Source organism: Athene noctua, chromosome 26 (assembly GCF_965140245.1).
Source record: "Athene noctua chromosome 26, bAthNoc1.hap1.1, whole genome shotgun sequence".
NCBI lineage: Eukaryota > Metazoa > Chordata > Aves > Strigiformes > Strigidae > Athene > Athene noctua.
In genome coordinates, this window is record NC_134062.1 from 3,722,288 (window position 1) to 3,861,558 (window position 139,271).

The following is a 139,271-nucleotide window of genomic DNA, read 5'->3' on the forward strand; positions in this document are numbered from 1 at the left end:
CTACGCCCACAGCCGGGGGTTTTGGCCCTCCAGCTGGTTGTGTATCTAGCAAAACCCCTGGACTTGCAGAGAGATGCTGTCCTTAGAGGCAGAGGGCAGGGGAGATGGAATTAGAGAAAAGGTTGGGCTGTGGGCGCCTGCGAGAGAAGAGGGAGAGCACCAAGAGAGGACTTCAGCAGTGAACTTCAGACGCAGGCACCTGCAGGTGTGCCATGCATCCCAGGCACCAGAGGCAGGGAAAATCCCTGTGGAAACTGCAGGTTGTACGAGTGAAAACACTAATAATGCTCACAGCACTGAAACTCCCCAGCAGATTCAGTAAAGATGCCCGTCAGTCCCTTCAGAGAGGGCAGAAGCAGGAACAAGCACTGACACACTCTCCGGCGAAGGTAGAGAGAGCACGCTGCACTGGGTAAATTTTTCCTCTTTCCACCTGTAAAACCAGAAGTTGTGTTACAGAAAATAAAGCAAGACTTGGATGGAAAAGTAACTCCATTGAAACTTTGGGGCCCTGCCTTTGAACGGAGCTTTAAGCCTAGCACTGTTTAATGCTAATCCTGTAACATTATATAGATGGGCTTTTTTTTCCACCGACACAAAGGAGGAAGGGGCTCAATTCTTCTGAGGGTTTGTTTTTTTCCTTCCTTCAGCGAAAAGCGATGCTGAGCAGCACAGCCGCGAGCCCAGCTCCGGCTCGCTGACATTTCCATCTGAATCCACCTGAAGGGGGTGAGCTTTTGGGGAAGAAAGAGGCTTCTCTCCCTCTCCAGGCCAGAATCTGATCTCCAGATTAGTTTGGTGGTTATCAATAGAGGCAACAGTTGCGATTGCAACTCAACACTCCTCCAGCCCTGGAACAGCATTGAAGAAAACGGACTTTTCAATTGCGAGAGCGAGGGGACTGAGACATCGTTTCAGTCATCAGCAAGAATTGGCAAAGGAGGACCGGCATGCATTCTCCATTGACATAGGATTTCTCCCTGGTCTACCAAGACTGGTCTAAAATTTCAGACCCGATTGCTCCTCTAATCTACAAAACAGGTTGGTAATTTTTTTTTTTTTTCCCTACCTAAAAATTTGTATTTTTGAATGTGATATGTTAAGTAACATTTTCTTTATTGTCTGTCATGTTTCCCAAGCGGTGCCGGTCTCGCTCTTGTTCTTGGACTGTCACAGTCTCTGCTCGTCATTGTCTGCCTGCTCTCTGCTAATGAATCCACAGTGACTCAGATTTACGATCTATATAAAATTCTGTCCTCCTCCTTTCGTCTTTCCAGACAGGGAATGTGGTAAAACTTTTCCTTGGTGGAATGAATTTTTCTCAACGCAGAACATGTTGCTGTGCCCAGCGTTGATGTGACCGGCACGCTGAGGAGCAGTGAGGCAGGGAGGAACTTTTTTTTCCCTGTATTTCACACTTTCTGAGCTCTCAGTAATGGGAGTCAATGTGGGACAGATGATGGCGTGTTCCCTGTTGTAGTTCTGTGCTCCAAGTGTTATATGTATGAGGGTAAACTTAGGAGTGGGATCTGTTGAACCCTACCTGCTTAGACAGAGATCTATAGGGAGAACACAGAGAGATGCTGGGTTGCGTGTCCTGTGTGTCCATGCAAGTGAAGGGATGGGATGTATAAAGCTGAGAAGGTGGAGAGGCCGGTAGTGAAACTCGGGCTGTACATAATGAGTAGGTAGTTTGAGTCTGAAGCTGGTCACGTACTTTTCTGGCGGGCACAGGCGTGCTGGGAGCCCACGACACCTTCCTGGGAGCTCTAGGTGAGCTGTGCTGCGTGTAACGAACGGAAGCGACAGGCGAAGAAATCAAAGCAGGTGTCTTAGTGATATTTTCTATTGGATTAATAACGAATAACAAATTGCATTAGGGATAGAAGGAATTAAAGCTGGCACAGGGTTTTGCTCTCATTTTTCCAGCCCCGTATCTCCTTCCCTCCCCGTCACTGATTCCCGTACAGCAAGGAGTCGCCCAGCTGTGCAAATGTTTGTGCTTCTTCCACACTGGTCAAAGACGTTCGGTGATGGTTGTCTTAGCAGCCAGCATGAAGGATTAGCCAAATAGGTGGCTGAAGGCCCTGAACTATGAGAGCCCGCCCCAGCTCTGCGTCCCAAGCAGCGGGAAGCTGTTCCCCTTGAAATCAGGCAGAAGCCTCCACCCTGGCGCTAAGCAGATCAGGGAGGAATTGCTTTTGAACTGTCGGGAGAATAGATGGCCCACGGAGAGCTGGGGCTGTTTGCGACTTCCAAACGCTGCATGAAATTAGCGGCAGCTCCTCTGTATGGCTGTGGGCTTCCTCTGGCAATACCCGCAGGGCGATTTGCCGTTAGCACCAGGGAAGTCTTATTACAGCACTTAGTGGAGGAGGCACTTCGGGGCTGCGTGGCGGGTGAGGGACCTCCATCTCTGAAACGTGTCGGCAGCACTCGGGCGGCTTCAGGAAGCGGCAGCGCTCGGTGTCACCCGGGGTTTGCTCGAGGATGCGGTTTCCTACCGCTGTGATGCATGTCTGGGTTTCTTTCCTTCCTGTAGGATGAACAAGAGATCGTTTCTCGGACCCTGGGTGGCTCTTTTGGTGATAACTGCGCGGCAGCGAGGTGAGTATCTCACGGGGAAGCCGTCGCTCCTCAGCTGTTCACCTTGGAGCAGCGTCTGCGCCCAGGGAGCCCAGAAACACGCAGGGCCTGGAAAACACACCCAGCCCCTTGGTGGAGCGGGGACAAGAACCAGGGTGAACTTAGTGTTTCCCGTGGGGAGGGAGGAACCACCGGTTTGAAGGGTGAGCACTGAGCGGGGAGATGGGTGCGCCTTCGTGTGCCGATCTTGCACGAGTGACAGCTTGTGCTGCGGGAGATGGATCAGCAGCCTGTGAAATGGCCCTCGCTTCACTGTGAGCAGTCAAGTGACAATAGTTTACGTTGAATGAGAAGCTGGCAAAGCCGGCAGGAGGTACAGGCCACGGAAGGTGTTGAGCTCGGTGAGGTTTTACATATGTGTGTATAGATCATGTACAGGGCTGCATGTGCGCACGTGGGGCGTTCCAGAGGTTGTGAGGGTCTGGCCGGTCACTGTGAAATAGGAGTTTGACAGATTTCTGATGTTAGGACTGCGGAGCAGGCTGACCAACCTACGTCCAGTAAAGGGCAAATGGGGTGAGCAATAGCAAAACCTCATGGTTTGCGGGCGGTGAGGTTCCCATGGGGCGCCCAGGGAGGAAGGCCCAGCCTGCAGCAGGAAGCCTCTCCCTGTGCTCACACCCCATTTCTTGTGGTGTGTTTTGTTTTATGAAGAGGTGGTGGTCACGTCTGGGCTGGATGAGGCCTCAAGCAACCTGCTCTGACCATGGGGTCAGCCTGGATTTGGACAGGAGGTGAGACCAGCCCGCAGTCAGGGACCCCTTCCGAGCTGTGGTTTATTTATAATGTTGAAAAGCACAGGAGCAGCTCACAAGTCCCTTGGAGTAATTCATCTTTGTCGTGTTTCAACTTGAAGAAGGGCAAGCAGAGCTGGTATGGGAAGGGAAAGGCTCTGTGGTCTGGTAACATGGCAGATGTGCACCGCATGGCTGGTGCTGGATGTGTGGCCAGCTTGAGGACCTCGAGGAAGGGAACCTAGAGCTGGGGAACTGGGAAATCTGGAAGTTGTTTCCCTGGCCAGCTGCTGAGTTGCCGTCAGGCTGAGGACAGCTCAGGCAAAAGCTGTGGCTCTTTTTCCTCCTGTAGGACATGAGGCCACCCGTTCACCCCTGGGAGGTGCCACTGGGGCTAAAACCCTGATCAGTGGGGCTTGCTGGGCTGCTTGGCTGGACGAGGTGATGCATGCAAAGGTGTGCTAGTGTGGCACTAGTAGTGCTAAAGAAGCTGCCATCGAGAGGTTTTTGCTGAGTTTCCTGTTTAAAAAAGAAGTATAATCCGTGTCTTTGTAGCTATGCCTCAGCTGTAATAACTTGTCAGGTGCGTAACAGCTGTGAAACGACTTGTTCTACTACCTGGCAGCCAGAGGAGTTTTGCTGCAGCCCTTTGGATATATCTGTGAAACCAGGCTGGTGGCTCAGGCACCGTCACACGCTGCCTCCCGCTCGGGCCACACACGTGTGTCTTAGGCAGTCAGGGTGCCAGCGGGTTTGGCCAGGCTTTCCCTTGTCTCCATATTCCCAAGGAAATTTGGACCAGTTGAGCCTGTGAAGACAGGTCGGGTGGCAAGTCTCCCTACTCTGAGGCAGTTCTGAGCAGGGAGCATCCTCAGGGGGGTTAGGAGAGAGCATCCCCCAGCTCAGGCAGCAGCGAAAGCCCCTCCTGCATCCGGAACGGCGGGGCACAGAACAAGCTGCCCTCAGCTGGAGGGCTCTGCACAGCGCCAGGTAGGGCCTAGGAAATAAAAGCATGGCCTGAATCCAGGCGAACAGAGCTGGGATTGTTCAGAGCCCAGTGACTCATGTCGGCCAAGGTTGAATGTCGTGAGGACAGGGCGCCGCTTTTCTACATCAAAGAGGAGAGGAGTGGGAGGAAAACCCAGCAAAATCCCCCTCTGCTCTGCGAGGAGCCACACCACTAGGTAAGTGGAAGAAACAGAGCACGAGATGACAGCAGAGATCTGGCAGGGGCTGGAACGGGAAAGAACATGAAGTCCCTAGGGCCAGAAGTGCCGGCCTGCAACTGAAGCTGATGGATTTAGCCTGGTAGAAAGCGGCAGGCTTGTATTGAAACACGTCAAAACCGTTTTCTCAAATATTTGTAGGAGAGACTGTTATGTTCACCGGCAGGGCCTTTTAGCACGAAACCTGATTTTGCCAGGGAAATGTTGAAACAGCCGTGACACTTTGGGCTGTAACTCAGCACCAGGAGCAGTGGGGCTCTGGCAGGTCTGTGACACCCGGGGCTGCGCTGCCCTGCAGGGAGGAGGAAGGTGGCCGCTGCCAGCAGCCTGGCTCTGGGGATTGCTGGGGGAGCTCTTCGGTCCCCAGGCACCTGAGCCACCTCACCACCTGAAACAGCAAGTCCTGCCCGTCCTGCAGCGGGGCGGGACGGACCTGTTGTCCTTGTCCTGGCGTGAAGCCAAGACATAGGCACTACGACTTGATCGCGGTCACATGGAAAGCAAAATGCGCAGCTGCAAGTTCTATGCACATCTTGCGGTCGCTTTGCTGCTGCCCTAAATAACCCCTGGATTGATGCTCTCTGAGCCCTGGGCTCGGCACTGGGGAGGCCGCCCCTCCATGAGTGGGTTCAGTTTTGGGCCCCTCACCCCAAAAAGGCCATTGAGTGACTCGAGCGTGGCCAGAGAAGGGCAACGGAGCTGGGGCAGGGTCTGGAGCACAGGTCTGCTGGGGAGCGGCTGGGGGAACTGGGGGGGTTCAGTCTGGAGAAGAGGAGGCTGAGGGGAGACCTCCTGGCCCTCTGCAACTCCCTGCCAGGAGGGGGCAGAGAGGGGGGATGAGTCTCTGGAGCCAAGGCCCCAGTGCCAGGCCCCGAGGGAATGGCCTCAAGCTGCCCAGGGCAGGGTCAGGCTGGCTCTGAGGAAGGATTTCTGTGCAGAAGGGGCTGTTGGGCGTTGGAATGGGCTGCCCAGGGCAGGGGGGAGTCCCCGGGATCCCTGGAGGGGTTGAAGAGTCGGGCTGAGCCAGTGCTGAGGGATCTGGGGGAGTTGGGAACAGTCAGGGTGAGGTTCATGGTTGGACTGGAGGAGCTTCAAGGTCCTTTCCAACCTAGACAATTCTGTGATTCTGTGAAGCACCTCTGCCCAGGCTTGAGACAATTTTTGGCTGCCAATGCTGGGTTTTGGTGCTGCTCTCCTCAGCAGCCGAGATGCAGAACATGGCATGGTGGCCAAGTACTGGTTTGACTAGTCACTGTCAGGCTGCCACCTCAAGCACGCAGCGTGGAGTTTCAGCCCCGTCCCAAAGCCTCACGTGGCTGAGGCACAAGCTGGTGGCCAGCAGACCTTCAGCATCCCTGGCACATCTGCACCGGGGAAGGAGGTGAGGGCAAGGCAGCTATTTCACTCCTCACAGGAGGCCAACATCTGGGGATAGACAACCCTGGGGCCCCCGTTGCAGCCTCTCCGAAGCCAGGACTGGTCCTGACATTGCCATAAGGACTCACTTCTCCCTCTCCTTCCAGCTCACACCATGGCGAGTCTGTATCCTTTCTGGCAGAACGACACAAAAACGCCCAAAGTTGATGATGGAAGCTCTCCTGAGATCAAGATCTCTGTCCCATTCATCTTTTTTGGAGCCCCGTACAGAAGCATTTATGTAAGTGGAGAAGCAGAGCTTCTCTTTATTCTTTTCCTTGCCATTAGCAGCTGCATTTTAAACGCTCTCTCCCCATCATCAGGAATTGGAAGATTTATTAGCACCTACCTGACAAGTTCTTAGATTTCATGAACTGATAGGTTTTATGATTAAGAAAGTCAAAGGTATATTTAATGGGCTAATGTTCATGGGGAAGGATTATAAAAGGCAATAAATTTTCTTTGTAGGTGATTAAATGGTACAGCAAAGCTAAGGCCTTGACACGAGGAACATTATTCCTGTTACATGACAAGAAACAAGAACATACAGAGACCCACAGGCATTAAAAAAGGGCAATGGTTTGGACCCGTATGTAGGTGCCTGAGACAAGGACAGGCTGCTGCTGTTCCCAGGTGATGGCACAGCAAACGCCTGGCAGAGGGGACACCGGCTCCTCCGGCTGGGCTAAGGCAAAGGCTCCTCTGTTCTGCTGCCTGACCAGCTCATTTTTGTACAGGGTGGTACTGGGAAAGCTGTAACCCCGTGGGGTTTTGAACCCTTGTGTGGTGGGAGATTTCAGCATCCAGGACAGCAGGGCCGCTCGTTCTCCATGCTTTGCAAAAATAATTGTGGTTTTGGGGAGCATCTTCAGCAGACTCCAGGGAGGCTGGCTGTGTCACGCTGCTTTTGGGGAGCCCCGGGGTCTGTCACAGAGGACAAGCCAAAGGCAGCAGGGCTGATGCTTTAGCTTTTTTGCCTGGGAGCCCTCGTGTGTCACACAACCGGGTCTCTACAGAGCTGCTGCCCAAAGGCTGGGTAAAGCCGGGACCCAGAGCAGGGTCCCAGATGAGCTGGGTCCCACCCCACTCTGATGGGTCCCTCTCCTGCGTTGACCCATAGGATCCCTGTTTTTCAGACTTTTCAGGGTTTTTTCCCACTTGGGGCTTCCTGCACTCAGCTTTTGGTAGGATGAATCTCTGCCTAGGCAGTCAGGCTGTCATTCTAATAAGCCACCTTCTGCCAAAAGTTGCTTACCCCATGTTTTCTGACAAACCAGCAGCTTTCTGCTACCTACAAAGTCTTGCTCAAATGAAAGCGGGTCTCTGTGCAGGTCAACAACAACGGCGTGATTTCCTTCAACGCGCTCGTCAGCCAGTTCACGCCAGAAGCCTTCCCCCTGACAGACGGCCGGGCCTTCATCGCGCCCTTCTGGGCAGATGTGCACAACGGCATCCGGGGGGAGATCTACTACAGGGAGAGCACAGACCCCGAGCTGCTGAGGAGAGCCTCTAAAGACATCCGCAAGCACTTCAAAGACATGTCTTCTTTCTCTGCCATCTGGATCTTCATCGTCACCTGGGAGGAAGTCACTTTCTACGGAGGAAGCAGCACGACTCCGGTAAGAGCGATCAGCTGTGATTCTTGACGGGTGGGGTTTGATGGTTGAGTGTATGTCTGTATGTATATATCTGTCCTGGCCTTTGTGCATAAAATTGAGTGGGTCTCTTTGTGTTCCCGCTCCTCAGTTCCCTTTCAGGCAGATGAGCACCACAGTCCTTTTGTTCCCTCCCGTGGGAGCCCGTATGAGCCTTGCTCTCTGCTCTCAGATCTCCATGGAAAGCATCTCCCCTTCAGTGTTTGTAGGCAGCACATCTAAACGAGGCTCCAACACCAGTTAGGAGTTTTCAGCTTGACCACAGTGCGGTTGTTTCCTGTTTAGATGCAGATTCCGTTTTTCCTCTGTGCTGCGATACGCAACCTTCACTTCGCCTGTGCTTCCGCAGTGGTAAAACAGAGCTGTTTGTGCAGGGGGCTACAGGCACCTCGGAAGAAATGCCTTTATAAAGGAGATGAAGTTAAACTGGTCCCACGCTCGGCCTCGGGGAGAGGGAGCGGGGCTGCCTAACACAGGGGAAAGAGAGTGCGTGGCAGTGGGGTGATGGAAGGAGCAGGCTGTGGAGGCGGATGGAAGCCCTTCACTGTCTGTCTGGCCAGCCTTTATCCTCTGCTCCCTGCTCCCTTCTTCTTGGTCCCCCTCTTGAGACTGGGTGTTGTAACTTGCCCTTCCCTCCCCACCGCTCCCATCTACCCGGGGTTCAAGGCAAGTCTGCTTGGTTTTGCACCCTGAGCTTGCCTTGCAAGGCCACGGCAGCTTGGAAATGAACCTCAGGTGGTTATTTGCTCCTTGCCTCTGCGAGGAGGGAGGACTGCTCTGACAGAAAAGGCTCTACCTCAGGAATCTGCAGTAAATTAAGTTTTGAAAGTAATCTACTCTCCAAGGAGTGGGAGACAGGAAAGAGAAAATGGAAGCTTTAATTTGTATTTATTTGGCAAAAATCCCTTTTTGTTTCAAACTGTGATGGCATTTTCTGTGGCAGAGACTGAAACGCTCTCTCTGCAACACTAATCCAAGAGAGCAGCCAGGGCATCTCATAGAAAAGGGTTGAACAGCCGCTCTGAAATCCCGTGTGGACATTGAAATAGCAAGGGGAAAAACCAAAGGGAACGCTGACAGCATTTTTGTGATGACAACGGACCTGCCTGCAAGGGGAGACCGATCCAGACTGACCAGAGACTCACGCTAGTGACTCCACCCTGGTACCTCTGTTTCCCTAAATGTGCAAGTTGTATCTCAGAGGATAGGGACGGCGGTGTGATGTTTTTGAGGGCATGAACAGCTTTTAAATATCTGGTTAATACATGAGCTGTGACTGCAGCTGACATCCATGCCGGACTGCTGACACGTTGCTGGTAGGGCCCATGCAGAAGCTTGAGGCACAGATAGTGAGCAAGGGATCCCTGCTATTGTTTGGAGAAAGGGTTGTTTTAGATTAGCCTGTGTACTGTCAGTGCCAAAAGCTGGCTGCTTCTGTCTCGAGGAGTTGGCTCTGACAAACAGTTCAGCTCTTTTCCATTTGTTAGAGAGGCTTGAGATTTAATGCATATTTTTTGCCAGTCCTGGCAGCGCTTGCAGAATAAAAAACCCCACATATATATATATATATTTGCAGACAGCAAGCAATATAGAGATTCGTGTATTGCCTGAAGAATTACATTTGCAACACAATGCAATTTATTTTGTTATAGAGCAGCCTTCCCGTTCAATAGCGGCCAGGGCTCTGGGCTGGCATGTGGAATAGCACGATGCAACTTAAGCAGGAAATTCATCGCAATGCAGAAAAGCTGCAGAAAACAATTTTGTGAAAGCAGCCTCGGGGACGCTGCGGTTACTGTCTCTCGCTGACACCCGATGGAAGTGCTGCTAACAAGGAGGGCCTGACATCTTCAACCTCCCGCTACCAGCTCAGCTCCCGTCACCCTCCAAGAGGAACCTGCCCAGAGCGGGGTTTGTTGCTCCGTTGAAGAGCTGTTGTTGCACAATCAAAGTGATATTGCCTTTAGGTGTTAGTGCCTTCTGATCTCACGGTCGTGTGGGAAAAGACTTTGCAAAGGTGAGCAAGTGTGCCGAGGTGGTGAAGAGGAAACCAGACGCAGGAGGCAGAGTCCCAGGGAGAGGATGCGGGAGTGGAAACGGTGGCTTCCCGTTAGCTGGCTCTCCTGCTTGCCTCGGTGTGAATTGTGCTGTTTGCAGCTGCCGTGAGGCAGCTCTGCCCACACCTCTCACTCTCCCTTACAGCTTGTACAGGCTGCTTCGCCTCCGTTTTCAACATTTCTCATGGCAGGAGCCTAACACGCCTTGGAAGTGACATCCCTTGTGGCGTGCAAGGAGTGAGGGCAGCCCTGGGGCCCCCTCCTCAATCTTCAGGCGTTTGTGCTCCCCTCAGCACCAAGCTAGCGAGTTTGCTGTAAGGGAATGTAAAGTGGTGCCAGTGACCCCCACCCCTCGGCCCTGGCATCTTCCCTTCTTTGTTCAGCAGCAGATGTGACCTGTTGTTAATGCGGAGCAGCTCAGCCCTCTCGGGGTGGATGGCAGGGTAAGCCCTATCGCTTCCTAGTGTGAGATGGTTCAGTCAAGGTGCTTTCTCATATCACCTGACAGTTTCCTTCACAGTTTGCAGCACCCAGGTAGCTGGGCTCTTAGTATTGCTCTTGAATAATTAAAAGAGGGGCAGCCCAAGATTTGTCCCCTTATAAAATCCTGCTCGCTCAGAGCCAGGAGGAGCAGTTCCTCACGGCACAGAGCGGTCTAGGATGGGGAAGGACAGAAAAATGCAGAAAGCTGAGAAAAATGATTGACTGTAAGTTCCAGTGATGACCTGTGCTGCTGGATCTGCATGGACAGAGGGGATGTCTCAAAGGGAGAGGCTTCTGTCCTTCTGCACAACTGTAGAAGGGAAGAGCTCGGGGCTGTGCTGCCCTTGCTGGCTGCAGAGCGCTCCCTTCCTGCCTGGGGACCGAGCTCGTAGTCGCTTGAATGCATCTGGAGTTTGGGGGGCTGGAAATGCAGAGTCATTTCAAGTGAAAGGAAGAAGACGAGCAGCAGATTTGGCAGCCAAGCAAAGCTCATAATATACATGGCTGAGTTGGACGTAATCCACTGTTAACAGTATTGTAGGATATGAATGTGGAAGGGAACCGGGTAAGATAACGCGGCGAGGAATAAAGCTAAGATAGGGTAATGGAAGATAACAGGTCATAACAAACCAAATCCTGCCGATTGCTTTTTCCCTGCGAGCTTATTCTCGTGCTGCCATCTATTGGCATTAAGCTGGATCGGAGAAAGTCTTGTCGTCCTCCCAGGTGGAGGAGAGGCAGGGATGGGAGCCGGTGGAGTTGGTGGCAGCGAGGGCGAACGTATTTCAGGTCTCGTTCGGCTTCTGCCGCTCTTCGCCGCGAGGCTCCCGCGTCTCGCCCCGGCCAGAGGTGAACGTGGCAGAAGGGCAGCCAAGAAGTGCGAGAAAAGCAGTCTCACCTTGTGAACGTGCTCATGGTTTTCAACAGGTAAACACTTTCCAAGCTGTCCTGATCACAGATGGAGTGTCATCCTTTGCCATATTTAACTACCACGAGATCAGCTGGACCACGGGGACAGCCAGTGGAGGGGACCCCCTGACCGGCCTCGGTGGGGTGATGGCCCAGGTGAGGCTCCCATATCCCCATCTCTGTTGAGCTCTTGAATGGCTGCCTGTAGCTTTCCCAACATATCCGTGCTCGCTCGTGCCACCTGGTCCCTCAATGTGCCCAGCACTGGCCTGGGCATAGCGGGACGAGCACTCCAAAACCTGGTGTTGGCAGTGGTGCCACAGCCAGTCCATCTGCCCGAGGGGGGCGAGGTTCCCCGCAGGGGGGGAGTCTCCCTCCCTTGTTTCCTCGCTTTATCTCGGCCACTCAATACATACACCCATAGATCTATGTGTACATACATACGTATCTATAGTACACACACATCCCCACTGCTTGTAGTACCTGTGGAGCTTTTCACTCACATCCAAACTACCTGAAAACTGAAACCCCCGAAAAGAGACTTTGAAAATAAAGAAGATGCACTCACAAGTTACTGAGGGGAGCTGAGAAATGCAGCGTTGCTTTCCTGTAGGAAAGATGTGTGATGACATTTGCTCTCTCTCTGGTTTAGGCTGGCTTCAATGGTGGAAATATCACCAACTTCTTCAGCATCCCAGGCTCCAGAACCCCAGACATAGTCAATATTGAAGAATCAACTAACGTTAACATCCCCGGGCGCTGGGCTTTCAAAATAGATGGCAGAGAAATAGATCCAGCCAATGGCTGCAGCCTGAGAGGTAAGGGGGAAACAGCATTGCATTTTTTCAAGTTTTGGGGTGTAGCGTAACGGAAGGTAACACTGTTGGGACACTGGTGGAGAGGTGCCTGACTGCTCTGGGCTGCTGGGCGATTTGTGTTTTTGCCGAGGCGTCCCCTTGAGCTGCAGCTGCGGGGACAGGAACACTCAAACAGGGTTTGGGTCCTGTGCAGGTCTCCAAGTTGTTGCACGCTGCCACAAAGCTGCTGCCCAACTTCCAGCAATAATTGTCAGTCTTCCCGCGGTAAAAGCCTTGAAGAGCAGACAGAGAGCTTTGTCACACAGAATCCCAGAATCATTCAGGTTGGAAAAGACCCTTGGGATCATCGAGTCCAACCATCAGCCCAACTCTACAAAGTTCTCCCCTACACCATATCATTCACGTCAGCGTGGGCACATCCCAAGAAATACCTGGGGGTCTTCTCTGCTCTCAGTGTTGCTTTCAACCACCAGTGAGTGAAACTGTCGTCAGTGCTGGGGTTTTTTCCTTCCTGGGATTTCAGTAGCATGGTGTAAGCCTCCTTTTCTGTGGCCCAGAAGCAGAACCCTAACCCAAAGTCAAGGGTGGATGGAGCTCAAGTGTTTTGCAGGAATAGAATGCCACCAAGCTGTCGTCTCGATTCTTTTCTGTGATGCTGATGGTGGCAACGGGAAAGACCTGGCGACAGCAATTTCCTCTTGCCCCCAGAGTAGGAAAGCTGATGGTGTGGTCCCATTTCCCTTGTTTCTGCAGGAGGAATAGCAGGTTTTCTGGGCAGGACAAATGCCATGCCTCTGCACCGGTTACAGTGTGTGTGTCACCGACAGCGTGGGGATAGAAGGGGATTGATAAACACACGCAGTGACTGCACAGGGACTCTGCTGCAGAGAGATTACTGCCTTACCATTTGATAAATAAAAACTCTCAGGAGCGTCCACTGTGCTCCGGGAGTCTTTCTAGCATTTGCCGATGGGCACTGGAGATGTCGCTGCTCTGAGACATGTGGCTTCTGTATGACCTGGTTTAGGACCAAAGGCGGCTCATGAGACTCTGAGGCTCTTGCAGCCCCAGCAGAGGTTTTGGGTCCAACCACTCCAGCCAACTTCCAGCTGCTGACCTCAGGAAGAAAGGCTGGATTTTGCAAAGGGGCTGACAGCCACTCTCGGCTTTGCAGGGGATGGCAGCAGCGTGGGTAGATCCTGCCTCTGGATTTGCATTTCGCAGTGGACAGCTGGTCACCCTCCACGAGAGGAGATGCAGCACAAGATGTCGGGGGCGAGGGGGGCCCGCTGTGCCCGATGGCACTCGATTGCCCAAATCCCCCCGCACAAGGACCATTAGTGCATGAGCCCTTGCAAGTGGGTCTTGCTAAGAGGAGATGTTTGTTGCAAGGAAGTGGAAAATAGATATTTTTTTTTTTTGGTAGGAGGCAGGGAAGAGAACAAAAAGTTTAGGAGAGGTAAATTCAGGCAGTGTGCATGGCAGAAGCCACGCGCCTGAGAAGTGTGAAAGATGGCCATATGGAGGAGAGGGAAACTCTCACGGGTATTTGCCACCCTTGTTCTCCCGTCTTCTCTCTGCCTCTCATGTGTCTCGCCAAACAAACCTGCCTCCCTTTATAGTACCGCCGTGTAACAAGTCTGCTCAGTCTCTTGCTGTGCGATCACTCATCATTTCCCATCGTCTCTGGTGTATGGTGTGGAAATTACTTATCAACAGCTCTTTGGTTTCATAACTACTACGAGCGCTTTCTGAATGGGAGTGAATTGTTTCTGGGCCATCGATGGTGGAGCCTCTCTTCAACCAGCACAGTTATGTGAATGGAGGAATTGCGGAGATGGCAGCAAAGCTGAAGGATGGTGCAAGTACAGTGACAGTGCTGGAAGCGGCCTCCAAAAGGCATGAGCTTTACCAGTGGACTTTCCCTTTGAGAAAATAGCACAAATGGCTCCTGTGTCCTGCAATACTGAAGCAGAATATAGGTGGTGGGTGTCCAAAATGGAAGGAATAGCCTTCAGGTTAGTCAGTTTGTGCAGTGTGGCACCAACCCCAGAGTCAGGACAGCACTCACACCATCTGATGGTCTTGTGGCACCAGGAGGACTCAGAGGGGACACTTGTGATCACAGCGCTTGGCTGGGTGGCTCCTACCCGGAGTCTGCGCAGAGAAAGCGGCTGCGAAGCCCGGCAGGACGCTGTGGTGGCAGCCTTGATGGTAGGGCTGCCAGCTCCCTCTGAGGACTGAGGCGGTGCAGTTAGAGCCTGTTCCTCTCTGTTCAGAGAACTCACGTAGCGCGGGTTTCTGTCTTTCTAGGACAGTTTCTCCGTCAAGGGGAGATCTTCTGGGACAACGCCAACTGCACCACCAAGTGCCGCTGCCTGGACTTCAACAACGAGATCCTCTGCCAGGAGATGGCTTGTGGCCCCTTTGAAGCATGCGAGCTGAAGACCAAGTTCTTCCAGTGCGTGCCAGTGGAGAGCAGCACCTGCGTGGTGTTCGGAGATCCACATTACCACACCTTCGATGGCTTCCTCTTTCACTTCCAGGGTTCCTGCTCCTACCTCCTCGCCAGGCAGTGCTGGCCAGGCTCCCAGCTGCCCTACTTCAACGTGGAGGCCAAGAACGAGAACCGAGGCGGCTCCTCCGTCTCCTGGCTGAGGGATATTTTTGTGGAGGTCTACTCACACAAGATCGTCCTCCCCAAGGACAGCTTTGGGAAAGCAAAGGTAAGAGCCCTGCTGGCAGTGGAGAGCTTGCCAGGTTGGTTCATCTGAAGCGGGACCGTGATGGTATGCCTGGGAGCGTGGGACAGTGCTTCTGGGCCCTGTGCATCCCTTGGGGAATGGGCACGGGTGACGGGCATGGCAGCAAATACCTGTGGTTTACCAACGGATGTCCTTCTGTGCACATCCTTAACCCTAAGGCTCCACAGGGAGGCTGTAGGGCTCCTGCCCATTTCCCAGTACGAGAGCTCTGTTATTTCACGTGCCGGCTCAGTCCTGGTGTTGTTCCTGCAGGTGGATGACTTGGTGGTGTCCCTTCCTGTCTCCCTTGAGCTGGGTGCAATAAAAGTCTACCAAAGCGGCTTGTCCACAGCCCTGGAGACTGACTTTGGCCTGCTAGTGACCTACGATGGACAACACTATGCCTCCATCTCCATTCCGGGCTCGTACATCAACGCCACGTGCGGTCTGTGCGGGAATTACAACAAAGACCCCGAGGACGATACCCTCCGCTCGGACGGGAGGTTGGCCATGTCTGTGCCAGACCTGGGTGACAGCTGGCGAGTGCCACACCCTGAGAGGAAATGCTCTCTCGGCTGCTTGGACAACTGCAGCGTCTGTGACGCCGCCACCGAATCTCTCTATTTCACCTCCGAGTACTGCGGCTTCATCAACAAGAGTGGTGGGCCGCTGTGGGAGTGCGGCACCGTCGTGGACCCCACTGCCTTCATCCACAGCTGCGTCTATGACCTCTGCAGCGCGCGGGATAATGGCACTGGCCTGTGCCAAGCCATCCAGGCGTACGCCACGGTGTGCCAGGCCCTGGGCATCTCGGTGGGAGAGTGGCGTGCCCAGACGGGATGCGGTAAGCCTTTACATGCTCGTGCCGGGAGCCATCCCCTCTGGAGAAGGGGAGTGATTTCAGGGCTCTGCCCTGTGTCCAGCAGTGTGTGAAATGAGGGGGCAGAAATCCAGGGGAGGGAGTTGCCCGGGGCTGAGGGAGTCGGGTGAGAGCTGATCAGTCCCTCCTCTCCGTGGCATCAGACTCTTGCGCCAGCAAAAGGGTGGCACGAATTGGGCACGAGGCAGGAGCTCCACATTGCTCTGCAGACGGTCAGCTGCCGTGGTGAGAGAGGGAGGCTGAAGCAGACCAGGGACTGGCTGGTGGCATGCTTCTCACCCACCCTCCTTGCTTGAGGCGTTAAATAGCTGCGGGCAGCTCCACGGCTCTGGAGCTGCTTTGGAGAAGCTCTTGCTTGCATGAGAGGAACGGCTGGGGAGGCACAGGAGGGAGATGAAGGGGCCAATTCTGCCGTCAAGTTGGCCTCCCAGGTCACTTGCGTTGTCTCTGCTGTGGGTCAATGGGAAAGAGGTAACTGGCCCCAAAGCATGCCATAACATGGTGGTCCTGTTGTTTGTCTCCCCTCTGCACCCACAGCAACAGCCGTGCAGTGCCCGGAGCTCAGCCACTACTCGATATGTGCCAGCAGCTGCCCTGCCACGTGTTCAGACCTGACGGCCCCGCTGGCCTGTGCCTCCCCATGTGTTGAGGGCTGCGAATGCAACGAGGGCCACGTCCTCAGCACGGACCGCTGCGTCCCTGTCCAGAAGTGTGGCTGCGATGTGGACGGCCGGTACTACGCCATCGGGGAGTCTTTCTGGGCAGCAGCGGACTGTACCGTGGAGTGCCAGTGTGAGGACGGCGGGGAGGCCAGGTGCTTCAACACCACCTGTCCCAAAGGAGAGGTCTGTGCCATTGAGAACGGCTACCGGGGCTGCTACCCCAAGCGGGAGACCCTGTGTTTGGTGGGGCAGAACCAGGTGCTGCAGACGTTTGATGGCGTCACCTTCCCCTATCCGCTGGAGAACTCTTACACACTGCTCAAAACCTGCCCGGAGAGACCGGACTTCATTGAGGTGGACATCAGCCAAAAGAAGCCTGGGTCTGCTCCCAATGGGCCACGTGTCGTGCGGATCCAGGCAGTTGGCCAAGAGGTGAAGATTGGAGGCATCGGCCTGATGGAGGTCAAGGTAAAGGTTTGGCCATCAGGGTGGCCCAGTCCAGCACTGGGGTACAAGGCGGTGGCTCATGGTGTGATCCACTGTCCCTTTGGAGAAGGGCTCGTGGGTCTGTGGCCCTGGACTGTTACCCCAGGTCGGGGTCTCGGGCACCACGGTGGCACTTGGCGAAAGCCCACATGGGCAGTCACAGTGTGGAGGCCCTGTAGGTGCCTGTGAAGTTGTTGTCACAGCGCAGTTATTCCTGTTGGCTTGCTGAGTCAGTTCTGGAGACTCTTCTGACATTGCAGTTGTCTCCCACAACTTGTTTTTTTGCCTGGAAAAACATCCTTTGCAGGGCAGAAAGCAAAGGACCAGCTGTATGCCCTCACTCAGAGGAGGTTCTGGGCCTTGGAGGGTGGGTTCATGTCGGGAAGAGTTTAGCATACTCTGCAGCGCAGACAGGAACAGCCGTGCCAAGTGGTATTGCCCTCCCTGAAGCATCTCAATCTGCTTGTTACTTGTAGGTGAATGGTTATGATGTGGAGCTGCCCTATTTCCACCCTTCCGGCCGCCTGGAAATCTACCGTAGTGACAATGGCACCATGATGGAGTCGGAGGGGCTCCTGGCTATTGGCTACTATGATTCAGGCCTCCTGGAGATTCGACTCTCCACCGCCTACTTCAACTGCACCGGGGGCCTGTGCGGCTTCTTCAACGGCAACGCCAGCGATGAGTTCTGCCTGCCCAAGGGCAAGTGCACGGATAACCTGGAGCTCTTCCTGGAGAGCTGGACCACGTTTGATGAGATCTGCAACGGGGAGTGCGGCGACCTCCTCAAGGCTTGCAACAACGACTCAGAGCTGCTCAAGTCCTACAGGAGCCGCTCCAACTGCGGCATCATCAACGACCCCACCAACAGCTCCTTTCTGGAATGCCACAGCGTGGTCAACGTCTCGGCCTACTACAGGACGTGCCTCTTCCGTCTGTGCCAGAGCGGGGGCAACGTGTCGGAGCTGTGCGACTCAGTGGCACGCTACGCCAGTGCCTGCAAGAACGCCGACGTGGACATCGGCCAGTGGAGGAGCCACAGTTTTTGCCGTGAGTTGGCCAAAGCTTTTAAATACTTAGGATGGGGAGAAGTGTTCAAAGACCCTGCTGACTTCAGGCAGTCTTTTTGTCAGGAGCTTGCAGGTGTACAGAGGTAGAGCAGATTTTCTTGTGGGACGCCAGAAAGTATGGGCTCTCTTTCCCCTATGTCCTCATCTCCGCTGGGTACCCCTTACTCACAGGGTGCTCCTCTGTGCCTGGGCTGGAAGACACTCAATAGCACAAGAGCTGCTTGCAAGGGAGGCCCTGACCTGACGGTGCCAACAGCAGCATTAGATTTCCCAAGTCTTACGAAGGGGTAGGGCCAGAGGTACCTAAACACTGGCAACTTGGGGCAATTTTCCTACTCTCTTCCCTACTGGTCAACCACAGATTGGCTTTGCCATCGGAAGAGCTGTGCCCCGTCGAGCTTTCTGCCGTGAGGGGGGCGGGTGCATACGAAGCGCTCTCCCACGTAGCTTATGGAAGGGAAAGGGGAATCGCGGTAGGGATGTGATGTTTCAGGAGCCCGAAGGTAAGGCACTGCTTTGGTTTCGAAGAGGCGCGTGTGCCGGCAGAGACAGATTTCCCAGTGAGGTGATTTCAGGGCGGTATTTCAAGAGGCATCAGGAGTTTTATGATGCGGTGTAGGAGCATTCCAGAGCTGCAGATGGTGTCTGACAGTGCTGTACACCGCCACCAGAGGATAATTTGAATAACGCTTGTTTTTAGCTGTCGCTATAAACTTGCTGATGATGGGAAAACATTCATAATTCAGAAGCGAATGTGAAAAATCCCCAGTATGTGCCAGGGAGGCAGCCCGCATCTCCACCGTGGAGGTTTGAGGGATGTGTGTGTTCGGGAGCCTTGGCCTCATAGTGGGAGGAGTTGTCACTCTGCACGTGGCAGGACAGAGCTGTGATGTGAGGAGGGCGGTGGCCCAGAGGAAAAAAGATTGCAAAGGGAATGGGAAAAGCTGGTGGCCAGCACGGTGCTGGGACCGTTTCCTCTCTTGCTTTTTTCCCTCAAATCAGTCACTGCTTACCCTGTTCCCACCTTTTGCCTGTTCCCCCACCCTGTGCTGCCCCGGGGCTGCCAGAGCTAGGAACTCATGCTCCGTGTTTGTCGGCCTTGCAGCTCTCTCCTGCCCTGAGAACAGCCATTTCGAGGAGTGCATGAGCTGCGTGGAGACCTGTGAGACCCTGGCCACGGGCCCCGTCTGCGCGGACACGTGCGCAGAGGGCTGCCAGTGCGATGAGGGCTTTGCCCTCCGCGGCACCCGCTGCGTTCCCCGTGGCGAGTGCGGCTGCAATTTTGAGGGGCGCCAGCTGGCCACCAACCAGACCTTTTGGATGGACATCTCCTGCCACTTCCACTGCTACTGCAACGGCTCTGACAACAGTGTGTACTGCGAGAACATCTCCTGCAAGGATGATGAGTACTGCCTGGAGGAGAATGGCCTCTACTACTGCCACGTTCGCACTGACGCCTCCTGCATCATCTCCGGCTACGGACACTACCTGACTTTTGATGGCTACTCTTTCGACTTTCAGAGCAGCTGTGCGTTGGTCTTGTGCACCACGATTGCTCGACCAAGGGCAGAGCGCTCGGACACTTTCCCAGCATTCACTGTCACAGCCAAGAACGAGGATCGGGACACCTCTCTGGCCCTGTGGGTGAAACAAGTTGAAGTGGAGGTCTTCAATTACAACATCGTCATTCATCGTGCCTACAAATATACTGTGCTGGTGAGTGCAGGGCCATGAGGGCCGTGGTTATTTCTCCCTGCCATGGCTCCCAAACCGTGGAGCGGTTCCCTAGGCATGAGGCCTTATGGCTCGCAAGGTTTTTCTGCGGGTTGGGAAGTGTGTATGCTCGGGCTCGTCCCTGGGATGCTGCCATGCACAACTTCTGGAGGGGGCTTCCATTTTGGCTGCCTTGTTTTGGATGTAGAGGTGAGGGACCTTGCTCTGGGAGTGCCGAGCCACCCTCATTTGTGTCCTCCCGCGGCAGCTCCGATCATCATTCCCACTCACGGGGCATCTTGTTTTCTTCCCCTGCAGATCAACGATGAGCGTCTCTACCTGCCCCTGAAGCTGGGCCAGGGCAAAGTGAACATCTTTGCCTTTGGCTTTCACATCGTGGTCGAGACAGACTTTGGGCTGAAGGTGGTGTACGACTGGAAGACCTTCCTCTCTGTCACGGTCCCACGCAGCTTCCAGAACTTGACCTACGGCCTCTGCGGCCGCTACAATGGCAACCCCGAGGATGACCTGGCGACTGTGGGCGGCACGCCGGCCGCCAGCGTTGCTGACTTCGTCCAGAGCTGGGCGAAGCGGGATGCCTTCTGCCGCGTGGGCTGTGGTGACCGCTGCCCTGCCTGCGGGAAGGTGGAAGGCTTCTGGAAACCCCAGCAGCTCTGCAGCCTCATCCCAAGCCAAAGTGGCGTCTTTGCCAAATGCCACAGCAAGATCAGCCCCAGCTTCTTCTACAAGAACTGCCTCTTTGACACCTGCGTCGACGGGGGAGCCATGCAAACGGCCTGCAGCTGGCTGCAGAATTATGCCAGCACATGCCAAACACAGGGCATCGCCATTACCGGCTGGAGGAACTTCACCTCGTGCTGTAAGTGCCACCGTACCTCCAGGTCCTTATTCTCTCAGGGTGATTCCTGGGATTGTCCACCGTAGCACTTGCTGGAGCTCACCCCGTAGAGAGGCAGCAGAGCACTACATAGAGCATCAGTGAGCACCTGCTGCCTCCAGGCCATTGGCCTGGACACGTCCCAGGTCCTCACAGTCAGCACCCAGGGATGGCCCTGGGGATCCCCTCCTTTCCTGCTGGATAAAGGGGAGGTGTGGGATCAGGTCTGGGGCACTACGTTCTCTTGGAGTTGTTACGAACTGCATGTGGCATAGCGGGAGCAGGGATGGAAAGAGAGAAGCCTCAAGTTCAGAAGGTATCAGCCATCCCTCTGTTGTTTAAACAGGCATTATATTAGTCGGCTTCAAAGCCAGGAGTACGTGTTTGCTCTAATGAAGCCGCATGCTCTTGTCAATAAGATTACAAAGCAGTGTTCAATTAGGCTCCCAAGGATGGGGGCCGCAAGCCTCTCTGGCACTCAATCTATCTGGTGAATCGGATGGGAAGTAATTGTCTTTGCTAACAAGACTGAAAATTAAATTTATGTCATTCTTCCTTCTAACGAGCAAACTCATTGCTCAGAAGGCACCGCTCTTGCAGGGCAGGGGTGGGCGAGGTCACCAACCAGCATCCCGTATGCTAGGCCTGAAATGGGGAGAAGCAGCCTGCTCGGGCACGGGCAGCATCCCTCACAGGCTTCATGCTCCACCGGCCCAGCAAAAACACATCCCCTGAAATGTGTCCCCACACAGAGAGCGCGGAGGCTCCGTACGCTGCCTGAAGGGTCCCAGGGCCAGCACGGGCATCCCTCCCACAGGAGGATGTTAGTCTGGTGTCAGTGAGCAGGCTTGTTTGTGGGAGAGCAGGGAGCACGGGGAAAGGGCTCTCGGGAAACTGGGGTGCAGGAACTCAGAGAGAGTGGTGAGTAATGGAGGAGTGTTGCTCATCTTGGACGAGGCAGCTGGCAAGCGGCATAGGGCGAAGGCTGCCTTCTCCCTTCAGTTGCATGCCCAGGAGCTCCGGGTACCTCTCTGGGTGACATGGCCCATGGCAGGGACCACGCTGGCAGGGAGTTAACTGCCCAGGGACACCAGGGGCGGGGATTATAGCCCCACGTGTGGCTGGCCACTAGGTCGGTTTTGTCTGGGGAGCTAATCTACATCCGTTTTGTCCTCTGGTAACGTCACAGCCGTCAGCTGTCCCCCCAACAGCCACTACGAGAGCTGCGTGTCCCTGTGCCAGCCCCGGTGCGCTGCCATCCGGCTGAAGAGCGACTGCAGCCACTACTGCGTGGAGGGGTGCCAGTGCGACCCTGGGTACGTCCTCAACGGCAAGAGCTGCATCCTCCCCCACAACTGCGGCTGCTACTCCGACGGCAAATACTATGAGGTACACCACCCACGTCCTTCTCTCACGGCTTTCTCCCGCCCTCTTTCTGATTTTTTTGGGCAGAGTGTCGTGCCCTGAGCGGGGCTGGAGGCCAGGCTGGGCCGGTACCGGGTGTTGTGCTGGGCCTGTTTGCAGGGTCACAGCCTCAGTCAGAGGGAGCACTCCGCAGGGCCTGGAGGGACAGATCCTCTCCTTCATCAGCATCACGCATGTCTGCTGGTCCACGGCCACACTTGGGGGTTGCCCTGAAGCCTGGTGGTTTTGCACCAAGCAAGAGTGAGCGGGGAACAAGCGGCAGAGCGGGAGACATGCATCAAGCAGAGGCAGAGAGAGGCGAAGCGGGCTCCATAGCAAAGCCCTGGCCACGGCCTGTGGGATGTCTGCTGGGGCCAAGCTGTCCTGCGGTGTCCCAGCTCCTCCTCTGAGCTGCATATCACTGTCCCTCCTGCTGGAGAAGTCCCTGTGATGGGGCCGGGGCCCTGCTCTGATCTGACCACCAGTATGCACTCGGGTCAGGTCACCTCTCCCACACCGGTCTTGTTTTCAGCCCAAGTCTCTCACAGCCATTCTTTTGGTGCTCTGGTGTGAGGAAGGCTGGTGTAGAGCAAGGAAACCTCGATCTGAGAGCCCATGAGAATTACATCTCCTAGAAGAGGGGAGTTGGTAAGACTCCGCAAGGTGAAAGCCCACTACCACACTGGTGGTGGAAAGCATGGTAGTTGGTGAGGGTAGGGATGATGCCGTGGCAGCACGGGGCTCTCATGGCTCTAGGGGGTGCTGGGGGTAGAGAGGAGGGGGACGTCCTCCCACAGTGTGCTGTGTAGCCAGTCTTTCTGTCTGGCAAGATCATCATGTGGTTTTCGGGTTAGAGTGACTCATGTGCCAGGGAGGGAACTGGCAGAGGGAGGAAAGAAAGGGTGGTGACTGGGAAGACTGGATTTGACGAGTGCCAAAGTCTAGTACTGTATGACCACGCTGTTCTAGTTATTCCACATGACCCGGGTTTACTGTTTCACGTGGAATTTACTTATTTGTAGCTCCTGGATGTTACTTGGGTGTTTGATTCAACAGGCTGTTGTGCTGGTGGCACCCCTTGTATTGTAGTGGGTTGTATTTTCTGCCAGTGAATCTGTTCTGCATAAAGTGTCTTTGGCAAGCCCTGCACCCATAAGGAGCCACTATTGGGGTACTCTCATATGGGGACCCTAGCAGCTGGATTGGCGGCTGACAGGGTGCAAGAAAGAGGTCAAGGAGATGTTTAGCACACCGTGTCGTGTGAGAGAGGTGGGGGAGATTGCGGTGGCAGTAGAAACACGCAGTTGCCTTGTGCCTGTGGGTAGCAGAGATGTTGCAAGGTAGGTGCAAGCTGCCAGTGTGTTCTCTGCACCTTTTCCTCTGTCCTCATTGCCCCACTCTCGCTTGCTGTGTGGCAGACGGGCATAAACCTTGGCCCAAGCATCCGCAGAGGGTAGGGCAGGGATCCCTGGCCCTGCTGGCCGGTGACAGGTCCCTCTTTCAGCCCAAGCAGCTCTTCTGGAACGGGGACTGCACCCGCCGGTGCCGCTGCTTCAGGCGCAACCTCATCCAGTGTGACCCGCGGCACTGCAAGTCGGACGAGGAGTGTGCCCTGCGCAACGGCGTCCGCGGCTGCTTCAGCACCAGGAGCTCCTTCTGCCTGGCAGCGGGTGGCGGCGTCTTCCGCACCTTCGACGGGGCCTTCCTCCGCTTCCCCGCCAACTGCGCCTTCGTCCTCTCCACCATCTGCCAGAAGCTGCCCGACTTCTCCTTCCAGCTCATCATCAACTTTGACAAGTGGTCTTCACCCAACCTCACCATCATCTCCCCCGTGTACTTCTACATCAACGAGGAGCAGATCCTCATCAGCGACAGGAATACTGTCAAGGTAAGGTCTCGTCGGGGTGTCCGCCCCCTCCAGAGCAGGACCATGGCCTGGGTGGCCGGACACCGACTCCCAGGCAGAGGAGGATGGCATGTGGGGCTGCATGATGGTCTCTGCAAGGGCCCTGGAAGGCTCTCGGTGGCTTTGTGTCCTGGTCAAAGCAGCAGCAGGGTGAAGGATGTGGCCACCATCTGTCAGGCTTTGGGGAGGGATGCCAGCCAGCAGGAAAGGGCTGGCAGGAGGCAGAGCCAGCCACAGCCCGGGAGTTTGTAACCACAGAATCACAGAATCAACTAGGTTGGAAAGGACCTTGAAGATCCTCCAGTCCAACCGTTAATCTAGCAGTGACAGTTCCCAACTCCCTCAGATCCCTCAGTGCTAAGTTGACCCGACTCTTCAACCCCTTCAGGGATGGGGACTCCACCACCTCCCTGGGCAGCCCATTCCAACGCCCAACAGCCCCTTCTGCACAGAAATCCTTCCTGACATCTAGGCTAAACCTTCCCTGGTGCAGCTTGAGGCCATTCCCTCTTGTCCTATCGCCTATCCATCCAGCCCTCAGTGGTGTGGGTGCAGCTGCCCTTTGAGCAGAGGGGTACAGGCTGTCGCTGAGGTGTCGCTCGGTCTCTGAGGGCACCGTCTATGGCCCTTCCTGCTGAGCGATGAGTCCCATGCTCGATCATCTGCATATGAATAGGGTTCCCTTTGTGGGCATTTAAGAGAGGCCATGTGCTCGGAGCCATCCATCAAGCTGGAAGGAGGAGGAGAAGGATAGGCCAGCCCCTGCCAGAGACAAGGTGGTGGGTTTTCATGGGATAGTGGGAAGCAGGCGCGATGCCGTTTGCAGGTGGCTCGTGCTCACATCCATAGGCGGAGGGGACAGGAGGGACATCAGCCTCGCATCCCCTCCCGTGCCAGGTGAACGGCAGCCATGTGAGCATCCCCTTCGTCACGGGGCTTTCCACGAAGATCTTCAGCCAGGAGGGCTTCTTGGTCATCGACTCCAGCCCCGACATCCAGATCCGCTACAACGGTTTCAATGTCATCAAAATCGTCATCGGGGAGCGGCTGCAGAACAAGGTGTGCGGCCTCTGCGGCAACTTCAACGGCGACCAGTCGGACGACTACGCGACGCTGCGGGGGAAGCCGGCGGTCAGCAGCGTGGTGCTGGCGCAGAGCTGGAAGACCAACGGCATGCAGAAGAGGTGAGCGGTCGGACGGCCCTTCCCCGCCGGGCGGGAGCGGGAGCGGGGCCGGCCGCGACGGGAGCCCCCGCGACGTGTCCGGTGCCCACAGCTGCAACGAGCTGCAGTACTCGCAGTACGCCGCCTCCTGCGACAACGTCCAGATCCAGGAGCTGCAGAGTGACAGCTACTGCCTGAAGCTGACGGATATGAAAGGCTTCTTCCAGCCCTGCTACGGCCTCCTGGACCCCCTGCCCTTTTATGAGTCCTGCTTTCTGGATGGCTGCTACAACCACAAGAAGGTCCAGCTGTGCGGCTCGCTGGCTGCCTACGGCGAGGCCTGTCGCACCTTCGGCATCCTGGGCACCGAGTGGATCGAGAAGGAGAATTGCTGTAAGAGAGCCAGGGGCCATCTGGGTCGAGGGGAGCTGTGTCCCACTGGGAGAGGGGGAGAGGGACTACTGGTGTGGGGGTGGCCCGTGGCGGCCAGAGGCACCCGCCCTGCGCTCCGAGGGTAAAGATAGTGTTTGTGCTCCGTCTTGTGCTGTTTAGCAGGAGTGGTGGAAGATCCCTGCATGGGTGCCGACTGCCCCAACCGCAGCTGCGAGATGGACAATGGAGGGGAGCTGTGCGGCTGCATTGAGCCCCCGCCCTACGGGAACAGTGAGTGCTCTGCGTCCCGGCCACAGGGCCAGCGCCGGGTGGTGTGGGTGTGCGTTAGGTTGTCGTACCGCTGGGGCTTCGGGAAGGGAAGGGAGGTGCCGAGGGTCAGGACCTCTGCCAAGATGGGGTTTTGTGACCATGCGTGGTCCAGGACAGGAGCAGGGAGCAGGTTTCCTGGAGTGCGTGTTACGGGTATCTCTGGCTTTGGGGCACTTGGAGCAGCAGGGATGTTGGACGGGCCACAGGAGATGGTCCCGGTCCGTTTCTGGTGGTGGGGAGGAGGGCTGGTTGGGCCGGCAGCCTGGGTGCCATTTGTGGTGATCTGAAGAGTCCTCATCGTCTCCTCTAGCCACCCACGACATCATTGATGCGGAGGTGACCTGCAAAGCCGCCCAAATGGAAGTGTCCATTTCAAAGTGCAAGCTGTTCCAGCTGGGCTTTGAGCGTGAGGGGGTGCGGGTCAACGACCGCCACTGCCCTGGCATTGAAGGGGAGGACTTCATCTCCTTCCAGATCAACAACACCAAAGGCAACTGTGGCAACTTGGTGCAGGTGAGCCAGGGCACGGGCCACGCGGGGCTGGGAGCAGAGGCCAGGCTGTTCATCTTGGGTGTCTTCCCATTCGTGCGAACGTGAGGGCGGAGGAGGCGGGGGGAGCATGTCCTTGGGAGGTGGCCTGATGGAGCAAAAGGGAAACAAGAGGCAGCTGGTTCCTGGGACACACACATAGCTCCAGTGGTCAATCAGGGCGGCTTGCGCTTGGGAAGCAGGTTGCAGGCGGGCTTTGTAGTGCGCCATCTTTTGGCACAGGGCTGCTGTCGCCTCACTGACTGGTGTCCTCATCCAGAGGATGCAGGAGGAGACAGCAGAATAGTTGGGAGGCTGAGGAGAGCAGCCTCTGTATTCTGAGCTGTTATGTGAGGAACTTGGTGGCATGGGGGCCATCGGGGCAGCATGGCTTCATGCCAGCCAGGCAGTCAGCTGTGGTGGCCCAGCTCAACGCTTGTGGTGGGGCGGGGGCACAAATCGGTTGAACAGTGCTCAGAGGTGCTTTTTTTGGGTGGGTGTTGGAGAAAACAGAGGCAGGTCCTGCGGAGTATGGATGCTGCCCAGTGGTTCCTTGCTCCCCACTGTACCGTACCCTTTCTGGCCAGAGGTGGCAGAGGCCAGAGGGGTCCTCGGTGTCACATGGCTCGTTCGGGGGCTGAGGTGCTCCTCAGGAGCAGGGGAGTGGAGATGGCTGGTCTCGAGTGACGCCCTGCATTCCCTCTGCAGTCAAACAGCACACACATAGTGTACAAGAACACGGTGTGGATCGAGAGCGCAAACAACACGGGCAACATCATCACTCGGGACCGGACCATCAATGTGGAATTTTCCTGCGCCTACGAGCTGGACATCAAGATCTCCCTGGATTCGGTCGTGCGGCCGATGCTCAGGTAGGAGGTGGGATGAGCCGCGCAGCCGCTCCTGTTGTGCCGGTGCAGGAGCATCCAGGCAGAGGGCAAGGCGGCGAGTGTCCAAAGCGAAGTGCCATGTTGGGGGTTTGTAGCCTTTCCTCCATCCAAGCCAGTATTTTTTGTTGTCATCGTTAGCGTGATTAACCTGACGGTGCCAACGCAGGAAGGGAGCTTCACAACCAAGATGGCTCTGTACAAGAACTCGTCCTACAAGCACCCATACAGGCAGGGCGAGGTGGTGCTCACCACCCGGGACGTGCTCTACGTGGGGGTCTTTGTCGTCGGGGCCGATTCCAACCACTTGATCCTGATGCTGAACAAGTGCTACGCGACCCCCTCGCGGGACAGCAATGACAAGCTGCGCTACTTCATCATCGAGGGAGGGTGAGTGACCACGGGACGTGGCACGGCGGGATCGAAGCGCTCTGCCATGGGACCCAGGGCGAGGGGCCTTACAGGGGGACAGGGGCAAGTGGTGTCCCTCAGGGGAGGGTCCTGGTCACCGGAGGACTGGGGCGAGCATCAATGCTTCACGCAGGTGCCAAAACATGAAGGACAACACCATCGGCATAGAGGAGAACGGGGTGTCACTGACATGTCGCTTCCATGTCACCGTCTTCAAGTTCATCGGGGATTATGACGAAGTTCACCTCCACTGTGCTGTCTCGCTCTGCGATTCGGAGAAATATTCCTGCAAAATAGTAAGTGGGGCAAGTGCCGTGAGACGGGTTGGTTGTTTTGCAGGGCTCCAACAGAGCACAGCAAGACCAGTCAACCTGGCGCAGAGAAGTGGCCGGAGATGGAGCCCCGGGGGCGAGGCCGGGAGGGTTGTGTGTCCCTCTAGGCACTGGGAGAGCGGGGCTGGACGGAGGGATGCGGAAGGGGCCTGAGGGTGACAGAGGTGGGTTTTATCCCTGCGTAGAACTGCCCTCAGCACACGAGGATGGCCAGCGCATTCGCTGCGGAGTCCAAGGAGCAGATCATCTCGGTGGGGCCTATTCGGAGGAAGCGTAAGTGTGTGCAACCCCAGGGAAGGCTGCCGTGGGCGCGTGAGATCCTGGGGCACTGGGGCGAGGGAGTGTGTGTGCACGTGTCCTGTGGGGAGAAGCTGCTCCTTTGGGCAGGAATCGGGACAAGCTGGGCGGATTTTGCTGCCAGAAGGTGAGGGCAGAAGGTGTGTGGGTGCTAGTCGGATGGGTGTGCATGTGGGCCATGTTGGGGGTCTGCCTTGCTCAGGGTCGTGTGTTCCTAGGGCTCTGTGGGCAGTCACACAGGAGATGGTGGGGTGGCGTGGGGTGCTTAGCTTCTGGCCATGTGGCCCTGCGCTGTGGGTGCTCCCGAAAGGTCTCTGGAGGGTTGTGAGCATCAGACTAGGTGCTGCTTTGGGGTCTAGCTGGGTCCTAGCATCATCCCCACGCTGCATGTGAGGTGCGGGCATGCCTGGCAGGTGATGGGTGTGCTCTCGTGGGTTGTAGTAGGGACTGTGGGAATGTGGGTCTCAAGCAGCCACAGATGGGAGCTTGGGGTCTGGGAGCATCTCTCAGGTGTCCCCCTTTGCTCTTTGTGCCCAGGATCGGACTGGTGCGAGGACAACGGAGGCTGTGAGCAGATCTGCACGAGCCGGGCGGATGGACCCCTGTGCAGCTGCGTGACAGGGACGCTGCAGGGGGATGGCAAGAGCTGCAGGGGCAAGTACCGGGGGTGGCACAAGAGCTGGGGCGAGTGTAGTGGGGGTCTTCCACACCTGAGCCGAGGGGCTGTAGAGTGGAGCGGCATGGGGAAGGGGGCTGGAACGTGCGGCACGTCGCAGGTAGGAGGGAGTTGCCCGTTGCGCGTGTGCCGGGGCCCCAGCTCACGTGGGTCTTGTTGTGTTGGCAGCCTCCAGCTCTTCAGGGGAGCACCGCGCCCAAGCGACCGTTCTGGTGGCGGCCCAGCTGTGGCTGTGGCTGCGCTCAGCTCTGCGGGACCCGACCTCGTAGGCGCGGTTCCGCCGCCCAGCCAAGTACTGTTCTCACGTCAGCCTGAGTCTTTGTAGGGTAGGAGACAGCACCCCCACAGTGGCCAAGCTGCCGCCGCCCCGTCCTGCTGCGTGGAGGCGAGAGAGGGACTTGACCCGGAGAGAGATCAGACACAGACCTGGATGTGAAGGTGGCATGAGGCAGGCGCAGCATCAGCGACGGCGAGAGATGGATGTTTGCCAGCATCAGTGTGGGACTTGGGAGGTTTTTTTGCAGGTTTCTGGCATCGATGTGGGACTTGAGGAGGTTTTTTGCAGCTTTTTCCCAGGCTTTACCTTCTAGCACGCACTGCAGGTGGCCTCCACCGTCTTCGGGAGCCACTCTCAGTGTCTTGTGGGCGCACGGACGCGGTCAGAGGTAGGTGTTGCAGCATGGGTTGCGGGCTGGAGCGGCACATCATCATCGTCAGATGTTGTGACACCTTGGGAGCGTGTCACCCTCTGGCTCTCCAGAGCAGAGGTCATCAAGGCGTGCAGCAGACGGCCAAGTTCATGCCCGGGGTTCTGGGAAGCCTGTTAGTGCAGTGCGGGGGTGACAAGCCAGTCCCGGTGTTGTAAAGAGGTGCTTTCTGGTGGGCAGGAGCCAGAGAAGTGAGGGATGGAATTCCCTCCTGTGTTTGGTGCTGTGATACGGCAGGTTTTTTGAGGGCAAGAGCAGGGTCGGGGTCCACAGGTGCAGGGCGGAGTTGGGGTTCCGGGTGGGAGAGTTGAGAGCAGCCTTAGGGGGGGGCCGGTGGGTGTCGGGGGGGCCTGTCTGTGTTGGTGTCTTGTCTTGTGTTTGTACTCTGTGAAACGGCTGCGTGGGAATAAAAAAGTGTTGTAATCCTTCGTAAGTGGTGTGGTCCTGTGTGAGCTCTGGATGAACCGGGAAGCGTTGCTCAGCTCCCAGAGCTACGCTGTCACTGGTATTAGTGCGACTTGGTGGAAGAAGTCCCACGACTGGAGCACTGGGATGGAGGTAAACAGGCTGTGTAAGAGGGATGGGCAGGGCAGGGATATAGGTGGAGCTGCCACACTGTACATAAGGGACAGGTTGATTGTACAGTTGGTGAGGAGGCGGTTGAGAGCCTCCGGGTGAGGATTAGGAGGATGGAAAGCAAAGGAGATGATGTCATGGGCATCTGCTACCGATGGTCCAGCTGGGATGTCCCCGCGGCAGCCTCCTTCACGTCACCCCCAGAGCCTGGGCCTCTGGCCGATGGTGGAAGGGATCTGAGCCCTGTGCTTGGCACTGGTGAGGCTGCCCCTCGGTGAGTGGGTTCAGCTTTGGGCCCCTCACCCCAAAAAGGCCATTGAGTGACTCGAGCGTGGCCAGAGAAGGGCAACGGAGCTGGGGCAGGGTCTGGAGCACAGGTCTGCTGGGGAGCGGCTGGGGGAACTGGGGGGGTTCAGTCTGGAGAAGAGGAGGCTGAGGGGAGACCTCCTGGCCCTCTGCAACTCCCTGCCAGGAGGGGGCAGAGAGGGGGGATGAGTCTCTGGAGCCAAGTAATAAGTGATAGGACAAGAGAAATGGCTTCAAGCTGTGCCAGGGCAGGGTCAGGCTGGCTCTGAGGAAGGATTTCTGTGCAGAAGGGGCTGTTGGGCGTTGGAATGGGCTGCCCAGGGCAGGGGGTAGTCCCCATCCCTGGAGGGGTTGAAGAGTCGGGTCAACTTAGTGCTTAAGGATCTGCTGTAGTTGGAACTGTCAGTGCTGGGTTAACGGTTGGACTGGAGGATTTTCGAGGTCCTTTCCAACCTAGCTGATTCTGTGACTCTGTGATCATGACCGAGAGGAAGGGCCACAACTGGCCCCGATGCTAATCCGAAGCCCCGAAGCTCCTGTGCCAGCCAAGGGGCTACGGGGCCATCGCCCTCCGCAGGGACAGGTGGAGCGAGGAGGAGGGACAGGGGTCAGGAACTGCTTCGCTGGCCTCATTAATGAAGTCACTCGCCCTAACAAGACGCCGAGCAACGCCCCCTGAGTGCCTGCGGCTCCATCCGCCCCACGGCACCGCTGCCCGCACGGTGTGTCCCGGGGGGGGACACACACACACACAAAGACATCCCGCCACCGGGGCTGGCCGCCCGCGGAGGGGACAGGACGGCGGCGGAGGCCCCGCACTCGCCCCGCCCGCCCCCCCCCCGCCCCCCGCGGAGGAGGCGGCGCCGCCGCCGCCCCGTCCCTGCCCCCGGTGGCGCGAGACGCTCCGGCGATGACGTCAACGTGGCGCTACCGGGCGGCGGCCCCGCCCCTCCCCGCCCCTCGCCGCTCAGCGCCGCGCCGGGACCCGCAGGCAGGTACCGGGGAGCGGGGTGCGGGGGGCCGTCACCCGCGGCGCGGACACGCGGGACGCCCCGGTTCCGCCGCCCGCCCCGGTTCCGCCGCCTCCTTCCCCGCCGCGGCGGCGCTGCCGGGGGGGCGGGGGGTGTGGGATGGACGACGCCGCACACTTGGTGTGTCGCCTGCGCCTCCAAAACACGCTGACACCCCCCGCACCGGCGCTGCCCCCCCCCCAGCCCCGGGGGGGGGGGCTTTTCCGCTGGAACCACCCCACGGCTCCCCAAAACCGGGCGGGGGGCCCCGAGGGTCCTGGACCGCCGAGATGGCCACGGCCGCCATCCCCCCCCCCTCGCCGCCGTGCTGCCCGAAAAGGCGACCTTGCTCCCCACAACCCCCATCCCGCCTCCCCCTGTCACACCCCCCCTCTCCCAGGGCGAGGGGACCCCGAGGCCGGGCAGCCCCCCGCTTCGCGCCTTCGTCCGTGCTTCAGACCCCGCGACCGACGGGCGGCACCACCCCACAGCCCGGGGGTGCCCGCTGTTCTGAGCCGCTACCCCGGGGACATCCGCAGCCCCGCTCACGCCGACCCTGTCTCTGCCCCACAGGAGCCGCCATGGATCTGGTCCTGGAGGCCGCGGACCGGCACCTCCTCACACCCTACGTGTACCCGGCCGGCTGGGGCGAGGCCGAGCCCTGCCGCCAGCTCCTCAGCCTCTTCGTCATCACCAACCTGGGGGCACTCGTCCTCTACCTGCTCTTCGGCACCCTCAGCTACTACTTCATCTTTGACCACGAACTCAAGAAACATCCCCAGTTCCTAGAGGTGGGTGCGCTGCGTCCCCGCTGTCTGACTCCTGTCTGCTCTCGTGCCCCCGGGGAGGCTCTTCTCCCACAGACAGAATCACAGAATCGTCTAGGGTGGAAAAGACCTTGCAGCTCCTCCAGCCCAACCATGAACCTCCCCCTGACCGTTCCCAACTCCCCCAGATCCCTCAGCGCTGGCTCAGCCCGACTCTTCAACCCCTCCAGGGATCCCGGGGACTCCCCCCTGCCCTGGGCAGCCCATTCCAACGCCCAACAGCCCCTTCTGCACAGAAATCCTTCCTAATATCTAGTCTAAACCCGCCCTGGCACAACTTGAGGCCATTCCTTCTTGTCCTATCACTTACTACTAGGTTAAAGAAGCTCACCCCCCCGTCTCTGCCCCCTCCTGGCAGGGAGTTGCAGAGGGCCAGGAGGTCTCCCCTCAGCCTCCTCTTCTCCAGACTGAACCCCCCCAGTTCCCCCAGCCGCTCCCCAGCAGACCTGTGCTCCAGACCCTGCCCCAGCTCCGTTGCCCTTCTCTGGCCACGCTCGAGTCACTCAATGGCCTTTTTGGGGTGAGGCAATACTTTTTGTGTAGGCCCTTTGCAGATCAACAGCTGCCCAACCACTGGCAGCAACCACCGCTCTCAACCTGCCGCTGCAGGGCCCTGGGTCATCTGTGACCAGAAACGAGTCCCCTTGCCCAGCCCTGGCCCGAGCACACTGCACCCCCCAGCTCCCGGTACGCCCCGTCCCCCTCACCCCTCTGTCCGTCCCACAGAACCAGGTGCGTCGGGAGATCGCCTATGCGCTGCGCTCCCTCCCCTGGATCAGCGTGCCCACCGTCGCCCTGTTCTTCGCCGAGGTGCGGGGCTACAGCAAGCTCTACGACAACATCGAGGACTCCCCGTATGGTGAGCTGCTCCCCGCCGCTCGGGTTGGCCCCCCCCAGGCAGGCGGTGTGCCCCCATTTCTCCCGCTGAGGAGCCCCAAACATCCACCGGGGTACCTCCTGCCTCGAGCTGGTCCCATCTATTAGTCATAACCCCAAGTTCCCTTTAGGCAGACATGAGGTGCCCCCCCGCCCCAGCTCGGGGACGGGGCACAGTGGCCCGCTCGACGTGCGTCCCCCTCCACAAAAGAAGGGCTTTGTTTCCCCGGGCTTGGCTCCTGACAAACTGGTGGCCAGCTTGCTTTCCCTGAGTGACGGGAGACCATCCGACCCTCACGCCACGTCTCCTCCATGGGACAGACCCCGACACAAAGGCTATCGTGCCTCCCCAGCACCCACAGCACCCACGGGTGCTGCGCTAACACCCCTGTTCCCCTAGGCTGGGCGGGCGTCTTCCTCAGCATGCTGTCCTTCCTCTTCTTCACCGACATGGGTATCTACTGGATACACCGCGCTCTCCACCACAAGCTGCTCTATAAGGTACGAGACCGAACGGGGGGCTCAGGGTGAAAGCCCTCACCCCGTGCCAGGGCTGTGGCCAAGCTGCTCCTCCCAAGGAACACGTGTCCGGGAGAAGCCTGGCCCGGTCGAATGAGGCCTTGCCTCGTGGTGGGAGCCAAGAGCCCATTAGGGCACGTGTCCCCCTCCTTCCCATCAGTCCCTGGCTTGGGAAGTGATGGTGCGTCCTCTCCCCGCAGCGCTTCCACAAGCCCCACCACCTCTGGAAAATCGCGACGCCCTTTGCCAGCCATGCCTTCCACCCCGTTGATGGCTTCATGCAGAGCCTGCCCTACCACATCTACCCCTTCCTCTTCCCTCTGCACAAAGTCACCTACTTGGGCCTCTACATCTTCGTCAATGTCTGGACCATCTCCATTCATGATGGCGACTACCGCGTCCCCCGCCTCCTGCGGCACGTCATCAACGGCTCAGCCCACCACACCGACCACCACTTGTACTTTGACTACAACTACGGGCAGTACTTCACCCTCTGGGACAAGATCGGCGGCTCCTACAAGAGCCCCACAGCCTTCGAGGGCCAAGGCCCCCACGACTACTTGCGCAAGCTCCGAGAGAAAGGCCTGGGGGTGCCCAATGGCCCCTCTGCCGCCAAGACTGAGTAGACTTCCCCCAGCCCCTCTCCAGGACGAGATTCCTGGGCCAGATCTCGTCCTGTTCCTCCCTGGCCTCTTGAGACTACTTTCCCACGGACAAAGAGCCCCTGACGCGGGGCGGTTCTCGGTGAGCGCTCCAGCCCACCCCTGCTCCCAAAACGGCCTTCTCCGGCCTCGCTCTGCTGCCCCTATCGCTCCCCTTCCCGCCTGCCTTTGGATCTCTGCTATGGCCCCTACGCTGCTTTCATACCGTGCTGCTGCTTTACAAAACGAACAATAACGTGGCACAGATAGAACAATAACGTGGCTCGCGGCGGGGTCTCTGTCTGTCTGTGCTGCACACCTTTGATTCGCTGCCATGGGGTCCATCCGGACAAGTCGAGTCAAATCGAGTCGAGAAGTTGACAACATTACATTTTTTTTCGCAAAAAAAAAAAAGCCACAAACACCTACCTTTTGGAGACAGTGTGGGTCCGGCAAGGGCTCGGCCTCGAGATGCAGCGGGACTCCTTGGCGCTCGACACGCTCTTCTCATTCCTCCCACCCGAGGACGTCCCTGGGGTGCTGATGGAACATCTCCTGACAACGGCAGGCCTGTAGGACAAAGATGCACTTTGAGACCCATGGGTCCCTTGAGCTCCTCGAGAATATTGAGTGGGGGAGGGAAGGGGAGGAACAGGTACCCAGAGGGCCGGGGCTTCTCCTCGCTCGAGGGTTCGTGGCCGGCTTTCCCCCTTAACGCCTGGTGTGCTTCCTGCTGAAACCCCGTCGCCCTGCCTTTGGGTCTGACCTGTGTTCAATAAATCTTACTTGCCAACTTGGCTGCCGTTTGGTCCCTTTGCCCTCGCTCCTGGTGCTGTGTGAAGCCTGACAGGGTGCCCTTTCTCTCCCCTACAATACCCACGACAGGCCTACCCTGCGCTGTTCCAGCAGCAGATATGTGCGTTTCCCCCTCCTCTCTTGCTGAAACAGCAAAGGGGACGGGGGAAATGTCACCAGCTGCCAGCCCACAGAATCAACTAGGTTGGAAAGGACCTTGAAGATCTCCAGTCCAACTGTTAACCCAGCACTGACTGTTCCCAACTCCCCCAGATCCCTCAGCACTGGGTCAGCCCGACTCTTCAACCCCCCCAGGGATGGGGACTCCCCCCTGCCCTGGGCAGCCCATTCCAGCACCTAAGAGGTCAGCCCCTGCGACTTCTCCTCCCGTGGGTCAGCCGTGAGAACTCAGCCCCTTCATGCACAGGGGTATGGATGCTCAGAGGCCCTGCTGACACCCCCGTCTCTTCCCGCTCTGCGTGGCTCAGAGGGGAGCCATGTGGCACACAGCAGGTAACACGCTCTGTGCCGCCATTCACGGTCCGAGTAGCTGGAGCTGCCTCCACTCCCCCCAACCTCCTTACACGTAACCAGCGCCGACATTGTCCCGGGAACTCACCACACCATTCCCACTGGTCTGCGTCAGCAGCCTTGGCCCTCGCCCCCCTCTCCTTATTCCCTACAACTCTATCCAGACTCACAAAGCTGTGAGGGCGGGCTGGATCTTCACCAGGGGCCGTTCACGCGTGGGCAGTGTCAGGGTATACAGTGTGTTTCCCAGGTGTGGTGCAGCCAGGTGCCATGCCTGGTGAGCCCTCCCCGTGTTTATAGTGACACAAAACCCCTTAGAGCGCAGGGTTTTGCTCCTCAGGACACTGACAGAGCTGGCCCTTGGGGTACTACATGGCCCATCTGATTCCCATCCTTTTTTCCACTCCCCAGATCATGCAGGTCGGTACCTTCCCCCAAAGGCCCCCCTGTATAACACTTCCCTTCTCAGGGAAACCGGCGCTTGGGCACGCAGCTGCATCACCCGCGCTGGGGGCAGAGGCCCCTTTTCTGTGGTGATGGACCCCCCTGCCCCATTTCATCCGTGCCCCAGGCAGGGTTTGGCTTGAGGCTGCGCTGTGTGACACCTGACAAGTGCAAGGGACACTTGTCTCATGAGGGGACACCGGCCAACTGCCCCAGGGGTGCCATTCTCCTGCCAGCACAGTGCCCCACCTGGGCCGTGCTCTGCTTTCTCCTCCTCACGACAACTCCTTCTCCCCCACGCCCACAGGAACCCTGACCTCTGTTTGCTGATTAACTTGGAGCCCGGAAAACAGCCAAGGGTCAAGGCAAGGCCCAGAACAAACGTGGCGGCAACATCGCTGACCTTTGTGACCCACCATGCGTCCCAGGGACCCTCAGGACGAGCCCCGGGGCCGTCTCATCACCCCATCCCTCCGCCTGCACCGAGCCTGGTGCACAGCAACGGCCTCGCTGACGCCTGAACCCCACAAAAACCACTGAGAGTAAAAGCTGGGTACCCTGAGAGCAGGTTGTGCTCCCTCCGAGGCACACGGGTGGCACTAGATGGGACACACCAAGCCACCCGATGCACACAGGACCACCCCCAGGACAACACCTCGCCAGAGCGGGGCTCCTGCACACCCATCAGCGCCTCCCAGTGACACACATGCCGTGTCAAGGCCACCAGCATGGGAGACCCCACAGGAGAGACAGGATTCTGTATTTGGGCCCCCGATGCTGCTGTTACCACAAGATGGAGGTGTTGCTCGTGGCACCCGGCGCCTGCGTGGATGCTTTGGGTGCCCAAGGCAGCGTGCTGCTGCGCGACGCGCTGACGGCCTGGGATGACTTATCCCGGGCGGCTTCTTGAGGCTGAGATTTTATAGCTTCTTAGTGCCAGGCGTGCAGTTACACCTTTGGAGTTTTGTCAAGAGAGGAAGGCTGGGAGGGCACAGGGGAATAAATGGCATTCGAGTGAGAGCGCTCTGTGTGTGTGTGTGTGTGGCTCCTTGCACAAAGCTCGCCGGGACCGTTAGACCTGTCAGACAGCAGCACTGAAGGGCCCTTATGCTGCAATAATTACCCAGCCTGAGGAGAAAACCTATCAAAGTGATTCATAATAACCCGTCTGGTTGTGGGGCTGATCCACGAACGTCCCAGGTATGCCCAGTGAGTGACTGCTTTAGAAAACGCCCCTTTTCACGCAGCCTTTTCTATCCACAAAGCCACAGGTTGCGAGTTGCTGCAGTTTCTGAGGGTTAGGACGGACATTTCGAGAAGTCCTTAAACCCGAGAGAAAAGCCCCCAGCACTCTGCACCAGCCTCTGTTAGTTGCAAATGCACATTGCAAAAAAAAAAAAAAACAACAACCCAGGGCTCCCTGGGCTCACGTGGGACCCCACAGCTCACCCCGGCCGGGGTCTCCTGGTATGACGTACAGTAATTACATACAGTAATTAGCCACACAGTAATGTCTACATATACATAAATGAATATGCTGTGAACCCTCCAGAAGTACCTTCTGCTCCATTTGGCGGGCCTGCTGCCCTTCAGAATTGGATCGACCTTGGGGCTATCCTTCCCACACGGCGCTACCTTCCTCTGAAGGCACCTGCAGCTGATGTTTTGGGAGCCTGCTCTACTTTTGGAACTACAGAGAGGCCGATCTGCCTGGAAAACGGCTCCCTTGGAAGAGACAATGCAATTCCACGCCTCCATCTCAAGTGTAGCACTTTTACCTCGGGCTACGCACAGATTAATTATAACCCCCCCCCACTCTCCCACTGAGCATCCCTGGGACCTGCGTCAAGGTTTTCTTGCTACACAAGGGGAATTCGGGCCCCGGGTTTTGACTCAAGCCTATTTGCTTGGCATTCGAGCAGATAATCAGGGACGTGCTCATGCAGGGAGCCCGGTGGCAACCCACACTGTCACAGTGCCGCGGAGTGAGAGCCACGTGCAGGAGCTGAGACCTCCCTCTCATGCTGTCGGGGTGATGCCACCCCGAAATCGTCCCCCCTCCCAACTCTCACCCGCTCCTCTTGCCAGGCAGGTGCCAGGCACAGAGCAAGGGGGACGGATTGCGGCTTCTCGAGCGCAATGTGACCTTGCCGGGCTCGCGCTGCTGGCCGCGCCGTACTTTGCCCTAGTTTAGTTGGGCTTTCTTCCCAGCGCGTCTTTCATTTCCCAGGCTGCGGGTGCCTACAGACAGGATGAAGCGACAAGCAGCTGCGGGTGGCGCTGACCGTGCAGGGGAGCTGAGCCGCAGGGCTGGCACATGCATCCCCGCGTTACCCTCTGCCAGCCACATTACTCCTTTTTTTCATTAATCTGGTTATTAAATCTGAGACACAGACCTTCCCGCTTGCCCCCTTCCAAGCCCAGACAACAAACCCCATCCCGAAGGCGGGGGTCATCACCAAGGAACATTTACAGCCGCTGTACGGAGCACAGCTTCCCCCCCGCCTGCCAAATTTCAGCCCTTCTTAGACACAGATGGGGGTGGAACCCAAACCTGAGAGAGCCCAAAGCATCGACAGACATGGGGTTTGTCCCATCCCATCCGTCATCCCGGTTAGACGGCACCTCTGTCCCTGCCCATGTTTGCTGCCCACTTGGCCTCTCTCCTTTCACTCCTCAGCCGTCTCGGGGAACCTCTTGCCCTTGCAGAAATAATGAGCAGCTTTGCTGGAGCTCTGTGAGTGGCAAGATCCGAGAGCTGTAGGAAATGATTACTGCTCGGGATTTCGAGCCAGGGATTCCTGGCTTGAGAGTGCAGAGAGGGGAAAGGAAAGGATTAGTGACCTGCAGGGCTCAGCCCCACTGAGAGATTGGCTCCTCTGGGCTGCCAATTCTTCAGGTCAAAACTAGAAGACCCACAGATCATCATCTAAGTGTCTTGCAGCACTTCCCAATGGACAGGCACTGTGGCATGCAGACACAACTCGGCTATGCCAAGCTCCCCAGCCACGCCGGACGGGATCTCTCCTTGGGTTTCTACTCTCAGCAGATGCCACATCCTGAAAAAAAAGGATACATGACAGCGCAGATCAGGGCAGGAGGGCTCAGAGGTCCCGTCCCCTGAGACCTTTGCTTCGAAGGCAGGTCCTGCCGAGACCAGACGCTTTCCTCTTTGAAAGCTCCCTGCATCCTACAACCTGCTTTCCCAGGAGCGACCTGCTCCCCTGCTTCCCAGATGAGCCGGAACAAAGGCAAATTGTCAGCCCTGCTCAGAGACCTGCCCGCTCGACACACACCTCGATCTGCTCACTACAGGGGTGAGCCACACGTGTGGCCCTTCTTCCCGTGGCAGCAGCAGGCTCTCACCCTCTGCACGCTGAGCTCTCCGCCACGTTAGGCCTGAGATTGGGCTCCACCAGCGTGCCAGACTCTTTTACTCCCCAACTCAACTCCAGGGTCAGGCAATGTCCCCTTTAAACAACTCTATCTGCTCTCTTGGTGAGGCTCTGGGGGGACACGGCTGTTCCAGCACGAGGGTCTCCAGAGCCCTCCAGGACTTCTAGGGCTGTGCCAGGGAAAGGCAAAAGGGAGAGGGGAAGGAAAACCGAGGGGCTGGGGGCTCCTCTCCTCGCTCTCGGTGTTCATGGCATTTGCCGATGATGAAATCCAGATGGACCTTAAAATAAACTCTGCTCTGTTCCCCCTCCCCTTTACGACAGGAGACGGGTTCTTTTTTCAAGAAACAAAAAGTACCTTGGCAAAGGAAACGTGTGTTTCCCTCCACAAAGAAAGAGCTATTCATCTGTTAGCATTTACTCGTGCTAGGTTCAGCCGAGAGGTCCTTGCTCCCGCGCTCTCCCCTGTGCCCACCACACCGACCTGGTGGGAGGGAGGGGGGGAGTCCCACAGGGGGGACGGGGACCCTTCCCGTGCACAAGTAGATGGTCGCGTTGCTCCTGCGAGAAGCACGAAAGGGAGGCCAGGAGGAGGGCGGTGAACCCCCCGCGCATCGATTTCCTCCATTTCGAAACCACTACAAAGCTGCTTCCCCATTTCTTACTATTTCTGATTCTGTTCTCCCCCTATTCCTTATTTTGGGGGGGATTTGGTAGGGCAGAGCGAATCACTTCGCGGTCCGTGGAACGCGACAGTCCTGTCAGAAAACGCCTCTGTGGCCTTTTTGGGTCCCTCTCACCTGCCTGTCCCAGAGCGCAATCAGCCAGAGGGATTTCTGCACAATAAAACTCCCTTATTGACTCTGCCCTTACCCACAGTGACCCCCGGGCCTCAGGAGGGACATTACACCGAGTTGAGGCTGCTAAAAGCTTTATTAGGAGGGCTTGTAATTGTATTGACTGGATAATTGAAATACACTAACTAAGTTTCTAGGTGAAAGCACCTCGGGGAAAGCTCTGGACAACGTTTGTGCTACTAAAGCAAGCGAAATAAGGGGGAGCGAGACTGCCCTGGGGCTGTCCATGGGATTTATAAACTCCCATTCCTTTGCTGATGGGTCACATTCGTTTTCTTTGAAGATTTCCTGACAATGTTAGAAATGGCAGAAGGACATATGGCACATGAGGCGGAAGGGACGCAACCCATTAGTCTGCTCTCAGGGCCTCTGAGACAAAAGAGGGTAGAAAGCAGGTAAGGCCTTTCCTTAGCAGCAAGAGAAACACCTCTTGGCTTACAGAGACAAGCCGGGGCCAAGCAATAGGCACAGCTCAACTCTCCCATCATCTCCCACAGTCACCCCCCCACTTCTTGGCAGGAGGGAGCTGTGGATGAGCAGGACACGACCCCCGGGACACGGCACTGCCCAGCACCAAAAAAGGCTGCACATGACAAAGATTTCCTTCAGAACGGCCACACGAGCCCCAGGCAGGGATGGGGCAAGTCGCTCTCTGGAAGGGAGGCACGAGAGGTGGCTGCAGCAGCACTGGGGGGATTCCCACACGTGGGAGACCAGCGTTTTGGCCTGCCCCGGTAAAGCGGGGTTGCAGCCACCAACAGCAGTTCTGCACCCTCCTCGCATAACCACAGCCCATCCCTGCCACGCTGGTGAGTTACAGGACCGCCCGGGCACGTTACCAATGCTGAGTGTTTTATGGGGGAGCACCCAGGTAGAGAACCTGGCCCTGGGTGGAAGGAGCCGCTCCACTGGCACAGCTCGGACCCGCCTGCCGGGCACCACGGGTGGGAGAGGTGGCAGGAGGGACCTGGGGGTCCTCTGGCTTCCCGCTCCCCCCGGCAGCTCGGGGGAGAGGGCACTGACCTTCGCAGCTCTGCCGGGAAGGAAGATGGCGGAAACTGGGGTGGAGAGCTCTGAGGGCTGCGGAACTAGACCAGGGGGAAGTTTGTCACCATAATGTATGAAATCATTTGCTCCTTTTCCTCGGTCCTCTTGGCATCCATCGACACCTTCATCCTCCCATGCAGGGACAGACGCAGATCCTCATTGCACCCACCCCACCCTCTCAGCAGCGAGGGTCCCAGCCCACATTCCTGCCCGCCGAGCCGCCCCGCCGGCCGGTCCCTCGCCAGCCTCCCCTCCTCGCAGCCGGGCGGGGAGCCCGACCTCGCAGCGGGTGTGACCGATCGCCAGGAAAACTGCTTACCCCAAACAGCCCCCGGGCACCGTGACAGTGCTTGATAAAAACTAGATGTGAAACATCACTGTTGACCCACAGGATAATCTCCCCAGTGCATATAGACTGCACGGACCTCATAAATCTTCGCTTACAGGAAACAGCTCTCTACCAGCTGCTGTTTATTCCCACTAAATATAAGATGTAGCGAGGAGCCTCAAACCAATGCACAGAAAACCACCGCTGCATGAGGTTGGTAGATGTTTAAAACCAACGCGAGGTTCCTGGGGATGGCTCCGCAGCGGTAACTCCTCAAACTACCAGAGACACTGATTAAAAACTGACTTGGAGAAAGAAAAGGGACAGGGGGCATGTGCTGTGAGCGGGACCTCCAGGAACAGACACAAGCAGCAGTTCGCTTCCATGAGGTTGGAAAGAGTTCAAAAACGGCAAGTCAAGCAGATTCCACACTGTGAGCCGCCCTCCTCACGGTCCGTGCTGGGATTAAAGTGGCCAGAACAGCTGCAGCGCCAGGACAACCACCTCCCCTGCCTATCCCTGCTCACCTGGCGCAAGACATTTGACCGACACACTCAGTACACCGGGGAAAGGTGTACAAACCCTTTTTCCCCCAACAGACCCCTCAGGCCCTGAGGCAGAAGGCCCCGTGCTCCCAGCCCAGGCTCTGCAGGGAGCGGGGGGACATGCTCGGTGGCACCGATGCGGGTCTGGGGCATCCCTGTCACAACTGGGTCCCCGTGCATGAGGCTCACAGTGACTCCACGCGTGCACAACAGCCTCTGCCCGGGACATGCGGGCATCCACAGTTTTGGCATCTGTTTTTAAACATCCCCAAACCAGCAGACAAACAGCAAGAGCAGCAGATCACCGGTACGAGCTGCAGCAATGGAGGGGAGTTGGGTTTTCGTTTGGCAACTGGCAATTTCCAGCGCAGACCTTCCCGACACCCAGACCACGCTCGGCCTGCCTGATGCTCCGGGGGTCCCCGGGGCCCCCCCTCACATTAACCACCCCCTCCACAGCCACATCAGTGGGAACCGGGAGCACTACTAAACCTCAGCCTGCACGCTTGCACGAGCAGTCACAGAATCACAGAATGGTTTGGGCTGGAAGGGACCTCAAAGACGACCCGGTTCCAACCCCCTGCCACAGGCAGGGACATCTTCCACCAGCTCAGGTTGCCCAAAGCCCCGTCCAGCCCGGCCTCGTGTGGTCACCCCCTCCCGGGGTGTTTTGGGCCCACAGCCGGGGGCACGGGCTGCGGGGTGTGCACGGCAGGGGAAGTGCAGCTCGTTTTTTTTTTTTTTTCTGTTTGGTTTTTTTTTTTTTTTTTTTTGGGGGGGGTGAGTGGCAGGAAATCCTCACCCGTCCCCCAGACAGGCACTCGCTGCACCGCTTTTCTTTTATTTGACTTGATTTCATTTAGTTTCATTCTACCGGACTTGATTTCTTGTCCTTTCGCTTCAGTCCATCCTCCAACTCCCCTCCCGTTCCTTTTCGCGGGGATCCCCGGCATCCTCCGGAGAGAGGCGCAGCCGCTCGCCGCCCGCCTTCGGGGACGGGAGGGGGGGCCCCGGGCATCCCCCGAGGGGAGCGGGGCGGCGGGGGCGGGATGCGGGGAGGCGCGGAGCTGCGCGGGGAGGCGCGGAGCGGCGCGGCTGCCCATTGCACATTCTCTCCGGGCGGCGGCGCGGCTCTCCGCTCCTCTCCGCTCCTCTCCGCACCCCTCCGCTCCTCTCGGCCCGGCCCGGCCCCGGCGGCACGAACATGGCGCCGCGGAGCAGCGGGGGGACGCGCCGGGCCGCGCCGCTCCGCCGCCGCCTCCTGCCGCCGCTCCTGCTGCTGGCGCTGGCGGCCGGCGGCCATTCCGCGCTGGTGCTGCGCGCCCCGCCGCCCGCCGCCCCCCCGCGGAGCCGCCGCGCCGCGCCGGAGCCCATCCAGGTGTACGGACAGGTGAGCCCCCCCCAAACCCCCCGAAATACCGCGGTACATCACCCCGCGGGGCGCTGCCCCCCGCCCTCTCCGCGGTGGGGACGCACGGAAAGGGGGTGGCGTGTGTGTCCCCCCCCCGTGTGTGTGTGTGTGTGTGTGGGGGGGGGGTCCCCTCGGTGCGGGTGTCGCCGCAGCCCCCCACGGGTGTTTCTGCCGCGGGGGGGGGCGCTGGGCGGGTCGCACACCCGGTAGGTCACCCCCACGCCTGCCGGGGGTCCCGCGGGGGGGTGGCGAGGCAGCCCTGGCTACTGCTAACAGCGCGGTTTGTTGCCGGCCGCTTGCCCGGCGGCGAGGGGCAGACGTTGAGAGGCGATGTGCTGCCGCCCGCAGCTATTCCCCCGTCCCTCCCCCTTTCCCCCGGAGCCACCTCACGGCAGTGGCACCGTCACGGTTGTATTTTATACTTGGGGGGTTCGTGGCCAGCAGGACGAGCAGCGGGGGCTGCCGGGTGGCCAAGGGCAGGCGCTAGCCAGAAGGGCCAGCTCACCCCCTCGGGCCGTTTGCGGGGTGGGAGCCGCGGGCTCCGCTCCTGGGGATGCTCGTGGGGAACGTTCCTGCGCCCAGAAGCTGAGCGGAGGGGGGGTGCCTGCTGTCTGCACCGCTAAAGTAGAGGCTTTGCTGTTTGTGCGGCACCGTGCCCTTCCCCGGACGAAGGGCTCCTCGGAATCTCGGATCCATCCTCCGCTGCTCCTTGGAGAACGCGGGAGAGCCGTCGCTCATCGCAGAAAAAACATAGAAATTGCTATTTCTGAAAGTCTCCCTGCTCGGGCTCCATTCTGGCAAGTTTTGCTGCCAGGACCATAAAGGCTCCCCCTCGCCCCCCCCCCCCCCCCCTTTTCCAGACAACCATCATTTTAGGGGTGATACGGGGTTACACTCCGGCTACCTGGGTGCCTCCACCTTAAAGGCTCTGTTATATTTTTTAACTATAATTCTACACTACAGTAAGTTGCCCCACTGGACCCTCCTTGCTGACACTGCCTGCGCCCCATCACGTGCCCGAAAGGCAGCTGGGAGGGTGGGGGGACCAGCCCACAGAAGGACCAGGAATGCTCCAGGAGTGGCTTCGAGCATTCAGCAACATGTTTATCTTCTTGGTTAGTGTTTTCCCTTCTGGGTGCCCTCTGATTTCCCCTTTTTGCTACTTGTAGGGTGAGAAGGAGCTGGCCATGAGACAGGCCTGGCTCTGGAGCGGGGCTGGTGCTGCTCCTAAAGCCCTGCTCCTGCTCCCCCCGTTTAGAGGACAGGAAAAGCTGTTCCGACTCCCCTTGAAAATCTGCTTCGCCTCCTCTACCTCCTCAACGTTTGGCTGTTTTTAGCAGAACACAGCTACCCCATTTTAGAAAAAAAAAAAAACAACCCATGACACTTGTCTCATCTACAGAAAGACATCTGTAGCACTTTCCCTTCCGTCTCCCCGTGGCTTTCATCTGCCCAGATCAGGCAGAGCTGCTCGGGCAGGAGCAGTCTCCATCGCCTGGACATGTCGCTGCAGATCTAAGAGGGTGCGGTAACCCCGGCGCTATCCAGAACAGGGCTCATAGGAAGCAGTGGGAATTCAACAGTTCACCACTGTTTGGTCTTTTCTTGTCGCCTTAAGCTTCCCGAGGGGATTTGCCTGGGGAGCAGAGTTGCTCTCGCTGGTGGCATGGCTGGCATCCAAAACCCCAGCCCTCCTACCGCTCCAGGGCGGGACGCGCAAATTTTGAAGTATGTCACCAGGAAGAGTTTACTGGCACTAAACAACAGTTCTGAGTTCTCCCAAGAGCTACAGTGCTTTAAATCGGGTCCTGCTTTAATGGAAGGGATGACAGGCACCCCGTCTGTCCTAGCCTCTGCTACAGATCTGACCACAAGGATTACTGATGCCTAGGGAGGCAGAAAGCTGTGCAACATGGTGCTCGGGGGGGTCTCTCGCCCTGTCACAAGCACCTAATGATCCCCGTATTCCCCCTCTCCCAGATCTCTGGTGCTCTAATACCAGCAGGAAATCATGCTGTCAAAAAAGCAGTCCTCTCTCAGGGACACCATCATCAGGGGCAGTGCTTGGACCGAGCATCCTAGTGCCGTGCCACTGCAGTCCCTTATCTGGGGCACATCCTGCTCCCGTGCGTTTGGCAGGTCGCTCGGCCATATGTTACGCGCTGGCTCGCACCCCACAGTTCCCTGCCCTTCCCCACTTCTCGAAAAGGCCTCGGTGAGCCGGCTTAGAGCCCAGGCTCAGCTCAGAGGCACGGGAAGCGTGGCAAGGGAGGTCGGTGCTGCCTGTCCCGCAACGGGTGACATCACCAGGGGACCGGAGCGAGAGGGAGGGACACATCGCCGCAGCCAGAAGCAAAGTCCTTTGTGGCTCCTCGGGAGCCAAACACAGGTTACTCGGCACCGTCAGCAACAGGCGTGGACCCGTCTTGCCATAGACACCAAAGACACAAGCACAAAACATCACTTGAATTCCTCATCTGGATCCTCTGGGGATCCACTCCGACCTGGGTACAGGTACTTTGACATTTTCAAGGCACGTCCTCACCATCCCACATAAATCCCCTCCTCTCCTGGGGGAAAGTCGGCCACGAACCACATCGCCTGCAAGGACTTCGCAACAAACGAGGAAAAAAAAAGTAGCCACTGCGGCTGCCTACCTGCGTGCTGGGTTGAAGCGTCCTCCGCGGCGGTGAGGCTGCCTGGCTCACCGGTGTCGGGCTGTAGCTGCGGCAGAGAGCGAGGGGAAGCGCCAAGGCTGGAGGCCAGCATTTGTCTGCTGGTCCTGAGAGAGGGGCGAGAGGGGATCGGGGTTTTGGAGAGCATTTGCATTGCTGGGCTGCTGATACAGACACACAGGTCTAACCTTTATCTGCAGACACCCCTTTTCCTTCTTTGGAAAGGGCTTATCCGAAACCTCCCCCAAAAACACAGAACTCACAAGAAACCTTTGCCTTAAACCATGCTGGGACAAAGGACAGCCTGTCTGACCGCTGGTGGCTCCAGCCAGCTCACCTTCCATGCTGCTGCGAGGCCTCGAGCCTCTCCCCATTGCCTCTGTGCCCCCCTGTCCCCTGAGCAGATGTTATCACCTGCCCTAACATCAGCTCATCTCTTCCCCTTCTGGGGTGAAGCTACTTCATTGCTCTCAAGCTTCCTGTTTCCCTGGTGATACCCAATCCTGCCCTTGAGGAAAAGGACCAGGTTTTCATCGTTTCCAGGCCGTTTACTACAAAATGACCTTTGATCAGCCCACCTGCTTGACCTTGACACCACCCGCCCCGCACCGATGAAGGTGACCTCCTGAGCCGCTCGCGCTCGGAGTGCCACACGCAGCCTGCGTTAGGTTAAAACCAGCGCCGTGCCGTGATGCCACTTCAGTGATCTTTAAGAGAGAAGTTTTTCAAGACAACAGAGATTAATGTCACCCATGAACGTAACAGCACGGCGATGACTCTGTGCAGGTGTTAACGCCTCTTGGTCTGTGGCACAGGGCACTTGCGCTGCGGCTCACGGGCAGAGCTGTGCTTAGGCCTTGGGATCCCTTCCCGTGTGCTGCGTAGGCCTGGGATGAGCAGATAATACTGTTAGTACGGGGCCAAAATACTGCCTGAGCAGGGAGAGCTGAAGTTTCTCTTCCTTTGAGGCCACTAGCATGTCCCGGGTAGAGAGCCCCTCTTAGCTCCCCTCCCTCCCAACCTGCAAACGGGCAAAGAGCCTTTCTTCTGTCTGCAAAGACAGAAAGTGCTTCGCAGGGTAAATCCATCCAGCTATGTGAACAGAGACATCAATCACGCTGCATTGGAATTGAACTGTACTTAATTTTGACCTAGTTTGCCAGCCCGGCAGAGACTTCCCCGATTAGACTTTAACCTTGTGGAGGGGCCCTGGGTGGTGATGGCACATCCTGGCAGAGGGCTGACCACGAGCTCCCGGACCCACCGTCTTTTTCTTCCTTCCTCATGTTGGCAGATACCCCTCCCCATCGCTGCATCTCCCCAGGCCACGGCACCCCCTGCCCCTTTCCCAGCTGCCCCAGGAAGCGTCACCACTCCCAGCACTTGATTTTTGCACCTGAGCGTGCCAGGAGAGACGGATCTCCGGGAGCCACACAGTTTCTGCTCACGGCACCGTGGCAGCCAGGAGAGGTGGTTTTGTTTTTATTCATTGTTTCTCCTTCAGCAGGTTCTGCTGTTGGACTAAGCAAGCGTTGCGGTGTCCCAGGGGCATCGCTTATGCTTTCTCTAGCCGTAATGACTCGCTCGTGGCACGCTTCGCCAGCAGTGCTTTAGACCTTTTCTGCAGCCTTCCTCCGTGCCTTGGTTATGGGAGAGTGACTTTCATCAGCGCTTACCCAAATTTGCCAGGGCAGCCTCGATTCCCTGTCACACCACCCCTCCATCAATTTAGAAAGAGACTGGGACCTTCTTGCGTAGGGACCCACTCGGTGCTGGGTGAACAAGGCTCCCACCTCGACCTCGATCTTCCCCCTCCCTTACCCTTTTCCTTTCTCCTAGAAACAACAGCTAACAGAGAGCTCTGTTGGTGGTAGCAGAGAGAAAACAGCCCTGCAAGCAGATGATTTCAGTATTAACAAAATTAACATGGGCCTGGCACGCTCTGAAATGAGTCACCCGTGTTTCATATCAATGATTTCAGACCCTGGCATTTTCAGTCCAAGCCACAAGCAGCGCTACAGCAGGCACAGCCTGTATTTTAAAATATCATGGCAAGGCTAGAAACAGATGCTCGGGAGCAGAGCAGAAGGTACAGTAATGAGGCTTTAGTGGGAGCGCACGGGGAACGCGGCGTGCTGGGAATGCAGTAGCCACCCATGACACTCGACTCATCCGTGATGCCGGGCTATTGCATAAGCCTTGCTGGGGGGAGGCAGAGGAAGGGGATGAAGAGGCCCAGCGCTTGTCCTCTGTAGCTTCCAGCGAGCTGGAATGATGAGGAGCCTGGTGAGAGCACCTTTCTTTTAAAAGCCCTGTGCTAACTGAGGCGCAGCTTCGCTTCTGGGCCCTTTCAGCAGTAGCTTTCTTTAGCCCCATCCTCATTCCACCCGCTACCAGGTACAAAATGTTTAGCTGATTCTTCTTCTGCAAGCAACTCCCGACAGCCTTCAAGCCAAGATCCGAGCTGCTGGCGAAACTTTGATGGTTGCTCTCCAATACCCTCAGTCATCAAGCCATAGTAATAACTGTTAACTATTCAGAAATTGCCTAGGAGCTGCGTTTGTTTGTAGGCATCCCATTTTCAGTTACATAACCAGGATGGGAAAACACATCAATGATCCCTAGCAGTCTTTTTTTTTTTTTTTTCTGCACACCCCCAATTTTACAGCGCTGAGCCTCAGCCCCCGAGCAGTTGCGCTGCGTCGCCTCCTGATTAATAGCGAGCGCCTGGGTCGAGCTGTGGTCCAAGTCCTGTAGCTAGAGTGTTAATCCTCGACAGAGCAAACCCGTCGACGCACACGGTTCGCTCCCGAGCCCACTCGGCACCAAGAATAGCCCCGACTGCTGTCCTGACACTTGTCGCTGCGCGCGGGTGCGAGGCGCTATTATAAGTCAGCGAGCGCGCAGGATTTCTGCTCGTGGTTCATGGGTGTGATTTCTGCAGGGGGAAGTTACGCTTCCTACGCAGAGCAGCTCAGCATCGCTGGGGTTTAGAGTCCTCTCGGGACGGAAAGGCCTGAGATGCTGCCGTCTAGCCTGCCAGCAGCCCTAGGAGTAGCTACAGCCAGGTGCCCACGCCAGAGTCGCTCATCTCCTGGCCCGCCTGCATCATTTTGGAGCCCAGGGCTTTTGCTAACGCTGCAGTTTGTCATGTGGGAGGGGTGAGCCACCTCCTCCGAGCTTGGCAACCAAAATCCTGCCCCGACCTCTCCATTCTGGGCACGTGACGGGAAGGGGAGCTGACGCTCAGGAGTTGCAGGTGCCAGGGGAGGCAGGATTGGGGTGCTTCCCCCGGCCCCGGGCACTCCAGGAGCCTGGCAGCGCATGCTACGCGCCCGGGTCCAGCTCACCTACCGACAGGCATCGCCTCGGTGGGCTCGGCAAGGCAGAGCTGCTGGCTCAGTTCCCCCTCCCAGCCCAAACTGGGAGCACTGGGGCTCCAGCTGAGCCCCTTGAGAGCTCGTACCTGCTCTGGGGTGTGATCCCATGGCACAGCAGCTCCAGGGACTGTCCTCTTGGCCTGTTTCTGCAGGGGATTCATTTATCGGAAGATACTCTTACCGAAAAATAAATATATAGTGTGAGCAAAGCGAGCAGCATTAACTACATTAACTAGAACTACAAGCAGCCTCTGCTATGTCTTGGCTCCTGTTCTCCCCTCCTGGACTTCATTTGGCACCTTACATATTAGGAGGACAAATTAGAATTTCATGCATATTTCATATACACTTAATCACTTGGCAAAGACCAAAACACTACCCCATTAAGTGGAATTTATGCTAAATGCTGTTTCCATTAGGCACCAGCCATTGCCTGTTCATAGGTTAAGTCAGTCCCTGAGGGAGGTTTGCCCCCTTCGGGGAGGCTGTGACAGTGGGCTCCTGCGAAATGAGCCTCATCCCGGCAAGCAGGGCAGGGTCACTCGTGTCAGGGGTAACAGCAGCCTTATTGCGAAGCTGCTTCGCAAAACCCATCCTGGTCAAAGGGCCATCGGATGCTTTTAACATGGGGCACACTGCAGTGCTGCTGCCTGGACGGCAAAGACTCGGGGTCCCGTGTGTTGCTCCCCTGAGCCCGTTGGGTGGTCTTCCACACCAGGAACCGGCCGAGACAAATGTGTGAGGCTCCTAAACCTGAGATGCCCCTGCACGAGCCATTCCTGGAGGAGTTACAGCCTAAGGCATCCTTCTGGGGGCTTCTCTTTCCTTACACCCCTGAGTAAGACATGCTCTAGCAGCCTTTAGCTACTCCTAAACTTTCCGCTGAGCACAGCCCCAAGGCAGTCAGTGCTGATCTTCCTCCCTCCTACCAGGGAACTAAACCCGTTCTTCAGGCCCAGTTTGGCCCTTGTGCAGGGGCTCTGCCCTAATTAGGCTCCCAAAGAGTAACGAGGCTTAGATGGCTCTTCTGAGCCCAAACGCAGTGCCCCTGCTCTGAGGAGGGGTCTCTTTGGAGACCGTTGTTTCTTTTAGCTCACAAGGGGGGAAAAAAGCTGTAGAGATTTATTGCTGAGGTGGGAGCAAGGTGCAGGTAGGAGTCTCTTGTGATTTTTTCTGGTGTTAAAACCGTTCTGAGTGTCTTGATTTCTTGAAAAAAAAAATGCAAAATGCTACTGAAATTGCCACAGAGGTAGTGACGAGCCCCTCTTGGCTGAGGGGATCTGGGGAGGGTGTGCAGGGCAGGTCTGGCACATCTAGACTTTGGCTTTCTTGGGGGGGGAGCAGACAAATCTCCCTCTTGAGGGACATTCCCTGGGAAGGGAGGCTGGGCAGGGTTGCTCACTTCGGCCTCTGGATGGGCAACGCTGGGCTCCCCCTCGCTGTCCCCCTCCCCTCCCAGTAACTGCAAAACTCTAGCCAGGCTAATAAACCTGAGCAACCTCAGCCCGGGCACAGCTGGAACGCAGAAAAGTTGCACCTAAAATAGCTAACATAGATGGAGGAGGTTTAGATGGGCTTATTCTGCTTTTAAGGAAAGGGAGGGGGATTGGGGCTGGGAGTACAGAGCTGCTCTGGATTTCAGACCCGAGGCTGTATGTTGTCTGTCTCAGTGGGCATCAGCAATTCCTTCTTCTCTGCCCTGTTTCCCCGCATCCTCAAACAACGTTGCTTCTTTTTTTTTTTCAGCGGGTACTCAGGGCTACTGCTGCCTTGCTTTGTAGCTGATGCTGCTGCCTGACCTAAATCCCTGCTGTGTTTTCTGTCCGGGTGCCGTGGTGCGGTGTGCCCGGTGTGGGGGTCTCCAGCTGGGCAGATTGGGGGTGCAGCTGGGGGGCACTGGCCCTGGGGGCTGCTCCCTGCCTCTCTGCCAGGTCAGGTTTTGATTTATTTTTTTTTCTCCCTCGTGTGAGCCTGTTGCATAAGAGGGATTTGAGGGCTTCTGCTTCACTCCCCCCCCCTCCCTTCTTTTCCAGAATAAAGACCTTGTTTTTCCAAGCATTTTACTCGCCAGTCACTGGTGGAGGTTAAACCGGCCCTGTACCCCAGCCAGCGCTCCTCGCTGATCCCGGGGTCAGCGGGAGCCGCAGGGTATCAGGCCTAAGAAGGGCTTAGCCCTGTATTTTACATTTTACATTTCCCAAGGCCACGAGCTTAGGGGTTACCAGCCCTCGGCTGCCCGTCCCCACTCACTGCGGGCGCAGGGTTTGCCGGGCAGCTCGTGCACCTTCAGCTCCGGCCGTGGGGATGCTGCGATAGCTTCCCCCTAGAACCAGCCCTGCGCAGGCGGTGCTGTCTCAGCACGCCCAGGGAATCGCGGGATCGCCGGTGGCTGCGTGGTTTGTGTTGGAAACCAGCACGTCCTTTCGGGTACGGAAGAAGTCGCCGTAGGGAGGTGACTCTGTTTCCCTTCGCCTAGTCAGCCTGGATTTGAATTCATTTCTCAGTCCTTGGTTTTAGTTTTCGTTCTCGTCGTCCCCCAAATTCTGTTTCTCTGAGGGAAGACAAACCCCTGTAGGCACCTGCATTTTGCCAACGTGTTCATGGGAGATGCTGCTTTACGTGGGGTCACGCTCGAACGCCACCATGCCAAGGAAACCTTCTCTTTAACTGTTTGGTGGCTCGCAGTGAGTGCTGGAACACCTCGCTGTGGTGGCCTTGCTGCTCGGTGACGCTGTCTGTGCAATCCCCGTCCCCTCAGCAGAGGTTTCCAACCCCTCTCCTGCTGAGCCTGTTCGCTTGGCTGTGCTTTAACTGGGGGGGGCTTTAAATGGGAATGCAGGGGGAGGAGGGAGTGAGACGCAGGCACAGCAACCTCAGGAAATGGTGGGGGAAAGATAAAGCCCTCACCACGCACCCGACAGTTGTGGGCCATCCCGTTGCATTGAGCCCTCCGGGCTGGAGCTGAGCTCACCCCAAGCGTGCCCACGAGCGCACCCCCGGCCCCTCCGCGGTCTGAAGAGCCGGACACACACTGCCCCTCTGCTCTTTGCCCTCTGGGCTGTTTAACTTCTGCCCCTTGTTTGAATGAGTTTCTCCAAAGTCTGTGTTTTTCAAGGAGGGGTGGTACGAGCGGGCGTTTGCTCTCCGACTGTCCCTGCGGGCGAGGTTGTGGCTCAGGGTGCCCTTGTCCTTGGCGTTGCAGGTCAGCCTCAACGATTCCCACAATCAGATGGTCGTTCACTGGGCGGGAGAGAAGAGCAACGTGATCGTGGCCTTGGCCAGAGACAGCCTGTCTTTGCTGGGTCCCAAAAACAGCGATGTAAGTAATGCAGCCTGGGGCTGCCTCGGGGCACCCTCTTTGCTTCTGTGCCAGGTGAGGTGGCGGCGGCTGCTGAGCCACGGCCTGCTTGTCTCTCGTGCTCTGGGAAGATGAAAGAAAGGCTTCCCCGCCTTGTAGTTTTCTCAGTTTTTACCAAATCTGTCAGAAGGGAAGCCAGAGCTTTGTGTTCCTAATGCTGGGGCTTGTCCTTTGCAGGTTTACGTGTCTTATGACTACGGGAAGAGTTTCAAGAAGATTTCGGAGAGGTTCAGCTTTGGCGGGGAGAACAGCAGCGAGGTGGCCATCGCCCAGTTCTACCACAGCCCGGCCGACAACAAGAGGGTGAGGAGAGGGGGCAGCTGGCCCAGCAGGGTTCCTCCCCAGGGCACAGCTGCTTTATCACTGCTGACAGCGCGAACACGCACGGCCCTCGGCGCTGGGGCAGTTACACCGCGGTGGCAGCGCCTGTAGTGATACAGCTGCTCCTTGGGGTGGGAGCAGTAACTGTAAAGGCATTCTAGTGTCAGAGTGACTGCATCTGTAGCAGCTCGCCCTAACAGAGCTGCGTGCCCATCACTAGCATTGTTACAGGGCTGCAGACACGAATATTTACTTAGGCTTTATCAGCACCAAGGCTGCCTTTGTCCTGGCTGGAGCCCTTCTAGGTGTCCTTGCCCTGCAGCAGGTGAAGCTGCCATTTGCCATCCCTGTAGGTATTCTCCTCCCCAAAGCCAGGATGAGGGAACTGGGTGTGCAGTCACCCTGACCCACATCTGTGGGTCACGCTGAAAACTGGCGTCAGGAGCATCGGAGAGTGGTGGGAGAGGGGGTGGCTGGGGCAGGGAGATTCCTCTCCTCCAGAGTTTGCCCTCCCAAAGGCTCCCCCAGGACATGTGCCTCTGTTTCTGCCAGCCTGAGCTCTGCTCCCACCTCCCGGAGGCTGACCACTTGCTTTCCTTCTTTCTTGTCACCCCCTCTCTTCCCAGTACATCTTCGTGGACGCCTTTGTCCCATACCTCTGGATCACCACCGACTTCTGCAACAATATTCAGGGCTTCTCGATTCCCTTCAGAGCAGCAGACCTCCTCTTGCACAGCAGGAACCCCAACCTCCTCTTGGGCTTCGACAGATCTCACCCTAAAAAACAGGTGAGCGCTTCTCCTTAGATGGGAGGGCTAGCATCCTTCTGTGGCATTTGCCCTGGCCCCTTTACATGCCCCACAGCCCTTACGGAGTGCCAGGAGCCACCCTGCCTCGTGCTTTGACAACCCAGGGTGTCTGGTCTCAGATTGCTGCAGGCAGAGCTGTTCCAGATTGGCCAGGACACCCCCTTCCCTTCAGGTCAGTCTGGTTTCTGACCTCTGGAGCGGTGAGGATGTAGTACCTGCAGGATGGGTTCCTCTCCCTTTCCCTTCATTTGTGCTGCTCCTCCATCCGTGCCGCTCCTGACCGTATCGATCTCCCCGACTGTTGCGGTTGTAACTCGCGGCAGAGCGCTGGCAGCCGAGGCAGGACTGACCTCTGCAGTATTTCATGCGGGCATGTGGTTTGGCTTTGGGTCTTGCATAACAAATTGCTTCTTGAAAACAAACACTTTTTTTTTTTTTTTTTTTTATTTCCCCCTGGAGCCGTTGAGTAAAGATTGTAAATAATTACAGCAACTTCACATAGACACGGGCAGCGTAAGCAAAACCTGGAGATAAAACAGCCATCACCCAAGATGTGAGTGGGGACAGCTGAGCAAGGTGCAGGCACAGCCATATTCCAAACACAGCTCTGTGCCTCTGCAGAGAAGCCACAAGGCTCGGGGGGCAGCATCCTGAAAGCGTGAGGCAGGTTTGAGTCAGGACCTTTCAAAGCCTGAACTCAATCTGGGGGTTCTTTGGAGTTGTTCCTGCTTCTGGAGGGCTCAGGGGTCCCAGGGGACCACCATCACGCTCTCTCTTGCAGCTCTAATGGCTGATGTTACCCTAAACAACATTAAAATCACCCATCAGCTGTTTTCAAAGTGCTGCTGATGCCTTCCCTGGGGCATGGAGCTGCCTGGGAGTGGTACCTTCCCTGGGCAGGCTGCCAGGTTGACTGTCGAGGCTGGAGCGTGGCTGGCTGTACCCACATACCTGCAAAAAAGAGGCAAAAATTGCAGCCACAGGTGCCACCATAGTGCTTGGAAAAAAAAACGGGCGGGTTTCAGAGACACGGGCCCTTCAGGGACAGGATCTGCAGAGGGGCTGGTGTGCTGTGGGCTGGTGTGTTTATCGTTGCTGCTTTCGTTGGCGCAATGAGAGATACTATCTCTTCTCTTGAACTTTGCCATACTAATGCCTGCAGATCTGCAACAACAGCGTGTCGCTGTGCTCGGGGTTGTAATGGCCTCCGAGGCAGGGACGGCTCTGCCCAGGTATTTGCCATGGCGATCACACTCCATGAGTACATTATAACAAGTTATTTTTATTTCTGAGTTAGAGTAGGGGCAGGTGGATCAACAGGCAATGGGAAATCCTGCTGGTGGGAGACTAAAGGACGGTGTTTTTCCTGTTGGAGTTGTTCTCCTGCAGCTAGAAAGATTGCAGTTCCTCCAGGCAGCTGCCACAGAGAGAGAGAGGTTCACGGGTTTGGGATGGACACGTGTCCATCCTGCCTTTGCTGCCTGAGCTTGGGTCTCTTACAGGATTGGGTCTGTTTGGTTGCCCAGTCCCACTGGCATCTCTCACCTTTGTCGTTGCAGCTCTGGAAATCGGATGATTTTGGCCAGACCTGGATAATGATTCAGGAACACGTGAAGTCTTTCTCTTGGTACGTGCTGCTCCTGGGTGTGATGCTCAGCTCCTCTCTTTTCTCACTCCTCACCTCTTGCCTTGTTTGCTGCCCTACACAAACCAAGGACCAAAAGCGTGCTCCAGCCCCGGCCCCCTGCTCCCCTCACCCAGCAGAGACCCCCCACCATGGGGACGTGGCACAGCGCAGTGACAAGACACAGGCGCCCGGGGATGCTCCACATTCCCCCCGGTTCTTGCCCACCCACCCCATCCCATGAAAGGGCTCCTGCCCCTTGGTGCCCACAGCTTTCTGCATCGTTCTGGGAGTGCAGAAATAACACCACCACCACCATCTTTTTTGCTCTTTCCAGGGGAGTTGAGCCCTACGATAAACCTAATACAGTGTACGTCGAGCGGCACGAGCCTTCTGGGGTGTCGACTGTCATTCGCAGCACCGATTTCTTTCAAAGCCGAGAAAATAAAGAAATAATCCTGGAAGACGTTGAAGACTTTCAGCTCAGGGACAAATACATGTTTGCGACAAAGTCTGTGGTAAGCATCAGGCGAGCAGTTCGCCGCCGAGGGTGACGGTGCTTTGGCACAGTGCCACGGCGGGCGGCAGTTCCGCTTTAGGCTGGGACTTGGGTCTAAAGTGTGGTGAGAGTGTTTGCTGGGGATGGCTCCTCCCGCTGCTGTTCCCTGTGGCCTTCGGACCTCACGTTTAGCTTGTTGGGGAGGTGTCGCTCGGGCTGCCTTCCCCCCCACCCTGCTTTCCCTGGTGAAAAAAACCCTCCTTTCCCGACGCGGCTCTGCCGGCCGGAGCGGCGGCGTTTCCCGACGCCTCCCTTCAGCAGGTTGGGCAGAACTAGGTCAGGCTGCGAAGTGCTGGGAGCCGGGAAAAACCGCAGGATGCCGGGGAAGGCCAGCGAGGCGGGGGTGGCAGGGGAGGGGGGGATGTGGCTCAGCAGCTCGCTGGTTTGGAGGCTGCTTGTCAGAGAGGATTATCATCAAACGTGGACTAGGGCCAAGTAGCCTAACATGCTCCAGCCTGGAAAGCAAGCTGGATTTTCAGTTTGGTTTCCTAAGAAAAGAAGATGCGGGTCAGCGCAAGCCTCTACAGCCGGGGCCCCCCATCCTTTTCGCAGCTTTTGGCCAGTTTCAGACAAACCCAAAAAAAAGCTAGAAAGCATCTGTGCTTTCTCTGAGGGCAAGTCCTTCATAGACAATCAGAGACATGCCAGAGGGGTAGAGTCCTATTTCTTCTTGGATTTAAGGAGCAGCTTTCTTTTTCGAAGATGCTAGCCTTGCTTTCCTCCCCTAGAAATCGAGTCATTTTTCACAAGTAGCCTTTGCCATTTAGGGGTGTCTCCTTGCAAAACCACGTAGGGTTTCCTCCGGCCACCCGAGCAGCCGCAGTGTCTGATGCTGGCGGGGGACATGTTTGCAGAGCACTTTCAGTTTCTCAGAAGTCTCTCTTGCAGGTAGTACAGCCTGCAACTCTTAGGGCCCATCCCCTTGGCGCTATGCCTGAACTGAAGCCTGCTGCGGTTTGCAGAAGATTTTATCTAGGCTTGCTGTTGGGTGAAACACGGGGGGTGGTCTGTGCCTCTGCAGAGAAGCCACAAGGCTCGGGGGGCAGCATCCTGAAAGCGTGAGGCAGGTTTGAGTCAGGGCCTTTCAAAGTCTGAACTCAATCTGGGGGTTCTTTGGAGTTGTTCCTGCTTCTGGAGGGCTCAGGGGTCCCAGGGGACCACCATCACGCTCTCTCTTGCAGCTCTAATGACTGGTGTTACCCTAAACAACATTAAAATCACCCGTATTCCATGCTGAGGCAAAGACTGATGGGGAACAGAGAGACTGGGAGGGAGGCCGGCCTGGCTGCAACCCCCTGATTTGGAAATGATATCCCCAGGTCTGGGATCGGGCACTTGCATCAAGTCTCAGGCACAGCAAGGGTGACGCTGGGGAAAGGCTGGGCTGGGTGGCAGAGGCACCCAGGACTCTGACTCCTGCTCCTTTCTGTGGGAGGCACGGTTGCTTAGCGATACGGAGCCTGCGAAAATCAGGCCGCTTATTTTTGGAGCCTAAATCTGGGTTTAGGTTCTTACTGTTGGCATCCCATACAAAATAGGTTGCCCCCAGCTTTTGACTTTTTTTGTCTTTGTGCTGGTGCCTTTCATTTTGCACAAATCGTTAAAAATAGGAAGGAAAGGACAGACTGCTCTGCAGAAAGAGGGGGAAATAAAACCAGCCTCTTTACCTCCACCTGACTGGCCAGAGAGGGCGGTTGTCTCCTTGCTGAGCGCTGGCTGCAGCGGTGTAAACCACGAGCGGGGAGCTCTGCTCCCCACCACCAGTCCCAGGCAGCTCCCACGCTTTGCCCACACACAGGGAGGCTAAAGTCGCAGGCACATGGTTTGTGGGTTTGCCCCAGTCTGCTTTTCAGCTGTTGCTGGAGATGAGGGTGATTTCGGGGGTGGGAGCTGCTCCTGATGTGTCCCTCTGCTCTGCCGCAGCGTTTGCCAGGCAGCTCGCAGCTGCCTTCGGTCCAGCTCTGGGTTTCCTTCAACCGCAAGCCGATGCGCGTGGCACAGTTTGTAACCAAGCATCCAATTAAGGTAAGTGGTATTTTCCGAGAAGATCTCCTCTGCCTCCCTTGCCAAGGACGCCCTCAGATGTCAGCAGCAGTTCTCTGTGTTTCGCTGCAGGAGTTGGAGCTGGGAAGGGACCTCATATAACCCTGCTCGGGTGGGCTTGGCTGAGCAAAGGCTGACGCTAGGATGATCTTGTGGTTTACACGAGGGTGCTTTATTCTGGTGATTTGTGCCTCTGGAGTGCGCGGGGCCAGGACTGTGCTGGCTGTGAGGCTGTCTGGAAAGAGACGGCCACCGACTTCCTCCAGCACTGGTGATGGAGCCTGGCAGCAAAGCCCAGATACCCAGAGAGGGGCTGATCTCAGGTCTCAGTGCTTTGGTTCTGCTTTTAGGGACCCTACCTCTTTCCGTGGCGTGGGGCACTAGGTCGCTGAGCACGGGTGGGCTCCACCAGCATGGCCTGGAGCATCCATCTGCTCCGGGGGGAGGGAAGCCAGGGTTTGAAGAGTCTGTGATCCGTGAACTAGACATGCTGTGATGTCCCCAGGCTGGTGGGACGAAGGAGAGCACGAGCAGTACGCTCAGCGTTTGGCAGAGCTCCCGGCTGTGAGACACCCCCGGCCTCAGTGAGGTCTGGGCAGGGAGAGATCCGGCACCCATGGGGCTTGGCACCCAGCACTGTTTCGGGGGGGCTCTGCCAGTGCGTTGGGCAGGGCAGAGGATAGCGATTGCTGGAGGAGGAACACAAAAGAAAAAAGAGGAGAGGGGAGATCTTGCCAAGTGGAAAAAATACAAATGGGTGGAGGGGAGAATAACTTCCAGCTAGCTAAGAGGAAATGTTAAACCAGCCTGCATGTAAACCCTGCTTGTGTGCCCACATGTGTGAGGCCTGTCGTTTACATCCCAAAGGAGTATTACGTTGCCGATGCCTCAGAGGACCAGGTGTTTGTGTGTGTCAGCCACGACAACAACCGGACTAACCTCTACATCTCGGAGGCAGAAGGCCTGAAGTTCTCACTGTCTTTAGAAAACGTGCTCTACTACAGCCCGGGAGGAGCTGGAAGTGACACTTTGGTCAGGTAACGTGGGACGTGTCTAATGGGCTGCGGTCAATGCGAACATCAGCCACAGCTTTGGTAGTTTTTGACTGTGTTGGATTAAATCATTGCCCTAATCTCCGGGCTTGTCAGTCCCCTGCTCCCCAGACCCAGGGAGGCTGTGATTTGCTGATCCCACCTTTTAATTTCCTCGCAGGTATTTTGCCAACGAGCCCTTTGCCGACTTCCATCGCGTCGAAGGCGTGCGGGGTGTCTACATCGCCACCCTGATCAACGGCTCCTTCAGCGAGGAGAACATGCGCTCCGTCATCACCTTTGACAAGGGGGGCACCTGGGAGCTGCTGCAGCCCCCGGCGCAGACACACTATGGGGAGCAGATAGACTGCGAGGTAGGGCGGGAGGAAGCCCCCACAAAAGAGGCTGAGCTGGCAATCCTGCCCCGACTCGCCTTTCCTAGGTGAGGGCACGGGAAAGTGCACGATGGAGGGTTAATGCCGCTGTGTTTTGCTTTTCCAGATCTCTCAGGGCTGCTCTCTCCACCTGGCCCAGCGCCTGAGCCAGCTCCTTAATTTCCAGCTGCGTAGGATGCCCATTCTCTCCAAGGAGTCGGCGCCGGGACTGATCATCGCCACCGGTACCACTTCCCTTCCCGCAGCCACGCAGGGGCTTGGGGCACGTTGTTGCCAGGGCGTGAAGAACTTGGCAGCATCTAGTTTGTATATGCAGGTTACAAAAATGCAATTAAACTGTACATTTTGCTGTCCGTTCCCTGCTGCAGTCCCCGTACAGTAATTGCAGCGTGTACGTTCTACTGCGGCACAGTGACATGAGAAAACTTAATCCGCTTTATTCTGATCCTCTTTCCTGCTGCTGTTCACGTGAAGGGTTTCTTGGACATAACAAAATCCCTATTTGCCTTGCTCTTTTACTGAAGAAAACGTCTGCACGTTTTGCTTGATCATGTTTCTAGCCATAGGTTTTTTTCCCCAGCTGCTTTTAAAACTTGTAATAGTCCTTAAAATATTTGAAGGGATTTATAGTTTATAGTGTGAAAAATCAGCTGAATCATTGTCATTTTGCTCCCAGATAAAAATAGTTGAGAGGTGTCTGGCTTCATTTTAAGCAATTGCATTGCAATCCTCAGGAAGAATGATTTCTCCTGTTCTCTTAGGCTCCATTGGCAAGAACATGGCAAGGAAAACCAACGTCTATGTCTCTAGCAGCGCCGGAGCAAGGTGGAGAGAGGTAAGGCTGCTTTTTTTTCTTGCCAGCTCAGCCAGGGCAGTGGTGCAGCAGGCAGGACCGTAGATAAATGATGTGCAGCTTTCGGGCATTAAAGGTGATCTCCACGTATGTGTCCAAGAGCTGTAGTGGAAGGTGTTGAATATCCGTTGAGAGCAAGGGGAAGAGGTCTTTCAGTGAAGGACCAGGCATGGGTTAGTGTGGAGATGAGCCTCACGGTGAGGGAGGTGGGTTCGAATGAGGAGAGCTCCCTCCTTTCTTCTCTTCAGCTGGCAGGACTTGCCCCTGGCATGGGGCATCTGGCCCCTTTTAGACAGGACTGCCAGCCAGCACTTGGTGTGTGAGGGTGTCTGGACAGGCTCTGGCATCTTCCAGAAAAATGGGATGTTGCCCTCGGTTTATGAGGAGTTTGACACTGTTTACTAAGTGGGTGTTCTGGTCTGCGGCAGTATTTGTGGTCTGTCTATGCATTCTGGTGCGAGTGTAATATGGTATTTCCACATCTGCAAGCTATTTAATCTCGTGAAATAAACGGCCTCCTTTTCCTCCCGTAAGTGCTGCGCGGTCTGGGTTAATGTCTGGGCCGCCCCGGCGGTGGTGGGGACACGCCACAGGGCCGCCTGCTGCCAAAGCCAACTGTGGCTCCGAGGCTGAGAGCTGGTGCCTCCGAAACGCAGGCGAGGACTGGCCCCGGGGACCTGCTGTTTCTCCCTGCGGGAGCCTTGCAGCAGAACAGGGGCAGGGTGTCCCACAGCCGAGACTTCCAGGTGCCAACCTCCCCTGGCTCGCCGGCAGGTCTGTGCTGAAGTGCAATTAAAACATGCTGGGGAAGCGTTGACCCACAGTTAACAACGCCGAGCTCCTGACTTACTCGGGCCCTTTGTGTCGCGAGCAGAGGTGCAGAATGACCCAGCGGTGTAGCTCCTCAGCTGAGAAGCAGGAACGCCACTCCTTCCTCTCGGCTTTGGCAAGCAGCAGGCGGGAAGGCTCGTTGCTCTCCAGATCACTGCTGTGGTCTTACCGCACAGAAAAGAAAGAAACAATACGTTCAGTGCCCTGCGTGAGAACGTCCCCAAGTGTGTTAGTGCATCCTGCGAGCAGTCAGGCATGTACATGCCTCCTGTTGTCATCCTGAGCTGCTCTGGGCTCCCCAGATAGGAAAGCAAAGGTGATTTTGTGTTGGTGGTTACTAAACAGGGCCGGAGGTGAGCGTGAAATACAAGTTTCTTTCTGTGGGATGGGTGTATGAATTGTCTCCGGAGCTTGGTTGTGCACGCCGTGGCCCCTCTTGTCTTGGAGCATTCAGAAAGCCTAACAGCCTGAGAACTACCTCTTGCCTGCAGTCCTAGGGAGGTGGTGGGTCCCTGCCGAGTGCTGGGAGAGCCTCGCAGACGTGGCACGGAGCTGCAGGCAGAGCGGGGAGCAATGGCTTCACGCCGTGGCACTTCTTCTACTGATTCTTTCCCTGCACATGGCGCGGGAGGAGCAGAGTCCAGGGCACAGTGCTGCTCTTAAGCGCAGCTGTACATGTAGGGAAATTGGGCTGGCTGCTCTTCTCTACAGATGTTGGCCCATAAACACTCAAATCTCTGGTGCCTCCAGATACTTGGCTCAGCCCGGGCGACCCGAAGTGTTAGCTCCCATCAGGCAGCATTCTGACAAAGCATGCTTTCCAGCCAAGCTTTCCCCTTAATTCAGCACGGCTCTGAGGCACCCCTCGGCACTGTTTCTCTTGCAGGCTCTGTCTGGACCCCACTATTACACCTGGGGTGACCACGGTGGCATTCTGGTGGCCATCGCGCAAGGCACCGAGACCGACCAGCTCAAGTAAGGGGCAGGGCAGGGGCTGGGAGAGAGGGTCCTGCGGCGGGCCGGGCCTGCCCCTGGCAGCTCTCCTACTCTTCTTTCTCCAGATACAGCACAAATGAAGGGGAAACGTGGAAAACGTTCACTTTCTCAGAGAAGCCGGTGTTTGTGTACGGCCTGCTCACCGAGCCCGGGGAGAAGAGCACCATATTCACCATCTTCGGCTCGTACAAGGAGAACGGCCACAGCTGGCTGATACTGCAGATCAACACCACTGACGTGCTGGGTGAGGGGACAGGCGATGGTGCTGGCACTGGGTGTGCGGGTGGGAGAGCCTCCAGTCTCCATCCTGTGGCTTTGCAGGTGACACGTGGTGACAGAGCCCTCACCTGAAACCAGCCGGTCCCCACACCGCACAGCCTGGCCCCAGCACCGCTGCGGGTGCAAGTGGGATCTTGACATACCCTCTCCGGGGGGTGGTTGAGAGTGAGGAGGAGGTGTGGGAGAGGTTTTTGGAAGCCCAAAGTGACCTGGAGAGCTCAGGCTATGAACCATCTATTTAGTCATCTCCTGCAGAGACTATTCAGTCCTCTCCAGGGGCTGTGGCACCACTGTCCGTGTTGGGGTGCCCTGTCCCTCGTGTCTCATGTCCACGTGGACATGGCTGCTGAAGGCACTCGTGTGCCCTCTGCTCTCCCCATGTCCCCTCTCTTCTCACTGAGGAATTTGTTGAAAAGGAAAGCGGGGGGGGGGGGGGGAAAAAAATCCTTCTGAAGGCTTGTGCCTATGAATGTTTTATAACCCATTTCAGCTTTGATTGCAAGGCAGCATTTTAATCAAAGAGCAGTTAAACCCAGCAGAGGAATTTGCTTGACTAAAATTTATAACTGATTCCCTTGACATTTTGTTAGAAACGGATCTGTTTGGTAACCAGAATGACTTCATTTAAATGAGGCATCGCAAATTCACTGTCACCGCGACAGAGCTGCTTGTTGCCTCCTGTCACCGAGTGCTGCTGCACGCTCTGAGCTGAAATGCTTTCTGCTCTGCCTTTTCTTTCGGGTCAGGACTAGAGCTTTGCAGGTGCGGGGGGAAACTCCTCGTTTCATACCAGAGGAGGGCAGCGAGTGGGAAGGGGCAGTGGGCGCTCTTGTGGTGCATGGCTGGGTGCCAGCGTGTCTGCCCTCGCTCCAGGCGCCCCGGGTCTCAGTGCCAGTAGCTGTGGTGAGAAGCTGAGGTTAATGCAGCCTCCTTGGAGCCTGGGCTGGCTGTTTGGAGCCCACAACTCCACCCGGGGGGGAGCCTTTTGCACCTCCTCGGAGAGCAAAGCTCTCTGCTCCCCCCAGTCCCCCCGTGCGGTGCAGGATGCGGTGCCGTGCTGTGCGCATCCTTGCCAGGCACACCCCACCAGCAGTGACCAGGGGACACCTGCGGCTCGTTTGCTGTTAAACCCTTGGTCTGAGGTGCCCCAAGGACTGTGTCTTTCTTTACCCCAACCTTGTGGCTTCTCTTAGGGGTCCCTTGCACCGAGAACGACTACAAACTGTGGTCACCCTCCGACGAGCGAGGCAATGAATGCTTGCTGGGGCATAAAACTGTTTTCAAAAGGAGGACTCCTCATGCGACGTGTTTCAATGGGGAAGATTTTGACAGGCCTGTCATGGTCTCCAACTGCTCTTGTACGAGGGAAGACTTTGAATGGTAAATGCCAAATAATTTCTTTTAGTCTGGATTGTAAGTCTGAGATAAATATCTGTCACCAGTTGCTCAAAGTGAACAAACATCTAATCTGCTGAGCTCTGTGTGTGTCTGCTTGATGTTATAGCAAAGAGGAAACTAAATAGACTGAAAACATCCTTTCATTAATAACGGGGCATGAGACTTAATTAATGTCTGTAGAGCCTTTCGGGAGCCTCTGAAAGTTTCCACAGAAGAGGAAGGGATTGTTAATCCATCACCTTCTTTCAAAGGCGATTTCCCATCACATAGAGAGGTCCTCCCCTAAAAACCTGAGTGACCCTATAGCCACAGGGATGCCACTGGCCGTGTTATACCATTTTATCTGCAGCTTGCACATTACTGACACTGCAGAGCTCTCAGGATTAGGAGACATGCTCTGGCAACCTGATGCAAAGCTTTGGGGTTAAAAGTGAACTGCTTTTCAGGGCCTGGCCTTTCAGTGGAGCTCAGGTCAGGCTGCTCGAGTGCCTGGTACACGCAGTTAAGGACAGGGGTCTGAACCTGCCTGTCCGATGCCGAGATAGCGGCTGAGCCTGGCTTGCCAGCAGCAGGCTGAGAACAGGGCTGCTGGGATCTGATTCCTGCCTCAGAATCGCAGCCCTGGACTCCCTGCAACATCAGATTGACGTAACCTCTTCCACGGGGTTTTTCAAAGAACAGGCACACTGTAACTCCCGTTTTACCACCAGGAAAAGCCAAGAGACAGACCAGTGACCTAAGCCAGCTAGCAGGGGAACTGGGGCTTGCAGCCAGATTTTCAGGGCACTCTGGCTCAGCTGTGCTTTGCTGCCTCACCTACCCTAGTCTGCTCGGCCACTGGCAAGCTTATTTGCAAAATGTTCTTGAAACGTCCTGGAGACAGAAGCTGTCTGGCTGTAAGATACTATTGTGCAGCTAAATACCGATAACGAATGAATGGACTTCCGAGATAACGTGGGTTCTTAAAACTTCTGTGCAAAAATAGAGCAGAGTAATAGGAGAGCACGGCTGCATTTTTCCCTTCTCCCCTGTCCTTCTTTACATCTTTCTTCTCCTTGCAGTGATTTTGGCTTTAAACTGAGTGACGACTTATCGTTAGAAGTTTGTGTCCCTGACCCTGAATTCGCTGGGAAACCGTACGACCCGCCAGTCCCTTGCCCTGTTGGCTCAACTTACAAGAAGACTCGAGGGTATGTGTTGTACTTGGGAGGGGAACCTGATCTTCCAAATGCCAGGATTTATGCTGTTGGTGGTTAAAGAAACCCCAATAACCACAAAACCCACACGCAAACGCCCCATGAGTGGCAGTAAACGAATTACATGTTTGGACACGTACATGGCAACCTTTAATTTGTAACCAAGTACCGCTGCTTATTCTAGCTGCACATGATGGTGTGTTAACAGTTTCCATGAAAATAAACTGCCTGGCTGTGTATGTTGCAGCTACCGAAAGATCTCTGGGGACACTTGTGCAGGTGGAGACATTGAATCGCGGCTCGAAGGGGAGCTGGTCCCGTGCCCACTAGCTGGTGAGTACGTACAGGATTGCTCCGGGCACAAGGGCTTCATTCATAAAACCTTTGGTGCCTGAGGGACCATGCACAAATTCCCAGAGGGCTCTCAAACAAAACCTACAACACAGGAGCTGAAATGCCTCAACTGGTTACAAATCCATCATCTCCTGTGCTGTCCAGAGCCTGGAGAGCTTCTGAGGGACGTGCTGAGGCACGGCTTCAGCCTGTGGTGCGGAGCCCTCTCTGCTCCCGAAGCCCTCGGAGCAGGCTGTGGGCAGGAGCACTCTTATCCCCATCGCATCCTCGCTGTAGCGGGCTTGAACCCAACCAGGAAGACAGGAGTGAGGTCAAAGATACCCTTGGGGAGGTCTCACCCCCAGACAGGCCACCATATGCGGTTGAACGATGGCTCTTTGCGGCCAGAGCGGGGCAGAGGCTGCCCTTCAGTCCTCACATGTCCCCGCCAGACTTCGCCTCCATCCTTATTTTCTCCTCTCAAACGTACGAGGCACTGAAACGGTCTCATGCTCCTGTGCTGCCAAAGTTATTTGCATTCTGCTCGTTACAGCTTTAATTTAATCTGCCGTCATGAGCTGCGTGATTAGCATGCTGCTGCGCAGCAGCTCGGGAGCGAGCCTGAGACGGGCAAGAGGCTCGTGTGAGGGTTGGGATGGCCGAGCCGGTGCTGTGGCAGGGTGAGCCCAGGGCTGTGGCTGAGCAGAGCAGCCCAACCCACCAGTGTGAGGTTCCCCCGCACTGTCCTAAGATTTTTTTTTTTTTTTAGGGTGCAAAATCTATTCCAGGTGCAAAATAGCCTGGCGGGTGCCCGGGGAAGCATTCCCTCTGCCAGGATTCATGCCAGTGCTGTGCTTAGTTTTCCTCCTTGTTCAGAGCCCAACATGTTATTCACCCCTCTGAGCCCTCTTGAGCTATTTGGAGAGCCGTTACATGCCGAGAAGGGCCGTGCTGATTGAAAAATAAACCTGCAGTCCCCACCGGGCTGGGCTTTGAAGTGCCGTGTTCCCAGAGTATTTGCTGATCGTCTTCAGATACGTGTTGGCTTGCACCATGGTAACACTTTCATGTACAGTATCTGTTTCGTATCTCTCTATAATCTCATTAGGGATGCACAGCCAGAGTTACTTACTGACATTAGCTTTACTCATTAATAGCATTATTGGACCTTACCGCTAGTGTGCTAATGCCCAGGAGACTTTGTCCTGGGCCAGGATCCCATTACTCTGGATTCAGTGCAATTTAGAAACAAAACCCGCTCTAGGATATTTACTGTGGTGCCAGTGTCCCCTAGGACTCACAGATTTACATCACTCCCACCTTTTTAATGAGTTTTTTTTTTTTTTTTTTGGAGGAACAGGAGATCAGTATTTTGTTTCTGATTGGCAGCACGCTAACGTGGGAAGGGAGGGGTCACAATGGATTTTGCCATCCTCACCCTCCTCTTTCAGTCTCTGGAGCAAACAACGGCCGCAGTGTGTTCCTGGGCACGAGTACCCACGGGACCTGCGTGAGGTTATTAGTGTGTTCTCATTAACCTAATCCCACTGAGACAAAAGGCCTTTGCCTTCCTTACGCTGAGGTGCTAAACCGTGCGATCGGGGCAGGGGGGGAGAGGGGAGAGGAAAAAAAAAACCCTGGTATTTTTTTTTTGCCCCTCGAGTAGCCTAAAACGGCTGGAGGCCTCTAAACAAGGCGCTCCCTGTTCTTGCAGAGGAGAACGAGTTCATTCTCTACGCCACCCGCTACTCCATCCACCGCTACGACCTCGCCTCCGGCGTCAGCGAGGAGCTGCCCCTGGCCGGGCTGCGAGGGGCCGTCGCCCTGGACTTCGACTACGACCACAACTGCTTGTACTGGGCCGACGTCACTCTGGACATTATACAGGTGAGCTGGGGAGAGGAGGGGCTGCCGTGGTCCCAGCCACCCCTGTCATCACCTTCTCACACCCCTCCCCTGAAATACAAATGTTTACCTTGGGTACTCCAGCCCTCCCAGCTGTTAGGGCTTGCCTGACCGCGCTAACCTCGAAGTTCCTCATCTCTGATTTTTGGGTTTTTTTTTGTTTTTCAGCGTCTTTGTCTCAATGGCAGCTCTGGACAAGAAATAATCATAAGCACCGGGCTGGAAACGGTGGAAGCTTTGGCCTTTGAACCTCTCAGTCGGTTGCTGTACTGGGTCAACGCTGGGATTCCCAAAATCGAGGTACAGCCATGCCCACCCGTGCTACAAACTGTGTCAGTGCATCGCTGAGGTGGCTGCCCTGAAGTGCCATTGCCGGGGGGGGGCATTACTGAACGCTGACCCTCGTCCCACATACCACTTTATTACCTCTAAATGCAAACGGGATATGAGAACATTCAGCTCTCTGTGCTTAAACTGAGATCAGCTTGTGAGGCCAAATCCTGCAGCAGAAATGGGGGGGGGAAAAGCAAGATCCTTGCTCAGTACACCCAGGCAGCGCAGGGTGCAGACAGAGCAGCTGGCTGCTTGCTCAGTCACATAGAAATGTCAATAAATACACAGAAATGTCAATAAATACAGAGAAATGTCAATAAATACACCGATCTATCCTCTTCTATCACCTGCCTGACAGTAACTGCTCCCTGTGCCCACAGCAGCTGGTTTATGAGGGAGCAGTAGTTACCTGCCACAGATTTCATGTCACTTGAGCCCGTGCAATTGCCCTCCGTGTTGCTTGGGTTAACACACCCCTCCTGGTTTTGGTTATGGCTCTAGGTTGCCACTCCAGACGGAGACCTGCGACTCACCGTCCTCAATTCCACGATACTTGAACGTCCCAGAGCCCTCGCTCTGGTTCCCCGCGATGGGTAAGGAAGCATTGCAAGTAGTCAGGTGCTACGCTGGCGAGGGGCGAACTCGAGGGTGGGTGCTGCGTGGAAAGCTTTGTGGGGCTGCACCCTGAAGGGACAGGGGTGGTGGCGGGTGCTGTGGTGGGGTGCAGCTCCCACCCCTGCCCTCTGGAGCCCACTCGTGCCACTGCGTGCCCAACTGAGGCACCAGCTGCCTCGGAGCAGAGATCACAATCTGTTTTCCATAAAACTGCTGTTTTCCTACCCATATGAATCTACTGGTAAATAACGTTTCCTGCCAGTAAAACTGGTCTGGTTAGTGGGGAAAGCTACAGCGATGCGTGAGAAACCGAGTCACCCCGAAATTCCGGAGCCAAATGCAAGTTACATCTCCCAGAGTACGGTTTTGCTGCGGCTGCTGCACTGCAAATGTCACGCTGGCAAACCTGAGCTGCCTTTAGCTGTACGTGCTGAAAAAAGCGCTTCAGTACAAGGTAACCCACGGCTCACGTGCATCGCTGCAGCTAAATAAACCTCTGCTGGTTGTAGATCTGCCGGTGGCGTTCGTTAGAATTGCAAAGAGCTCCCTTTCCCGAGGCATGTCTTGCGAGAGATGTGGAATGTGAAGTATTCAAACCTCTGCTTCATAACCTGTTTCCTTTCGATGAGGCGTTTTGTTATTATTTTGAGTAACCTCTCTGCCTGCTGTCAGGTTGATGTTCTGGACAGACTGGGGAGATTCCAGAGCTGGCATTTACAGAAGCGACATGGACGGCTCGTCGGCAGGGTGCATCGTTTCCGAGGGCGTGCGGTGGCCAAACGGCATTTCTGTGGATGACCACTGGATCTACTGGACCGAGGCCTATATGGACAGGATCGAGAGGGTCGATTTCAATGGGCTGCAGAGATCCGTGATCCTGGACAGCCTCCCTCACCCCTACGCTATTGCTGTGTTTAAGGTAGGGATGTAGGGGCCTGTCCCCAGTCGGTGTGTGCTTCCACAGCGTGCGTGCTCGGGGGTTGTGGTGCCTACAGGGTGGGCAGTGGAACAGCACTGGGCTTGGAGGGTGGGAGCAGATTTGCTGTATTGCTGCTCCTGGCACGTTCCCGCAAAGCCCTGAAACAAGCAGGCAGGTGCAGTTGAAACTGGGACCAACACCCAAGTGCAGCTTTCCCAAGCAGCCACGCTGCGATGTCTCCCCCAGACTGTGTGCCACCCAGCAGGTGGGACTGCTGCTTCTGTTCCCGCACAAACCCCAGCTCAAGTCTTCCTCATCTTCCTCCCCTTGGGTTGGTGAAATGCTGGGGGTTTCAACCCCAAGCCCCAAATCAAGGTTGACATGTGGGTGATTCCCACAGCCCTTCCCAAGGGGGGTGAGGTTCCCTTTAGGCTTCCCCCCAGGGTGGGCCGGCCTGGCAGACAGAGCCATTGGGTAAAGGAGCCCCAGGGGTCCCGCAGTCAGTAACCCGAGGTCAGGTGTCCCCCCAAGGGATAAAGCTGGGACCCCTGCAGGAGGGGCAGTGTCTGTGTGTGAGGTGGGTGCCCTGTGCAGAGTTCCCTGTTGGGGAAGGACCTCCCGCCTCCCTGGGACTGGGCTCCACTCAGCTCTGGCTGTTGTAAACGCGGGCTGTGCAGAGGTTCAGTCTGTGGCTTCCTTGGTCTTACGTGTTTGGCTGGTTGACTCGGTTGTCTCCCGTCCCTTCTCTGGCAGACTGCATGTCACCATTTATTCCCCCATTGCTGGTTGTGCGGTGTCGTTGTTGGGGTCAGTGGGGTTGATGTCGATTATGGATAATCTGACTTGTTTGTACCCCCAGCGCTCACCCACGTGCTGACCCTTTTGTACCAAATACAATTTGGTTATTGGCTCATCTTTCTGCTGGCCGTGTCCTTTAAGCTAGGCCTGATAATTGGCAAAACAGTTGGGGAGACTTTGCACCCTCGATTGCCCTGCGTGTGCAGGCGGTGAGGGTGGTTTAGTGCAGGTAACTGCTGGTGAGCTCTGCCCCAGCAGCGCTGCTCCCTGTGCTAAGGGCAAAGCCTGTGTTTCAGAATGAAATCTACTGGAATGACTGGTCACAGCTGAGTATTTTCAGAGCATCCAAAACCAGCGGCTCAAGGATGGAGATCTTAGTCGGCCGATTAAATGGGATCATGGATATGAAAATCTTTTACAGAGGAAAGACAACTGGTGAGTTGCTTGAGCATGCAGATGATCTTTCCTGGCATTTAGAAATGTGTTCATCCCCTGTTTCCACAGGTTCCCAGGCCTGGCTCACTTTTCATGAGCCTGAATGTATCCCCATTCCTGCAGGGTTTGAAGAGCTCAGGTGCTGTTGTAGGGAATGTGTTTCATGTGCGGTGTATCCTGCCTTTTGGCTGCCCGGGGAGATAGTGCCCATCAGGGAGAGAGCCCACAGGGCCGTTGTCTGTGGTGGCACCTCGTAGTTTAGGTGACAGACCATGGCTTTTCCATGCAAAGGGCTGTAGGGGCCAAAAAACTTAGAGGATCTCAGAAGTGCACAAGCTTTGTCCTCCACTGAGTCACCTGTCCGGGCTGAGATAAGGCAGTGGCAGCCCCTGCATGCTGAATGTGCTGAAGGGAATGGCTTCGTTTTCAGGTGGCTGTAAGACCGTCACAGGGCTTTGCCAGTCAGCTGCCTGCAAGAGACTGGGAGGACCTTTAAGGCCCTTGCTCTCCCTGGAGCAGATGGCTCTGTGCATTGCTAAGGCCAGCCTCAGCACTGCAGAGCTGGTTCCTGACGGGGGGCCTGAACCCAAAGCCTGGGGTGGCAGGTGAAGCTGGGCTTCCCGCGGCATCTCCAGCCCTCTGGCCTGACCGTGTCCCCTTCCTCCCGCGCTCGCCCAGGGGAGAACGCCTGCATCGCCAAGCCCTGCAGCCTGCTCTGCCTGCCCAAGTCCAACAACGGCAGGAGCTGCAAGTGCCCCGAGGGGGTGTCCAGCACCGTGCTGCCCACGGGGGAGGTGAAGTGTGACTGTCCTCACGGCTACGTCATGAAGAACAACACTTGCATAAAGGAAGGTAAAACCACGCTTGGTTCTTGCTGCTGCTTTTTGTTGAGAGGAGGTTTCTTCTACCATTGTGAAAGGTCACCGTGACCTTTCCGCTGCCCTTTGGGCGAGGAGGAGCACGCCCTGTCTTCTGAAAGTGCGGGGTCATGCCTCATGCCAGCTTGTTTTTATTTTCCCTTTTGCACCAGAAAACACGTGTCTGCCCAACCAGTACAGATGCTTCAATGGGAACTGCATAAACAGCATTTGGCAGTGTGACAACGATAATGATTGCGGGGACATGAGCGATGAGAAGAACTGCCGTAAGTGTCCTGCGGTGGCATTCGCCTGTCCAAATTTAGATGTCTGCTGTGTCAGCACTGCACCTGAGCCAATGGTCTGCGCTCCCTCCGTACTCCCGGAGAGCGAGAGGCATCTGGGGGTGCAGCTCCGCTCCTCCTCTGGTTGACATCCAAAGCCGATCGGATGAGTTGTGTCCTGCAAGGGCCAATATCTCCCCCTTGACCCACTCCGGTGTCAATGTCTAAAATTCGTCGAGTCTGATGCCAGCTCTTGTGTAAGGGTGTGTGCCTCGTGCAGTAATTGTCTTCTGTGGCTAATTGAGGGTGCAGCCAATGCTGAGGAAAAGAGTGCAGATAAAAAGTGACTTTCTGTCTGCATCCTGAAGACGTGGGCCTGTTGTTGAGCTAATAAATCAAGTTCAGACATTAAACACAGAGGTCACCTTTTTGAGTAAAAGTAGGGACCACCAGCGCACGCAGGAGGGTCAGATGTTTTGTAAGCTTTGCAGAGTCTGAAGGGTTTGGATTAGTGCACCATGGAAGAAGGGCTGGGTTTAAAGTTAGGAATCGGTGGAGGACCAGGTGTTCCTGGAGAGATGCCATTTATGCCTGTTTTGTACTGATAAGAGCTTATTTTCCTGCCAACATTGAGATACCAGTCAGCACAGTCCAAGTTTGAGTTCATTGCCTGGCTCCGGGTGAGGGAAAGCCTCTCTGGCTACCTGTTCCTCTGCAGGGGCTCGCAGGGGGGGGTCACCAGATTGGCACAGGGATGCTGCCTTGGGTAGCGATGCTCGTGGCCAGCTTTTCCCCTCCTTTGGCTGCTCTGTCTCATCCCACCATTCGTGGCTGCAAGGCTCCTTTGTGGGCACTGGGCAGCTCCCCGGCCGGGAGGCACTGCCCCTGGGTTGTGAGTGGACACGACAGCGGCAGGAGCTTTGGTCCTGATCCCTGACAAACAGCTAACCCCTCTGCTCTGCTTTACACAGAGTGCCTAATAATGACATTAAAACATGATAGCAGTAACTCAGGCTGCATTGAGCAAAGCCTGCAGGGTGCTGTCCCTCTCCCTTCACTTCCCTGCGCTGAGCACACACACTCAGGCAGCAGAAACCGTTTTCTAACCACTACCTTAATCTCCTCCTCCTCCTCCTCCTCCCGCTGCATTAGCCACTACCGTGTGCGACGCCGACACCCAGTTCCGCTGCCAGGGCTCGGGGACCTGCATCCCACTGTCCTATAAATGTGACCTGGAGGACGACTGCGGGGACAACAGCGATGAAAGTCACTGCGGTGCGTGCCCTCACCCAAACCTCCTTCCCTGTCCCTGTGCGAGGGTGCTACTTGTAGACACTGGAGGGCAAGGCAGTAGTTCAGCAGATACCCCAGTTTATCCTGGTTAACAGCCGCCTCCTCCCATCATTTACTGGGAAATGAGGGATAGAAGAGAGCGAGGCCATGCGCTGCTGCTCCCCCTCGCTGTGGTCCGGCCGGGAAGCTTCTGTGCTGTTATCATCCGTCTCTCCTGCTCTGCTGCTTGGGTACTCCTGTGACCCAAAGCTAAATGTTCAGTAGAGATTACAAGCTGACCTTGGGCAGCTGCCCAGGCAGCGCACGGGAGGTGTGGGTTGCTCCGTGGTGCCATGTTTGTGGCCATCCACCTCCGGCTTGGCCGTTCGGAATGAAAGAGAAAAGAGGCTGGCGAACAGCAAGGCGGTAGCTTGTGGTCGTTCAGGGCTAGGGATGAGGCAGGAAAACATCATTTCAGGATGAGTCTGGGCTGTCTAGACTGTCACCTCAGAGATATCAGCCCCTCTCCTCGGTCAATAGGCCACGTGAAGTTTTTCTCCTCCTCTCCCGTGGCCCCCACAACATCTGAACTGCGTGTGCTTGTTTGCAGAGGCTCACCAGTGTAGAAACGACGAATTCAGCTGCAGCTCAGGGATGTGCATTCGTCTCTCCTGGATGTGTGATGGCGATAACGATTGCAGGGACTGGTCTGATGAAGCAAACTGCACTGGTAAGCGCTTTGATGCGATCGATAATCTCCTGTTGCTATCGCTCATTACTTACAGCCCGAGGTGCTGTAAGACATCAGCCAACATCTTGTGCCTCAGTTTCCCTGCTTGTTATCTGAACCACCCAGCGGGGCAGCCAGGCAGCCTGCAGCTCAGCCTGGGGTGATGCAAATCTCCAAAACCAAAGTCACAGAATCAAGTAGGTTGGAAAGGACCTTGAAGCTCCTCCAGCCCAACCATTAACCTCCCCCTGACCGTTCCCAGCTCCCCCAGATCCCTCAGCGCTGGCTCAGCCCGACTCTTCAACCCCTCCAGGGATGGGGACTCCCCCCCTGCCTTGGGCAGCCCATTCCAACACCCAACAGCCCCTTCTGCAAAGAAATGCTTCCTGACATCCAGTCTAAACCTTCCTTGGCGCAACTTGAGGCCATTCCATCAAAACAAAGGGTTTCTTTCCTCCAGTGCCTTCCTCAGGCCTGAGGACTCACTGTGAATTTGCTGACAGCTTTGCAGTGCTTGCACAGTGATCCAGCTTTGCTTTTTCCTTGCAAGACTTGCACTGACAGGCGTGCCTTGCTGCAGTAGCCACAGGGCCCTCCACCTGCAGCGTACCAGCCGGTGGCAGCCGTGCCTTTGAAGCTCCGTTGAATGCAGAAGCTGCTCTGTAGCTGCTGGGCAGCCAGAAGATGCTTCTGCCCAAAAAGGGCTCCCTCACTGCACAGAGGCAGTGAGCAGGCCAGCGTGCACGGATCACATTTCACAGCTTAACCTCTGACTGTTATCTTGGCGTTAAATACATTGCAGAAAACAGCGTGGTTTTGCAGCTTCTCCACAATTAATTGATCCTGAGGTAGAGGCAGATTTGGTTTGGGAAGTGACTCCTCCTCTGGAAGCCCCACTTTGCTCTGTGGGTTTGAGAATCTGAAGAGCATGGAGTCACACATGGAAGCAAAAGCAAGAGCGGATCTTCCAACTCGTATTGATGCAACCTGGTTGCCAGCAATAGCATTGTTCCTAGTTCACACCTCCTGTGCAGCAAGTCCTACACCTGTGAGGCTCATTCTCTATTTCTCTAGTTGGAAGTCACCACACTCAACTGTCGCAATGTAGAACTGATGTCCCTCGGCAATGTCCTGGAGTTAACAGTCAGGGCCTTTTTCTCATTAGAAAAGACAACAGATAACAATGTGTTGCTCTTTTCCACTGGGAGCAAAGGAAAAAACAACCAAGCCAAAAAAGCCAAGTATTTGCATGAGAAGAGAGTTCTGAAGAGTAGGCGGTGCCTCAGGTGATCAGGGGAAGATGTAAGATCATACTTGTAAAGCAATACGTGGGATATTTCAAAACAAAAGCAGTGGTTTCCATGCTGTGTGGCTGAGGTCAGCCCATCAGAACAGACGGGCTGATGGGGCTGGGGGAGCCCTGAGCTTTGCTCTGGCTGCAGCTCCGTAGCCGCTGGGACAGAGCGGGGCTACCTGGGCTAGCTGCTGGCTTGGGGCTGGCACGAGGATCTAGGAGATCCCTCTCAGGCCTCCTGGCTCCTGTGGGCTCACTCGCTGTGGCATTTGCTGTGCCTCGAGCATACGGGGTAGCACCGAGGATCCTGGTCGTTAGTATTCTGAGTGCGTGGCTATATAAGAATGTTTAATTTATATTGGTATCACTTATCTCTCATATGAGTTTCTCCAGAGAGAATTGCTACAGGAAAGGAACCTACTTCAAAAAGCGTATCGGGTTTGTAAAGCCTAAGGTTGAAATTATCTAAGAGGATCACAATTATTTGAGAAACATTTCATCTGACTTCACCGGCTGCAATTATTGCTCTTATCTAAAATAATTACATTTCACGCTGAATACCTAATAGAATATTACTGCCACAAGATTGTAGTATTTTGAAATATCTGCAAGAGCGTGTCACTCGCTAACCGAAAATTCAGCAGCATGCAATTTAATTAAGTTGAACATTGCTTTTCTTCTCAGCAACGATGAGTGCTCTCCTGGTTGAAGAGCAGTATTTGTCTCTAAAGTGACAACATAGACTAAGCTTCAGCCCGGATACCCCACAGGCAGATATTTTTGTGACAGGAGCCTAAGGAAAGCCAGGGCCCTACTCCCTTGGAAACCCGAGATTTGTATTTCTAATTTGCTTTGGCAACATGGAAAAGCATGTCCTGCCTTCACTGAAGGCTGTCTCTGAGCCTGGCCTGCCCTGCGTGGGGGACCCTGCTGTTCCACCCAGGCTTGCTTGCTCGCTGTGATGTTTCTTGCCATCTCCAGCCAGATGCCACCACTGTCACCTTCGCTGACACACCAAGGACTGAGCTCAAAGAGAAAGAGTCTCCTGACTGGGAGAGCTTTGGGAGGGCTCACTAGCCTCCAAAAGCCACCCCTGAGGCCCAGCAGGCTGTGAGCAAGTGTGTCACGGAGAGGAAAGGGCCACGGTGTGACCTAGGGAGAACCGGGACTCCCGGCAGTCTCTTGCCCGGGGTGCACGGGGCGGTCGCTTGTGCCATGGCGTGAAGCCCTGGTGCAGGGGGAGGGAGCTGGGGTGCACGGTGGTGGGGCTGGGCTCGGGGGGCGCCACGCTCAGGCTGTCCCCCCGGCTCTGGTTTCAGCAGTATATCACACCTGCGAGGCCTCCAGCTTCCAGTGCCAGAACGGCCACTGCATCCCGCAGCGCTGGGCCTGTGACGGCGACGCCGACTGCCAGGATGGCTCCGACGAGGACCCTGCCAACTGTGGTAACGCCTGCGGGGGTCTCTGCCGCGGGGTCGGGGGTGTTTCTACAAACTCACTGAGAGAAAAATTGCGGTGAACTCGAGGGGGTTGATTCCCATCCCTCCAAAAGCAGGCAGACGCGGGGAGAAGGCAGCTGGGGCCGTGCTGTTGCTTTTTGTAGCTAACTAAAGGCAGCTTTAAAAACCCACACAGCGTCCACCCAATTCTGAATTTCAGAAAAGAAGTGCAACGGCTTCCAGTGCCCGAACGGCACGTGCATCCCAACCAGCAAACACTGCGACGGCATCAACGACTGCTCCGACGCCTCGGACGAGCAGCACTGTGGTGAGTGCCGGGCCCCGGCAGCGAGGGCCGACAGCCCTCCCGGTCTGCCAGAGCCTGTCTCGCTGGGAGAAAAGCCCTGGTGGGATAATGGGAAAGCCTTAGTTAGCATTCACGAGCCCCCTGGGAAATGAGCTGCTCTGCGAGCGTCAGCAAAAGGCGCAGGAGGCAGGCTGTGAGGGGCAGGGAGGGCGTTCAGGGAGGTGACTGGATCCTTCCTGACGCCTGTGCCAACCCACTTGCACCCCGACGTGAGCGAGGGCAGCCTGGGCAGGGGCAGAGCTTGAACGATTTCTCTTGGAAGCCTCCTGTAACTTCCCGAGCTGCGGCTGCTGCGCTCAGGTCTGTGCAGCCCGCAGCGGGGGGCATTCCTGCTGCCCAGCACAGCCCAGGTGCCATCCCCTCCCCTCCCCTCCCTCCAGAACCCCTGTGCACCCGCTACATGGATTTTGTGTGCAAGAACCGGCAGCAGTGCTTGTTCCACTCCATGGTGTGCGATGGCATCATCCAGTGTCGAGACGGATCAGATGAAGATGCCAGCTACGCTGGCTGCTGTAAGTGTGCTGCTGCATCTTTGCAAAAGGAGGGTTGGATAGAGAACGACACCAGAGGCGTGGAGAGGAGAGTGCATGCTCCAGGGTCCCAGAAAGATGCCGGATCTCCTAAGAGGTGGCTCTGTACTGTAACGCTCTGCTTATAAACCCATGTCTGCCTCTGAGCGTGCTCCTTCCTTCCTCCTCAATGACGAACTTCCCTCAAGCCCTTGGTCTTTACACCAAAGCTCTGATGTCCCTCTGTGCCTCCCTGCAGCCCAGGACCCCGAGTTCCACCGGACCTGTGACCAGTTCAGCTTCCAGTGCCAGAACGGTGTGTGCATCAGCCTGGTGTGGAAGTGCGATGGGATGGATGACTGTGGCGACTACTCTGATGAAGCAAACTGTGGTGAGCAGTACCTCAGGGTCACTGTAGTCCCAGCCTCCTCTGAATTTCAGGAGCATGGAGTGCTTGGCTTCTTCATGTTTTACGTGTAGCATTCCAGTTGCACGTTGCAGAGTGTCTTACATGGAGATGAGTATCATTTTCCTCATATTGCAAGTAGGTGAACGGAAGCACAATGAAAAATCCGATGTGGCTGGCACATCCTGGGCTTGACTAAGTCGTGTGTGACCATATTTACTCCACAGATCCCCAGTCCACAGCAGACAGGCAGTTTTCAGCCAAACTCAATATTTACCACTGGGTTCCCTGGGGAGCTGTAGGAGCTGTACCCAGCCAGACGAAGCAGTTGCATCTTCATTTCAGAGCTGCAGGTTTTGCTTCTCCATTTCTGCTGTGCTCTGAACGCAGCTCTGGTTCTGAGATCAGAGGTGGTGTCTGGCCATGAAGCACCCAGCACACAAACAGAATGGTGGTGGCACCAGGCTGATGAGGAATGGGGATGCTGGAGATGGGAGAGAAAGGACCCTGCCTGTGCTGTTTAGGCAGATAGACAGGGTGATGCTCTCTGGGACAGCTGTAGCCTGACCTGAGACACTCCCACACCTCAGCTGTGCTGAAGACTGCTGAGCTAACGCTGGGGCTCACAGGACTCTCCTCTCGTTGTCAGAAAACCCAACAGAGGCCCCAAACTGCTCCCGGTACTACCAGTTCCAGTGCGGGAACGGGCACTGCATCCCCAACCGGTGGAAGTGCGACGAGGAGAACGACTGTGGGGACTGGTCCGACGAGAAGGACTGCGAGGGTAAGGGCACACGCACTCCGCTGCCAGAGCCCTGGCCGGGGCTGGGCTGCGGCGTGCTGAAGGACGGCTCTCACCGTCAGCTGCCTTCCCGCAGGGCTGCCTGGGACAGCCCACACCGGCCCCCCTGGTCCAAAACCCCCAGTGAGTGGGCTGAGTGTGCATTCCGATGCACCTTTTTAGTCCGTGTTTTTTGGAAATCCTCGTTAGGAGAAATGCAGATACAACCAGATGAAAACATCGGGCTTGTAGTGCCTTGCCTGCTCCCCGCTCCCCTCCGCTGGGGTCGTGGCTCTCGGTCTGCTGGCACCAGGCACAGCCTGCCCGAGCAGCCGGGATCTCAGGTGAGCTCTACCCGGTGTGTGTTTAGGTTCTCCAGTTCATCCCGTTACCACATCGGTCCCACCGACGTGTTTACCGAACCACTTTCGCTGCAACAGCGGCGCCTGCGTCGTGAACAGCTGGGTCTGCGACGGCTACAAGGACTGTGTCGACGGCTCCGACGAGGAAGCCTGCCCTACTTCACGTAAGCTTTCCTCTTCCTCGCCCCAGTCCTTTCTCTGTGGGATCACATCTCCAAGGACTGTCGGCCTTTCAGGCTCAGAGCCTTGCCAGATTACAGGGTTAAATGACACCGTGGTGTAAAAGCCCACTGTCTCCTCTCTCCTTGGGGTCAGACCCCTCTGCCACCAGCTGGGACACGGCTCCGGCCTCGCGGGAGGCAGGAATTACTGCTGCAGGTCCCTGCTCCCCTGCCGTTGGGTCTGGGACTGTAAGATCACGGGGAGTGGGGATGCAGGGTGGCTTCTCAGCTCACACCTATGCAGAACTGTCAGGGATAGGTTAACGGTTGGATGAGATGATCTTCAAGGTCCTTTCCAACCTAGTTGATTCTGTGAAGGTAAAAGAGGGTCTTTCTCCTGCTGCGGTCCTTGGCTTGCCAAGCTCTGAGCTGGTGCAAACCAGGTGCTTTTCCAGCCCTCTGCAGTCAGGAGAGAGGATGGCTGAGGCATCCCCCAGCAGAAACCATCTACCTGCTAGATGGGAAGAGATTGCCATCTAGTGGAGTCGGGACCTGGGGACAGGTTTCGGTCCCTCCCGGTGGCAGCTTGGCCTGGCCCTGCTGGGTGGTTTCCTGACTGGCTGGTGTGTGCAGGACCCAACGTGACTGTCACCTCCCCGGCGGTGCCGGGCCGCTGCAGCAGGTTCGAGTTCGAGTGCCAGCAGCTGCACAAGTGCATCCCCAACTGGAAGCGGTGCGACGGGCTGCGGGACTGCCAGGACGGCACCGACGAGAGGAGCTGCCGTAAGTGCGGGCAGGGGAGAGCGGCTCGCCGGGCTTTTGCCCTTGGGAAACTTTGTGAGCGTGGGGGAGCCACTGAGGAGTTTTACTGCTGGTGAAATCCTTGCAGTAAACACAGCCTTACGCTAAAAAAAAAAAAAAAAAAAGACAAATCCAAACCACCAGTGCCATCACAGTTGTGTTCTGTGGGATAAGCTCCAGGTTCTTCTGACGCCCCCATGCCAGAAGATGCAGCCACCCAGCATCATGCCTGCTTTTGAAGCAGCACTGGCACTGCAAACAGCCCAATGCTGGTGGGAGAACTTCCCTGCCTTGAGTCCTGAAACTCTTCTGCCTCTTTCAGCTACTCACAGCACCCTGTCATGCCCTAATGGATATAAATGCGAGGACGGAGAGGCCTGCATCATGGTGACAGAGCGGTGTGATGGATATCTGGACTGCTCAGACAGCAGCGATGAGAGCAACTGTACGGGTAAGAAGCAGCAGCCCTCTCCCATTTCTCACGCCCTGCTCTGTGTTAGCATGCAGAGGTGCTCTCCTGGATACGACTGTTCATTCACAACATCCTACACACATCTGCCTCTGTTCAGTTGTCCGAGCTACCTCCTCACCATTCTATAACCAGCTGGGACAAACCTCCCAGACAGCTTCTACACTGACAGTTTGTCTTTCAGTGGCCTCAGACACAGAAAAACAATTTTAGGATGGGTAGGAGCAAAGCTGTCTATTTTACATGGCCCACAGGTGAAGCAATAGTCTCCAGCTCTGTCCTCCTTTGCAAGGTGACCCTGGGAGCTGTGGCACGTGCCCTGCTGCCATCGCTGGTCCTCCCACACTGGCCTTTGGTGGCCCTGTGGAGGCAGGCGGGACGCAGGCAGCAGCCCGCCCTGGGCAGATAACAGCGATCGATCGCTGTCTCTGGCCAGCCGTGAGATTCAGCTGCTTTCCTGCTGCACTGCTTGGGGGTTTGAGCATCAATCAGGTTTTAGTTCTTTAATTAAATATTGATTGGGAGAGGCTAGCAGGTTCAGGGGAGCGGGAAGGAGCTGCCGAGATTCGCGGCTTGGCTGCCACGCCGAGGGGAAGCCATCTCTTTTCCCTCGGAGGGCGTGCGTAGCCGTGCCTGCCTGCAGACTCACATGCCTGCTGGGTTTCATTTCCAGTTGGTTAGGGAAAGCGAAGCAGCAGCAGTTGGGCTCCGCTGTGCTTGGTTTCTGTACAGCCCTGGGATGGAAGCTGAGCACCCGAGCAGGGCCAGACCGTGGCGTTTGGATGTGGCTCCGACACACGGTCCCCTGGAGGGACAGAGCAGGGGACGGCGTGGCGGGAGCAGGGCATGGATTTGGGCCCTCTCCAGTAAGCACCTCCAGTCCCCCCCACTGCCAGCGCTGGATTTCACAGCGTCGTTATCCCCTAAATGCCTTTCCCAAGGTCAGGCAGTAATTCAGCTGCAGAGCTCGCGTCAAGGCAGTCCCCAGACTGCTGCCTTCATTCCCAGCCTGCGCTTGGGTCCTGCTGAACGGGAAGTGTGATAAGGAAAACCACACAAAGGAAGGCCCTGGGTGGCTTACAGTGACAGCACGGGCTCGTCGCATGGGTGGAGGAGTGACTTGGCTTGCACAGATCAGTTTGCACTCATGCACTTCCAAAGTGACGTTGAAGAGTATTTCATTAAGAGCCACACTTCATCTTTCCTTAGGGAAAAGGGGATGCTTGCATGATGCGGCATTCTGGGGAGAACTGAGAGCACCAGGGGTGTGTTCCTGCTCTGAACAGCCCGTTCTTCTCCACTGATAACACCCACCTGAATTACATGTCTTTGAATGGTGCAGATACTCCCTTTGCTCATATCACTGTTTCTACCTTCACACACTGTTTGTGCTACGAACATAACCCCTCTTTCTGTGCTGGGTAAAGGGCTTGTCTCCCTCAGACTAACTTTTCCCATTGCCTGCTTAGATGACACAATCGTGTACAAAGTCCAGAACCTCCAGTGGACGGCTGATTTCTCCGGTGATGTCACTCTGACATGGGCTCGGCCAAAGAGAATGTCCTCGACCTCCTGTGTCTATAACGTCTATTACAGGTACAGCACCTGTTGCACTGCACGGCCCGCTGCTCTTCCTGTCAAGTAAATGCTAAAACCATGAGTACAGGTATCGGTGAACCCATGTTGACAGCAAAATACTGTACAGAATCAGGCCTGAAAGACCGACAGCTGCACAGTCTAGTTCTGCTTGGAACTTTTCTCATACTTGCTTGCAAAGGAGACCCAAAATACTGTAACTAGGGGGCATTTGTGAAAAGCTGTATTTGCTTACTCCATGATTGTTTACTCAGACAGTAATGTAGCTATATTCGGGGGTTTTTCCACTTGGGTCTTGTCTTTGTGGGACTGCTAACAAAAGAACAAAGTCATGAAATTAGAGCACAGCAGTTATAGAATACCTCAGAGGACGGTGCTTATAAGTCACAGAGATATGTTTAGTTCAGGCTTTAGAGAGCATCTTTTCAAGCCAGTGGTGTGGTTTTACTGGAAAGAAAACTAAGCAGTAAGCTGTTAACATACAGATAGATGGTTTCAAACACTGTCCTGACCAGAGGGGTGTGACTGTCTCATGCAGGATGGTTGGTGAAAGCATTTGGAAGATTTTGGAAACCCACAGCAACAAAACCAACAGCATTCTGAAAGTCCTGAAGCCTGACTGTACTTATCAGGTGAAAGTCCAAGTGCAGTGTCTCAGCCGAGTCTACAACACCAATGACTTCATCACCCTCCGGACACCCGAAGGATGTAAGCAGACCTGCACGGCTCCTGTCAGTGATGCACGTTGCTTTGGCTTAGAGAGTAGATCACAGAATCATCCAGGTTGGAAAGGACCTCGAAGATCCTCCAGTCCAACCGTTAACCCAGCACCAACAGTTCCAACTACAGCAGATCCTTAAGCACTAAATCGACCCGACTCTTCAACCCCTCCAGGGATCCTGGGCAGCCCATTCCAACGCCCAACAGCCCCTTCTGCAAAGAAATACTTCCTGACATCTAGTCTGAACCTTCCCTGGCACAATTTGAGGCCATTCCCTCTTGTCCTATCGCTTATTACTTGGCTCCAGAGACTCATCCCCCCTCTCTGCCCCCTCCTGGCAGGGAGTTGCAGAGGGCCAGGAGGTCTCCCCTCAGCCTCCTCTTCTCCAGACTGAACCCCCCCAGTTCCCCCAGCCGCTCCCCAGCAGACCTGTGCTCCAGACCCTGCCCCAGCTCCGTTGCCCTTCTCTGGCCACGCTCGAGTCATTCAATGGCCTTTTGGGGTGAGGGGCCCAGAACTGAAGCCCCTCAGCGAGGGGCGGCCTCCCCAGTGCCGAGCCCAGGGCTCAGATCCCTTCCCTGTCCCTGTGGCCATGCCAGTGCTGACACAAGCCAGGATGCCATTGCCCTCCTTGGCCCCCTGGGCACACTGCTGGCTCCTGTTCAGCCGGCTGTTGATCAACGCCCCCAGGTCCCTCTGTGACTGGCAGCATCAGATCCTGTGAAGGTATCCCCATTAGAACAGAAGGAGTCTTTACAGAGGCCTAGGAATGGTGCTGGACTGGAAGAAGGGCTGTGGGATCCCTGCCTAGGGCCAGTCCTGCACTGAGTCACCCACCTGCCCTCTTTCTTCTCCCTGAGCCAATGGTTTAGTACCACAGGGACGTTCATCTCCCCTCACAGCACGGTGAGGAGCCTGTGGGACCATTCCGTACCCTACACAAGGAGCAAACTCATTCTACCTGCAGAGGGGAGCTCAGGTTAAGGAAGGGATGCAAACCAAAGAGCTTAACGAAATCCTTGCTTCAGCACAGTTACAAAAAAAGCTTCATTGCTCCAGTGCAGGGGTGTAAAGTCCTCAGGACACAACTGCAGGAGTAAGAGCCAGGAGTGCTTGGGCACAGCCCCTCTGCCCCAGCCTTTCAGGGAAACCCCCCTTTTTCCCTGTGTGATCCAGACACGCAGCTTGGACTCTCCCTGACGCTGTTTCTCTCCCTAGTACCGGACGCTCCCTTTAACCTGCAGCTGTCCCTGAAGAAGGAGGCAGAGGGTGTGGTGACCGGCTGCTGGAGTCCCCCTGTGAACACCCACGGCCTCATACGGGAATTCATCGTGAGTCCGGAGCAGTGCTGGGACAGGGAGGGCTGCTGGGGGCTCACAGCAGAGGGGGGTGGGCCAGGAATAGCACATTTTTGTAGAGGAAATCTGCTGAGAGCGTGGGGGAAGTTGGGAGAAGAAATGCTGCGGGGCCGGGGGTCGCAACACGGCCCTCGAGTTCATACTTTAATTTCTGGCTGCCTTTGCAAGCATTCCTACTTCTTTCTGCTGAGATTTTTGACACTGAGGGACCTGTCACCCTGTGGTACTCTTTGACTAGGGAGCCCTCATCCCTTGTTTTGATGCTCCTAGGTGGAATACAGCAGGAGTGGATCCAAGGAGTGGTCATCCCTTAGAACCACCAAGAACTGCACTGAGATCAAGAACTTACAGGTCAACACATTATACACAGTTAGAGTGAGTATTTTGAAACCTCTATCTGTGCATGCTCTCCCTGCTTTTCACTAGATGGTCTAAGTCCTGCACGGTCAAGTACTTGCTAAAAAAAGTATGTTGTTAAAATCCTCCCCTTCAATGTCAACCCACAGTGGGGGCTTGGGATTTGTGCTGCTAATGTGTAGAGTTCCAAGACCTGAGTTAAGGCCCTTGGTTTGCTCCTTCTCCCAGAAGGCCAGGCTGTGTTATGAAACCTGCACTACTAATTGCCCATTCCAATGTCTCTGCAAGTGCACTGGATCTGGGCCAGAGATAAATTTGGTCCTTACTATATCACTGGGAGAAGAACCAGATCTGCCCGTGGGGAAATGTATGCACATGGGAGAAGCTGGGTAATTATAGACACAAGTAACGAGAATAAGAAAAGAAAGTCTGCACGGTGAGCCCTGGGAAATGTCTGCTCTGCCGTGGTCCACCCTCCCTGTGCTGAATGAGGAGGGTTCTTGGGGGAGTTCACTGGGAGGTGGGATAAATGCCCCCCGCCCCTCCCCGCCATGAATCAGTATTATTCTCACAGTTGGTTGCAGTGAGTCTTTCCTTCCATGGTTTTCCTTCCCCTACTAATCTGTTCCCAAATAAATGTTTGGAATGAGATTCAGCGCTTGCATGGACTTCACTGGCATGGTTCTTACCTACACTATGGCTGATAGAGCCCAAAGCTCCTTATCTTGATGGGCTCCTTATAAAGATCTCATAAGAGAGCGGTTATCTGCAAAGAGGATGCACCTCCCTCTTAGATTCCTTTAATTGACTTAAAGTAGTCTGCTTTATCTCAGTAATAAGGATTTTATTGCCAAGTAATTAAGCTATTGTTTGCTTCAAAGTCCTTTTCCCTTGAGCTCCGCCACGTCCGTAACCTTGCTCTAACCTCGTTCTCTGTTTGCATTATACAATGTTGGCGGCGAACGTTTGTTCATATTAACCAACCCTCTTATTTGAAAAGGTTGCTGCGGTAACTAGTCGAGGAGTGGGAAATTGGAGCGATTCCAAATCCATAACCACCATAAAAGGCAAAGGTAAATGTTCTTGTTTCAGTCAACCCGGACTACGTAGCAAAAAGGCTGACTCTAAGCCTGAAGCGTTAGCGCCAGCATTGCAGAACCACCTCCTCGGTCTTTATTCTTCCCTACTGAGAGTTTTACCCTATCTAACAACTTTGCTGTACCATTTCGCTTAACTTGAGCTGCCTCAAGGTTCAGTGGCAAGTCTAAATGGGTCACTGACTCTTCCTCTGAACTCCGTGGCATGTAGGACACATGTAGTGACCACTCTGGAGGTGGGTGAGACACCTGTCCACAAGGTGCCCATCTCTCCTCAACTGCAGATGGATTCCCTCTGACTCGCGTAGGCTAAATCCTACCTTCAGATAGGCAAGACACGTTATCACCAACTCCTTCGCTGTCACAGGCTGAAAGGATGCTTCCTCCTGCTTCTTGCTCTTATGATTATGAGGGTTTCCGCATCTCACATAGGTTAGACCACTAAAAGACCACCAAGGCTCCCAAGGACTATCACAACATTGCACTAAATAACATAGTAAATCTTTTCCCTCCAGACTGTTTTTTAGAAAAGCCGTTCAAAATCATTTCTATTCATGCCAAGTTTTTCTTCCAAACCTATATGCTGATGTCACAATTGCCTGCTAATTTGTTAGATAAAAGTGCATCCTCACTATGTCGACAAAGGAAGGAAAAAAACCACCATGCTACTAAAATTGCAGGATTCAGATAACATGAAGTACATGAGTACCTGCTGGTTAGAAAAAACAAAGTAGGAAGAACTGTAATAGCTTTCACGTCAGGTTTTGCATGAGTGTTTGACAGCTGTGCCCAGATCCTCTGAAGGCCAGAAGCCATTAACTGGGATACCAGCTTGTCCCACTGAGTTCAGAAGTAAAATACCTGTGTCCAGACCTCTCTGCTTTCAGCCGGTGCTGTGCAAGGCACAGATAAGGCAGCTTTTAGATGGTTGACAGAAAAAGCAATGGAGGTGCAGCACGTCGGTGCTTTCTGAGAGGTGTGTGTCTTGGAGACAGGCAGGAAAAACGGGGGGTTCCTGGCCTGAGAGCTGGTTGTCATAATGAAAAGCTGTATTTTACCTGTCCCCTCTCAGTAAGTATTTGCATTTCTTTGTGCTGGGGTAACAGCTGTTTCTCTCTTTTCTTCCAGTCATTCCTCCGCCTGTCATACACATTGAGAGCTACAGCGAGGACTCCATAAGTTTCAGCCTAAAAATGACTGCTAATATCAAGGTAACACTTCTACTTCTGAAACTAAAATAAAGAAAAAAAAAAAAAAATTCCTGTGTTGGGTAAATGGTAAATGCTGGATGGGATCAGCTGTCACCTATTTAAGTATTGCAAATACTTTTTGAAACTAGTTATTTCATGCCAAATCATTTCTCCCTACTCATAAACCACCCCCAGATCGCTTAATTCGGATGGAGATCACAATGCCGAGGCTTTCAGTGGTGACTCTTTCAGTGCATGCAAAAACAGCTGAACTGAGAGTTTGTATTGTGTGTCCTTGCTGCTTGACAGGTCAGCGGTTACGTTGTGAACGTCTACTGGACATTTGATACACACAGACAGGAAAAACGGACTCTGATTATAGAAGGAGAGAAGTCCATCCTCAAAGGTAAATTCTGTGCAAAGTGTTAAATTCTGCTTTAGTCAACACCAAATGGAAGGTTTTATGGAAAGCTGTAGGATTCTTTTTTTTTTCAACTCTGTTTAGGAGAGAGTGAGTCTGGAGAGGGCAAAGCAACAAATCCTTGGCCCCTGTTTTTAGGACTTGAAGATTTCAAGCACATTTGGGATTTATCCCGCAGAGCTACACTAGCCTTTTCTCATCACATGGGATTTTGTTTGTGGTTCCTTATCTGGTCTGCAGAAGGTCAACAATTCTTGGGCTTGTATACAGTACATGTCCCTATTAATCAAATTTCTGTTTGGAAAAATCTCTGGTTTGCACAGTCTAAATATGGGAAAGCATCCCAATACAGAAAAGCACAGGCTAGGCTAGAGACCAGAGTCCCAGGTGCTTTTGTATAAAGGAAATTACTCAAAATTAATGAAAACACAAACCAAGAGAGGCAGGCTCCTTCCTTAGACTGTTTGATGTTGCTGACCCTTACCTAGTGCTCTCACCCTGCCGTTGCAGTCCTTTACCTCACCTAATAGCTCACGTTTCTCTTCTTGCTCAGTGGCAAATTTGACAGCACACACCCCCTATGAAATTTCTGCTTGGGCTAAGACGGAGCTGGGTGACAGCCCTCTGTCTTTTGTACATGTGGTGACCAGTGGGACAAGACCTGCACCTCCAAGTCTCAAAGCCAAGGCCATCAACCAGACTGCGGTGGAGTGCAGCTGGACCGGACCGAGGAATGTCGTAAGACACCGACTCTCTTTTCTCACCAGCTGGGATAGGGTCTAGCTCAGAGCCTCAAAACACGAGCAAAATCTTAGGACAAGATTATTTGCAGGGATTGAATTGCACGGCCCTGAAAACTTTCTGCGCTTAAAAGATGGGGGGAAGCACTTGCTGCCCCTTAAACAGAATCATTTGTTCAGCCCCTGATCGGTGGCTGCAGTACAGACAACATGGTGCTCCAGGGGTTTTTTCAGTTGACTGCCGTGTTATCAGAGCTGAGCCCAGGATTTTAGGGTGGGGAGTGCAGTGGTGAGTGGATAAACTGAATCTGAACTTGGACAGGAGAGAGTGCCCGCAGGAAAAAGGGTCTTTGCGTCATGTCCCTAAAAAGCACCAGCCGGTGAAAGTTTGGGTGGGAGCTCCAGCTCTTGCCAAAATCTGTACCCTCCCTGTTGTGCCCTTCCTCCGCAGGTCTATGGCATCTTCTACGCCACCTCCTTCCTAGAGCTGTACAGGAGCCCTTACAACACCACCACGACCTCCCACAACATCACGGTGCTGGTGGAGCGGGACGAGCAGTACCTGTTCCTGGTAGGCTCCTTTTCTGTTCCCCCTCCGACCCGTGCTCTGGGCTGTAGTTTGGTACCGAAGGGTGCAGGCACAGTATTAACGGCTGTGTCATCCCTTCAAGGTCCGTGTGATGTCTCCCTACCAAGGGCCACCGTCTGACTACGTCGTGGTGAAGATGATCCCTGACAACCGGCTGCCCCCTCGGCACCTCCACTCAGTGCACACCGGGAAGACGTTCGCGGTCATTAAGTGGGAATCGCCCTACGATTCGCCTGACCAGGACATGGTAATATATCACAGCGCCTTCTCTCTTGTCCCTTTGCGTGCAAAACCCTGGCTCAGAGACAGATCCCTGCCCTGCTGCTGATAGAGAATTGAGGCTGAGATCAGGTCTACCCTCCGTCTCGTCATCAGCAAGATGCTGACACCCCTGAGACCTGAATTTCCTCTTTCCAAATTACTGGCCATTAGCTCAGGCCTCTAACATTCATTCTGCCTGTAAAAAGAGTCGGGTCTGGGATATGTCTGAGTCTGAAAGCAAACTTGGGCACGTGCTAAAACACCTTTCTGGGCTTGGGCTTTGCCCGGTGCCTGAGCACAGCCCGCAGGCCAGCGGGGTGCAGGCTCTGCTCCTGCTCCAACCACGCCAGCGCCGCCCCAACAAAGCCTGGTTCTGTTTTCTGGCACGCTGGCATATGGTCAGGTCTCGCTCCACTGAAGGCCAGTCATTTTCTCAGCAAGCTTTCCGCTCCTATTCTGGTCCGCAGCCTTTAACGGCAAAGGTCTAAAGGTATAAATCTTCCCAGCAAAACTGGAAACTTTGAGAGGGCAGGAGTTTACATTGCATCCTTGTGATTCACTAAGAAGTACAACCTGAGATTTTCCTCCTCCCCTCATCTGTTCCAGTAACTGCATTTTCTGCATCTGTAAATACTGATCTCGGGCAGGGATCCAGTGTGTCCAGCAAGAGACTTGAAATCTTGCTTCCCAGCCTTTCTGTAGAGTGCAGGCTTGTTTTAATTTAAATTTTGTCCCCACGCATCTAATGCCCTACCATCGTATAAGATTGCTAGCAAGTCTGAAGGAAAGTGAGATATTTCACTGTGTGTGCCTTCCCCCCCTCTCCAGTTATACGCTGTCGCAGTTAAAGATTTAATAAGAAAAACAGATAAAATCTACAAAGTGAAAACCCGGAACAGCACAGTGGAGTACACCATTAAGAAACTTGAACCGGGAGGCAAATACCACGTGATTGTTCAACTGGGAAACATGAGCAAAGAATCCAGCATGAAGATCAACACAGGTAAAGGAGAGAGGACTGCTGGGTGGGTGCTGGGTGAGCACCGTGCGCTGTGGGGAATCCAGCGCCCATCCCACGCACCAGCCATCCCACCCCTGCAGTAGTAGGAGGCTGCAGGAGTGTTTCTGCATCGCTCAGACCCCTCCCACAGCCAAAGCCCATTTCTGAGCGGCCTCCCTGCAGCTCCCAGGGAAGGCAGTTAAACCCCCAAAGAACAGCAGCACAGAGGAAACCTCTCAAACGAGAGTTGGGGAGTTTCTCCTGCCTGGATGGAGATGGGAAAGACACCGTGAAGTACCATTTATGGTCCTGCCATAAAACCCCACTGAAAAGCTCCTACCAGGTTACATGTCACAGCATCACCCCCTCCAGTATAGCCTTTTTCTAAGCAGAGTATTGTGCTGATCCCTAAAAAAATACTAAGTTTTGGAGGTGACCCCGTTGTTGTTTCTCAGCCAAAAGAAAAGTGTTAAAACCTAACCTGCCTGCCATTATTTTTCCCTTATTTGCAGTTCCGCTGTCTGCACCAGATGCCTTAAAAATTATTACAGAAAATGACCATATTCTGCTTTTTTGGAAGAGTTTGGCATTAAAGGAAAGTAATTTCAATGAAAGCCGGGTAAGTTGCGCTGCGTCTCGTGTCCTACAGGCAATATTTCAGAAAATCCTAGAGCAGAATCACTGCAAGGCTCCTTTCACAGGCTCTTTAAAATATGCCAGTACACTCTGCTCCCCTAAGTGTCCTTGATGAGCCCTCTGTGTAGAGCTCACTTCAATTCCTATCACGACTAAGGCACTAAGGCTGGTAGATCTGATCGGTCACCTTTTAGGAACATAATTATCCGCTTGGAAAAGGTCAGCTGTCACACGTGTGAAAGGACTGGGAATAGGACAAGGCCCAGCCGTGCTGGGAAGCGTATTGATAAGATCTGAGAATTGCCATTATTCAGACTTTGATAGAAAATCTGTGACGTGTTCTCTGTCAGGGCCCGGGCAGGTAGCAGACGGTGCCAAAAAAAGACATCGCTGTTTTGAGACTCTGTGTTCTGGGTGGTCTCGGGGGGATGATGAGAACAGGGTGAACCAGACAGACTGGAATCTCCTCTCCTCCCTGAACTGGCCAAGGTCAGCGCACACTGACGGGGGTGCCCGGAGGAGGCTCCGCGTTGCCCAACGTGTTTCATCAAGGCTAGATTCGGGAGGAAAAACAAGCTTCAAAACCCTGTTTAAAAAGGAGCAAACCTGACCTCTGCAGCCGAGTGATTCGGGGTGTCTTTGTTTTCACAACTCTCAGGGTTACGAGATTCACATGTTTGACAGCTTGATGAACATCACAGCTTACCTCGGGAACACCACAGAAAACTTCTTCAAAGTTTCCAACCTGAAGATCGGTCACAACTATTCGTTCACAGTTCAGGCCAGGTGCCTGTATGGCGGGCAGATGTGCGGCGAGCCGGCCACTCTTCTCTACGATGAGCTAGGAACTGGTGAGCCCCTGGCATCCCCCCATCCTCCTTCACCAAGGCTAGGGGAAGCCTCGCAGGGTCGCTGGAGGAACGTACTGTGGGTTGCAAACGGCGTTCCTCTTCCTCCTTCATCTTAGGTGAAGACTCCTCTGCAGCGAGAGCTGGCAGATCCACAGACGTCGCTGCCATCGTGGTACCGGTGCTCTTCCTGCTCCTGGTGACCCTTGGGATTGGCTTTGTGGTGCTGTACATGAGGCACAGGCGGCTGCAGAACAGCTTCACTGCCTTTGCAAACAGCCACTACAGCTCCCGCCTGGGCTCGGCCATATTCTCCTCGGGAGACGATTTAGGTACGTAGCCCTTGGTTTCATGCGGTGACATTTCAGGGCAGCCTTAAGGATGTGAAATCAGTGCAAGACTGAACTTCTCTATCACGCTTTGGCCTAAAAATCCTCGTGGATTTGATCTTAAGAGTACAAAGCTGGCCCAGGATAACTTCACTTAAACCTCTCCCTCTAATGCAAATCAGGTTAAACCTGAACGTACAACAACAGCCAGGTAAGCGCGTGAGCGAGGCCGCAGCGGGCTGGTTTTAAGGGCAGTTTTGTGGCCGGCATCAGCAGCCTGTTTAGTTGTGCCCTGTGAAACGCTGAGGGCAGCATAACAGCACTCTGGGTTTGTTTTTCAGGAGATGAGGATGACGAAGCCCCAATGATAACTGGATTTTCAGATGATGTCCCCATGGTCATCGCGTGAAGCGTATTTCTGACTGTAAAAAAACCAAATGGTGTAAATATTTTATTTGATAAAAATAGTTGATTGTTTATTTTAAAAATGCACTTTGAGTTGCAATATGTTATTTTTATATGGGCCAAAAAAATTTTAAAAATACACTTTGTAGTAATCAACTGTGAATTGCAGACTAGGTTGGTTTAGTAACAAATTGCTTTGATTTAACATTAATTTAGTCTTACAAGGCTATGCTTGCTGGGCATGCTTTTAAGTCTGTGAGATATTTTCCGTTGACTAAATTGGCTACTCGTTTTATTTTTCTAAGACAAGAATAAATTTATTTAAAAAAAATTCAGGAGATTATATATGTAGAGAGAGATAAGTAATATAGTCCCTGAAGGTTTTGCTTTTACTTTAAGAAAAAAAAAAAAAATCCTTTGGACTTTGTTTTATATGAAAGTATTTTTGTTGTGTTAATTTATTGGGAAATCTGCTTGAGAACAGATTTCCAAAGTCATCAGACATTGTACACATTATTGTGTAGAACATGTGCCACTTTATCTTGCAAGGCAGTAGTATCTTGGCATCCCCATCATTGTTCTTGCCATGATAATAAAAATCCTTATTTTTACATATTTTTTTCCCCCTAAGAGAGTCAATCTTGCAGAAAGCTCAGAGCCTGAGGTACTGCAGCACATACTTTCTGTAGGAGTTGAGGTTCCTGCTGCCCTACCTAGAAGCCAAAAGCCACGCTGCCAGGGGTTGTCCAAACCCTTGCATGGGGACACCACGCCAGGGCCCCTTACCAGGAGGGTTTCTGGGGCTCTGCCCACAGGAGAGAGGTTTTACATCCTTTTGCAGCATTGCAGTTTTGACCCTGGCTTTCGGGTGTGCTGTAAGAACACCCTGTTCCCTCCTACCGCTGCCCAAACCCCTTCGGAGGGCACCGAACTGCAGCCCCTGCCCGTCACGCGGGGCATGATTAATCTGTAGTTTATGTCAGTAACATCAATGAAAAAAAAAAAATTGCCGCTACCTGAAGTTAAAGCTCACACCTTAAAACACACTTCCCAGCTAATCGGGACCCCCTTTTCCTCTGCGGAGCTTCTCTCGGATGCTGCGGTGTCGGTGGGACAGAAGGGGGAGCCTGCACTGTGCGCAGCTAGGACGCTGCTTCACATACAGATTTTCCAACAGGCATACAGAGCAGTAATTACTAAACATCGAAATTCATTTGGTTTACAGCAGGGATTCGATCCTCCTTCATTAGCATTTCCTAAAGGCAGCTGTACTTTCACCTTCAGCTTTACAAATAACATATAGATATATATACACACACACACACACGCATATATATTATTTTCCCATCACTAGTCATCTCACGTCTCCAGTAGACATAATGCTGGCTACGGAGCTAAGCAGTAGAAATGTCTGGTGACCACCGTCGAGCTTTTTTTTTTTTTTTTTTTGTGATAGCAAAATGTGAATCTCGCCACGAATCCCAACTACTTGCCAACCCAAGAGTGACGACACAAGCGGATGTTCACGGGTCACGCCTGTCCGTGCTCTATATATGCAAAACTTCACACCAGTTAAAATACAGCACACTGTCTTGTCACGCTGTTTTCTTTGTTTAAACCAAAAGTATTTTTGCTGTGTAAATTAAGTTATAATTGCAGTCTTCCTACAGATGAAATGAGAGAGGCCAACTATGTTTTGATACGCGACTGATCTGTTTAATTTCACATACAGAAAATGTATAAAATTTGAAGTTCTGTATGGTTTGATACTCTATAGAAATACTAACTCTATTTTCAAATACTGGTGTTATCATTCCCAGTGACAGGTTTTTTTTCCCCCAAAGCTGGGACCAAACTGTAATCAGGTTTTTATAAGTAGCAGCAAGCTTGCAGAGTTGCAGTATTTTTACCTTGTTACTGGGTCAGGGGCTGTTGAGGAGTAAAAATTTTGAGTAAATTAACCCAGCATGTATAGCTCAATTTGCCTAGAATAGAAAGACCAGAATCTGACCCAGAGGCTAAACTATTCTAAAGAGATAAATCGAAAGATTTTATACTGGAAAGAAAGCCTAAAAGCAGAGGTAAAGAGTATTGGACCTCTTCCTTATTAAGCAGATATTTCTGGCACGCATAACTGAAAACTAGATTATAGTATCCTAGAAGCAGGTATCTCTCTGGTGAGAATTACTATTGGTTAAATACTGCTGCTTTACTCCCCCAGGGTAAATCCTGCTCCGGTAAGCGAGTAGAATTTAGCCCATGGAAGACAGCTGCCAAGGGGGACCCTTACAACTACTTTACGTTCTGCAGAAATCCCTTGGTCGGATGCTTTCGAGCCTCAGCTGGGGGACAGGTCACCTCTGGCCTCTCCCAAAGGCTCCTTTGTACCCGTGGCTCAGCCACGCTGGTACGGAGCTCAGTCTATTCCCAGCAAAGCATTTTGCTGCAATACTCCAAAGCACCACCCTTGGGTACCTTGTGCCTCCCTAACGCGGCATGGGGGGGACAGAGCCCCCTGCCCGCGCTCTGCAGAGTCACCCCTGCATTGCACAGGGGTTCAGGGGCACTGCAGCAGCCGGGCTTTGTGCAAAGCTGCATTCACCTTGTGTGGACGTAACGCAGAGGCAACACCCCCCCCCCATCACCCCCAAACCTTCCCCTTCAGTGCAAAAATCACCACTGTGCTCTCAGCAAAGCGACTTCACAGGGCTGGTGAGTTTTATATACAGATAAAAAAAGTCTAAGCCCCAGGCAGGGAGTGAGCAGGATAGACACCGTTCTGGGTAAATTGTATATTTTTATGAATTTTTGAAGCACGGAATCTTGTTCACAGAGATGTATAGGGGGTGGGAGGGTTCTGGTGTAAATATGGAACATGGATGTGGATGCGTGTTTTGTTCTGGTTTTGTTTCAGTAGCCTTATGCAATATTACATGAATTTGTTACCCTGCTTTTGGGAGGTGGTTTGGGTTTACCTCATAGGAACCCAGTGAAACTTTTGGATCCATAAGGAAAAAAAGGAGCATGGTTAGGAGGAACTTCTTCCAGTTAATTTGTGTTTGCATCCATTTCAGATTTCACTGCAGATGCCCGCTGGTACTCTTAAGTCCATTTGAACAAAAGACTAAGGTTGAACACTAAAATCTGGTGGGGTTTTGGACTGTGAGGTTTGTTTTTCTTTGGCTCAGGGTTTTTTTTGAGGGTTTTTTAGGGGTGGGGGTTTTGGGTTTTACAAGAAAGGACAAGGCAAGGAGGTGCCATTTTTCCACATTTGACATCTGAATCATACAATGGTTTGGGTTGGAAGGGATCTTAAAGATCATCTAGTTCCAACCCTGCCATGGGCAGGGCAACCTTCCACCAGCCCAGGTTGCCCAAAGCCCCGTCCAACCTGGCCTTGAACCCTTCCAGGGAGGGGGCAGCCACAGCTGCTCTGGGCAGCCTGTGCCAGAGCCTCACCCCCCTCACAGGGGAGAATTTCTTCCCAATATCTCATCTAAATCTGCCCTCTGTCAGTTTAGAACTGTCACCCCTCATCCTACCCTACACCCCCTGATGGAGTCCCTCCCCAGCTTTCCTGTAGGCCCCCTTTAAATCCTGGAATGACCCATTCAAGGTCAAAAAAGCCTCCCCTTTCAGCCTGAATAAATCACATCACTTTGCCCATCAGCTGCCTCCTGCAGGATCCTGTGCAGAGCCCGGCACCTGCTGGGGCACATGCAGGAGCATGAGCTTACAGCTCCTCTGCTGCTCGGCCTGTGGCCTGTGCCCTGGGTAAATGCGAAGAGGAATTTCAGAGAGGGGTGAAGCATCTCACGTTGAGGGAAAACCATGCATGTAGACATTTCACCTGCAGAATAGCTGGCGTGCTGTGAGTTCACGTCCCGGCTCGTCCTGCCGTAACTTGTTCCGCGTGCTCCTACCTTGACGCAGCGTTAGCAGGAGTTTGCTGCAGATTTAGTCCTGGGAAAGGACTGTTCTCCTCGGGCAGAGCTCAAGTTACCTGTAGATGTATACGAGCGCATACCCAGCCAGAAAGGGGAGGAGGGAGCGTGCGAGTGTGAGGGAGCACGTGCCGGGACAGCGCTGGCTACTAACGTCCACGCCGTTGTCTTCTGGCCTCGTGGCCAAAGGAACCTCCGTGTTCACCTTGGTGAACACAAGGGTCAGGTCACCTTGGTGGTCACAAAACGGTATCACTTCCTGCTGGGTTCTAGAAACCCTCGGAGAAGTGGCTTGAAAGCTCCTCTCTGGGTGGAGAGGGATCTGCGTGGCCCAAGCCTGCGACAGGGCAGGATTATTTCCTAATCCTGATTCTAGAGTCACCAAATTCACCCCCGGGAGGAAAAACGGCTCTCTCCGAGCAGCACACCTTCTCCTCGCAGGGCAGATGTCATCCTTAGGATCTGCATGCTTGAAAGCTCTTTGTAGGCGCAGAAAATTGTTTAATGACAAACTTTGCTAATTTGCTGGTGGAAATGTAACACTGTTCAGGAAAGACCCAGACAACATTTTCTGAAACAACTTTCAAGTCTCCTTCAAATGGACTTCAGAAGGGAAATGGTGCAATTGAGTTTAGTTACTTTTGGACCCAGAGAGCATCTTCATTACTGGAACTAGCTGTAACATTTTTAATTAATCCTTCAAAATGTGCAGCAGTCTACAAGCAGCCAGTCTTTAATGAGTTTTTTTTTTTTAGAGGTAGTGTCAACTTCTAATCTGGTTCCTTAAGTGAAGTTTAATACTAGACAATTTGAATTGCTACTCCGTGTCGGGTTTTTTCATTCACTGATTTCGGCTATGTTATTATTGCACAAATTTTGAAGGAATTTTTGTTTGTCGGGTTTGTTTTGTTTTGTTTTGGGTTTTTTCCACTTAATGATAATAATAAAAACGGACTGGGTAAACAAAATTACTGGTTTCCAAAATTATTATCTAGACTCTGTGTGTCTAGTAGAATAAAAAGGAGATTTTTTTTTTTTTTTTCTGAACCATATTTGATTTCTGTTTTACATTAGAAGGGACGCATTGTATAACCTAACAGGATGATCAGAAACAGAAAAATTGTGCTTTCTACAGAAGGAGCAGCAGAGTCTTGCTAAAAAGGTGCCACTGACATTCATAATGCAGTCACGTATCTGGCTGGTTCTCGGTCCCTTCCTTCAAGGTCAGCAGCAGTCAGTAAGCAACACCCTCAGACACCAGACAACATTTCCAGCCTTTCTGAGCTTCACCTTCATGTTTGCAGAACAACATCTCCGGCGCTAAGCCCGGCTTGCTCACATCACACGTTATTTCCCTGGTTGAAATCTATTTCCACAACAATCCTGTCCCGGTGCCGCGTGGTGCGTTCGCACTGCTTGGCTGTTACTGTTTGATACCCCGTGTGTGCAAGTACACCTGACACCCAAGCAGCTGAAAGCAAGCGGAATTACTGCTCGCGGAGAGAGGTAATGAGCAGGCAGCGGTCTCTTCACACGTACCTCATTTTTTAGCCTGCGTAATTGCAAAGGCAACATGTGAGCTCGGTGGACATAATTGAGGCATGCAAGCGTCTTAAGTGTTGCACTTCATTAATGTTTAGCTTAAGGCAACATTAACAAACAGCCTTTCCTTCCCCCCCCCCCCCCCCCCCCCCCCCCGTTGCCCCCTTCTTCATGAATGAAGCTGATTTTTCCCTATTGTGGCTGAAATAGATTGCTCCCCCCAGGAGGTACAAGAAGTTACACCTCATTCCCATACACCTACATGTAGTCAACGTGACTCTTAAACCTCAGCGCTAAGTGACACTGAGAAAATCTCGACAGAGTAAAGGCTTGACAGAAAAGAGATCTGTTTATGCCAACAAAACTTGGCGATTTTTTTTATGGATAGGGAGGATTTTCCCCCTAATCCTTTACTGCCTTCATCAGAGCAGTATTTATCAAGTTACCTTGTGACGAACTGAAGAAATACAGCTTTGAGTGACCCAGCCTCCCCTGCCCACCATCTCAGATATAAACCTTTCCCTCGGCTGCTCGTGGACTTGATATCAAGACCCCACTGGCCCTCACCTGATCCTCACCTTCAGACCTGCAGAGCCCGCCTGGAGAGCAGCTGCAAAGTCACCGGGGCAGATTAAACCCACCTGCCCTGGAAGCCTGCACTGGAATTTTTTCATGGCTCTTTTCTTTTTATCTTTTCCCTTTTTATTGCTTGGTGACCTTTCCTTATTAGCTAGTCTCTAAACTCAACAAGCTCTTGAAAGAGAAGGGAGTTTCTTGTACAGGCTCTATGGTAGCTGTGCGAGTAGGTAGACCCTGCTCTCAAACATTTTAGGTAATGTTATTAGGCAATGACTCCTAACAAATAAAGGCATCTTAAATATTGTTGAATATGTTGGCAGTTCTCAAATTAATCTCCCAGCTTTGCTCCTTGTGTGGCTTCATTTTCTCTTTGAGACCGCAGTCGTCTCTTGTTTTACATCTGAAGCCGAGCATACCACAGGAAGCATCCAGCTCTCTTTCCCCCACTGCCTTCAGGCTGGAGAATCAGAGTTTCATGAAGAAACAGAGCTAGGCATGATCGCATCTCTCAAGCGTGTTTCTCCGAGCCTTCCCTTCCCCACAACATGTCTGACAAAGGGGGAGAGGTCTCAGGAGATGCCACTATGCTATGTGTTCCTTGAAAACAGGAGGCTGTGCAGAGGAAAGAGACCCACGCGAGCATTCCTGCTTGCAAAATATTTTTCCTCACTGTGAGACAGAGGAAAACCCATCGAGGAGGAGGAACCCAACCACCGGAGGAGCTTGGGTTGGAGCACGCAGTGCAAACCCAGCCGGGAGGCACGGATCCAGGCTCCCTTCACTCTGCTCGTCCTGAAACTACACCTGTCTCTCCCACAACTAACATCAGGGGCTGCTTCCAGCAGATGGACCACAACCACTGATTTAGGACTTAGTGAGCTGCCTGCAAGAGCGAGGAAGCCAGGTGGAAATGCAGCAAGGCCAAGAATGCAAAAGCACTTCCCAGCATGGGTTAAGCGTTTCACAAAATAGATGCGCTCTGATCTTGAGGGAGAGCAGCTGAAGTTCTGGCTCGCTGGTCCTCTTTTGAGTAAGCAATCCGAGTTTCTTGTGCCAGACTCCTGAACGTTTGTGTTTAGCCTTTCTCGGCAGGAAAAAATGAAATAACTGAGGATATTTCGCAGCAAAACTCAGGCTGGAATTTGGGATGGAGGAGCCAAGAGCTCCCAAATAGCCCAGCCCCTGCTTTAAGGAGGGAAGAGAAGGTCTGTGGGAAGGAAAGATTCATGCTAACCATTAACATCTTGGCTCTTGCCATGAACCTCTCAACATGCCAAGTGTGGGACCCAAGAAAAATGGCAGTCCGGGGCTCTTCCAGGATGTGTGGTTTATTTCTTCCCTGTAAATTATAGGCATCCAGAAGCCCACATCCCCCAAACTCTCATAGCTGGGCTCACATGATGCCCAGCAGATTTGCTCTCCCCAGGCCCTACAGAGTGAAGCGGGGAGAAGACCTGACCTCATATTCAGCAAGAGCACCTGCATGGGGTTGGGCTGGGAAAAAACATCCCACTGCTTTGGAGGATGATGGAGGGTGAGGAAAAAGGAACTAGACAGTGGTTTGGGAAAGAAAGCCAGGAAGACAGTCAGTGAATGGGGAATGGGGGTGTGAGCTGAGCAGGAGTTAACTAAACATATCCTGAAGCTTGCCACAACTTGACACTGGCTGTACAGGAGGGGAACGTATTTTAGAGATGAAGGGTCAGGGGCAGAGATTGACAAAAGGTGGCACTCACATCACCAAGCCTCACATTTCCAGGGTGACTTGGCCAGACAGGAAGACTCATTTTCCCTGGATCTTCCTGTGGCCAGCGGAGGGAAGCAGATGCCCTCTAAGAAGGATATCAGAAGCTGAATGAGCCATTCTCAAATGTTTTTCTACACTCCTTCATTCCCCTCCCACTGCAAGAATGGCTGCTTGTGCGTTTTGTGTTTCACCAAGCCTGAGATCCCGAAGGATAATGGTAAGAAGATAGAGGAGAGGTCAGAGGTTCCTCCTGGCCTGGGTTCTGTGTAACGTTAGGCAGGATTTATCCTTGCCCAAGATGAGAGGGTCACTTCAGGCCCCTTCTGTAGCCAAGGATGAGGCACAGCAGTTCAGATCTATCTTAAAATAGATCAGATGCTCTTTGGTGACTACCTCACGCTGAGGCTTGTGACAATAGGACACTACAGCCTACGTGGAATGAATCCCAAACCCCCTGGCCTGGGTAAGAACAGTCCCCTGCCCAGGGGCTGGCTGGATGAAGCCCCTTTCTGCTCCTGAAGCACATGCGCTGCCTTCAGAGCCGCGCACCCTGTGCTGGAGAGGAGAGCTCACCACACGGCTCTGCCCCTTCCCCCAGCAGCTTCCCCGGGTCCTCTCCTAACACGCTCCATCATCCCCCTCTGAGGGCTGCTGGCCTGGCATCGGGGTTAGGCTGGCTTTCTGAAATTACACGGCTTTCCTTTCCCTGCGCGGTGGCTTTCTTGAGATCCCTCGGAAAGCCAGAAACAGAAGCCCAGAGGCCAATTCCCAGTTGTGTGTGTTTAGTCACAAGACCAGCTTCATTTTCAACCCAGTCCCACTTCGCAGTGGCTATATGTAAGTCATAGCCAGCATGTCTACGTACCCAGGAAATTACCATGGCGGACTCGGAGCTGGTAAAGACAATAGCGTGTTTGGCTCATTCATTTGGATCGGCATCATTTCAAATGTACTTTTCCTCCTAAACTTATTTAACCTCGCAACCAAGAGCCACAACGATGGTGAGCTATTTGTTTCAAGACCAGATCTCCTGGGAGAATAGGCACAAAGAATAGAAGACAGCCTGGAGAGATGGAAGAGAGAAAATTGAGAAAGGGATTCGAATACATCGCCCTTGGAGACCATGCCAATGACCTGCTAGAGAGTCCAGCCATCATAAATAAATAGACTCCGTTTATTGTCTAGCCAGGCCGGCAAGCACGGTAATGCTTGAGCCAGTTCCAGCGGGTGGGGCTACCGACCAGCATTGCTCTTTCGTGCTGCGCTTTCTGAGACAAAACAGATGTCGGTCACCGAGCGCCGGTTTTGTCGTGTGATTTGTGATGCAGCCACTTGCCTGCAATTGATGAAGGCTTTGTTAACGGCCCCCCAACCCGGAGCCAAAAACTTCTTCCGTGGTGGTGAATCCTAAGCAAGTGGTAACAATGCAAAATGAGCGCTGCTCCAAACCTGCGACAATTAAAGCACCATGTTCCTCTCCCTCCGTAACAGACCCACCAGATGCACTGCAGTGGTGAGAGAAAAGCCCAGCCAGGCCCAGCGTGGCTCATGCGAGGGGCTGATGGGGTGTGCGGAGCTCTGAGCCCGCTCCATCCATAGCAGAACCCACGATTCACTCTTTAACCTGTTTTGGGGCCAATTCCACCCAAAGCGAGCCGTTCCCAGCTGGCCCTACTGCCACCCACGTGCAGTAGATGGCAGCAGAAGCTTTAGTCACTGGCCACCAAACTCACCAGGATTCCTCTTCCCCCTCCCCACCTTTTTTTTTTTTTTTTTTTTTTTTTTACTTTTTACTTTTGGTGGCCTCAAAAATTATTAGTTCCAGATGAGCTCCTGCCATTGTAATAGTCCATTTAACCCGATCCACTCTGCTCAGAGTCAGTGCAAGTTCAAATGCAGCATTTTCACATGTAAACTATACATCAGAGACATATTTCTGCACGGCTTTGGGCATTCCTTGTGCAGCCGAAAAGGGGAAATGCAGAAGGTTAAACCTCACACACACACACACACACACCCGGCCCCAGCCGTGGGCAACAATGGCACTTTGTCAAGTGAGCGCTGCCAGAGCGGAGCTGAATTTATGAATTGAACCAGGAACCTCAGGACTGCTTCACCCTTTGAAGATTAGCGCTAATAAGCCAAACCAGTGGGTATTTTGTTTTATAAGGAAAGAGCATTTCAAGTCACGTACGCTGCTATTGTTGGACACAAAACATGTACTGTCTCTGCCTGCGGTGACTTTAGTAAACGCTGCACGCTTGTCTTTTGCTGGGATTACCTTTATTTTTATACTATATTAAATTTACCTCCCACCATCTTTCAGGCCCATTAAAACTGATGACGTTTCCCATGGCTAATTACACGCACGTATACAGTTAAAAAAAACATTTGTACTATTTCACCATCATACTCAAATTTTACACCGTATGTGGATTAAGTATTCAGAAACGATAGTCGAAACTACTAGATTTCCCTCCTACTGGAATAATAAGCACATCCTATATAAACAAGTTACATATAAGAGGTACATTAAATGATTTGTTTCTGGTAAATGAAGACAACTCTAGCACAACACACAGAAAATTTCGTGTTGTTTGCTTTTGTAATTCACTGTACACACAGCCTGTAATCTGAGGATCTCCAAGCACTCTGCACAGTTTAATTAAGCCCCACAACTGCTATGTTGGGGAAGTATGTTAAGTGTTGTTATGCTGATTCTTTACAGATGGGTAGACTCAGGGACTGAGCTATGAGCTCCAAACTCCCCTCTCCACATTCAAGATCGGTCCCTTAAAGCTCTTCCATGTGGCCTTCCCAGTGACAGCCAGAGAAAATAGATGAGTTTAAAAGCCCAACCAAACCAGAAAACCCTGCCTTCATCGGAGTCTGAGCCTTCCAATGGCACCTTGTACCTGCGGAGCATCTGAATGCCTTCCCACTCCATCGGTGCTGGTGGAAACCTGTCCTTCTGTCACCAGCTCAGCACGGAGCTCCGAGCTGGGCTATCTTAGATAACTCTTCCAACAGCCGATATGCAATGGGTTAAACCCCAAACCCATGTATTGACACAACCTCGATATCAGGTCAGGAGCCAGACCCCATCCCAAACTCAAACCTGACGGGCCCCAGAGTGGCTCCTTCGCTGCAGAGCTGGACAGAAGAAAGTCCCAGCATCTTGGCTCCCAAACCCCCATTTTTCCACAGAATTCTCTCCTGTGGGATCTGTATGGAAACCACTCGCACTGCTGAAGCCACAGGACAAATGAATGGGAATTCACCCTGCCAGTGATATCCATCATGAGACACAAGTCTTTACAGGGGAGGGGCACGCTCAGCCCTAACCAGCTGCACATGTACAGCCTCTGCCTCATCCAGCCCCTCGGCTCCGGGATCAAACAGTTGCTAAACCCTGGGAGCAAATCGGGCTCCCAGTGAGCGGCCCCGGGGCTACCGAGCCCAGAAGCAGCCGAGCTGCCGCGCGCTCTTGGCTCTCGCCCTCACACCTAATCCACTCGAGGTCACGGCTTCCTCGATGGCCTTGGGAACGGCCGAGCAGCCACCTTTGGCCAGGGTATGAATAGGTGCTGAAGTAATTCAGGTTTTCCCAACATTGTTTTAGCTTTGGCTGCATAGCAGATCTCCATCTCCCCCTTTTCCTTGTTCCTTCCCCCTCTCCTCTGTGAGCTCCTTTGTTCTCGTGTTTACAGCAGCATCGATTTGCTGTCAGAAAGCAACATGGCCTTGGAGTTTCACTGTACACACAGTCGAAATCCAGCCAACCGGAACCTGACCCTCTCGCACCCCGACTCTGGGCGATGGGCTGCACCCCGTGCTTCAGGTGTCAGTGCCCTTTCCTGCCCCCCTCACACTCCCGCAGCGCTGCAGGGGAAACTCTGCTCCATTTTTGGGCTGCTGGGGAAGGCAGGAGGCACAAGCCATGGCCCGGTACAGGGGAACCCCGGGGCAGGGGTTGAGGGAAAAGACCCCAACAGCCCACAGCCTGTCCATCCCCTCTCCATGGAGTTATGCACCCTGCAGGAAAGCGTGTCCCTCTCTTCCCTCTTCCCCAGGGCTCAGGTTGATTCCTGACACCCCAAACATTTTTTCAGTGCAGGAGTGAGGCGGTGAGCCCTGCCTTCCTCAGTGCAGCCCCACATTTCCCAACCATCAACCACATGGCATCTCTGCAACCACACAGCAGCCTGCTGTCTCTGGACCTTGAAGCACTTTACAAAACCCAACGCATCCGAGATGTCCCAGCAGGAAGGACTCTGTTTACTCACTGGCAGAGAAACCGAGGCAGAGAAAGATTAAACAACCCTGCCAAGGTCACCAGGAATCACGAGAAAGTGAGCAACAACAAGGAAATCCGGTTCTCTAGACTCTTAGAGTTACACCACAGAACGACAGAATGAGTTGGATTGGAAAGGACCTTAAAGATCATCCAGTCCCACCCCCCTGCCCCAGGCAGGGCCACCTCCCACCAGCCCAGGTTGCCCAAAGCCCCATCCAACCTGGCCTTGAACCCTTCCAGGGAGGGGGCAGCCACAGCTGCTCTGGGCAACCTGTGCCAGAGCCTCACCCCCCTCACAGGGAAGAATTTCATTCTTATATCTCATCTAAATCTGCCCTCTCTCAGTTCAAAGCCGTTACCCCTCGTCCTATCCCTACACTCCCTGATAAAGAGTCCCTCCCCATCTTTCCCCTTTAAGCACTGGAAGGCCGCCATGTCCTTCCGCTCCTCTTTCCACTAGCTGAGACGTCTCAAAGGTTTCAGTCACGTTTTCCTATTATGACTTGATAACACATCCTCCCTGCTGCCTAAACAAAAGTATGGGTTACGTTTTGCAGAGTGAGCTGATTTGTCCTCGATCGCTTCAGATACCCAAGCAGTGGCTTTCAGACACGTAACCCCTAAATAAATGGAATCCAGGCACAACCCTGCTTACCCATTGTTGCTTTTGAAACTTTCCATGGGCATTGTAGCACAGGGGGAGGGTGCTTGGTTAGCAGCCTCAGGACTGCAGTTCTCTGGGTATTTGCAGAATAGGTAGAGTACATGCAAGGACAGAGCAAAGCTCCCCTTCTGAACCCATCTCCCTCCTGGTCTACCAAGATGTGATCCAGCTTCTGGGTCTCCTCGGTATGTCTGTCCAAGAGAAGCGGGCGATCGCTGCCAGTCCTGCTGATGCTTTAAAAGGAGCTATGGGCTCCATTTCACCTCCCAGTCCCCACAAAGAGGGCAGCTGGGGGTAAAAATAGCCAGCAGTCCCCATGCTGGATGCTGTGGCAATTTCCATGACCCGTTAACAAGTCCCTGCCTCGCTCGGCTGGCAGCAGGCGTTGCACCCAGCCTGCGTATCCCAGGTCTGAGAGTACCAGGCCTCCACCCAGCCCTGTTAACTGCCAGCACACACCCCTCCAGCCTGCAGCAAAACCTCCCGTGGCAACCCCCCTGACGTGTGGTAACTCAAGTCCCTTTAATGGCTTCTCGGAGCGCCAAAGACCCCATCTTTACTTGGTTCCAGTTTCCAGATCCTCTCTCTTTTCCCAGCTCTATTGCTTTCACCTGCTTTTGTTCAGCTCCCCTGTGAAAGGAGGGTTTGAAGGGGTGACAGGTCTGTAAATATATCGTATTGTCTACTGAAAAAAAAAAAAAAAAGAGTGTAGAGCAGAAAGAGTGATGGATACACTCTTCCCCTCCCTGCACTTGGGACAAATGAAGGAAGATGGCAGATAATTGCTCTTTATTGTGCCCCAGGTTCACCTTAAGATGAAGGAAATGATAAGATTTCAATTAATGTCATTTAAGATTCCCTTCAAGCTGTCCTGTTCCTTTCTTGGCTTCTTTCCTTCTCTGAAATTGTGGTCCTCGGTGCTGCTTTTGTAGCCCCATGGGAACTCCCTAAATGGGCCACATCCTCACCTGGTGAGCACTGTCAAGGCGCCATCAACATCACCGGAGCAATGCTAATTTAGACCAGATGACAATCCCCCTCCAACCCCGTGCTCGATTTATTATAGGGCAGGATAGATAACATACTTCATTATACAAAGCAGGGATCATTTTCCAGCTTGCCCAAGAATGAACCGAGAAGCTTTTCTAATCAGCTTAAACCGATCAAGATATCTCGGCACAGAAACCACGATATCCAGGTTTCTGTGTAAGACACCTTACGCTGAGCTTTCTTACTTTCCTGAGTAATTGCATCAAATTCCTCAGGATTGCTTTCTTGAAAAGAGAGAATACAGTGAGATGCAGACCACGGAGCTGACTCCTTACTGAATAATACACACCCACTGAGGCAGAGTGAAATCTTCACTAGATATTTTCCTTTTTAAAAAATCAGAAAAAAAAAACAACCCAACCAACAACTAAAAGAAAGAAATGGTCAAACAAAGGTGCTTGTGAGATTTTGCATACTAGAAACATTTTCATTTTGATCTCACTTTATCTAAAACCAGAAGAAAGCATTGAATCACCAAGGTATTCCAGAACAAGCCCCAACATCTTGAAAATGTTCACACTGATCACTTCAGATTTTCAAAATGTCTCCTTACAAATATCTGCTGGCACGCAGTCATAACATCTTTCTTTCTGACTGTGCCGGTTTGGAAAAATACCAGAAGTTTCACGTAAAGAATGACTCCTGGGTTTCACAGACTTACTAATTCAAATAAATTTTATGTGTATATATGTATTTATTTTTACAGACAGTAGTGAAAAACCACTGACAAAAATCCACAAAAGCAGCGCGAATAGCTGAAATTCTTCCCCCCCCCTCCCCTGCAGATACACTAATGTTTATTGTCCCCAAGAGCATCCATTTTCGCTCCTCTTCTATATATACACACATGACGTTTCCATATGTTCTTTAGCTTAGCTCCCTGGTAACACACCACCCTTCAGGGGAGGGAGGGAGGCTGGAAGCAGGGGGTGCAGGGGGTTCAGCGGGTTGCGGGCTGCGGGAGCAGGGTGGGGAAGGAGAGGCCAGGTTTTGTGCCTCCTCCTCCTCCTCGCACACCTGAACCTCACCAACCCGCGTCCTCCTGGTAATGCCAGACTCTGCGGCGAGGACCTGACATAGATGCCACAGTAAACAGTCATTTTCCTGCCGCATGTGCATCCACTCCCCCCAGCCCGTCCCCTGCAGCAGGCTGCCTGCGCTGCGAAAACCTTCGCCTGCCTGCGATCCGCAGCTCCTTTTTTACAATAGCCATTACCAAGGTGTGAAATCTGCGGGGTGAGGGTGGGGGGGGAAGGTTGGGAAGGGGGTATGCATCTGTGAATATGATTACAGGCTTAAAATGTGTAAAGTCTTTTCAGATTTAATGAACCAGAATGTGGCTTTCATTTTGGCTGTGCATATTTTGAACCGTAATACATGTTTATTTAGTCTAATTAATTTTTTTTTTTTTTTTCCCTTTAAAAGATACCTGCCCAGCTCTCTCAAGTATTTTGCAGTATCCACACATTGTGTCTAACAAAGACTGCTCCTCTGCAATACCTGGGCTGAGACCTCATCTTCCCTGGCTACTGCACTGCATGATGGTAGGAGGAGGGGACGGGCTGATTTGAGAAGAAAACACCGTCTTCGACAGATTAGAAAGTCATTTTTTTCTCCTCCTAGGTCAATACCAAGGCGTTACATTTACCTGATCTGGTTTTAGCAGATACAGTCGTTTGAGATGGAAAAGTCAGATGGGGGGGGGGGGGGGTGTGGACTTATGCAGGAACATGAGATTACTGAAACACAGTGATTGTGTGAACGCCACGTGCGTGACCCCGTTGGTGAAAGGCAGGCTACTATATGTTATTTACATTTGTCCTCTATGATTTGAGTCCTCCAGATAAATACAGGATAATAATACGGCAAAACAAAACAGGAGGAAGTCCTTGAATACCAGTAACAGATATCCCAGCACACAACAGCCGACTGAGTCGCCGGTCTTGGAGGAGCAGGTGGTATAGACCGGCAGTTTGGAGATGGAAGAGCTGGTGTGGAAGGGCAATCCTTCCCACTAGCTCAGCTTGTGAGCAAAGGCTAAGGGCAATGCCAGCCAGAGCCTGGGCAGGAGATGGGAACGTCCAACCAAACCACCTTGCTGGGCCCAAGATGATTAAAGAGGTGCCACAGTACACGGACAGCATATAGCACACAGCCTCTCATCTTGAGACCTGTTTTTTTCTTTTAAATGCCTTTGTCCTAGTTGGTGATGATCTGCTCAAACTTCTGGTTTTTTTTAATTTTTTAATCTTTTCCACCATGCTCTAGACGTGATGTAGTAGGCAAAACCTCAAGTGCCGAGGATGAATCCTGCTCAAGCGATCATCATTGATCAGGGATAGCAGAAATCCCTGACTGCACTGGTAGCCAGGAGGATCCATATGACACCCCCAAAGCAGGGAAAAGCCATTGAGCGAGGAGGGATTTGCAAAGGCACATCCTTCGTCTGCTCCCTGGGGACCAGGGCCTCAAATCTGGAACTCGCATCGGGCAGTTACTGATTGTGTTTTCCTGCCCTCGAAACTCTTCACCCAAACGTCAAACAGGTTTGTTTTCGGTTTGGGTTGTGTTGTTTTTTTTTTTTTTTTCCTAGTATGAAAAGTTTTTCAGGACAGGAAAACCGTTTCCTGTCCAGACCAGACACCGGCTTCCTGCACGGTCTCCAGCAGATCGCGTAATCCTACGCCCCTATTTGTAAAATGAAGATGATCAACTGCCTTTGTCTCTTCTACTTAAACGTACAAGCTGTGGTCCTTAATACACACACGTGACCAGGCATAACTCTGCCCTGATCTCATATAGCACTGCGGTAATACTCATAAATAATGACAGAGTTACGAAAGTAGGATTTACAGTAATGCGTCAGAGCAGAGAATGACAAAATTGCCTGGGTTTACTCTTGATTTACATGAGAATAAACAAGGTCAGACTTTTGCCCTAATTCTGCAACAGGGCTCTGGATTGTGTGTCTGTGTTGCCTCTTCTCATCCTCCTGCTCCAGCCTCTACATGGAAATTCATTTCTTTGGACATGGTGAACTTGCGAATGAAAGTTTCCTCAAGCCATGCAGCTCTGCGGGGTGGGTGATGGATGGGGATGTGAAGAGAGGGCACTGCTGCATGGACAGCAGGCACAACCCAAATAACTTATGGTCTGGGCAAAGAGAGGGAGTGAAATGGTTAACTGGCTGCTTTAAGGATAAGCTCTGGTTACACAGAGAAAAAATTTTTTTTTTTTTTTTTTTTCCCACATTTTGGACATGGGCCACAAATGCAAATGCTCTGAAACTGGAATTGGTGTAGGTTAGACCCGGTGTGTCTGGGCTGGCATATATAAAATCGATGGCTTTGTAAAAATTCTGAGCCCCTGTGGGGGTGAGCCATCCTCCCTGGGGTGCGCTGAGCTGTGAGCCCAGGAGCTGGCGAGAGGGACGGACGTGGCACTTACCCCTTCCACTCTACAGCCCCCAAGGCCTCCCCAGCAACCGGAGGCTGATAACATGAGCCAGTGCCGGCCCGCGCGGTCCCTGCTGCCGTTTCGGTGGGCTCCTTGCCTCATGGCACTGGCAGGGCCAGAAGTCACCTCTCTGACCCTGCGGGGATTCGCAAAAGCAACCGTCGACTCTTGGCCCTTCAGAGCTTTGCAGCCCCCCGGCCCCATATGTAATTTTGTTAACGGGACAGCTGGCCTCCCTGGGGCACGCACGGCTCTGCAAAAGCATCTCGGTGGTGGCCACGGAGGGGGAGCACATGCCACCGCAGAGCCATGGGTGGCAATAGGTATGTCCTGGCGGTGGGTCCGGGTGTGTGATGGAGAGTGGACAGGCTGGGAAGGACTCTGCAGGAAAAATAACGAGGGGGGAGAGAAGGCAAGAAGAGGCACCAGCCCCACGGAGGGTGGAGAAGGAGCGCCATCCCTCTCCGAGATGGACTGCACGCGGTGGCTGCTGGCAAGCCAGGGACTGGATTTGATGACCCAGGAGATGCCTCAGTCCCGCGGGAAGGGGGGATGGCTGCGGAAAAGCCGGGTGGTTATGTAAGAAAACTGCCTCTGCTACGGCGGCATCGCGGGAGCGTGGCGATAGCAAACAGTTAAGGATGACAGGCAGGCAAATCTGCTTACTTGGCTATTCCTCTGTCAGGCAGGCACTACTAACAACTGAAATAGGCACGCTTTTTATAGCCGGGGTCTGAAATAACAGAATCATACTCAGTTACACTTTATAAAGGGATACTTTCTACTCAAAGACCTTTGCAGAGAGCAGGCTCCTGCCGGCTTTTTGCTGTCGCTGCTGCAGTTTTTATTCCAGGACCGCGCAGGGTAGGAAACCAACCTTTCCCACCAGCTGCTTTCCCCTCTCTCCATCCTCCTACACGGAGTCGCTGCAGCATACTGGTACTTTCTTCTCTCTCTGTGATGGACTTAAATGACAATAATTACAAAGATTAGAGGAAATGAATTCTACCTATTCTCCTTCTGCGGGCTAAAGGTAACAAAAATGTTATATAACCTTCCGCGCTGTGCAAAGGGAAAAGGTCCCCTTTCTGCGCTAGCCGCTCCGAGCTGCCAACTCAAACAGAAGGCAGCATGGCTGCTAATTGCCTCAGACCCAAGGCTGGTCCATTAGGACAGCATCACCAGCCTACACAGGGGAAGATTTTTTGGTTTAATTGTACCCGCACAGTACTTTGCGCCGCAATTTGCTCTGACACTGCAAACACATTAATTGTACCAGCCAGCAGCTTTTCTGCTTCTCATTTCTATGCCGACTGCCCCCCCGCGATTGGTTGGTTGGGAAATCCCCTCCAGCCAATGAGCAGCCACTTTTCCATTCATGTCCTAGCAACAAGGCCTGTTCCAGTCTTGCTCCAGCAAACTGACACCTGAAAAATGACATCATGAAGAAGCGGGCGGCAGCGGGGCCAGGGCGCTTTTTTCAGCTGTCTGCTGCAGAGTTCATTTAAGGTGTTTCAGTCTCGATTCTTAAAGCCACACCACGCCGAATGTCGGCTGTGCCTTCCCCTGCTTCCCAGCCCCATATGTAGGTTAATAGTTTGCAGAAAAGACATTTTAAATCCTCTCCCCGTCTCCTTGCCCCGTCTCCTTGTCCTCCCCCCAGCCAAGCGCAATGCCACCGAATCGCCTTTCCCGCTGCGTGCTGCAGTCGAGAGACAAACCCGAACTCGCCCAGCCAAAACACCCCTCCGCAGTCCCCCGCGGCTGCTTAGGCACCAAAGGACTGCTTCTCACTCTGGGCTCCGTGTAAAACAAACCGGTGGGAATACCTGTGGCAGCACCTACGAGACAGACAAAAGCCCCGTGAGGTATTTTCACTATCGTTTTACCCCGTATCGGATCAAAAGCATCATGTCCCACCCTGCTCCTGGGGAAGGGAGGCAATATTTTAAGCTACAAACAGCCCACTGAGGTTGCAGCGTGTGAAAGGAGCGCTTAAATCTGTCGCTAAAAGGTTTTAGCAGAGGCTGCGTACTGTTTTTTCCATGCAAAGAGCAAAACCTTTTGCTTGCCTTCCTTGCTATCATTTTTAATTAATGAAGGCAGAAATGCCTGCAGATACGGAATGGGAGAGAACGCCCTTCCCCATCTTCGTATTGTATTTCCTTTAGGGGGGAAAAAAATGGCAGGGAAAAAAAATAGCGATCAGCAAAGATTGTAATCGTACCGCAGATCCAGGTGATTAACCACAACATTTCATAATTTTTTTGAGGCGCTGTGGGCCACGGGGATGAGGGGGTTACATCTTGGGATTGGTCTACAATTTATGTAAAACATTTTAGCGCACCGGAAAATATACAGCAGAGAAAATCCAATTCCAGATGATTCAAAAGGCACAAAAACAATGGAAGAAAAGGACCAAGTTCAGCTCATTTAAATGTTGTTAATTGTTCATTCCCATAGTGAGACGGTTTCTTCTGCAAATGAGAGAACAAACCCTTTAACATTTTTTTTTATTAGCACCATGCCAGGACTGAAGTGAACCCAAATAATCTTAATCACTGAATAGTACTTGCTGTTTTATGGCTTTTTAAAGAAAGCAGGAGAAGAAAAAGAAGAAAAGCCGCAGATAATGCCATCCTGGCACAAAGAGCTGGAGCTGAGGTTGGAAGTCACTGCAATCTGCACCCAGACCTCTTGGAGGTCTCGAGCACCACTAGAGACCAGCAAATGGGAAAAAAAAAACCCAAAAAACCAAACCACACGCCTTTCGGGGGGGAACAAAGTTTCATTTATTGCTCACCGGTGAGGGCGGCAAGGGGGTGACTGTACGTCCAACTACAGATTCGCGTTATGCTCTAGGTGTCCGCCACTTTATTTATTTATTTTCCTGGGCACTTACACAAACAACGTCTCATGATGCAGCGAATAGTTACATTAGAGCCGCAGCTCTGACTAAATTTTCAGCTCTTGAGAGCAATCGGCATTGGCAGGGGAGGTCAGAGGCTCTGGCAAGCTGCCCCTGCTCCTTGAAGCCATGCCTGGCGTGACTATATAAGGCGAGAGGAGGAAGAAGAAGGGGAACGAGAAGGAGAAATGTTGCATGTATGAATCTGAAAATTCACCAGGGGCAGCAACTCCTCTACATCCCCTTTGTCACCGGTGGCAGGGATGGCTGCCTGGGGTCACAGGCCCGGCTGCCAGCCCGAGGAGCCCCATCGCTGATGCTTCACACCTCTCCCCTCCTCACCTCATCTGCCTCCCTTGGTCTTGGGCTGGGGCTAATAAAGCCCAATGAGGTGGTCCTGAGGGTTAAGGACCCTCTTCCTAGCTTGGTGACGGTGCCCCTACATCTGCCCCATCTGTAGCCCTGAGATACCCACAAAACGTGACTAGTTCCCCTTCCCTCCTGGCTGCCCCTTCTGTGTCGTTTTAGCCTCCGCAGAGCAGGAACGACAGCAGCACACAGCCTGGGTCAGGCAGCGCTGCCTCCCCACCACCAGCAATGGTCACAAATAAATACAAGTCAGGGTAAAGTGATTTTTCTAAGGAAAACAGAAAAACTCTCAGATGTAGTTGGAAAACACGGAGAAAAATAAACTGAGATTTGCAATTCCTCGCCTCGCGCCTCACACCTCCTCCCTGGGCTCCAGGAGGAATTCCCAGGTCCCAGCCCCACTCTTGGGCCAGCGGAAGATGCAGCCTCTCTGGGACAGGAGCAGGGACTGTCCCTGCCATGGCACGTCGGCTACTGAAGAGACCTGGAAAATACCAGCACTTAATCTTTCCTGCTCCCTTCCTGGAGCACACTGCCGTTTGGTGTGGCCTGAGGTCTTCTCTACCACAGCCTTTGCTGGAATAACAGCAACCTGGCTGGACTCACGCAGGGGATGCGTGAAGAAAAGAGCATCCATCTCCCCAGCAGGACTGATGCTAGAAGCGAGGAACACAATCTCAGCTCTTTTCTCCCCACAATGCTGCTGGGATAAGTACCCCTGCGTATTTAGGTTATAGCAGAGGTCAAGGCTCTCGCTCTTCTCTAAGGACCTGACTATCTTGTTTAATTTTCCATATTTCAGTTTCTACCACTCCCTTGTAAAATGGAAATATATTAAATATTTGCAAATCGTCGGGCTCTCAAAGGAATTACTGTCGTTAACAGCTCCATACATCACGGACAAAACATTTGTTTTTGTCATTAGAAGAGACAGTCTAAGCAAGATGAAACGCACCATCTCTGTCTGCTTGGCAGTGTTTTTGCCCTGATCCAAAGCACGCCGAGGGAAACGGGAGTCTTTCAGTTCATTTCAATGGACTTTGGAACAGGCCCCTCATGCAATATGCATTTAGTCATATAGTGCTCACAGAAAAGGATCCTGAATGAGACAAAATATCTAATCAACTGCATTTACCCCATGCTTCAGTCACCCACCTGCACCAGGATTATATTTGATAGCATGCAAACTGTACCAGAGTTTTCTCTATAGCATCAATCATGATATTATGCTGCCGTATTTTGCATCAGTTAGAGAAGCAATTTATAATTTGAGATGACTTCAAGTTAGGAAGCAACTGATTACAGAACAAGAACTTTGTAACTCCACAGAATTATAAACCTACGACTTGAGTGAATCATGTGCAAATTTAAATTGGGCATCATTAAAATGGCTGCCATACCCCACTCTGGAGGTAGTAAAATATGCTAGTGAGAGTTGTGGTGGATCCTGAAATCTTTATGAATGAAAATGTCATCTTAAGTACATATGCAGTCCCATTACTTGTAAGTGGAAAGGTGCTATTTAAAAATCTCATAATACTTCAGTCATATGGGGGAGGTCTTTTTTTTTTTTTTTTTTTTTTTAAGGTGAAACACAGATCTGACAACAAAGCAGAACTGGAGGTATTTGGGAGAGCTGCTAGCCTGTGATTTTCCAGGCAAAAGTTACATTCCCCTGACGCTAAAACCAGCATTTTGGGGAAATTTTTGCATGGTGGGTGTCACACTTAAGCAGTTGTTGTGCTCCTGCTTCTATTCAACATTTTCAGTAATGACCTTGCCAGAGAGTATGTTTATTAAATTTGTGGACAACACAGAGCTGGGAGAGACCGCCAGTATGTTAAGGGCAGAATTAGCCTTCACAGTGATCTGGATAAATTGAGAAATGGTCTGAAATAACTGGATGAAATCCAATAGGGATATAAGTACAAGATATTGGACATGGGCAGGAATATTCAAAAGCATAAATAAACCCCAGGCTGATTAGGAGCTCTGCAGAAAAGGACCCAGCAGGCAGAGTAGATAACAAGCTGAACCTGAGTCAATAATACAATGCTGGGGTGGACAAGCCTGGTGGGGAAGAGTCTGCCGGCTACACAGAGGAATATTTCTGCCCTCCTCTTAAGTGGTGAGGATTCAGCTCCCAGCCTGGATCTAGCTGAAGGCGCTGAGCTCCCAAAAAGGTGGAGACCCTCCAGAGGAGCTCAGAAAGGGTACTCACATCCTGGGAGAATTATGTACGAGGAAAGCTCGGAGTAATCGGAGTTGTTTAGCCTGCTAAAGATAAAAAAGTGTGTGAGTGTGTGTATACACACTCATCTTTTTCAGATAAACACAAGATTTCTGGAAAACAAATGCAAAGTAATAAATTCAAATATTAACAAACACTTGGTGCCACCAGTCAGGTTGGGCAAAGTCATTCTTCCCTGATCTAAAGGTTGGCTGTGTTTGTTTGTTGGGCGCTTTTTTTTTTTTTTTTTTCCCCCCCGAAATGAGAACCTGAAAAGCCAAGATTGTGATAAACTACAGCGTAATACCACTTCCACGTCAAGACAGAGGGGTCTAGTAGCTGTGTCCTCACTGTGACTCCAGTACCCTGAGTTTAGATCGTTACATACCTCCTACAGCTGCCATGTCTGAGCTTGGTCAAGCCACCCCAGTAGCAACCACATCTTGTGTGTGAGCGTCAGAGCCCATTGTGCTCCTGAGACACCCCAAAACAGTGCCTCAGCCCCCTCTTCCAGCAGTGTCTTCCACACCCGCTCTCCAAACACAGCCCTCAGTGGAGACGGACGTTTCCGGAGGGTGATGGGACCCACCAAGGATCTCGGCTGGGATAACTTGCCTCCTGCGAGGGACTTCTTCCTTGCTCCCGAGCCAAGACTATTGCCTCAAACCAACTCCTGAATTCTGGAGAGCAGCAGTAAGGTGTGGTGATCTCCTCCCCGTGTGATGCATTTTCTCTCATGTAAATTGGTGTTATTCCTATTTTACAGGTGCTGCATTGCTGCTCACAAAGTGCTTGAAAAGTGCAGCAAAACCAGCCAGAGAGCTGTCTTTAAACCAAAAAGCTGCACTTCCTGCATGGTCTGACACTTGGGAGATGATGATTTTCTTTCCTGCTATGCCACTCACTCTACAGATGACCTTGAGCATCTTGCCTGCATTTCCCTGAGCCATAAAGGAGATGCAACACCACCAGCCCAGTACTAGAAGAGCCCAGCGTGAAAGGTATCCTGCAAGCGCAGAGTGTTATCATTCTTCATCAGTAATTAGCCTCGTGTACTGGCAGATCACCTCGGCATTTCTGCTTCCTCCTCTGGAGGGTAAAAACCTACCTCCAAATATATACAAAGTGATGAAGTTTTTATTTTCTCTGGCATGTTCAGACAGCATCCTGGATTTTTATGCGATGGACAAAGCCTTCAGGAGGGTAGGGAGTGCTTCACTCTCCCTTTATTTCTGAAGAAAACGTATGCTACCCCAATCTTAGGTCTTTGCATATGTTGTTACTGCAGATATAAAGCACAAAATGGCAAATTCTTGATAACTACAGCCAAGTATCCAAGAACTGTACCCACGTTTCCCCCCATTCCACCAGCACTTTAATAGCTTTGGGGGCCAAATTAACGTGAGATCTGTTTTTTCTCAAGGCATCACCATCACCTCAGAAGTGAAATACCATGAGGAGATCATAAATGTGTCCTTGAGGTGTAAAAGAAAGGCAATGAAAAATATGAGCACAAATAAATACACTGGCTTAGGCTGCACACCCTGAATATTAATATCTTTTCCAAAATAGCATCTTCCTTTTAAGCTTAAGGTTATATTGCTTTATAGGTAACTGTTAACCTGTCACCAACTGATAAAAGTAATCATAACTCGGGGGCTATTGTCTTCCAGAGAATGTTTAAATAATAACAATAATAATAAGCAGTAATCACTGTGAGTTTGCCCAGGGGAAATCCTACTGCGCTGGCAGGTAGTTGGCTTCACATTCAGATTCTGCACCCAAATTTTGCAGGCACGCTGAGACCCAGCAGCTCTGCTGTCGGGAGCCAGCTGCCACATCCACCCCACCTGCAGTAGCCGTAGCCAAGTTGGAGCTCAGGTTCTTCAAAGCCAAAAGACTCAAAGTCAATCGTGTCGGTGTTTTCCATCTCGGAAAACCATTGTTCCCCCCAGACCAAAGCCCGGGAGAGAGGCAGCTTATCGGCAACGTAAGAGATTGGCCGTCGGGGCTCAAGCCCTGAGCAAACATGCCGTGTGAGTGCTGGGTGTCTGTCACCTCTGCACTGTCCTAGAAGTCAAGAGGGCTTAAATCACTTGACCCAAAGACTCCGGCTCTGAGAGTCAGAAAATAAACTGGACTGGCTTCCCCTCTTTTTCTGAGCTGTTTTGTTAGACCAGTTAGAAGTGGAAGCCTCACCAAACTACAGGCAGAGATTTCCCCCTTTTAAAATATACCCTGCTTGGGGTTGTGTTTAATATTTTTTTTCACATGTGACACAGAACTTTGTTAAGAGCACATTATTTGGCTGCAAAGTCAAGCATTTGAAAGCCCAGCGTGCCAAAATTCAAACTGCCTGTGCAACTCAATCCACCTCCCTTTGTGCCCATGCATTACCATGCAAGCTTTAATGGTCGTCATAGGGTTGTAGAAGGGGAAGTATCAGACAGGCTTAATGGCAAATTAATCATCATTATCATAATAGGCCCCATTCATAACACACACATTCCAAATTATACCAAGGACTGCACTCGTCGTGCAGTCGCTGTTCCTGACTTATTTTATGCACGAGCCCCAGCACGAAGAGAACAAGGAACATAAAGCACAAAATCCTGAGCCAAATCCTAAAGACAAGCTCCTGCAAACTCCACGTTGGCAGGACCATTGCCTGCTCCACCAGCTCAGGATTTCTACAGGCAGTGGCTCCCTGAGAGAGCTTAAGAATTTTTTTTAAAAAGCACGTTGAATTCTACGGGCAAATTTACATCCGCGTCGGTATAAACGGAGCGGGTGTCTAGCCGGCTGGGCAAGAGGCTGGGAGAGCTCTCCGCAGTGAAGGGAGCAGAGGAAAGGCACTGGACTTTCCCCCCACCCCCCTGTCCTTTTCTCACAGAATGAAAAAAGCCTGGCCTAGCTCCCTGTGCCAGAGCCTGCCTCGAGTTTCTATGTCTCCCTACTATTCATTAGTGATTACATGCCCCCCGAACACCTGCGAGAGCAGCTCATAAAGCACGCATTCATGGGTCCTGGCAGCACCAGCATGGGAACTGCAGGCTACAGGGCGACAGTCATTGTATCTCCAGATAAAAACATTCTCTTACCAAGGCCTCTGAAAATAGAAGCTGGCTGCAATTTCAGTTCGGCACCACAGGGTATTTAAAAAAAATAAAGAAAGAAGGGTTACTTCACCTCGGTCCCTTTTAAAGTCAGTTAAGTGCATGGCTGTGGTGCTGTCGGGAGCCCTCTGTACAGCAGCAGCTCTGCTATACAGCAGGGGAAATCACGGCCCTCCAAAACTGTTTGCTCGCTGGAGCATCTGGCAACGGTGCCATTTCTTCCGTTGCACAGCCGTCCCCCGAACGCTGCTCCCGCTCGCTGCAGTTTTCACAGGGGCTACTGTGTCGGGGTGGTCAGCAGCGCCGAGTGAAAAAGAAAGGCACTGGCTTCAATAGTCCCACTGGAAATATCAGAAAATTTAAAGAAAATAAAGAGATCATTAAAAAAAAAAAAAAAAAGCAAAAAAAAGCAAGCACCTACAACACTTAAATAAACGCACGCCTAAGAGGTCGAAATACTGGCAATGAAACGTTTGATTACAATGGTGCCTCACACAACCCCCTGTTTCTGGGAAGGGTGTGCTGAGATGGGCTGCACGGCTGTGGGGAGGCTGCTGTCAGAGACCAGCTCAAACACACGCCCGGGTGTGGGCTGTGGGCTGGAGAGATGCTGCCCAGCCCCGGAGGTGCTCCCTGCCTGCCTCCAGCAGGTCCGTGCCCCTCCTGCCCCAGCGCAAGACACGTTGGTAAGCTTCAGGAAGAGTTACGGCCATGGGGGAATATTGCCATGGGGAGAGGGAGCCCTGGATTTCCACAGCTGAGATGCTTTAAAGGAGCCTAATTTTGAGGACTTGATGAGCAGACTTCTCAGAGCAGGTCTCATTCGTGCCTCAGGTTGGGAGTCCAGAAAGCAGGACAGCAAAATGAGCCACCGACCCTTGAAAAAACTTCTGGCCTCAGGGACACCACACAAGGTCGCAGAGGTTGCCTGCTGGCTCAGAGATCTGCAATAAACACACGGACCCTGATCACTGGACATGCTTCTGTTCGATACTGTCCCAGGAGAGGTTTGGGGTGGTGGCTGTAGTGCCACAAGCACCCTAAGCGCAGGTGAAGGCACCTCTACCTGACACGCAGGGGTCTGAACACACCGTGCTACGGAGTGTGTACACACGATCCAGCCTCAGAGTTCGAACTCCGTAGGAAAAGTCCCTGCTTAGTCTCCCGTGTTGGGCCCCTGAAGAGCAATGAAGATGAAAAACGCTTCACTGCAGTCTTTGCCATTAGCGATACTGAGCCGCTCACTGCTCCAATTCATACAGGGCGAAGCGCTCTAGAAATTGAGAGATAAACTCCCCAGAAGTACCTTTGTTTGGTGCTAACATAGAGCGAACTCAGGGGGCATGGCTACTGGAAGAGTTTTTGGTGTTGCTCAAAGCTACAAAAAGAGCAGCAAGAGACTGCGAGGGAGACCTGGGGCCTCGCTGCCATCAAGAGGGTGGACCTGGGGTCTTGCGTAGCGGGAGCATCCTCCGTTGCTGCCACCAGAGCACCGCAGTGCGGTACACAAGGAAGATGACTAAATAAAGATGACGACATCTTTTGGGTGGGGAGATGTCTCTACAGAGTTATCGAGACTAAGGCCTCTGCGTGACGGCAGGGCTTGCTAAATCAGCCCTTGCCAAGGTAAACCCATAGTTCTGAGGCCGACTCATACACATTCAGCCTCCTCATTTATCAACCTGTACCCTCCCCTCCCATCGCAAAGATGCCACCTGTACAAAACGCAGTGCCCCAAACCAGGGAGATACAATCGAGAAGTCCTTGTACGCTGAGTCCCAGGCTGATGGTAGCTATTTTAAGATTTATGATTCTTGAGGACATATTGAAAACAACTGCATTTTTAAAAAATCTGTTTCAAGATTTACTTGACATTGATCTTCCAAGCAGCCAAGCTGGGGTTTACCTCATCTAATTTTTATTCACCTGAAAAATTCAATGGCTAGTCTGAAGTAGCTATTTAAACACCCTCTCTAGTCTGTAGAGAGGCATCACTGCCTCCAGAGGGTTATTCCCCCCATCCTAAGGCCTCCTAAGCACAGGATTATAGCAGGAAGCAGCAAAGACTTATGCAGTGGAAACATGTCAGGACCGTAACAGTTAAACGACCGTTCGAGAGGAGCACCAGAGGGATCTTTAACAGTTGCACAAGCGCAGAAAGCTGATTTTGCACCTCAAAAGGGAGAGGAAAAAAGCTCTGGCAACGTCTTGCTGGAGCAGTGACTAGTGGAAAGAAAGCCATCCAAACTGAGTCACCCGTACCTTTCCTGAAGAAACCTTGCTGATGGGCTGCCGTCGGAGTCAGGGCGATGCTGCAACGCGCCTGTCATCTGCCCACGTGGGCCACCCGTGGACAGCCTGGGGCCAGCCCAGCCGCTCAAGGTTGCTGGCCACACTCCACATTTAGGAGCCCATGGGCTCTGGTGGGCATGCTCCTGTCCAGTGCCACCCTCCTGGGCTGGCTGCACAGCAAGAAACATCGGCCTTTGGGGTCACGTTTGGTTCAACACTGTCCCTGGGTCCCCAAGGGCTGCTTTTGACCATTTGGATTGTCCCTGTTTGCACCGTGACTTTTAGAGCTTCAGGAAGAGGCGCCTCATGAATAGGAAGCTGTAGGAGGATGCCGGACACAGTGACCTGCATTTCAGAGCAGGATCCAGGGGTCCTTTTGCGGAGGGGGAGGAAGAATCCAGGAGCTATGGGCACAGATCTGGAGACAGATATCTCCAAGATCAGTAGATTATATCCCACATCTCAAAATTCTGCCATTTCAATTCACTTGCCACACAAGAAAGTGAAGAAAATAACATCGTCTTTCAAAGAAGGAAAAAAGGAAAAGAAAATATGCAGCAAACTCTCCTGTGTGTGTTTTTGACTTAGTAATATCTGTAGCCGATTTTCCCAAGAGACACAAACAAACACATGCTGAACCAGAATATCAATGAGGTCTTTTTTAGAGCAGGCACATTAAAATGCAAAACAGGAGATAATGAGATAAAGCAGCAAGTTACAGGTTTCTTAATTCCAGATTTTTAAAGCCCATGAAGTAGCTTTAGGAGGAGAACTGGGTTAAACCTAGTGGAGGGCTTGGCTGGGGGGCAGCATCCTCAAGCTCGTGAGGCTGAATGAATGACTTAGGGTAGAAAAGAGGAGCAGAGAGAGAGAGGAGGGGATACCAGGGGCCCCAAGAGATGCAGGTAAGAGCATTTATTAGCTATGAGGTTGAATCCTCCTCTAAGGGATGTCAGTCTGCACCTGCATGGCCTGGATTTGGAGGGGCAGATCCTGACACACGTACACCAGCAGCACAGGGACCTGGGAAGGGAGAGAAGAGGCTGAGGGAGCGGGGTCAGCTCGGTGCCCAGCCGTGCACGGCTCTGGCTCGGAGTGCTGCTGCTCATGGCAGAGCCACCAGCCGACCCCTCACATCCCGCATCTCCCCGTGATGCTTCAGCCTCGCTGTTAGAGCAGTTTAACACGACATGCAACACAGAGACACTAAAAAGCCTACGTATCTACGCTGCTGGTGTAGGAGAGGACATAAGCTCTGCCCCCGAGAAGGGTGTCGGAGCATCCTCCTGCACGTAGCACTGGGGATGGTGGGTGAACTGGGCTCTGGGGCAGGCCTGCATTCATCTGACAGCGTAGCTGCAGCCTCGGACGCTTTTCTGGACTCGGTGTGGCCACGCTGAGAGGCAGAAAGGTGGTTTTGTTTCTCCTTTCAGAGCTCCATCCCTGATGAATAACAACTACATTTTTTCCCATACGTCTGCCTGCCCGTGCTCCCGCAGCCCTGTAGGTGACACTGTAAAATTCAGGGTCACTTTGAGGAGGTGACATTTCGGATACTGGTGCCAAAAAGATCATGAAAGGAAAATTAAAAGAAGAATGAATGAGAGGAAATGGAGAGAGGGGAAAAGTATAAGAAAGAGCCATTATTTAACCAGACCTGGCCAAGGGTAAAGGTTTTAATTCTTTCCAAGTGCCATATGTGGTTGCCTGTGGGGGAAAGGCAAAGCCATATTTATCTGACTGAACCAATAATTCATATCTGTTTCAGAAGCCGACTTTGGTGGATTGTAGATCTACAGCTGTTCCTAGTCTAGGTCCAGACTTTCCCGGTGGGAATCACTGTAGCAACACGTCTGACTTATAGGATTCATATGGAGGGGGATAGGAGACCCAGAACTGTAAATTCAAACCGTGTGTACATTACTTCTATGTATTCAATTCAAAAGCATTTAGGGCCTTTCAAAACAGTCCTTTCACTACAGGAAAACTCCCCCACGCTCACAATTTAAAGGAAACAGATCTTTCATGTTTACCCTTCCTGTTTCTTGTAGGAGGTCTTGAAATAAAGGTAAGAATGCAAAGCCGTTTTATATTTTTCCAATAAAATTCAGAGCAGTTGCCCTGGTGCGGAGTGTATGCGTGTATGTAGGGGGATGGTGGATGTGTTACATGCTGCTGGGGAAAAAAAAATCACAATGTAGTGATTAAACAAAGAAGGCTCAAGAAATACTTTGACTTCCCTCATTTTGCTACACACCCTCTCAAGATTATACTTCTTCTCAGATTTGTTTTCCAGCACACAGGTCCCTCGCAGCTCACGTACAACCCAAGTTAGTGACTCAGTTCATTCAAGTCAAGAATTAAGGATATTCTTTTGCCTGGATTGTTTGAGGAAGACACACCTTTCTCTCTGGGGATGATCAGGAGACCATCAGAGCCTGTGCCACTGGTGGTCACACAGACCTGACCAAGTCTCCATCACTCATCACTTCTTGGTAAACTGACCCAGGACAAGAGGAGGCACCAACCCAAACACAGAGACATGAAAAAGAGATCCAAAGCCCATCAAGATGTCTGTCCGCAGGCAAAATTTCAAACAGGACTATGCACTAAGGAAGAGCATATCCCCATATCTGCAGCTGAATCCATGGCAGAGCCCTACCATCCCTAGCTACAGATGGCACCGCCCATAGAGAATTCTGCCAAAGGGCCAAAGGCTTAAAACTGGCTCCTAGAGCAGTTTTCTTCTCCTTACTGATTATAGCAGCAAACCAGGTGCCTCCCAGCTAGTGTAGGAGTCTGAATTAGGCAGCATGGATAGAGTCTTCCAGGGCCTGGCTTAAACCCCACTGTGGTTACACGGCGGCTGCGTTTGCCCCTAGGGATGGTGGCTCTTCTTGCGGAGCTGAGCAAACATCTCCCCTTCTTCTTCCTTCACATGGGTGCTGGGAGGCTAATTGGTTTGGTTTTGGTTTGTACAACATACTTGGGGATCGTGCCTTGAGAGGTGCAGGAGGGAGTCGCTGTTACGGCTGTTAGCAGCAGTACCCAAATGGTGGGCCGCCCTGCACTGCTGTGTATCCTGTGCATTTGATCTCGGTTTTGTTTGCTTTCTGTCTTTTTGCTTGTTTCATGTATTATGTATGATTGCCATGTTAGGTCTCATTTCTCGCTATGCCAAGGAAAATAAAGAATTTTGAATTCCGAGTTAATATGTGCTCTGCGTGTTAGAAAATAATCACTGCTGTGCTGTTCACCAGGCCAGATTCTAAACATGACAGAAATCTCCCCAAACCAGGGATGCCTTTTTCCTCTTACACCAGTGGAGGCTTCAGCCTATCTTCTCATTCCCTCTTGTCCTTCCTCTTGCTGAATCCTGCTTGTGGTCTCCCCCCCACTTCACTATATCCCAAATCAGATTAAAAAAGGATGCAGACAGCTCCACAGGTTCCACAACACCCATCTAAAGTTAGACACCTTGAGTGCTTGTGGAACAACAGAGAGAAATTATTTTTCTCCTTCTCCTAACACATCAGTTGGTAGGACTTTTCTTCCCACCACATTTTGGAGCACAGACGGGCCAGAGGTAGGACAAGTTAGCACCTGGGAGCACCCAGGGCGGACTCTCAGCTACTATCGCAGAGGGCTTTCCTCATGCCTTTAGCAAAGTGGCATCATCCTGGTAGATGATGAGACACTCACTTCTAGCAAAGCAAGAGGAAAGGACTGAGATCTTCACAGCACGAGACAGAGATGCTAGATGGGCCAGGGCTGCTGTGTGCCTTGTGATAAGGATTCCCAGGCTGAGCTCTCTGTGGAGGTTATTATAAAAAATAAATAAATACGGTGAGGGCTGAGGCAATCCGCCAGAAATTTTATTTACAACACTGTTCAGACAGGTAAGAGAGAAGCAAGCTGGTAACTGTCAAGGGTGAGGTTAATGTTAGGGGAGTTTTTAAACCTGAAAGTAACTGCATTGCAGTTTTGATCCAGATGTCAAATCTCTGCTTCCTGTAATATTGGTTGCCTGCAGTCTTTGGCCTGGAGAAGCGTGGGGCTTACTTGAAACCATATGACAGTGCTGTTGTACTCCTGGAACCAAATGTTTAAAAATGTAACGTATCGGGGATGATATAGATGCATTTTAACAGAGGCATGGAACTTACACAGCTGCAACACACTCATTATCAGCCCAAACCTTCGCTTCGGCTGAGTGGCACTTACTTCAGCAGTTCAAAGAAATACCTGGGCATGTAGGGCTGGGAAGGATCTATAAGATTTTAGCTGCAGCAGTCCTAGCTATGGATAATCATTTTCTTTTACTGCTCCTAGCCACAAATATCACGGAGAAGCTGTTGCTTAATGCTAATAACTTTTCCTTTGCATGTCATCAAGGGGAGGAAGGTGGAACTGCTCAGATGCTTGGACTTAGATGAACGCTGGGCCACATCCCTAGGTGAGGGCCAATGCAGGATTCTCCCTCAACCCTCAGTAGAGCCAAAAATCTGATGGTACTGTTGGCCCAGGAGGGGAAGGGTGAATGATGGCAGAGAAAGAGGGGAAATAGTTCTAACTCCAAGAGAAATGTCCCGTTACATTTTATAAAAGAGGTTTTCATCGAGAATACAGTCATTTAAAGCCATGTTTTCAAAGCCTTTCTTGCCCTTTATTGGTAAATTGAAGTAGACAGAAAACTGTTTCTTTTTGAATTTCCCTGGCTGAGGTGTCATGTTGCGCTGTGTGATAGATGGGACAGGGAATGACAAGTGGTGGCAATTACTAGATTGTTGCTGGCTGATTCCAAAGGACGTAGCTCTCTGCAAGAGTAGTTTTTTTCTGCGTGTCGTTGGAAGGCTGAAGTAAGAAAAACTAACCCAAGTCAGAGTTGTTAACAGTAGTTCTTGGCACCGACATCAAGCTGCAGGTCTTGGTGGGCCACGCAGTCTTGAACGGTACCTTTGTCCCCACGCAAGGTGACTGCAATCAGCTCTGTTTCACAGAGTGATACCTAGACATTAAGGGAGATATTTTCCTCTCTGCTCTGCCTTCTATAGCTTGGCTGACCACAAGACAATTTCCCAAGATCAAATTATCCGTCTCATACGATGGGCAAAGAAAGATGCCAGAGATATGAGATAAAGAAGGATCTGACACCACCATGGGCCACCGAGCCACTATTTTACACCAGTCTGGAGGCATACTGGAGGACACTTGTTTGAGAATATGTGCCCATCTCAATGTTATGTGGGCAATACCCTCTTTCCCTCCATCTGCCTTTCAGCTTGGACACTGGTCGGGCCGGGTTTCAGTGCAAGCACTAGCACAAGGGGATTGCACATGGCTTACCTGAGCCATGAACAGGGAACCACCCATCAAAACATTCAGACAGTGCTCTGCTCTCTGGATAGCTGCTGGTAGATTATATCTTTCCGTCATTCCCTTTCTGTTTTTCTGTGTTCAACATTATCTTTGCTAAATATATTCTAGCAATATTTTATTTATTTTGGGTCTAGAGCTTGGAGACCTCCAAGGGTATCTTCCTTCTCTAGCAATTTTACAGATAAAACCCTGGCAGAGAGCTAGGAAAACATGTTTATGTTCTTCATATGGGAGGTGATTTCCTTCAGATCCTGGGCTGTGCATATGCTCTCCATCATACGGATCACAGGGGGATTTGCTCCAAGTATCTCGACAACTGCAGCTGGTGTCAGCCCTCCCTGTGGGAGCTCCGAGTGGCTTGTGAAAGCAGGGGGCAACGCAATGAATTCAGTGAGACGACAGTTGTACCACCTCGACGAGGAAAGGTGTTTGGATGTGCACTCTCTGTTAAAGAAACCTCCCTGAGCTCTTCAAAATGCGAATCTCAGCGGAGTCTTGCAGAGACTTGTGAACACCGGGTCCAGGCACTCAGCAGCAATCCTGGATAGCCCGCCTCTGTTTCCACCTTGGTACCACACCGGTACTGCTTATGCCTTGCTACGCCAAACCCCTGGAGATCGGTGGCTGAGAAGCGCTAAATAATATTTCTATAGAGTAGGGAATCAAATCACATCACCCAGCATCAGTCCCTCACATTGAACCTAGTGGGGGGCCCCCCTGAGGTCCCCACGTGGGGTTTCAGACTGGTCCCTCTGGACACTGGGCATACTGGACCCATCAAGAGCCAGCCCAGTCTGCACTCCCGGGTGCTGACCTCCAGGCCGGCAGCTTACACCCAGGCTGGGCCACTGCTGAATTAATAGCATCTGCTTTCTGGACCCCCTCCTCACTTGTCCCAGGTCTGCTGTGCGAAAAGGGAGCTGCAGAGCACAGCACGGGATCTGTCCTGGAGCGCCTACAGTCCACTAGGAACCGTGCCGCAAATTAAAAAAAGGGGATTAAATGGTTTCCTTTCCCTCACCCGACTCAGCTATTCCCCACCCCCCGCCAGGACTGGCCCTGGAAGTGTTTTTTGCCTTTTCTCAGGTGATGGGGGAGGGATCCGGCAGTGGACCCAGAGGCCCCAAACCCTTCGCTGACTTTGCTGCCTGAAGCACAGACCTCTTAGAAAACACAGATGAAAGGGAAGCTGGGGGAGGGCTTCAGACTGGGAGAAACAACCCTCGTGGCAGGTCCTTTGGCAGGGGTCAGGCTGCAGGACACAGAGGAGATATATTAAAAGGGGAAACTGGAGGAATCTAAATAATCAGGCTCCCCACCGGATAATGCCTTGACAAGAGGAGATGCTGCAAGAGCCAACGAAAACTGACTTGCACAGAGGGACAGAAAAGTAAAACGCCTTCTCTGAGGGGACGGGGCTGGTGATAGAGCGGGAGACCTGGGAGGCAAGGGGGAAGGGCTGAAATCTGGAAGGAAATTAAATAATAGCCTGAAATTCCCAGGTGAGGAACAATGGAATTGAAAACAGAAAGGCCCCCAAGAGATAGACAAATCAGGACTGAGAGGCGAAGCACGGAGAGCGAGACCCAGGGGCTGCAGAGCAGCCCACAGCATTGGCCAAATTCTGTGCCCCTTCCCCATACTGTGATCACGCCTGGGTACGCTGTGCAGAGCTGGGGCATGGTCCCCTCAGGCCCCCCACAACATCAAGAGAGATGATAAGTGCCCACCCTGAAAGTCCTTATAACCTGAACTGGCAAAGCCACCTGAAAAATATCCGTTATCCCCATTTTACAGTTGCAGAGCTGAGGCATGGTGAGATTAAACCTAATTCTTGTCCACTGTAAGGCTCTTCTACCCTATGGCGTTCTTCCGAAAGGACTTTTAAAATGGTGTAAAATGTCCCTTCACGCTGCTTTCATGGGGGGCTCAGGCACACAGACAAACCTCCCTGTTATCACACTGAGTGCCTGTACAGTTATTTTGTGTGCCTCAGCTACAGTTAAGCCCTGACTATGGAAATGGTATATATGTGTCCCAAGTAAAAGCACAAGTGGTGGGTTTGTGCACAGACCTATGGGGAGTTTGCAGCGAGATAAGGAATTAAATCGATGCTTGGGAATCCCAGGAAGGAGCCCTGAACGTGGAAGGCCATTCAAGAGTCATATTTCATGGAATATCCATTAGGAAAAAAGTTGGGAAACAGAGATCGGGGAACAGCTTAGATAAACTTCTGACATAGGTGTTATAAACTGATGGAGCCTCATTGACTGCACCAGATGTGCTTTGATTGAGGACACGGTCCTTAGGGGGTGGGAAATTATTGACTTGGAACCAAACCGCAGATTTTTTTTGGCAATTCTGTTGTGTTTTAAAAATTCATGGACAAGCCCTGAAAGCACTTTACCAATAAGCATTAATATTCCCAGAGGAGAAACTGAGGCTTAGGGAGTGGGAGTTAGCACACCACAAAGTGACACGATGCAAGAACAAGGCGAAGAACCCAAAGAGCTTCCCCAGCCTTTCCTTGTTCTTGGTACCCACAATATCTACCCGAGGAACATCACTGTGTTAATATTGAACCCGCTTTGGTAACTGCCCTACAAATGGAATAAATCAGCGGGGCTTCCTGCCCCACATTCTTCAGAAAGCAGAGATGCAGATCTGAATTTTTGACTTCGACTGCTCCCTCATATTTAATCATCTTTCTTCCTGAAAGGGAGCAGAGCTGTCCGCAAACCCCTGCATTCTTCTAACGCGAGTCCAGCCTGTGTTCAAAAGCCTTTTCTATTTCCTTTTCCAGTGCCACATGCTGCTGTGTCAACATAATACAGGGTCTTCCTAAACAAAGGAATGTGTGTCTAGAAACCATCCACAGGGAATGATAGCCAGAACCCTGCCAGCAGAAAAAAAAAAAAAAGGAGGTCCCACAGTCCTTTTTACAGCACAGCTTAAAAAGGGAGAGTATCACAGGGAGACAGAGCAACTCACGTGTCCCCTATTCAATAGGTAGCACCAGTACGTAACACCAGGTAGCTGTAGCCAAACCCATATCCCATTAAGTCACAGGGTCTCAAGAACGTTCATTGCTTAAAGCCCATCCTCCCTCTCTGGGTCAAGGTGAAACAAAAGATGTGGTTTACAGCTTCTGACATATCTCAGATAAAGGATGGGCGCCTGACTGCGTGGCTTGGGAAGTCCAACATCCTGAAGGTGCTTCCGTGAGGGAGCCTGAGTATCACCTCTGTGGTGTGCAACGCTGCAATATGCATAGGGGAGGTAGTTTTCTTCTTTCTCTCCGCTCATCAGAAACAAATGAGCAGATGAAGGTGTGCATGGCATTAGTGGGGTGGGTTGGCATTCATACCGTGTTCATCACAGCTATAAAGAACCACCCTTGAGTCAAGAGATGCCGTTCCAGTCCCAGCTCGGCTACCAACTTGCCATTTCATCTTGGCCAAGTCATTTCCTCTGTCTTGTTGACTTAACTCAAGCTGGTTATGAGGCTGCAGCCAAAAAGGTTTTCATCAGAAAATATGATCCAGAGGGGAACATATGACCTGCAGCTGAGCTCTGTTGGGGTGTGAGACCATTGAATTGCACAGTGGCATGCCAGACCTCATCATTACCACGTAGGAGATATTCAAAATACTGCCAAGGAACTGCAAGAAGCATATGCATTTGTTTAACATGGTGATAGCACTAGAAGGAAGCTCAGGAAACATCAAGTTTTGTTGCAAGAGACAGTGCCCTCCAAAGCTCAGGCAGAAGTATGAAAATAACCCCATCCGAGCCAGGATGGAGTTTTTCCCCAGGTGCAGAGTAGGTGCCCTGTAGCACATGGGAAAGGAACCGTGGAGTCCAAGTCAGCATCCCTGGTAACTGGATAACCTCTACCTTTTCTGCCTTGCCTATCACTATGAGATCTAAGCTGAGCAGAAAGGAGAGGATGTGCCTTCTACCCAGAAGCACAGCCAGCATTCTTTCCCTCTGGGTTTTTAGAGTTTCTATAGTCCTTTTAAATTTTTATTTAGGTCCAGCGTGATTTTTTAATGACGTATATGACCTCTGTACTCCTTGAATCTTCGTGCTATTTGAATCTGTCATGAGAGCAAGGGAAACCTCTTTATCCCGTTCAGATCCGCCAGACTTTCCTTCCAAGGACTTGGCCACTTCATTTAGAAGAAATCCTAAATATTTGTTTTAATTGCGAAATGGATTCTCATAAACCAGCAGGCCTCTGTGCTATCAGGCTTTGGATTGCATCAACCCTGGCATGTGGGCTCGTAAGGCAGATGGTCAGGGAAAAGCACCTTGGCACAGTCTTCACTGGCATCTTTTAGACAAAGGGCTGCACCAGGGACTTTGCTGCCATCGCGGCGCAGAGAATTTTATCTTTCATCGCAGATTTTAAAATGCTGGATCCAGCAGGGTGCTAAGCTTCTGTCAGTCTCTGTCAGCCCTTCACTCCCAATGTCTTTCTCCCCACAGTCTGGCTGGTGGGGGAGTGAGGTCTCTTGGCAAAAGCCGGAGCCGTGGTTCTGTTTTCTGAGCCGCCTGCATGGCCGTAGGCAAAGCACCGTCTCTGTCTGCACCCCCCACCCCTTTCCTATCTTCCTTTCCTCGAGGTTTTGGTTGTCTCCATCCAGAGAGTGGCCAAGCTTACCCTTAAAAGTGTAAGATTTTCACAAGTACTTAGCCCTGGCTGAATCTGATCCCAAATTCAGTATCTAAAAATTCCCATCCCGGTCTGCCAAGGTTGAATTTGAGGAACATTTTGCACTTATGGTCGGGGACAGTGACACTGTTCATCAGTTGGGCAGCTCTGCTCCTCTGGGGAAGGGGAACGCACACCCAGTAATTACAGATGTTTTCCTCTCCCTTAAACTAGCAGAAATGATCTTCTGCCATTTTGTATGTGAAGCAGTGGCCTCCCATGGAGACAGAGGAACCTAGCAGCGGGTTTTACTCGCAAACTGGATGAGAAACACTGATGAAGATTGACTTTCTGTGTAGCACAGGCTGGACAACCTGCACATAGTTTTACAGATGAAAATTCTGTCTCTATTTAAAGTCTTTGAGGGATTAGGGCCACACAGTTATGTTGAGAAGAAAGTAGATTCCTATGGATGCAAATGATATTCCTCCCAGTCTTTCCTAATAGCTGTTCAGATGAACCTCAATCTAAAATGACATGAGAAACCTTTTTATGCCTCCTTACGTCCAGCATGGCCAATTTAGCCCATTTTAGAAGATCCAGCACAGGGAATGTCACAAACACAGGCTGTTAAAATGCTAGCATTTGAAGTATTAATTTAGCCCGGCACATTAAGTCCACAGATCTTTCTGCCAATTATTTTAGATAATTGTAACTATCACCACAAACAGTTTGAGATGTAGAGGATCTGCAATTATCTGCATTTCCCCCCCACTGTAAATGAAAGGGATAAAAAGTAAAACCGTTGGGGAACAACTTAAAGCTTCTATTTGCTGGGGGGGAACATCTGAACAATTTCTCCAACAGCTTCAAAAAATCGATTGTCTAAGGGAAAGGAGGATGGACAGAGGCAAGTTATTTACAAACAGACTGAAAAAGGGGCCCTAGAAACTTGGAGAATGTGCTGATGGAGAAAATCTGAAGAATGAAAAAAAAAAAAAAAAAAAAGGAAATCGGGGGAATATGAAAAACTGTAGGAATAATTAAGTGAAGAACAGAGCCAATCAGGGAAGCCCAGGTGTTTATTATAAAACAGTAGAGATGTTTCCTTTGCTTACACGGGTTCCCACCAACAAGCCTGGACAAGAAAAGTCATTAGAAGTGACAGGGCAAAGCTCGATAGAAAAGAGCCACCTTTCTGTCCCCAAAGCCCCGTTTTCATTCCCGCTGGGCCAGCAAAGCAGCCAGCAGGGCCACCCCGTCGCTAAGCGAGCGCAGAAGGTGGCTGGCTCACCTGGCACTTAGAGCCCTGGGCAGGCTGTGGCTACCACAGCACCGTGATGGCAAGGAAAGCTCCCACCGACCCACAGCTCCCAACCTGCCCCATCCCCACGTTGCTCCCTGCCGGGGCTCGCTCCTGCACCCCAGAGCAGGACACTGAGCTGCCGTGTGGGTGAGGACCACGCTGACCTCCTCCCAGGACAAGGTCATTCCGCAGTCAGGAACGCTCTTGCGGGATGAAGCGTAAAGCAGGGACACAGGAAATTTAGCTACATCAGCCACAGAGAGGGAAAAGCCCTTGGGAAAGAGGGGCTGGCACGGGACGGTGTAGGGAGGGGTGTCGGGCAGACAGGGAGGGTGCTGCTGTACCCCTCAAAACCAGCAGCAGACCGAGCGGGTTTCTGAGAAGCCTGCTGTGATTTCAGCCTCATTCACCCCACACTTGGGCTTTTGCTGCTCGGTAGGGACCCGGGGGCAGGACGCAGGGGCCATGGAGCATCCTGCTCTTTGTGGCTGGCCACCATTCCGCCTGGGGACATCGCCCCGGGTTGCAGCACCCGAGGAGGAGAGAAAGCTGAGGACATCCAGCCGGGAAAGCCACTAGAGGGCCCCTGGGCCAGCAGAATGCATCAACCCGGGGTTTGGGACCTGGCCAAGGCATCAGGGTTAAACACCCTTTAATTTTTTTGCAGAGACAGACAGGTGACCTTTTGGCGAGCGTAAAGCCACAGGGTTTGGCTCCAGCCCTTCCAGCAACACTGCCATCGGTGGGTGACCCCGCTGCACCCCCAGCGGGGCTGGGCGCTTACGGCAACACCCCTGATGGATTCAGCAGGAGAAATGCTCCTTGTAGAGGCTCCAGTGCCGCTCTGGAGGTCTTCCATCTAGCCCCACATCAAAACTGATCCTATTTAACATCTAATAAGTCAAGCACAGCCTGGAGAAGTCTGATTTTCAAGCCAGAGTAGCATCTTGCACCCATTTGAAATGTCCATTTGGAAATTCAGTGTGAATAACACAAACATAAGACAGATGCTGCCACTTACCCAAATGTCTTGGAGGAACAAATGGGAACCGAATTTGAAAGCAAATGAAGCAACCAGATTGTAGCTCTTAAGTGGACTATGTACTATAGCGAGTGAAAAACTTGGCAGGAAGGAACTAAATGTTCACCGCTTTTCTTGATCTACATAAACCATAAATGCACGTGTATTTGTTAGCTCTAAAGCTGAAGACATAATCTAAAGCAGGTGACAGGGGAGGGAGAAAACCCATTTCAGTGGACCACAGTTTGTGTCTCCACGAGGGCAGCTTGCCCCTGAAAGCCAAGGTCAGGTGCAACCCGAGGGGCTGTGCTGGCCCACGGCAGGTCCGGGGGGAGCAGCGGCTGCTCCTTCGGTCCGTGCAGCCGCAGCGGCAGCAGGTGCACGGGCAGTACATCGGGCACAATGGACGCGTTTTCACCACCGCTGCCTCCTCCATCACTATCCTGCTCCGAGATGCTCCGTGCAGGAGCAACACCGACATTTGCTGAGGCGGCAGAAGTAGCACCGCGACGCTTAAGGTTCGGCTGCGCGGGAAGCAAATGAGCTAGAAATGGGACCGGCTGAAAACGCTGGTTTTGTATGAGAGCTATCAGCCACCCAGACACTGAGCATTCACTCCGAGAGCACATTTAGTGCAGCTGGCATTGTGTCAGACTAGACTTGCTTCGTGCAGGAAATACTGAGCACTTGGACGCTCCGAGCGAGGGCTGGGAAAGCGTCCAAGATTATGCTTCACATCTGCTCCTGCGAAGCCAGTGCAAGCCCTGTTTTAGCATGTAGTGTAAACAACAGCATCACTAGTGAAACACAAGCACAAGCAGACGTGCATATGCTACGGGGGCCATCTTGAGCCCAGCACCTTCGGAAACGGAGAGGTGCCTTGTCTGGCAACAGGCAGGGAGGAGAAACACACACACACACACACACACACACACACACACACACACACACCAGTGCTGGGCTGGGGAGCAAATTCTGAAGGTGAAGGTTTACGGAGGGGGATAACGCAGAGCCCTGACCAAGGCACCAGTTGTTGGGACCGTGCTCACAAACATCCCCTGGTTCTCATGCACCTGGGGGTTGGATGTGTCCCTTCTCTAGTTCCCCCCCCCCCCCCCGCAGAGGTTAGCAGTGGGCTCCCCTGACCCTTCCCTGCTCTCTGAACGAGGGGACGCAGCTTTTTGGCTCCTGCACAGGGTCGGTTCCTTGGCAGAAGAACTTTGGTTATTCCCTGGGTGCACTGCGGCGAAGATGGAGGCGGTACACGCTCCCCTGTGACTGGGGAAAAGCCAAAGCTTAATAAAATGGCAGAGTTTGGACTGTCGTGATTCAGGCCGACTGGCCACAGCAAACTGCTACAGTATAGGTCACACAGAGGATGGTGTGAAGTGCCAGCGCAATGTTTTATCAGGAATTTAAAGCCATGACATCAATTCCCTGATGAAATGCTGGAATTCTGACCAGTTTTGTCTATAGCGTCTCCAGCATCTTACATCTTGCATATTCCTAAAAATCATCTCTTCTCTCAGCAATCAGAGTTTATTCTTAAAAAAAAAAAAAAAAAAAAAAAGTCATCGATGCACAATTCTAATTGATGCACAATTCCAGCCACCCTTGCAGCCACCTCCTGACTTTCCTTTTGCTTTTCCTCCTCACCTCCATAGAGCACAAGCCCATTAAATGCTTCCATTCCTATTTCTGGTACCAATAAATCTAAATTTTCAAGCCTGGCAAACCCGGCTAAACAACTGGCATAGAGATAAATGATTCCTCTAAGATAATGTACAACTCTCATTACCCAAGGACTTTTTTTCCAATCCCCCCAAATACTGGGTTTAAAGTCCCAGAAAACCAAGGCTTTCTTCCCTAGAAATAAAGGTACCAGTTTAATATAACAGAGCGTTCCCTGCAGTGTGGTGACAGATTCTTAGTCCTTGCCACAGAAAATGACTTGTGATATGGCAGTTCTCATCCAAACCGGGAGCAAATTCTGAGTTTGAAAAATGCAGCCTCCCAAAAACAGCCTACAGAAGAAAATCTTTGAAATGAGACTTAGCAGCCAGCACACCCTCTAACAATCTAATAAATAGCATTCAGCTCGAACTCTCCAACACTGCAAGGGAACAGGAGAACAAAGGGATTTGAAGCATGGATTAGATCATTCCAAATGGTCTCAACATTGGTGGTTCGGGTGTTTTCTTTTTTTTTTTTTTTCCCCTCAGCCTTGTGGCAAAGGCTGGATTTGAACCTTTCAGGACAATGTTTTGACACAAATATTTAAGCTATTTAAAATAAGTAATAACCTTCAGTTCCCTTCAAGAGTATTATATTAAAAAAAAAGAATGGGATTAAAACAGATTAGCTTCCAATGTTTCTTAATGTGGCAAACAGCATCAATCAGATCATATCAATGAAAGCTGACAGCTCAGGGAAATCCAGAGGAACAGATTCTCTTAGAAAAATGAGATATTTGATCAATTTTTTAAAATTCTTTTTTCCAAGCTGCTCGAAACTGCATTGACTTCATAAAAATGTAATGACAGCTCAGCCTTTGCTTAGCATAACATCCTGAAAGTGCACGAGAACATTAAATTAACGCAACCCGGTAACATCGCGTCCAATATAAAAGTAAATACTATTGTCAATTTGTTGTCCAAATACTATTGCCCATTGATTTTCTACTTGGTGAAATACGTGAAATGCCTTGCTTGCAATACAAACTCTGATTTTGCAGCTTCATTTCTGGAGACAAACTGGGGCAGAGCCCTAGCGAAGTCCATCACGCCACAAGGTATGAACTGAAAGATGGGTCCCAAGGCAACGCCGCCAGTACACGAGCCGAAGTTGAAGTACGCAGAAATTCCCTTTCACCTGCCTCTCGCACAGCCCACCCCACTGCTTTTCTCAGCCATCCTGTGACCCGTGGCCCCACTGGATGTGGCTGTTAGTGTCTGTCTGTCCCAGGAAAAGCTGGGTAAGCATGGGGATGGGGTTTCCTCATGAATATTTTTTGGACTTTTATAATTTAAGTTGTTTCAGGCAGACTTCCAGCCATTTCAGATGGTCTTCCTCCTGTATTGGAGCCATCTATGCGCACTGATATAGTTGCTCATAAGGGAAAAGTTTCAGACTTGAGTGTTACTTGTAAATTAGCCGCCATAATTTTGCACGCAGGCAGCGTATGCTTTTAGCTCATGAGGAACAACGCCGGGGTGTATCTGGAGACTAGTGAGCGTCAGTGAAAATGGAGCAGCATGGCAGTGCCACTGTGATGCAAGGGACCTGTGTCATATCTGTGCTCTAGCCAAAGCCGAGCCACAACTCGCTAGTGCAATCAAATCAAGCCTGAACGTAGTAGAGCCCAGTGCTTAGAATGAGTGCGCTCTGTGGGAACCAGAGATCCGAATCCCTTTGCATTCACTTGGCATAATCTTTGAGAAATCTCCTCCCAACTGTTTTTAAATAAATCCTGTTAAATTCTGCAGTGAATTGTCCTTATCTCTCCACACCTGTGTGCCAGCCCTGTATTCTTCTACCTTTTTTCCTCACGCCTGGACAAAAGAGAGTGTATCTGCGTGTGCCAGTGTGTATGTACGTCTGAGATGAACTAAAGAGACAATTATCTTCAGCTGAAAATAAACATCATGAAACTATAGATGCCTAATTTTTGCACCTGGAAGATCCTCTTACAGCTATTCACTACTAATCACTCTTAGCTAATAAATGAATAGAATAACTAATGTGATTAGAGTAATTTGCCTATTCATCAGGAATATTAAATGAATTGAATATTTTGTATTTGACTAGTCTCTCACCGTTTCCCTGATACTGTAATTAGCCCTAAGTCTATTCCTGTGGCAAAAACACCACGTGGCCTTCGGAACATGAGGACACTTTGGGTCATTCTGTGTTTTTGGACAGATGGACGTCATGTTTTATAGAGATACTTTTCACACTCATCTTATGTAGGATAAATTGCTTCCCATCTCACCAGAAAAGACACAGAACTCGTGATGGAAGGAAGTCAGGACAGAAAAGAAGGGTAAAACTCGTGTGAGCATGTGAGTATCCAGAGAGACAGACTTTATAGGCCAGCCATTCCTGTTGGCCTCAGAGGTTACCCTGAGGGATGGCAGCGTAGCACGGAGGTGGTGGGGACAGAAAAGCTGGCTCTCAGCTGTCACAAACATTGGTTAGAAAGGTGTCCAGGAAATTCTTGGCCGCCATGACTCTCTTCCTTATTTTCTGGTTGTGAGCATGCCAGCTCTCGAAAGACATCTAGGTGAACTCCTAGACAGGTAACAGTCCTGTTAATACATGCCACGAGAGTGGCTGTTATACTTATCTTGCAGAGGAATTGGGCTGAAGTTGAACTATGCAAATGATAATATAAAATAACCAATGGGCAAATACAGGAGGATCTCAGATATATACGTAAAGGAAAAAAATCATTTGGATCTGGGATGCAATTTTCCAAGTCCATACAAGATTCTTTGAGAGAAGACAGGAAAGATTTAGAAAAATAATGCTTGTCCATATCTAGAAAATAGCAGGGATATATAGAACAATACAGAAAAGATGCATTAATAAAATTGCCAAGATGATCTGTCACTTCCTCTTGGTAAGAAGCCAAAGCATTTTATAAAATGCATTTGCACTTAACCAGAATGATATCATAAACTTCCTTAGTCATATCTTTTCATGCCTTCCTGATACTCCACAAAGCAGACATGAAGGTTTGCAGGAGACATCCTCGAAATGCTACATTAAAATTAAAAAGGGAAGAGGATGCATCTAAAAACTGCACGAACAGAATCACCTTCAGCAAAACCTTGAGCAAGAAATACACGGCACGGTGTGTGCTTGTAGCAGGAAAGGAAATTAAGAGGAGGAAACAATGAATTATTGAAGGCTTCAGGGTTCTCTGGTTTGGATAGATCTAAAATCAAGCTGTCACTACAGGCTCTTTTGGGGTCTCTTGCTGTCTTTGACTGGAGTGATGCAGAAGTGAGAGAGTTTTAGTCTTTGCCAAAGGGCTGGGGCGTAATTAGGGTTTCAACTGGGTTTCACCTCAGCCCTTTAACAGCTGTTTGTACTGACCTCACACAGTTCCAAGTCCCTTCTTTCTGTCCTTTTGTCCCTCTCTGTTTCAGTTTTGGGGTTGAGGGGTTTTTTGTTTTGTTTTGGGTTTTTTTTAGATAGCTGCAGACCTGCAGAACTTCAAATGTTAGCATCACTGGCGTTCTGCTAAGGCATCAGCCTTGATCCTTACTAATTTTGTCTATCTGAAGTTATACCTCAGCTCCCAGATGTCCAAATGCTGAAGCAAGATCTGGATTCCTGTTTTAGAGATGAGGTATTGAGTATCACAAAGCTACCTGGAGAACATCCTTCAGGGTAGAGACGAGCCAAAGTCTCTACGGAATTCTCTCTCGTCTAATGTTACACAACATAATAGTTTCCTTCTCAGCTCCCCACATCTACTCACCATTATTTAGCTTTCTACTTGGACCTGGAATTTTCACTGTGAACCTTAAATCAGTTTCCCAGATTTACTCTAGGTATTTTTAACCTCTCTTCACCCCCCTCCAGATTTCTTCTTTCAGATTGCTTTCAGACTGCAAAGTGTAAAACACTTTGATTCCTAGGTTGTTGTGGGAAAACGCTATATGAATGAATAAGTTATAATAATAATAATAATAATACATTACAGCGATAATGATGGATGTGTTTTAAACAAAGCCTCTGGCTGCCAGTGTGGAGGAGCTATGGAAAAATCAAAGATAATCTTGCATGAGGAGAATTGTAATGAGAAAGACCTGGAATGTGTTATCTCTCTGAATTGCTCCTATCTGCTCGCCCAGGAACAGGATTGTCCCAGTTTGACTTGAAGAGTGTGTCAGGTCTTAAGCTAAATTTAGGACCAGGTGCTCAGCTGGTGTCAGCTGGTGCAGCTCCACTGACAGAAACGGAGTTGCGTGAATTCATTCTGGGCTCATTTCTATTCCAGTGGGGTTCAGTACATTGGTCCCAGCATGGAGCAGGACTCTGTTGTGTTCAGCACTGCACATGCACACACAGCCCGTTTCATCCTCAAAGCCCTTGCGATCTAAATAGATGAAAGCGAAGAGAAATAGATTAAAAGACTCACCCCAGCCACCCAACGGGTCGATGGCAGAACCGGGAGGAGCTCCTGTGCTCTCTGACTGTCACGCCGGTGTCCCATCCACCACACCACGCTGTCTCCAGTAGAAACCTGCTCTGACAACCGTCTTTTACTGCTCGGTAAATGCAGGTTGAGCTGTGTGAATACAGCTTATTTTCTATAGACAGAATGTGGACATTAGGTCAAACCCATTGACTGCAGAATGTAACAGATTAAACCAACAGGATTCTTCGGATTACTATAACAAAAACTACTAGTTTTCATGCAGAACGAGGTTTTTTATAAGAGGGACTTCATGAATTAACCTAGTGTGCATACATTTCGGTTTTATTCCATCAGCTGTTTACCAAAAGATCATTTCTAATATAAGTACCAATTTGGATGGAATTACACCCTCAATTTCTTTAGGTATGTGCACCTGTAGAGTGGTTTAGTAGCTCCTCAGTCACAGGGAGTTTGGAAGTAAAACGGACACACTGAGTCCAATACTGAAACAGGTCAACAATCTTTTCTACTCCAGCTTCAATCCTGAGTGCTGTCAGGCCTATTGATACTAAAAAGCTGAGGACTATCCTTTATAAAATATGGGGCAGAATACAGTACAGGGTGCCTGTGTTCAGATTCCCAAAGTATCACGGGATCTGGGTGACAACAGAGCAAAGCC

General features: G+C 52.8%; 3 protein-coding genes across 9 annotated transcripts; all 3 read left to right on the plus strand.

Moving 5' to 3' along the window:
- The first annotated feature begins 938 nt into the window (after positions 1-938).
- TECTA (tectorin alpha) lies at positions 939-29,721 on the plus strand. 2 transcript variants are annotated; one of them, XM_074927216.1, is made up of 24 exons: positions 939-1,041; positions 2,543-2,607; positions 6,130-6,263; positions 7,354-7,641; positions 11,145-11,282; positions 11,779-11,944; positions 14,258-14,670; positions 14,962-15,532; positions 16,106-16,698; positions 17,193-17,766; positions 18,892-19,502; positions 19,818-20,379; positions 21,587-21,786; positions 23,306-23,689; positions 24,605-24,891; positions 24,983-25,263; positions 25,423-25,533; positions 25,883-26,085; positions 26,809-26,972; positions 27,129-27,377; positions 27,532-27,694; positions 27,916-28,003; positions 28,565-28,681; positions 28,872-29,721. In XM_074927216.1, the coding sequence occupies exons 2-24, from the start codon at positions 2,544-2,546 to the stop codon at positions 28,970-28,972; spliced, it is 6,462 nt and encodes a 2,153-aa protein (XP_074783317.1). In that variant the 5' UTR covers positions 939-1,041; position 2,543; the 3' UTR covers positions 28,973-29,721. The 2 variants fall into 2 exon arrangements, with proteins under 2 accessions (XP_074783317.1, XP_074783318.1); XM_074927217.1 differs by lacking the exons at positions 25,883-26,085; positions 26,809-26,972; positions 27,129-27,377; ... (2 more) ...; positions 28,565-28,681; positions 28,872-29,721 and having other exon boundaries at positions 25,426-25,533.
- A 1,514-nt stretch (positions 29,722-31,235) lies between these two features.
- SC5D (sterol-C5-desaturase) lies at positions 31,236-34,955 on the plus strand. Of its 3 annotated transcripts, none has more exons than XM_074927433.1 (5): positions 31,236-31,283; positions 31,876-32,093; positions 32,856-32,988; positions 33,406-33,506; positions 33,725-34,955. In XM_074927433.1, the coding sequence occupies exons 2-5, from the start codon at positions 31,884-31,886 to the stop codon at positions 34,148-34,150; spliced, it is 870 nt and encodes a 289-aa protein (XP_074783534.1). In that variant the 5' UTR covers positions 31,236-31,283; positions 31,876-31,883; the 3' UTR covers positions 34,151-34,955. The 3 variants fall into 3 exon arrangements, with proteins under 3 accessions (XP_074783534.1, XP_074783537.1, XP_074783536.1); XM_074927436.1 differs by having other exon boundaries at positions 31,267-31,287; XM_074927435.1 differs by lacking the exon at positions 31,236-31,283 and adding an exon at positions 31,341-31,443.
- Positions 34,956-43,210: 8,255 nt separating this feature from the next.
- SORL1 (sortilin related receptor 1) lies at positions 43,211-97,005 on the plus strand. Of its 4 annotated transcripts, XM_074927364.1 has the most exons (49): positions 43,211-43,497; positions 52,776-52,892; positions 53,109-53,234; positions 53,879-54,040; positions 55,621-55,688; positions 56,023-56,203; positions 58,168-58,269; positions 59,155-59,324; positions 59,500-59,692; positions 59,820-59,937; positions 60,475-60,548; positions 62,284-62,372; positions 62,459-62,637; positions 63,866-64,052; positions 65,132-65,260; positions 65,514-65,599; positions 67,314-67,486; positions 67,673-67,804; positions 68,339-68,430; positions 69,125-69,371; positions 70,466-70,604; positions 71,283-71,456; positions 71,635-71,748; positions 72,898-73,020; positions 73,628-73,747; positions 76,361-76,486; positions 76,701-76,808; positions 77,228-77,359; positions 77,616-77,747; positions 78,412-78,546; positions 78,914-79,069; positions 79,700-79,849; positions 80,190-80,318; positions 81,806-81,932; positions 82,471-82,640; positions 83,872-83,984; positions 84,282-84,386; positions 85,369-85,441; positions 86,594-86,676; positions 86,965-87,061; positions 87,630-87,814; positions 88,268-88,387; positions 88,488-88,652; positions 89,495-89,669; positions 90,179-90,285; positions 90,961-91,153; positions 91,270-91,482; positions 91,821-91,919; positions 93,341-97,005. In XM_074927364.1, the coding sequence occupies exons 1-48, from the start codon at positions 43,312-43,314 to the stop codon at positions 91,886-91,888; spliced, it is 6,543 nt and encodes a 2,180-aa protein (XP_074783465.1). In that variant the 5' UTR covers positions 43,211-43,311; the 3' UTR covers positions 91,889-91,919; positions 93,341-97,005. The 4 variants fall into 4 exon arrangements, with proteins under 4 accessions (XP_074783465.1, XP_074783464.1, XP_074783466.1 ...); XM_074927363.1 differs by lacking the exon at positions 93,341-97,005 and having other exon boundaries at positions 91,821-93,328; XM_074927365.1 differs by lacking the exon at positions 93,341-97,005 and having other exon boundaries at positions 76,364-76,486; positions 91,821-93,328.
- The last annotated feature ends 42,266 nt before the right edge of the window (positions 97,006-139,271 follow it).

What these genes read in the sequence shown, in the direction of transcription:
- TECTA (XM_074927216.1), top strand. Translation starts at nt 2,544, where the DNA reads ATGAACAAGAGATCGTTTCTCGGACCCTGGGTGGCTCTTTTGGTGATA. An exon ending in AGAAATATTCCTGCAAAATA is followed by an intron (nt 27,695 to 27,915) that starts GTAAGTGGGGCA and finishes ATCCCTGCGTAG; the next exon opens with AACTGCCCTCAGCACACGAG. An exon ending in GGGGCCTATTCGGAGGAAGC is followed by an intron (nt 28,004 to 28,564) that starts GTAAGTGTGTGC and finishes CTTTGTGCCCAG; the next exon opens with GATCGGACTGGTGCGAGGAC.
- SC5D (XM_074927433.1), top strand. Translation starts at nt 31,884, where the DNA reads ATGGATCTGGTCCTGGAGGCCGCGGACCGGCACCTCCTCACACCCTAC. An exon ending in CATCGAGGACTCCCCGTATG is followed by an intron (nt 32,989 to 33,405) that starts GTGAGCTGCTCC and finishes CTGTTCCCCTAG; the next exon opens with GCTGGGCGGGCGTCTTCCTC. An exon ending in ACCACAAGCTGCTCTATAAG is followed by an intron (nt 33,507 to 33,724) that starts GTACGAGACCGA and finishes CTCTCCCCGCAG; the next exon opens with CGCTTCCACAAGCCCCACCA.
- SORL1 (XM_074927364.1), top strand. Translation starts at nt 43,312, where the DNA reads ATGGCGCCGCGGAGCAGCGGGGGGACGCGCCGGGCCGCGCCGCTCCGC. An exon ending in CCATCCAGGTGTACGGACAG is followed by an intron (nt 43,498 to 52,775) that starts GTGAGCCCCCCC and finishes TTGGCGTTGCAG; the next exon opens with GTCAGCCTCAACGATTCCCA. An exon ending in GTCTATAACGTCTATTACAG is followed by an intron (nt 81,933 to 82,470) that starts GTACAGCACCTG and finishes TGTCTCATGCAG; the next exon opens with GATGGTTGGTGAAAGCATTT.